The following is a 143,887-nucleotide window of genomic DNA, read 5'->3' as shown; positions in this document are numbered from 1 at the left end:
AGAATCCACGTGGCTTCTCAGGGTCCCAGCGCACGAGTCCCAGAGCGCCGCGGTGGCTGCCTTCAGTTGGTCGAACCAGGTCCCAGGGCCAGCCCCGGTTTCAGGGCTGGGGAAGCTGACTCCTGTCCCGACGGGACGAGGGGCCTGGTGACCATTTTTGCGGACAGCCACGGCAGCCCGCGCCTAATCCCGTATCCATCGCAGACGGCATCCATCAACCCAGAGCTCTCTAATGAAGGCCACTCACGTCCCCAGTGCTCCTGCTGACATGGCTCCAGGCGACCGTCGCCAATCCGGTAGTTCGGAAAAGAGAGGAACCTTACTGCCCACACGGGCTCCACTGCCGAGGGGGAGGGGAGACGGGCCGTTTAGACCACACGCCCCAGGTGGATCCTGGACCCCCTGCCCTCTCCCTCTGAGGCCACTGTTAGCCCCTGAGCTTGGGGACCACCCGGGGCCCTGAGAGAAGTGGTTCTCCTACAGGACTGGACTCCGTTCTCACAACACAGCGGAGAAACGAGGAAGCTGGGACGGGGAAAATGCTGAACGACCCGTCCCGGTTCTACCGTGGGATGTGGAACCCAACCAATCCCCTTCTACTGCCCACCGAGCCGCACACGGCCTCCCACTCTCCGGGTCACGGTCCGGAAAGCTGAGAGGTGCCATCAGGCCCAAACCCTTTGTTTTATAGATTGGGAAACAGAGGCCCAGCAGGCTCACGGTCTTTCTGGCGGTCAAGTCCGGTAGGACAAGCGAACTTGAGGGCTAGCGCCCAGGGTCCCTGATTCCTCAGGAACTGACCTTTACCTCTGTTTCCCAGGAGTGCAACAATGCCACTTGGCCACTGCAAACTTTTGGCTCGTTCCCCTTGGCTGGTCCCGTCTCCGAAGTCCAGCAGGGAAGGTGGTTCCTCGCGGATTCTGACCTACAGCCTGCAGCGGCCCCTGTGCCTCCTGTCTGGTGTAAAGGCTGTGGGACACTTAAACAGACCTTCAGGTTTCGAATTCATTTATCCAACAGGATGGCAAAGACCTGCCAGATGTTGATGTTGCCTTTGATGTAATATTTTAATAGGAGGCATTTCACGCAGTGCCTGAGGCACTTTATTAAGAATATAATGTTTTAAAAATCTGATGAGCATTTATGGATAGAGCAAACCTCACTGGCTTCTCAAATTTAATCTAAGAGAAGGGCCACCTCTTCCTGGAGAGGTTTTCAGAGCTGGAAGTTGTAAGTAGGGGACCAGGAGACAAGTCAGGGGGTGTCATTTTCTGAGAACTGTTGGGAACTAAGCACTCCCCCAGGTGAAGTCATGTATACGAGGCCTAGGCGAGAGGAGCGTTGTAAGCCCCAGTTACAGGTAAGGAGAGGAGATCTCAGAGGAGCGTTGTAAGCCCCAGTTACAGGTAAGGAGAGGAGATCTCAGAGAAGCGTTGTAAGCCCCAGTTACGGGTAAGGAGAGGAGATCTCAGAGAAGCGTTGTAAGCCCCAGTTACAGGTAAGGAGATGAGATCTCAGAGAAGTGTTGTAAGCCCCAGTTACGGGGAAGGAGAGGAGATCTCAGAGAAGCGTTGTAAGCCCCAGTTACAGGTAAGGAGATGAGATCTCAGAGAAGCGTTGTAAGCCCCAGTTACGGGTAAGGAGAGGAGATCTCAGAGAAGCGTTGTAAGCCCCAGTTACAGGTAAGGAGAGGAGATCTCAGAGGAGCGTTGTAAGCCCCAGTTACGGGGAAGGAGAGGAGATCTCAGAGGAGCTTTGTAAGCCCCAGTTACGGGTAAGGAGATGAGATCTCAGAGAAGCGTTGTAAGCCCCAGTTACGGGGAAGGAGAGGAGATCTCAGAGGAGCGTTGTAAGCCCCAGTTACGGGTAAGGAGATGAGATCTCGAGAGGCTGTCCGTCTCCCCGGCAACCACTCTGTCTTCCCAGCCACTGCCACACACGGCGTCGAAACCGCTGGCCCTGTGGACCAGATCCTGCTCCTCAGCCTAGGCAAGTGCACTTTCCCCCAATTCCCATCTACCTCTCTCTAACGTCTTTTTATTTATTTTTGCTATTTAATAAAAAACTAACAAACAGAACCCTTGCATTGGTGACTGCACTTCTCAACTCCCCTTTGCAACAAAATTCCAAGGAAGGGAAACTGTACTGATTCCTATTCTTTTCCCCACATTCTCTCTTGAACTCACTCCATCTGTTTTTGTTTCTGGTTTTTCGTTTGTTTGTTTTTATGGATTTGTGTGTTTGTGTGTGTGTGGCTCGCTCACCTCTCTACCAACAGAGCTCTTGCCAAGGTTGTAACAACCCACGTGTTGCTAAATCCACCAGGCGTCACCTTCCTCAGCATTGGACACGCCGATCACTGCGTTCTCAGCCAGTATACTTTCCTCACTGGCCCCCAGGGCTCCCTGCTCTCCTGGGTTATGTTGGACCGTATTGCCCCCACCTTCTCTGACTCCTCTTCTGCTTCCTGTTTTCCACACAGACCTCGTCCTGTTGGAGGTCTGGGTCTCAGTCCTGGGACACCATCTGTCCCCTGTTTGCCTCTGACCTCAGGGTTTGGACACCCTCCACATACCGATGAGTCCCACCCTTAGACCTCCTTCCCAGACCTCGTTCCTGAACTTGAGACACGAGTATGCAGCTATCTAGTGTAATCTCCGCTTGGCTATTTAAGGATTTCAAAATGTGATGTATTCCAAATGGATTCAGGCTTCACCTCTCTCGGTTATTGGCAACGTTCTCCTTCTTGTGGGTTGGACTCAAACCTTTGACTTAGTCTTTATATACGACGCTCCATATCAGGCAGCCGATCAGTTGCACTTTAAACTACATATAGCATTTGCATGTACATTGTCATTTTACCTGTTGTCCTTGTGATCCAAGACACTCTCACCCCTTATTTGGATCCTGGCAATAATCTCTGACCTGGTCCCACATCTGCCCTTGCTGCTTGATAGTATATATATCTTCTCCAGAGCAACCAAAGATGTCCTCTCAAAACACACTTTGGAGCAGGGCACTCCTCTGTGCGACACTCTCCAGTAACCCTCCTCACTCTGAGGTAGGAGCTTGGGGCCTCACCGTGGTCTCAAGGCCCCATGTTCTCTTGGACCTCGTCTCTTACTTCCTTACTTCTGCTCTTCTTCCAGTTTCCCTGAGCCCCGTGCGAGTCCTTAGCACACCGGGCCCAGCAGCCTCAGGACCTTGGCACCAGCGCTTCCCTCTGCCTGCAATCCTTTCTCCCAGTTACACCCCTCCCTTTTCAAGTTTTCCCCAAATGTCACCTTCCCATGGAGGCTTACCCTGATAACTCTCTCTAGAATTGCAACTCAAGCCTTCATCTTTCTTACCCAGTTATTCAATGTTATGTTTTCTTTTCTTTTCTTCTCTCTCTCTCTCTCTCTTTTAAGTGAGAATAGGAAAGATACAGAGACAGAATCCCGCATGCACCCCAACTGGGATCCATCTGGCATCCCCCATTTAGGGCCAATGTTCTGCCCATTCACCAAACTATTTTTAGTACCTGAGGTGGAGGCTTGATAAAGCCATCCTTAGTGCCCAGGGCTGATACACTCAAAGCAATTGAGCCATGGCTGTGGGAGGAGAAGAGGGGGAAGGGGTGGGGAGAAGAAGCAGATAATCACTTCTCCTGTGTGCCCTGACCTGGAATTGAACCCTGGACATTCATTCACATTCTAGGCCGATGCTCTACCATTGAGCTGACCAGCCAGGGCTTTATTTTTGTTTTTTATGTACTTACCAGGATAGTATAATTTGTTTATTTTTGGTGTCTGTTATTTATTGTCAACTCCTCCCCCCACTGGAATGAAGCTCTTCAAAAGTAGTGACTGTCACCTGTTTAATTCTCTAATGTACCCAACTTATGGAACAGGGCAGGGCACAAAGCAGGTGCTCAGTGAGCCTTGGTTAAATGGATAAATGAAATTAACCTCCCATGCTATCAGTGGTACTCCCAGTAGTAAGCATCAGATCCTAGTTGGCTCATGACCAACGTACTCACACTTTCCACTTAGAGCTCACAATTCAGCTGGGGAATCAAAAGTGCATTCTACATTCCAACTCATCTGATCCTAGAAATAATTCTCTGAGGTGGATACTAACACTCCTGACATTTCCATTTATGACACAGGTAATGACATGGAGCTTCTATTTGATTTTCAAAATTTAGTTTGCTGTTGGGTGATGGGATTTCCCCCCTTGGAATAAGGAGGGCATCTACATTATTCAGTGGTTAAAACTATATGGAGAGACGAGCATAGCAAAGCCTTGTTTCCTAATTAGGCAACGTTGGGCATATTTAGCCACTCATGGCTGATGTCCTCGCCTGCAAAATGGTAATAAAACTTTCTATCTCATAGAGCTGTTGCGTGGATTAAGTGAGGGAACATGTAAAGTGCCTAGCGTGGTGCTGTTCCAGTGTATGTATTCAATAACAACGGCAATTTAAACTGCTTCAACATGGCTTCCACCATCGGGGCTTCCCTGTATAGAACAGGCTTTCTCCTCTGCACCCAGAACATCTCAATGTATCTGGTGGGCTAAAAGGAAGACCTTACGTACAGACCAACTGAGATGGAACCGGACTTGTGTCAGATCCCAGGAATTCAACAGTGTTCTCCCGGGTTATGCTCCACGAGCGATGCAGCCAGAGGTAAGGAAGAAAGTGGTGGACTCTGAGACTGTTCTTCCTTTCAGAACTGTTGGAAATTAAATTGCAGAAACTCTGATACTTTACCCCCAAATATTCTGGCAAGTGCTTCCCGGTAACAATAACCTTCTCTTTCTAAGCATATTCCATTAGCACACCTAAGACTATTGATAATGATTCTATAATCTAATCTAGTAGGTAACCTGTGATAAAACGTCTCTATGTGTGCCAGAAATAGCTTTTATAACTTTTCCTCACTTCTTTTTTTTAAATTGATATCAACAAATATGGCACATTGCTTTTGGTTATGTCTTTTTCTTCTATTTTAATCCAAAGCATCCCCTCCCAGATATGTTACCTTTATCGTTGCTTTTTAAATAACTGAGGCCAGTTGTCTCCAGGAGCATGCCACCTTCGAAGTTCAGTGTTTCCTCCTGCAGTCATTTAAGTGGTGCCCTCAGCCCCTGTATCTCCTGCAACCTAGATGGAGGTCAGCCACTCGACTGGATTCGCATTGAACACTTCTGCCTAGAATACGTATGTCTCAGCCTCCTATTGCTGCAGTGACAAATGATCACAAGTGTAGTGGCCGGAAGCTACACAAATGTATCACTTCACCTTGCTGGAGGTCAGGAGTTCAACATAGGTCTCTGGGATCTCAAATCAAGGTGTTGGCTGCCTTCCTTTCTGGAAGCCCTAGGTTAGACTCTGCCTTTATTGTTGTTGTTCATCTTCTAGAAGACACCCTCTTTCCTTGGTTGGGCCCCCTCCTCCGTTCTCAAAGCCAGCTGCGCTGACTCTCTGACAGTCTTCCGAGGTCACGTCTCCCCCTGAAGTTCCTCTTCTCTTTGAAGGGGTCGTATGACTAGATAAGGCCACTCTGGATAGGAGGGTACCACCCCCACCTCACATTCCTTCACTTCACCTGCAGAATTCCTCCTGGCACGCAAAACAACCTATGCACAGATTCCAGAAATTCTAGCATGGACATTGGGGTTGGGGAGGGGGAGTGTTCTATCGACTACAATTTTATAGTATTTTGTGTGTCATCATGTGAACAGTCCCTCTAGGGGACCGTCCCTCTAACAGGGAAGCTAAAATCCAGGGGGTTTTAGATGTGAATTAGAGAGAGAGGCAGTGAGCAGAGCTACATGTGCCTCCAAATGACCTGGGTGTGTGTGGAGGGGGGAGCTAAAAATGTCGCTGCCAGAACTTCACCCCACCGACCCCGGTTCATTCGGCAGGAGCTGGTGGCTGCCATCTCAGATCCCCTTTCTGCATAGAGAAGTGAGGGCGTCACATTTGCGCATGTCTGGGACTCAGCCCTTCGGGAAACAGGCGGGAGAGAAGAGGTAGAAGCTTGTCTTCTTGATTGCCCTTCTGAGGTCTGGCCTCTCAAGGACACCTCGGTGGCGGAGTCAATTCCTAATTTGTCAACAGTCACCAGCAAGAATGAACATGAAGGCAACAGTCAGAATGGGGGAGCTTCCTGGGGTGGTCCCCGTCCTACTTCCTTCCTGGGGCACAGCGGACTTACTCACCCAAGTCATCTGCCAGAAAAAGCAGGGGACAAGACCTGCTTACAATTTTCTTTCTTTGCAGTATTTAGTATTTAAATTATATGAATATATTTTGTTGACTAATTTTATTAATTAAAATGGTAATAGAATAAATTCAAACATGTATAAATAGATAAGCTTCCCTCCCCAGATACAACTGCTATTATCATTTTCTTGTGTGCCCTCGCGTAGATGTATTACATATATACAAACATATTTATTTAGACATGTCCATATGTTTCTCTTTTGCAGATGAGACCCCTTGTACACACATTGTTGCACAATTGCCTTTCTCCCTCAGACCTGATCTCACATTAGCTGGTAAGATCGATTGCATTCCCTTTCACAACACATACTTTGCTACAGGTGACTATGACTTATCTTGTCTCTTTCCTGTTAATGTTCCTTCAGGGTTTTCTAGATTTTGCTACAACAGCAGTCATTCCTTACCTTGGTGAAATGACTAATCTTGGGTAAATGTTGTTTCCCACACATCTGTGTCTATTATAAGGCCGGCAAGTATCTAGAAATGGGTTGGCTGAGTTAAAGGGTTTGTTCATTTACCAGTTTGATAAGATATTGCTACATTGCTGTGGCAACGATAACCACCAGTGTGAGAATGTCTGTTTGAAAGCACCTTCTTCTGTATCTACTCAGAAGCAGTGAGAGTCTCACTTGGAGTCTGTTTTAGGAGATGCTGGTTGCCCAAGGCCCGGCTGATGAGTGTGGGAGAAAGAACACCAGTCTAAAGATCAGAGCACCTCTGACCAGTCACTTCCCCTCTGTGGGACCCAAGATTCTCATCTGATGACAACACCTTTGAACTGGAGAAGTGCTGACTCCATGATCCCAATCTGTGATTCCACCCCATCTGTATGAAAGCAACCCAATCAACAAGGGCTGATGAAGTCCCCTACATAGCCAAGCTCTGCGTGTTAGTGGGTACCCAGTGAGATACAAAGGATAAATAAAATATGATACTTGACCTCCTAAGAATGATAACCAGCAAACCTCAAGGAAGCAGTAAACCACAGTGACAGCATATAGTCAAGTGTCACACTGGGTGCCACAGACTATAGGAGCTCAGATTGTTCAGAGGAGGGAGGCCTGACTATGCACTTTGTGCCATTTGCCTAAGATTTTAAAGATACGTAGAAATTTACCAGGCAGTGGTGCTAGAAGGGAAGTTGGGGCATAGGGGTTGGCACGAGCCAGCTGACACAATGGAACAGCACTCTGGGACACGGGAAACGCCCCCACACCCAATGTGGTGGCGCTTTATCACTTGTTTGCACAATTGCTGAGAAACAAATGTGAACCCCTAGTCCCCACTACCAGCGTTCCTTTCCTGTCTCAGGGAATGGCAACTCTATTCTTTCGGTGTGATCACACCTTCGGATCGCCTTTGACCCCTCTTGGGCATGACCCGGAGCCAGTTCACCACCAAATCCTATTGACTCTCTATCTTCAAACGAGACCCAAACCCATGTCCTTCTCCCCGCCTTCCCTGCTCTCGCTTTGGTCCTTGGTCGCCACCATCTGTCCACTGGGTGGCCACGAGCGCCTCTTGCCTGGTGCGCGGTCTCCACCCCTGAGCCCCTGGATGCTGTGCTCAGCGCAGGGGAGGGGGACCCTGACAAAGAGAAAGTTCAGGCGGGTCACTCCTCCACTGGCCTCCCAGGGCACCTAGATGAGAGTGGGCCTCTCTAATGACCTGTTAGATCCTACAGAACGTGACCTGTCCCCCACCTCCTTCAGACCTCAGATCTTGTCATTCTCTCCCTTCGCTCCCTCCCTCCCTCCCTCCCTTCCCTCCAGCCCACTGGCTTCCCAGCTGCGCCAGGTGGACTCCAGCCTCAGAACCACTGCACTGGCCACTTCCTCTTCCTAGAACATTCTTTCCTAAGACAGCAGCAAGCTCGTACCCCTGCTGTCTCCTCGATGAATCTTACCCGGAAAACCCTGTTAGAACCGCGAGCTGCTCTCACCGTCCCTGTGCTCTCCGTCCTCCTTATCCCGCTCTGCTTTTCCTCTTAGCACCTACTTTATTATCTAGTGAAACTATTTCCTTACATTTGTTGTTTATTGCCTGTCTCCCCTACCTCCCACCCCACTAGAATGTCAGCTCCATGGGGGTAGGAGTTTTATGTCTGGTCATTGCACCTTAATATGGTGCCCATCTCACGGATGGAGGGACAGTAGCTGCGGCTGTCGTGGCCGTGCACAGCAGGTTCTCATTGGATTCGGGCAGACGGTAAAGAAACAGTGGAGCTAAAAAATGGTGGGCCATTCCTTTCTTTTCGCCTCACAACTGGCCGGCAAGTAAACACACAGCGGGAAAACACTTCCCTTTCCATTCAGGGCTCCCAGAGCCACTGACTCATTCGGTTTCTCCTAGAATCAAAGGCCCCCACCAGTCTCAGTCACCTCTGGTTCCCCATCTGCCAACATGGCTTCTTACTCGGCAAAACTGGCTTCTCTCTCCTTCCCTTCCATCTTGGCTTCTCTTCCTTTCCTCCTTAAAATGGCTTCTCTCTCTTTCTCTTCTGCTCCTTCCTTTTAAAGCTTCTCTGGCACCAAAAACCTCTCCTCCAGCAACTTCAGCATAACAATGGCTCTTCCCCAGCAGGAAGGTAATTTGCAATTTCAGCTGGGCAGCGCCATTTTTAACAATAAAAGTGAGCAAACTCAAAAATCATATTTTACACTCATTTGCCCAACAAGGGATTCAGCATGTATTTGTTGAATGAATGAAGGAAGGAAGGAAGGAAGGAAGGAAGGAAGGAAGGAATAAAAAAATGAATCATAGGACTTTCCGATGAGCTGCTATGAAGATAAAATGGGCTGGACAGTTATTATCAAACGGGCATTTCCCTTGGTCTTGTTTTGTCCCCTGTCAAGAAAACGAGAATGTTCTGTTTGACTCTGAGCTGATGTCCACCCATCTGTTAAGGAGCAGGAGAGGTGGAAACTCAGAGTGGTTACTGAGGGGCTTTGCTCTCTGCCTCTGCTGCTTACCTTGTGTGTAAATCTCTCTCCCTAGACCTAGATTTTCTTGTTAGAAAAAATTCAGGGCGAAGATACCCACCTCCCGGGAGAGAAGATTCAATGTGCTAACAGTGTGAAAGGCAGGGTGCCTGCCATTTTGTAAGCACTCTGGGCTGCTTAAGTGATTACTGCCGTTACTCAACAGAACCACCAGGGTTTCCCCTAGAATGGTCAGGGAGGGCTCCAGGTCAGGGAGGCTCCTGGCCCTAAGGAAACCAGGGTGGCACTGGTGGGGTGGGGGTGGGGGGGCTGGCAGTCGCCCCGTCCCTGCCCAGACCCAGCCAGCACTTTCCCCACCTTTCCAGCCCCTCTTCTGGGCACTTGCCTCCCGGTGACCATCTTTGCCAGCAAAGCAGAAAAAACCAGTTTGGGTCTTAGGGTAGAAAAAAAAAGGCTGTGCTCAAGGCCAGCATTAAGATGTGCCCTCTTGCTGGTAGTTCCCTTCGCCACCCCTCCCCTTCTTTAGGAATTAAGGAGCCTGCCTTTAAGGGGAGGGGGCCTCAGTGGGAATGAGATGGGGGAGACACTGCAAAGGGGGGAGACCAGGAGTCGGGGAAGCATGGTGACGGGGCACGCAGAGGAGGTGAGGGCGAAAGTGCTCTCTCCTGCCCACCCCGCCCTCGCTGGAGCAGGTGAGGCCGGGCACCTGGCCGGGGCAGAGGCTGTGCTGATTGGTGGGAGCAAATGGGGCGACATCAGGCTGGCAGTGGCGCGGGGCCTGGGGCGGGGCGGGGCGGTGGCGCGGGGCCTGGGGCGGGACCGGGCGGGGCAGGCGGCTGGCCTTCCGTTCCCAGTGTGAGGTAGGCAAGCGTGTGAACATCTGAGCCCTGGCCGCTGCCAGGTGCCTGACTAAGTCAGCCCGGGGCAGGAGAGAGAAAGGGAATTTAGAAAGAATGATAAAAAGGTTTCCCCACCCCCCACACCGCCTGCTCCATTCCCACAACAGCCTTAAGTAGGGGCTGCTTGTTGTTCCCATGTTATAGATGGGACACTGAGGACCAGAGGCCGCGAACTGCCCGCCCACTACAGCCAGCCAGTGGCACAGTCTGACTCCAATCCAAGCACTTGGCTTTGAAGAGGGCAAACCACTCCACTATATAGATTTCTGAAGGACTATACGTTTTTGTTAATGAAGCACAATTTTTAAAAAAAGGAAATATAATTGACATACAACATCGTCTTTGTTTCAGGGGCACAACGTGACTCAGTATTTGTGCGTATTGTGAAACGGTCAGAGCACGTCTAGTTAACATTCTTCACTGCACATCGTCACATACTTTTTTCTCGGGCTGAGAACCTTTCAGGTCTCCTCTCTTGGGCATCTTCTCGTTTATCCCAGATTTGCTGGGGGATTGAAACCAATTTCCCTCACTGCAGGTAGAGACAAGGGAGTCCCCACACATCTCCACCCCCACATCCATTGTGGGCCCTCCTAGCCAAAGCTGCTTCCCTTGAGTTCCTTATGTCACCAGGTCAGCACGTCAGAAGTTGCGGAGGGTCCTCGCAGCCCACCTCCTCCAGACTGTTCTGGGCGCAGAGAGACTGGAGTCTATAAAACCCTTCTCTAAAATGCCTTGGGGATTTCCTCAGTGGGCTGGGGTTCCCCTCCGCTCCCCCCAGTCCCGACTCCAGTCCTGCCGAACAAGCCAGGACCCACCAATCCCCACCGGGTCCCTCCGGACGGGGTGTGACCCTGCCCTGTGACTGCCAGGCTCAGTGGTCCTAGACATTTTGGCCTCAGGACCCCTTTTTACACTCTTAAAAATTACTGAGAGCTCCAAAAAGATTTTGTTTCTGTGAGCAATAGCTATTACTATTTACTGGAGTAGAAATTAAAACCGAGAAAATAAAAAACTATTATTTTTAAAACAATAGTAAACCCATAACATGTGAACAGAAATTTTTTTTTTATTAAAAAACAGAAAACAAAACTGTAAATTCCAAAACAGAATCATTAAAAGAGTGAAATTGTTTTACATGTTTGCAGATCTATTTGGTTGTCTGGCTGGGTGGGAGCCAGCCGGGCGTGGTCCCTGCTGTTCTGTGCCGTCTGGTATGATATTCCTGTCGCCTCTGGAAACTTCCACTGCTCTCCAGAGGGAATGAGCGAAAAGGCAAATGCCTTCTTAGTGTATTAGGCCAATAGTTTTGACTTTATGGGCCCTGAAAGGGTCTCAGGGACTTCCCAGGAGTCCCCAGACAACAGTGAAAACAGCTGGCCGGTTTTAGAATTTCTGGCCGGTTTTGCTCTACCAGGCACTAGCTGTCTCCTGTTCTAATTCATTCTCTGCCGGTTGTTTCTGCCCTGAGATGGCTGGTATAGATAGATATGGCTCAGTATAGATAGATGGCTGGTATAGATGTTGCAAGCGGCTGAGATAGCCAACAATAGAAGAACATAGGTAACTCCCCAACTCAAACCAAACAGAGCCATTTAAACAAAATTTATTTTCTTATTTCGATTCAGTATCTTCTCACCTGCCATGAAAAGAGAAGACAGTGAAGATCCATAATCTCATCTGCCCGAGGACAGTCACTGTTAACACCTGAGGACACATAGCACCCACCTTCTGTGAGGCAAGGGGGGGGGTCTCCACGTGGGGCAGACAGAATAACACCCCTCACCCAAGATGCCCAGATTCTCACGCCTGGAACATGTGAATAGGTCACTTTACATGGCAAAAAGGACTTCGCAGATGTAATAATATAAGTTAGAATCTTGGAATAGGGCGAATATCTCAAATTAAATACGTAGAGTATGTCTGGACTCAGGAAATATCCAGAAATAGGCTGGTGTGTGCTTCAGCTGATTTCCTAGGCATGTACGCACCCACCCAGGGGTAAGAGCACACCGTCTGCGCCCTGCCTCCCTCTGGGCCCCTGCCTCTCTCGGTCTCCCTCTGGGGGCAGAGGGAACAGCTGCAAGAACAAGCGCAGTCAGTCTGTTATGGTTGGCCTGGCTTCCTGGGAATTCTCTCAGGAATACCCGATCCCTGTCCATTGCTGGGACAGAGCTGACTAAAACACTATTCTCAACTTAGACTCGTTGGATTGTAAGATCATGAAGGGACCCCAGGAGTCAGTGAGCCATTCAGGAAACTTTAATGAACACCTACTATGATCCAGGTATGCGGCACAGAGGGTAAGAACCTAAAGCTGGGTCAAAGCGGGCAGGAAGCTGGGGTGGCAGCGTAACAAAGACAGAGGGGGGTTTTGGGGACCTGAAGAGAGCCACTGACCAGCTCGCCTGGACGGATCACAAAAGCTTGACACTGTCTCTGAGGTGAGTTGACCCCCAGCAGAGTGGGCTCCCTCATACACTCTTGGTGGGAGCATCAGCTGAGGCTCATTTCAAAGGTAGAGATTTGTCACAACCCATCCAAATGAAGCCTGCAAATATCCTTTGACCCAGCAATTCACACGATGAGAACTTGGCCTGTGGATTTATCTGCAAATGTTTGCACAGATACACAGGAAATGGTGTCCACTGCCATTGTGTATAACGGGGAAAGCACAGGAAACAACCAAAGCATTCACCCTCAGGGCTGGATAGAGGAAAGGAGGACCCTGGGCCGGAAGCTCTGCTGCCTGTAGAGGGAGGCAGCGGCATAGGGACGCACAGGAGGCCAAACTGCGGAAATTATAACCCCGTTTCTCTAGACAGTTTCAATGGTGGCTGGGGGTGCTGGTCTGTGCATATGAATTAGGTGGGTGGGAATCCCAAGAAACACTCCATAGTGGTTTGCTATGGGGAGAGCCGCGGGGAAGAGAAAAAAAGGCCTCCCATTATTATGTGTATCTTCTGTTCTGCTGGAATTCTCCAACTGTGTGTTATAAGCTAAATTATACTCATCCCCCAAATTCCATATGTTGAAGTCCTAATCCCCAACACCTCAAAATGTGACTGTGTTCAGAGGTAGGGTCTTCACAGAGGTGATTAAGGCCTTAAGTTGGTATGACTCTCTTCTTTATAAGAGGTGGAGATGTGGCCACAGACACACACGGTAGACACAGGGAGAGGCGGCCAACCCTGCCAACACCTTGTCTTGGACTTCTAGCCTCTAGAACTCTGAACAAATAAGTTTCTATTGTTGAAGTCACCCAGTCTGTGGCACTTCGCTATGGCAGCCCGAGCAAACTCATACACCATGTGAATGTACCCTTTATATATTCCCAACAGAAAGTCAGGGGAGGGCTGTTGCTTTTTAACATCTCTGTATTTTAGAAACTTTCTCTTCAGTATTATGTAGAACAGTGAGTTGGGCATGGGTGGGGGAGGGGAGGAGAAGAGAGGGAGCAGGGTAAGGAGAAGCACAGAAGCTCAAGGTCCCCGGAGTACTTCCCTGGCAGGAGCAGTCAGGGACAGTGGCTGCGGGGACAGTCTCTCAATGAGACCCGAGTCTGCAGAAGTTGTTCAAGGGCAGGGCTGTGGGCTCTTGGTTCTAGCGGGGAGCTTGGTCTTAATTCTGAGGGTGGTGGGGACACTGTGGAAGGGTTTTCTGCATGGAGGACATGGGCCGACTGTTGTGTGATCCACCAGTGAACGGGACAGGAGTGGTGGCAGAAAACCAGACAGGAGTCTGTCACTGAGGTTCCGGGAGAGGCGCTGAGAGCCTGAACTCGAGACAGGTGGTGGACAGGGACTTTGGAGTCAGACCGCCTGGGTTTGAATCCTGACTCAGCCTCTTAGTAGCTGTGTGACCCCAGGCCAGTTGTTTAACCTCTCTGTGGCCCAATTTCCTTGCTGTGGGACAGGGATAATGAGAGTGTCTACTTCATAGATTAGGGTGAGGGATAATTGGGTTTATGTGTGTCACAGCTTGTGACAGTGTCTGTGTGTGGTCAGCACTGTCCTGCACGTGAGTTTGCTAGGTTCATTGTTTCCACAGGGCCGGCCGCATGCTGCATGATACATGCCTAATGCATTGTGGTGGGGTGACGAGAAGGCGTGTGGCCCAGCACACTGGCTAATCTCAGATTAGAGAAGGCACAGGAGTGGCCTGAAGATGGGCTGAAATGTGAACCCAGGTCTGTCTGGCCCCAAACCTGTGCTCCAAACATCTGTGCTGGGTGACCGGACCCAGGGATTTAGTAGAACTTCAAAGGATGATTTGCAAGTGAGTTGACTGAAATGTGCACACAGGTTGAATGACTTGCCCAGGGTCACACGGCTCGTCCTCAGCAGGCTGGGTGGAATTAGAACCAAGTCTTCCAGCCCCGCCCCAAATCTCAGCTCTCTAGAAAGTGGGGAGGGCTCACTAGCGATGTGGACCCTGAACCAAACTTGCCACACCGAAGAGCAGACCCGAGTCAATCACCCATCAGACTTTGCAGGAGGCAGAAGCGCTGAGGCAAGCCAAGGCTTGCAGGGCTCCGGGTCACTCAACTTCACAACTGGGACCAGGGCGGGCACCGGGCTCGTACCGAGACAAGCTCGTAATTGGGTTGCACTGGGGAAAACTGATAGTCATGCTGTTTGGGGAAAACAACAAGAACAACAACAATAAAAAGCAGGGTAAACACCCTCCAGAGTCAGAGAAACCCTGGGGTTCCTGCACAGAGGTGTCCGTGGAAATTCTCCCTAAGGAGCACGATGCGGTCTGGCGTTGCCGCAGGAAGTGGTCGCGGCGCCCACCCGCTGCAGCTGGGCTCTCTGCCCCTCCCTGAGTTTTATGTTTCCCTTTATTCCAACAGCATTACTAATGATCCCCGCCTGAGGTGAAACTCAGCGACACAAGTCACCACAGGTCGCTAGCCTGACGGCGTCCCTTGTTCAGCACAGACACGAGGTGAAGAAATCAGGCTTCTGGGCTCTGACAGGTCTCGTTTCAAGTCCCAGCTCCCTTGTTTCCCAGCCATCCATCTTGGGGCTCTGAGCCTTTTGGGACAGCATCTGACTCATCTGTCAGCGAGGAAGGAAGGAGTCGGTAAGGCCATGTGACTTCATTATAGCAATAAAAATTACTGTCACTCCAAGTTTCCAAAAAGCTAGAAACCAAGCAAGCAAATGCCTCTTAAACCACCAAATAAGTATCATCCGGACGCTAAGTCGCTGTCGGTTCTATGGACAGATGTGTCCATGCTTCCGGCCTTCGCTGAATGCTTAAACACGTACCCCGGTTTTGCTTGCCTAGCTTATGGCCCAAGGGCCCCCTTTGGATCCACTTCACTTAAGGAAGCAGGGGTGTGTGCAATCTCTGTTCAGATGCATTTATTCGAGTGGATTCCAAGGTCATAGACTGTTTCTTGTGAAATAATAGGAACAATGTATACTGGTCTCTGCCCTCAGCTTCTGGCACAGAGCTCCTGAGACCCATGTAGATTCTAAGTGAGAGGGAACTAGGGACGTCTTCTGTCCTAATATCGGGTCTCTGCCCTCAGTTCCTGGCACAGGGCCCCTGAGACCCATGTAGATTCTAAGTGAGAGGGAACTAGGGGCATCTTCTGTTCTAATATTGGGTCTTTGACCCCAGTTCCTGGCACAGGGCTCCTAAGACCCATGTGGATTCTGAGTGAGAGGGGAACTAGGGGCATCTTCTGTTCTAATATCGGGTCTTTGACCCCAGTTCCTGGCACAGAGCCCCTGAGACCCATGTAGATTCTAAGTGAGAGGGAACTAGGGGCATCTTCTGTTCTAATATCAGGTCTTTGACCCCAGTTCCTGGCACAGAGCCCCTGAGACCCACGTAGATTCTAAGTGAGAGGGAACTAGGGGCATCTTCTGTTTGAATATCGGGTCTCTGCCCTCAGTTCCTGGCACAGGGCTCCTGAGCAGGTGCTTTATGTACCCCTTTAGCTGGCCGTGCACCCTGTCCTTTATTGTACCCTTTGATAAACTGGCAAATGGAAGCGAGTGTTTCCGTGTGTTCCATGAGATGTGCGAGCACATGAACGGGACCTGAGGAAGGGGTCGTGGGAAGCTCTGATTTGTAGCCAAGATGGACAGAAGCGTGGCTGACCTGGGGACCTACTGCTTGCCATTGGCATCGAAGTGGGGGGGCAACTCACGGACTGAGCCCTACATCTGTGGGATCTGATGTGACCTCCACCGAGTTTCACTGTAGGACACCCAGCTGGCATCACGGGACTGCTTGGTGTGTGAGTGCAGTGGCAGTGGGAGCATACAGGTGACACGCAGGAGGCAGAGTGGGGCCGTGGGACTTCAGGCAAAGAACACGCATATGCTCTGGGTTCTAACAAGCTTCCCTGCAGAACTAGGACGCACGAGAAACCCTTCCTAGTTCCTCCTGTTTAGTAGGACCTGTAAAACTGTCAGTGACTCACCGCTCTGCACTGGGCCTCACTGTGACTCTGTTAATCCCAGTGAGACAGCGCTTTCAGCAGACCCAGTGACTGAGACTAGTTAGAGAGCGTTTGTACCCATCGAAGACAAAACTAAACAGCATTCACATGTTATCCACAGCACGTCCAGCCCTCTGCCCAGGGCTGGTGTTTAAAATGTAGACTTTATTATTTGGGGGGGTATGGTGAGGCCCATAGAGTCTGCCATTGGAAAATACTGTAGGTTGTTATTCATGTTGCCCAGGAGGAGGGAACACGGTCCACCAGGAAGGGTCTCAAGAGGAAGCACCAGGGTCGGTCAGGAGGCAGAGAGAGTGGGAGGGAAACATAGCAAGAGCCTGAATTCTGCAGGAAACAATGCGTGAGGCTGGCTAAAAGGTGTAGAATTGGTGAGTCTGAATGATGTCAGCAAAAGTGGCAAGTCTGGATGATGTCAGTAGAAGTGGCGAATCTGAATGATGTCAGAAGAATTGGCGAATCTGAATGATGTCAGAAGAGTTGGCGAGTCTGGATGATGTCAGTAGAAGTGGCGAATCTGAATGATGTCAGCAGAATTGGCGAGTCTGGATGATGTCAGCAGAAGTGGCGAGTCTGGATGATGTCAGTAGAAGTGGCGAATCTGAATGATGTCAGCAGACTTGGCGAGTCTGGATGATGTCAACAGAACTGGTGAATCTGGATGATGTCAGCAGAATTGGCGAGTCTGGATGATTTCAGCAGAATTGGCGAGTCTGAATGATGTCAGCAGAAGTGGCGAGTCTGGATGATGTCAGCAGAAGTGGCGAGTCTGGATGATGTCAGCAGAAGTGGCGAGTCTGGATGATGTCAGCAGAATTGGCGAGTCTGGATGATGTCAGCAGAATTGGCGAGTCTGAATGATGTCAGCAGAAGTGGCGAGTCTGGATGATGTCACAGCTCTGAGGTATCCGGACCCTGTGGTTGTCTGGTACCTGACCCTGGGCTGATGGAGGTGTGGGAATAGGGCCGGGAGTGTGAGTCCTTTGAGGGCCAGGGAGGGAGGTGTGCAGGGTGTGGGACCCCACTGGTTGTTTGCATACAAGAGGAGCACCCACAGGTGGGCCTGTGCTCTCTCTAGGCACTGGCCTGCCCTGAGAGTGGCAGTCTGTCCTGGGTCTGCAAGGCCCCAAGATGTCAAAGCATTAGACAATATAGAAAATAAGCCACCTGAGTGGTACAGTGGGGCAGTGATGGGTTTACTCCGTTCTCTAGCAGAGACGCAGCGCTCAGCAGCACGGCCACGCAGGAAGGCTGGGTGTGAGAACGCCTGCAGGTGCTGCGCCTCCTCCTTCCTCACAACCCGTCTGGTGTTCGTTCGTTCGTTTGTTTCCCAGAAAAAGGACACACCAAGCAGCGATGCAGGCTGATGGTCTTGCTTCAAGGTTTGTTAACTCCACCTGGTTCCTGAGAAGAGGAACTGTCACCAGTGCCATCGCCGGTCCTGTTCTGGGCACCGTCTCCACCGCCGCAATGCCCCCACACCCACTTCTAACCCGGATCCCTACCGCTAACGGGCTAGGCCAGGCAGACAGAGACTTGCGCACACACGCCCCCTTCTGGCGGAAAGAGCTTTGTCACAGGCCCTGGTCTAGAGTCTGGGGAAACGTGAAGATAATGAAGTGAGCACAGGAACCCTGTTCCAGGTTTAGACAGGTGGACCCTCTCCTTCCCCGGGAGGTGCTGGGGCGGAGGCGGAGTCCAGCCTGGGGCACGTGGTAGAAGTGCGTCCTGACCTCATTTGGTGAGTGGACGCTAGTCATTGGTAGGGTATGACACTTGTTCAGCATTGCTTTGTTCATTTATATATTTAAAAATATGCACAATATCGAATACTTGCTTTACCATTGCTAGAAAGAGTATCAATACAGTATGCACTACTTAATTTTCATTTTTCTACCTGTATGGCTGTGGCCTCATGAGGCGAGTTCCTACAGAGCCTCTGTGGGGAGAGAGGCCGCCGGAGCTCGGGAGGAGCGCTTGTCCGCCCCCCAGCCCCTTGGGCTCCTAGGACAGGTCTGTGGAAGGGAGAGAGTACAAGTCCCCGAGACTGACAAGTTCACTACAGACGCCGCGGACCTTGCGGAGGCTGGCCTGGCCCCGGCAGGAGAACAGGAAAACGTATCTCTGCCGTGACTGACAGAGCAGAGCCACCTGGAAGGGGGGAGGGGGCCTGACAAGGAGTGAACGTCTGCTTTGTCCCCTGGGAGCCCTCTGAGAGAAGGTCAGGTAATGCACTGGCTGAAGCCACAAGTACCCGCTTGCGAAAGGTGTCAGGAGAGGTAACAGACTGAGACAGAAAATAACCCGATGCTTATTTTCACCACCTGCCTCCTCTCTGAACGAGGGGGGTTTCTAAGGGGAGAGGGGACCATCTGCCTAGAGCCATGATGGGTGCCAGACTGCAAACTAGCCGAACCTAAGAGAGATAACTAAATCGCGTTGCGTGAAAGGAAAGGGAACCTGTCCAGGTGGTGGCACAGTGGATAGAGCATCAGACTGGGATGTGGAGGACCCAGGTTTGAGACCCCGAGGTCTCCAGCTTGAGCGCGGGCTCATCTGGTTTGAGCAAAGCTCAACAGCTTGGACCCAAGGTCGCTGGCTCAAGCAAGGAGTTACTCGGTCTGCTGAAGGCCCCTGGTCAAGGCACATATGAGAAAGCAATCAACGAACAGCTAAGGTGTTGCAACGAAAAACTAATGATTGATGCTTCTCATCTCTCTCTATTTCTGTCTGTCCCTATCTGTCCCTCTCTGACTCTCTGTCTCTGTAAAAAAAAAAAAAAAAAAAAAAAAAAAGAAAGGAAAGAGAAAGTTTTAGGAATTCAGGGTAGGGTGCAGGGAAGGGGTCAGAGCCATGGAACAAAGTGGTGGCCCAGACTGTGGTCCCAGCGCCAGGCAGAGGGAAGAGCTGTCATGGAATGGGGACCGGTGACGCATGTTACTGTGTGACACACGATGCCATGACGCTCGGTGGTACCCTCGTTAAATGTGGGCCCTCCTGAATGGGACGTTGCAGGTTTACTTTTCTGGGGATACAGCTAAGGACCGAGTCCCTCTGAGGTGGGCACAGGGTGAGGACAGAGGCTGCCCAGACATGTCCATTTCTCCTCCTTTGGCCAAACTGAGTCCAGTGGCCATGTCCAAGCTCCAGGAGGAGTTGTTCCTATCTGTCACACCGCTGAGGACTGGAGTGCCTCCCCCGCCGTGTGGTTCTTATCCATCATGGTGCCTCGAGTGCCCTGCACAGTGCTTGGCACAGAGCGGGTACCCAGTTAGTGTTTGTCACATAGAAGTGTCTCTGTAGGTTTCCCTTATCTTTCCATCACCTAAGTCCAGACTGTCCTTGGGCTATTCCAGTATCATCTCCACGGCTCCCCGTTCTTTTCCATTGCACATGCGCCCTGCATTCGACCACGGTCACCACTGACCCCCAGCAGCACTCGAATTGTAGCTTGCATTGACTTACCAAACGTTCACACTTCTATTCTTCCCGCCCTGGAAACCTCACAGGGCTGCCCGCTGCCTAGAGTCACGTCTCCACGCTTCATCCCGAGATCCAAGTCACGCGGATTCTACAGGTAAAAAGAACTCGGGTTTGTAAAAAGCTCTGGCAGAATATTCACAGTGACGCAGTTCTGAGACACCTACGGTAGTCACGACTCTTCCCAGTTCTCTGCCACCCGGGCACACCTGGTAAGAGGGCATTTTCCTGCGCCCTTAAGCTTGGGTGCGCAGACTGGATCTGTACTTACCAAAGAACTGGAAATGAGTGTGTGTCACTGGGTGGAACCTTGGAAGAGCTATGCCCGGTTTGCCATGCTTCTTCTTTTTCATGAATAAAGTAACAATAACACTTCTGCAACCCAGCCCGCAGAGGAAACCCCCTGGACTAGTCATAGACAGGTGCATGGTAAGAACTGCTGTGCCCATTACCATGTCACGTGACAGAGGCGAGGAGGAGGCCGAGAGGTCAGATCACTTGCCCAAGTTACGCTGGTTTTTTGGGTAGAACGGAGGTCTCTCCCGTTCCAGTGGGAGCCCTTGTCACCAGTGCAGGCCCATTTGGCTCCTCCAGGAAGACAGAGGCAGAGTGAAAAGCACAAGAGCTTTGTTGTCAGACCTGACTCAGATGACTCCCAACTTCCCCACCAATAAAAGGGCAACCTGTTGGCCCTGGCTGGGTGGCTCAGCATAGAGCATCGGTCCCGCATGTGGAAGTCCCAGTTTTGATTCCCAGTCAGAGCACACAGGAGAAGCGATCATCTGCTTCTCCACCCCTCCTCCACTCTCCTTTCTCTCTCTCTCTCTGTCTTTCTCTTTCCCTCTTGCAGCCATGGCTTCATTGATGTGAGCGCCTTGGCCCCAGGCACCGAGGATGGTTCCATGGAGCCTCCACCTTAGGTGTTAGAAATAGCTCAGTTGTGAGCAGGGCCCCAGATGGGCAGAGCGTTGGCTCCAGACAGGGGCTGCTGAGTAGCTCCTGGTCAGGGCGCATGCGGGGGGTCTGTCTCTGTATCTCCTCTCCTCTCACTTGGTAAAGAAGAAGAAGAAGAGGAAAAGAAAGCCTGCCTTGGCAGTGTATGAGGAAGGTGGAGAGGCCTAGCAGGCTGCAGTAGGGACTGGCTCTCCTTCTTGGCCCCTGGATTGACCACACCCACACTCACGCTGACTACAAACTCTTCTCCATCTCCTCCTCTCACCATTCCCAAAGCCTGACATTTGCACCCAGCCTCCTGCTGCCTGCATCCTGCTCACATTCTTTCTCCCAGCCCTGGAATCCCACCAGGACTTGACATTTAATTAGCCACCTGCTTTCAACTGTTTCTCTGGCCAGTGCTTGTCTCCCTAATCACACTAGACAACGAGAGGGCGTTGATCAGCCTCGTGCCTCTAGCATCCTTCCCCGAGCTTGGCCCAGCCTCGGTTCTGCCTGTCTCTTATTGACACGTCCCTTCACCTCGCTGTGCCTGGTTCCTCTGGGGGCCATCGCTGGAAGAGCTCTCCCATCGCGAACACCAGGTGAACGGATGCAGCTGCAGATAGGAAGTGACCCGTGAGGACCGCTTGGGTCAGCTGAGCACCTCTACGGACCGCGTTGTGCCCAGTGCCTTGCACTTCCTCTAGCGGTCAGGACCCTGGGACACGGGGTGTTCTTTGGAGTTGATTCAGTAGCTCAATGGGCAATAGGAGGCTGAGAATGATCTCTAATTAATAAGCAAGTATGTATGTGAGAGGGACTGTGCTAAGGGGGCCAGAGTCAAGGTTGGCCTCATCCCTGGTTTCATACAGCTCACAGCCCAGCCGACGTGACAGACATTCAAGGGTCATTCTGTCAACCTTCCTCCTCTCGGCACATTCTCGTGTCATTCTAGTCCACGCACGTACGAGAAGCACCATCATCATAACAGGTGCCTCGAATTCAGTGCCTCCCATGGATTGTCACCAGGTAATTCTACATACATACATTACTTCATCTACGTCTTAGAACATTCTGAAGAAGGGGTGTTGTTACGGAACACCGCTGGCTTGGGTTTAAGCCCTGATCCTGCCTCCATTTCCCCCTCTCTGATAAACAGAAGGCCCTACGTTGTAGGACTGCAGCCTTTGTAAAGTGAAATAGTGTATGCTGAATGTATCGCCCAGAGGCGGGCATATGGAAACATCTGGCAAACCCGTGCTCTTGGTCTCTGCCTGCCTCGTGCTCTTGACAATGAGTTCCATGAAGAAAAGGACCTTTTCCTATTCAGTGTTTATTCCCCAAATGCAGTTTGGCAACTGCATTTGGTATGGAGTAGGTGCTCAATGAAAAGGTTTAGAAAGAAAGGGAAATGAAAGATGGCAGGAAGAAGAGAGAAGGAGGAAATAAGAAGAGAGGGAAGAGGAGAGGAGGGAAAGATACCATATTTTAAGGGAACACAATACTCTGGTTTCTCTTCAGATCGCATAAATCTTTCGCCTTTTTAAGGGAACACGTAGGCAAAGGAATCCAAGGAAAGCCCTGTTCAGTGGGGGTGGGGACGGGGCAGAGGGCAGGGGACAGAGCACTGAGAAGGAGTCAGTCCTCCAGCTGGCCACGTGCGCAGTGTGGGCAAGGGCGACCCAGGCAGGAACAGAGCGTGTGCGGTGGGCAAAGGCAGGAGGTTGGAGAGGGCACAGAGCACTCCGGAAAGGGAATGGGCTGGGTTCTCTGGGCAGCAGTGTCTGGCAGGGGGCGGAGGTGGTGGGAAGAGGGGCGACGGGCAGGGCAGCTGGAGCCCAGAGCACTCCTGTTCTCTGCACTGAAGTTGGGTTGTACTCTGAGGGCCACAGGGAGCCGCTGGGGTTTGAAGCAGGATATGCTTCAAACGTGACCGGATATGCTGCCGACCGCCCCCTCCCACCCCAGAGCAGCTGGTGCCCAGCAGAGGGCACCAGCCCAACGGGGGCCTTCCCTTGTTGGCATCATCTGTCACGAGCTGTCATCTTTAACATTGGTCATAACCAGGATGACCGTTGGGAGAACGCGCTTTGGAGTTAGTGAGACCTGATTTCTAAGTGATTGAACCTCCCGACGTTTCATTTTTCTCGCCTGTAAAATGGGCACAAGGAGCCCCACCTTCCTGGGAGGGCATGAAAGTGCAGTTAAAGCTCTTGGTGCTCCAGTTAAGCCCCTGCTCTTCCTGGGGGTGTGGTGGTGTCACCCCTGCGGCGCTCTACGTCCTGACAGCAGCACCTGCTCCCCCGCACCCCCCACCCCCCGCGTGAGATGCTCCCTGTGAATCAGAACCAGCCCAGTCATCTGCTGAAAGGCCTCCAGGTCCCTGGCAGGCTCTGGAATGTGAAGGGCTTCGGGAGGTTTTCCATCAGAAGCTGTCAAGATTGCTTAAGCTGCTTTTTATGTTTCAAAGTGAAGAAATTTGTATTTAAGCTCTGGGAACAGGGAGGCACACAGCTCCTCCAAGGATGGCCAAGGGATAATTGGCTAATTTCGTTTGTCTCTGGCAGCATTCGGAGGCGCTGGAGAAGCACACACAGCCCCAGACTGCCCCTCAACCTGCCTTCACGTCGACCCTCGTGAAGAGTTGATACTGTCTTGAGAATCAAGGAACCGTTTTTGTAAACTCTTCTGCAAGATTCGAGCTTGTGAGACATCACTCTGGCTTCTCTAGTTTAATTCTGAGACGACGCGAAGTCACCTTGATGCTCACTGCGTGGGTGACATCTAGTATCATGCGTCACCTTTTTTACTTTACCGAAAACGTCAACTCCAACTTCACGTTCCGTTGTGATGTAGCTCCCTGGTTGATCTTGCAGAAGTTAGTTCCTTCTCCCGTTGATAGAGAAGTGTTGGTTTGGACCATCTGAAATTGCTGTTCTGTGGGTCAGAAGTGACACCATGTTGGCAGCTTCACACAGTTCATCCTGACGCAATCCCCGCAGAGTCAACAAATACAAAGGTTCAAAGGTCACAGGTCTCTCCCTCCTATTCCAATCCTCTGTGCTGCCAGTGACTTGAAAAACGACTTTATACAATTTGAGACATAGCACGGAAGCATGCTATGCACACTTTTTAATTTTTATTTTTCTAGCCGCCTCCCTTAGGATCATTCCAGCTAATCCATATATGGCTTTCAGCCAGTCCCTGTGGGTGTGTCTGCTGTTTCCAGTGGTTTGCAATTGTAGATAATGCCAGATGAGCATCCTCACCACACATCTTTGTTACGTGCGGACACGTGTACATAAATTTCTGGAAAGGAAACAATTAAGCTAAAGGGCTCATGCTTTTAAAATTTGAGAAACAGTGACAAATTTCCCTCCAAATGGGTTACACTAATTGCATTTTCTCCAACAACACATTCTCCGCGCTCTGTAGTCTGTAGTATTTACCTATCGGTCTCATGCCTTTGCTCATGACTTGCAGACATCTCGGGGCCATAAATATTAATTAACAAAGCTAAACGAAGGCGGCCGGGCTCATCGTGCTCCTCCCCCACCCGCAGGGTCACTGCGGGTGGGGAGCTGATGCAAACTCGTTTCCCAGGTTCCCCTGGCCAAGGGCTCCGGGTGAAGTCTGGCCAGAGGGAAGGAAGACGTCAGGGCATTCTCTCTCTCTCTGCCTCTCATGGCCTTTCCAGAGCATTGACTCTAGTTCCTCTCAGAGGGTCCCTTCCTCCACTCTCCCAGCTGCAGTGGGGTGCCTGGGCTGCTGGGCTTGGTCACTCCACCTGCTGCTGCCTTTGTCCCTCCAGCCCTGAGGCTGTTAGCAGGAAGCTGTCGGCTGTGGGGCTGCCTCCTTGTGCTTTGCTCTCCCTGTTAGCTTTTCCAATATCATTGTGACTGGTTCCGCATCTTTAATCACACTATTGAACTCTGTGCTGTAGCTTTCTGTGTTTACTTCCCACCCCTGACCCCACCGCCTTACCTGGACACTGAACCCCACACCTGGGGTTGACAAAGGCCAGGAAACGCAGCCACAGTCTTGTACTTTTGGCAGGAATAGAAACTGTTGCGGAATTTCTTTTGGCAGGCAGTTTGGGATACGTTCCAAGAGCATCAGACACTCTTGAGAGAAGACAGGGCGTGCTCTTGCCCTGTCTTCCAGAGATACAAGTTGCAGTACTTATGAACGAAATGACATGTGTCCAGGATGTGTTTCGGAACAGTCCCCGGGAGAGGACAATCGGCCCCTTTTATAGGTGAAACAACATCGGCCACAAGTTGATGGTTGTGTAAACTGGCTAAAGGATACTTAGACGTTTCTACACTCGTCCTTTTACTTACGAATGTTCAAGTTTTAAAATAATATAAAGCTTCTTTTAGAAGTACAATGCTGAACCTGGCTTCTACTTTTTAGGAATTTTTTCTAAAAAAAAAAAAAAATCCTAATGTTAAAATATAAAGATTGATCTTTAAGAATGGTTCTAGCATAGTTTATAATAACAACTAACAACAATCTAATTTGCCAACAGTCGGGTGTTCGCACCATCACCGAGGCTGCTCCTTTCTCGACACCTGCCACTCCCAGCCGCTGACCCGTTGTTGGTCACGTGGCTTCATAACGAGGATAAATCACCAAGCGCTGAACTAGGACCAGGAACCCTATAAGTACATTCATCAGCAGTGGGGCATGAAATGCCCACAACTCTCGACAGTGGTAACGTCCCCCCATTCTACAGACGGGGACTGGATGAGTCAGAGGCAGGAAATGTCCTGCCCAGGCCCCTTGGACGCTGGGCGGCAATGGTTTCAAACCAGGTCCCTGGTGTTTTTCTGCTACACAGTTAGTGCCTGCGCGTCTGCATTTCTGTCTGGGAGTGTGCGCTCTGGAGGCGGGCGGCCTGGGGCGGGTCCCTGCTCTGCCTCTTACTAACCCCGACCTGACACCTCTCGCACCTCCTGGCACCCGCAGTTCCTGATCTGCAGGACGGTCTTGAGAACAGCACGGTCCTGAGGATGAAATGAGGTCACGCTGGGGTTTCAACCTTGGCTGCACGTTGTAGTCAATCACCCTGGAGCTTGAAAAATCCCTGCGCTGTCCACTCTCGTGGTACTGATGTCGTAGGTCTGGGGCAGCCTGGGCACTGGGGTGTTCTAAAGCCCCACCAGGTGTCTGTAGCTTGCAGCCAGGTCTGGGAGTCATTGCCCCTGGCCTGCAGGAAGCACCTACTGAGTGCCTCTGGTGCTGCTGGCCCTCACCCGGCTTCTGCTCTGGAGCTGACCCCTCCCTCACGCCAGCTTCAAGCACCCCCGCCGGCAGTGCTGTCTATCCCGGTGACGCTTCTGGGTTCTTGGACTCTTGCTTTTGCCAAACCCCACCCCCCCCAGCCCTCGGCGCACTCAAGCTGTGACTGTGAGGATGATAAGGAGGAGGAGCCACGGGAAGTAAAACTGGGAGGCAGGTTACAAAAACCTTAACGGTGGCCCTGAAGAACCAGCTTGTCCTCACCTTTCCCCTACTTGGTGGGGAGTTCTTTGTTCAGGCCACACGTGTGGGAGGAGGCCTGAAGGGTCACCAGGTTCAGGTCAGTCTTTGGGAGGTGATTAGCAACAGCTGGGCTCCAGGCAGAGGCGGATTTAATGGCAGGTGCACCGGCCGTGCGCCCTGGGCCCCGACTTCTGAAGGGCCCCGCAAACCCCCAACTTGACACTTTTTTCTAGTGACACCAAGTTTGGTTTCATATATGCAATTTTAACATTAATAGTACATCATATTTTTTATTTATTTAAAAAATATGGTTAACATGTACTTTTATTTTCCCTCTCTCTCTTTTTTTAAGGGGCCTGGCCCTGGCCGGTTGGCTCAGTGGTAGAGTGTTGGCCTGGAGTGCAGGAGTTCCGGGTTTGATTACCGGCCAGGGCACACAGGAGAAGCGCCCATCTGCTTCTCCACCCCTCCCCCTCTCTTCCCCTCCCACGGCCAAGGCTCCATTGGAGCAAAGTTGGCCCAGGTGCTGAGGATGGCTCTATGGCCTCTGCCTCAGGTGCTAGAATGGCTCTGGTTGCAACAGAGGAACATCCCAGATGGGCAGAGCATCGCCCCCTGGTGGGCATGCTGGGTGGATCCCGGTGGGTGCATGTGGGAGTCTGTCTGCCTCCCTGTTTCCAACTTCAGAAAAAAAAAGGGGGGGGCTCAGTATTTTTTTCTGCATCCGGGGCCTCAACCGACCTTAATCCACCTCTGGCTCCAGGTAACACTGAGGTCCTTGGCATGATGTGTCTTGAGTCTCATGTTGCCTTTCTAGAAAATCACCTTGTCTGCTCTCTCTTAGCTAATTGGTTTATTCATTTACCCATTCACTCACTTATAACAGACTCTTAATGAGACTCCACTGTGTAAGACCCATGCTTTAGACTACAATCAAATCAGTTTAATTCTCACTGGATGGATACTCTTAGATCCACTTTTAGAAGGGAAGCCCGGGTCTCAGACAGGAACAATACCTTGTCTCAGGTTGGAGACGTAGAAGCTCACACGCACAGTTTTCTTTACTCTGAAGCCGCCATCTTTGCCTTTGCCCTGACCTCTCTCCCCTGTTTGATTCACTCAGCCAACATCCTGAGGTTCTCTTATGTGCTGGGCTGTTCCCTCAAGTGCTGGGGCTATGGCTGACACAGTGGGGACCATCTTCTCTGTGTTATTATCCATGTGTCCTATACCTGATGAAACTCCCCTTGAATAACCCACCTCCAACTCACCGGCTTCCCAAACAGCCTCTCTCTAGAATCTTCTTCCCATGCTCCGTCCTGACTCCTCACTCAGTAGGGCTCCTAACAAAGGTTGTCTTGCATAACGTTCATGAAATGACTTTGAGTGCGAGATTTCAAGGTCAGCATAATCCTGTGGTGTTATAAAAATCAGCACCTGGGATGAGGGGCGGCCCTGCCTGGCCCTGCATTTGAATGGGAGCTGTGGGCCCCAGGTGCTTACAGTGCCTTTGCTCCAGCTGCCAAGAACACATGGGAGGGAGGACAGCGGGGAATGAGGGGGATGGTGGCAGGCCAAAGGGGGAGGGGGGAGTGCCGGCCTCCGGAGACTGTCAGCGCCCACGTGGGTGTGAGTTATGACACTGACACTGAGCCCAGGCTGCCAGACGGAAGAAGCCCTTTTCATGCTGTCGTTTTATAAGGAACGTGAGACATTCCCACTAGTGAGTGGCCATCCTGAAGTTCTTGTCGCCTACCTGAAAGGTTCACATCTCTTGTTAACGAGGGTTCATGTCTTAAGAACACATGCACGCGCGCGCACACACACGCTGGCTCCTCCACTTCATATCCAGAAGGTCCTCAGAGAGAAAACACGGTTTAAAGCCACAATGAGATATCACCTCTCACCTGTCAGAATGGCTGTCCTCAATAAATCAACACACAACAAGTGTTGGTGAGCATGTGGAGGAAAGGGAACCCTCCTGCACTGCTGGTGGGAATGCAGACTGGTGTGGCCACTGTAGAAAACAGTATGGAGTTACTTCAAAAAAAAAAAATGAAAAATGGAAGAGAAGAAAAAATAATTCAGACTTTTAAAGAGTTTACATAAAAATGTTCTGACCTCCCTCCACAACCAGTCTTGTGCTCTGGACTTCAGACGGTGACTTGTGTTGAGTGCTTACTATGTGAGTTCTAGGTGGGGCTCTCCCTGCTCAAGATTTATTGACCAATGTGTGTCTCACAACAACCCTTAAGGATGGTTTTATTATCCCCATTGTGAAGATGAGCTCATCGGAGCTCAGAAGAGTTAAACCACTGATCCGGAGACTTTGGCTGGGAAGCCACAGATGCAAATCTCTAACCGAGGTCCTGCTGACCTCGTCATCTTAGAAACAAGCCTCCTTCCAGTTCTGCCAGCGGCCAGAGCCGTGAGTGACTTAGAAGAACCATCAACTTGATAGGCTGGAAGGGACCTTAAGAAGGCTCCCCGTTTGGTCTGGTCTGGTTGGTTCTCCAAGACTTATATCATCCAGACCAGAGCAAGGGCATGGAAGTGTTTTCTTGTTTCAGGACTATGTAGCCTTGTGTGGGCAGTTAAAGAGCTGACAATCTGTGTAGGCTTTATGGAAAAAGGCTCTGTGGTGTGACCAGGAAGACCATGGGGAGCGTCTGGGATGTTGGGTCCATTCTCTTGGGAATGGGGGTAAGGTTCACAGGTCAGTTCTGTCCACAATGACTGTGCCATCTTTAGTATTTTTGAACAAGTCAAGCATGACCCAGCTATTGGAATATAAACACCATAAAAGAGGGATTTTCCCCCTTTTTTATTTGCTGATATTTCCTTCCCCTAGAACCATGCCTGGCACATCGTAGGGGCTCACAGCGTAGTAATTAATCTCCAGGCGTGTACTCTGACTGCCCCTCTGTTTAAAGCATCCTTACCCAAGAGAGTCCCCTGGTGTGACTTCTCACTTCATTTAGATCTAGACTCAAAAGTCGCCTCTACTCCCCTAACTCCCTCTATCTGCTGTCACTTCTGGCTCTCCTCGTCCTCCTTGAGCTTTTCTCTTTGACACTTGGGTATTTGTGCGTTTATCACTAGTTTCCCCACTGGTACTTCCTCTGGGGGCAGAGCATCCATCTGTTGTGGACTGCCGTATCCCCAGCTCCTAAGAGAGTCTGATGGAGTCTGTGCTCAACAAATTAAGCGTTCAATGAATGAGTGAACGGATAAATACAGGTATTCTCCACGGGAAAAGGTTAGCGTGGTGCCGGGACATAGAAAGGGAGAGAAGAATGTTGTGTTGATGATGTTGATGAGGACATTCGACTGTACTCTGCGGCTGTCGTGCTCTGGGTTGGCCACGGACAATACTCAGTGTAGGTCCTGGTGGGACGGTGGGCATAAAATGCCACTCTTCCACGCCATTGGCCATTGCTCCGCACCACCGGCTCTAAAGAGGCTCTAAAGAACAGTGCTTTTACCAACTTCAGCTCCTCACTTTTTGTTTTATTGTAGAGTGGTGACAAAGCTTTGGGGACAGTCTATTCTGTCTCCCCAGCTACTGCATCAAAACACTGTCAGATCCTTCACACTAACGTGTAAATGACTAACAGCGGCGTCATCCCTGCGTCCCACCACCCTCCAGTCCTGCGGCCTCTCCCGTCTTCTATGGTTTTCTCCTATCTTCGCTTGTGCACATGCTGGTGCCTACCTGAAGTGCCTCCATCCCACCCCGTTTCCTCCCTTCAGACACTGTCCCCAAAGTCCAGCTCCAGCATCACCTCCTCTGTGAAGCTCAACCTGAGATCTTACAGTTCATCCTGAGACCGTCCTCCGCTCTCCGGGTTTTCGTGCCACCCTCCCCCACCTCCCACTGCAGTCTTCATCCCAGAGCACTGCTCTTACTCAGACCTCCCACCCCGCCCACCCCCCACCGGCCGGAAGTGAGCTCCTCGGGGGGTCAGGGGTCCTGTGTCCGGTGGGTGGCTGGTATTGGCAGCTCTGACTTGAGCCAGCAGAGGGTGTTGATCCAGCCTGTGAACTTGGTGTGCCGAGCTCCTCGGTTCAGATCTTGCCTCCCCTCCTGCTATCCGTGAGACCCGCCAGGTGTCTCCCCCCTGCCCAGGTGTCCCAGTGTCCCACTTGAAACCCTACAGTGACCAGGCTCCACAGACCCGGGGACGCAAGTGTAAAGAAGGGGTGTGAAGTAGGGCACCTTATGGCAACAGTTTTCAACCTTTTTATTAAAATTCTGCAACACAACCAAAAATATATATTTTGCTGACCTGACAAAAAAATAGGTATAAGTTTGATTCGTTCACACCGGACGGCTGTTGTTGTATTGGTTACTGTCTTTTTTTTTTATTTGACAATTGAAGGGAAAAGAGGTCAATGCCTTGTCTAAATTGTCAGGTATTGCATGCTTTAAAAATTCTTGTGGCGAGCCAGCGTCCCCTGGCAGAGAGGTTGAAACACACTGCCTGCAGCACGACTTGGGATGGGTGGGGAACAGGAAGTCAGTTTTTAGATGTTTTTTGCACTGATACATGGGGGCCTGCTGGTGAGTTCATTGGAACTAGACAGAGAGAAACCAAACCGGGGCGCAACAGAGTTCTGGAAAATGCACGGAGCTTTATTATTTTTGTTAATTCGGCAGAAAGCGCATCACACTGAAATCATCCCTCTGACTTATTCAGGTCAAAGACTGGTCGTCGCCGCTCAGGAACACCCAGCTTCGTGGGCCAAGGAGACATTGAGGGAAACCAGCTCTGAAAACCGCGCCTAAAGAAATGTATACAAAGCAAATTCCAAAATACAAACACAAGTATTACAAAAATCGATTCAAATGATCAAAAAATCTGTTCAAATGATCGCCTGCACACTCGTAGCACCAATGTTCATCTCACAGGGAACCCGGGGAGCGTTATGACATCCCGGGGGGCTTGGACACGACTCCTCCTAACGGACTCGTTCTCTCGGGACCTCAGTAGCAGGAGTCGCCCTGCATCATGGTGAGGAAGAATTTGCATACAGAGCTCAAGGTCTCCCCACAGAAGTCCAGGGCTGCCTTATTCTGGGTCATCACGTCTGGGTCGTCACACTCGGGATCGTTGGAGCCCGTGGCCTTGGACTCAGCCGGGCTGGAGATGGTGATCTCTTTGACCTTGTTAGGCTCCACGAGGGACACCTCATTGGCTACGCTCTGCTCCCTGGCAGAGGGCTCCATTGGCTCCTGGGTGGGCTCCTTCATAAATAGAGTAGAGCTCACCAGCTGGAGGTTGGATTCCGGGAACTTCTTTCTACACACCCTGGTCTTCAGGACGCTCTTGGAGTCCCCACAGATGACCTTCTGAGAGCGCAGGCTCCGGCCAATCTGTTTCCAGTAGGCACTGTGTTTGTTCATCTCCAGGCATGAGGTTGGATTGCCGGCGTAAGAACAGGAGAATTTGTCATCCTGCCGGCTGCAATCGACCTTCAGGACAATGCCTTCCTCCTTCTCGGTCACCACCCATCTGCAGTCAGCCTGGTCTTGGGTGACAAATTTGCCTTTGGTCAGGTGTTTGGGTGGCTGACTTCCCTGCTCCACCTCGGGCTTGCCAGTATCCGTTTTCGTGTTGGTGGCTTTGCTGACACGTCTGTTCTTTCCTTCCTTTTTGCCTTCCATCAAGAGCACCTGAGTGGCCAGAAGGAGGAAGGACAGCAGGGTGAGGCTGTGGATCCTCATGTCTTCAGTGTGGTCGGAACCTGTTTGACGGAAGGCAGGTGAGTCAGCGCCCAGCAGCAGTTCAGCCGTGCAGGGCTGCAAGCAGACCCTCCCTCCACCCTGCCACCTGCCTGCCCGCTGAGGGGCGAGACCAAGGCCCCTTCTGGCTCTGGGATCACTCGACAAGCAGCCTGTCTATTCACCTCTCTGTCTGACTGGGATCTTGAGTGCCAAAGCTTCCTACTCTTCATTCCTTCCTTCGCTACTCTCTGAGCCTCATCCACGCTCCCTCCCTCCTTCACTCACCCACTTCCTCCTGCATTTTCTCCCTCACTCACACGTTCATGCACTCAGCCAGCGGGATTACGTAGCACCTACTGTACGCCATGAACTAGACTAGATGTTGAATTTATCAAGGTGAGTAAGAGAGTCTCACATCTTAAGAATTTAAGAGGCAACCCTCTAGGGATTCTCAGAAGTATTGACTGGGAGTCTGTCCCAACTGTGTCCCCAACTTGACCTTGGGCAAGTCACTGTCCCCCCTCTGGGTCTCAGTTCTTTTCTCTGGAAATCGAGGGATCGTTGCCCACTCTCCTCCAGCCCAGTGTGCTGGCTTCCCACCTCACAGTCCTAAGGGACTCGGATGACAGCGCTGTGAGAAAGGGCGTGACAAGTGACATAACAGATGCTGTTTGACCCATGGTTTACATGCAGGAGATCTGTGCACGCTGAGATGGGTGAGGCTGTGAAGAGGGGCCTTTGGGATGAAGTGAGAACCAGGGAAAGGCAGGAGGGAGGGCGTAAAAGCTCAGACCAGCAAAGAATATCCCAGGAAAGGCAAGGGACAAAGCTGGGACAGGCAGCCAGAACTCCTCTCTGGTCCTTTATATCACTCTGTCTTGCCTTTACCTTACTCTGCTTGTCAAAAATAATAGCAATAAATAAAGAAATAGCCATCATGACCAACTCAGGACTTGATTTGGCCTAATTCATGATTGCAAGATGATTCGTATTATCAGTGCTCTATCTTTTTAAATTTAATTTTTTAATTTATTGTGTTAACAAGGACTCAAGTGTCCCACTCAATATAACACCCCTGCCCCCAACAACATGCCCCTCATTACACCCCACTTGTCCCCCTCCCCCTGACTCCCCCCCCCCCCCTGGGATTTGCTGTCCTGTTATCTGTATCTTTGTGTTATATATATATAAAATTTCACTAATCCCTTCACCTTAGCAGTGCTCCATTTAAAAAAGGAAAATTGAATGTTGTTTAAAAAGAGGTGAGCTTAGGAAATGGTCCCAGTCTCATCCCCACCGTGGGCATTTGACCTGCGATTAGGGTTGAGAAAGGGAGGACAGTCATAGGCACGTGGGCTCCCACATGAAGGGGAGAGGGGAGGCTAGGCAGACGGTATAGCTGGAGACCCACTCCTTCCTCACGGCGCTGGGACTCAGCCCCCAGGAGCCTGAGGTCCTCAGGGAAGCTGAAAGTGGGGTAGACAACTACTCTCGTAGAGAGTCGGCTCCTACCTTGTCCTGAGCACGCAGGTCCGGCTGCCCCAGCAAGCATGCAAGCTTGCAGCTGTCTCCTCTGCCGTGCGAGACAGGAAGGCCCTTTTTATAGGAGCCCAGGCAGACGGGCTTGTTTGAAAGCGCATACCTGTGTCTGTTCACACTCTTCCCAGCCACACCCCTTCAGAGGGAGCCAGTGCCTGCAGGGAAAGTGGTTGGTGTAATCCGGTGGGCGGGGGTTAGACACAGGGCTTTAGACCTGCTTTCTCCAAGCCCTTCCCTTTGTCCTAGCAGCCCATGTGGGAAGACAGCTCAACCTTGCAGGGATCTGCCTTGGTGGATGGGGACCCCTGCAGCAATTCTGGGGAAAGTTATACGATAACAAAAATAATCAGAGCTGCCAAACACTGTGCTAGGTCCATGTTACCTAAAGGTCTCCATTCATTCTCATCACATTCACGCCATGAAACGGTGAGCTGGGATTCACCCCATGTTGCAGATGGAAAATTGAGGCGTGGAGATATTCAGGGTTTGTCCAAGGTCACAGAGCTAGGAGGATGAGGAGACCAGAGTTTAAACCAGGGACTCCCTGCATCCATTGTCTGATCTTTTCCCACCTGCCACTCTCAACAAATGTTTGGGGAATGAGCAGATGAGCTGGGGACCTTAGCTCAGTTTCTGAGTCCTTGTTTTTCCCGAGGTACCAGAAGTTACCCTATGGATGGAGGAATAGACAGAGAGTTCCTGATCTGGGAATCCCTGCTGAAAATATTCCCCTTCTGGGCACCCGGAGGAGCCTCACTTTGGTCAGCCTCCAATAGGCTGCCTCGTACCAGAATGACATAGGTGAAATCCTGGACACAGCGTTCACCTAACGCCTGTCATAGCTGTTACGTAACCTCTCTGAACCTCTATCTGTTAATCCACAGGCTGCTGGCGGGAACAGCACCTCCTGTAGCGTCGTGTACTCAAGTCCTCATGGGGCCAAGCAGGACAGATTTGGTTCATAACGGGGACTCAAGGGGTAGTCTTTAGAAACAGACGTATTTTGTTTTCATGTCAAACACAGAGGAGACTCCCTTCCACAGAGAAGGCGTAGACTTCGTCTCCCTTTTCATTTCTTGGCAGAAGAAGTTGTACTTTTTTTTTTCCTAACTCAGCCATAAGGAAAGCAACAGTACGTAAATGGTCATGAATGGCAGCCGACCGTGGCTTCGGGACAGGGAAAATGAGGACGTGGTGGGGACTGTGGCCATCGAAGGGTCAGCCCTCGGCTCCAGCTGACTGAGGCCGTGTGGCACGGAGCTCAGGATTTTCAGGCTTTGTGATTTATTTTGCATATACATTTTTTTTGTTGTTGATAAAAATGGAGAGTTCTTGAACTTTTAAGAAATGCCCCCCACATCCAGATGTGTGCATCAGGAAGCGGGCTGGCATCTAGCTAAAATGTCCTAAAAATGCTATCCTGGCCCACAATGAGGACACCAAAGTCATCGCTGTGGTTGGATTCTACTCACCATCCATTTGTTGAGAATTCCAAGCTCACAAAACTATAGATAGTGAATAGTTTACTCAGAGGCTCAAAGCGTCTGTCATTAGAGGTGGCCATTTCTCCCAGCTCTTATAAAGAGCTTCATCCCCACTGTCCTGACCACCACCTTATAGAACCTTGTTCTCCATCTTGCTCCCGTCCAGGGGTTCCAAAGAAAATCTGAACACAACTGGTAGCCCCCCCCAGATTAAGTCTGATGGGTGAATGCATGTCTCATGCCGTCTGGTCACAGCGGGTGATTTCAAGTTCAAAAAGCTCATTCTACTGTTATGTGTATTGCTGTCATATGGTTCAATGACCTAGAGGATTGCCACCTCTGGGCATGCTCACCGGAGATTATATCAGTAGATGCAATGTTATTCTGAGGTGAGCCTTAACAATGCATTTTATTGGGTCAAATTTGCTCAGAAATCCTTCTTCTTTCCTTCAAAAGTAACCTAGTATACAGACAACATGCTGAGTTGCTGCATCAAAGTGGTGTTAATTTGTTGGGTAGAATCATGTGCATTAAAAACGTATCCATTGTTAGAAAATGAGAAAAGTGTAAACAAACATCAGCTAAACCCTATTCAGGTGGCAAAAGCATTCATAGACCTCCTGAACGGTATTGGCATTCAACATTTAAAGTGCTTGTTCGTCATGCGAGTTCAGAATTCCAGTTTAGGCCGTCATGGGGTTGATGGTACAGTGCGCAGAGTGGATGCATATGATAATCCACCGAAGTCTGTTTATCTGAAACGCTTGTCCTGTCTCAAGCCCTTTGATACTGATCCAATTTTTACACAGCCATGTGCACACTTGATCTGGATTCTGAATCCAGCTAAAAAGTCATTCACAGCTTTTGTATTTAATTAAACCAAATAAAACTGCTGTTTCTGGCAGTTAGAATGGAGGAATGTCAGCAATTTTGAATGAATGATCTAATGATAATTATTAGGATTATTTTTCTCAATAAATAGAGCTGCCTCAAAGCTCTAGATGTTCTTTTTTTTAATGTTTTTATTTATTCATTTTAGAGAGGAAAGAGAGAAAGAGAAAGAGAGAGAGAGAGAGAGGAGAAGCAGGAAACATCAGCTCCCATATGTGCCTTGACCAGGCAAGTGCAGGGTTTTGAACCGGCGACCTCAGCATTCCAAGTCGATGCTTTATCGACTGCGCCACCACAGGACAGGCCCTATATGTTCTTTAAAAATTTTTTTCAGTGTTTTATAACAAACTCCATACAAGTTAAGTTCATTGATCATTTCCAGGTTTTTTATCTTTTTTTTTCCAAGACAATCATTGTAAAATAGGTTAAACATGCTTTAAAGATATCTGCTCTCCTTCTGGACACATTTCTCAAAGCACACACACTCGTGCACTTACATACACACACTGTCATGTGGGTACGTCACTCATGGGCATGCACACCTGCGCCTGCCCACCACCTCCTTATCTGGGGCTGAAGAAGGCACTAAAGCGTCTCCTTTTGGAGTTTTCAGTCTCTAACCTGTTCGTTAACAAGAACGTCAGCTGCCCCCCTGGGAAGCTGGAAGAGGAGGAGGCAAGTCAATGGACTGTCGAGGGGGCCCTCGTTTGCTGGAGGTGGTGTGTCCACCAGAGTAAGAGAAGGTGTGTGATAAAAGCGAGCACTCCTGGGGCTCACTGCCCAGCTCCGTGCCCTCCGTGGCACCCACCCTTGCTGGTGCTGCCTGATGGGATGACCCTCGATGCCCTCAAAGCACTGAGAGGGGAGCCCTCCCCAATTCCCACTCTCTCCAGGAGGCGCCCCTGTGCCAATGAGCCCCAGGCCTCTGTGACCTCCCCCGCCAACCTCTCATTCCCCCAGCACCAGGGGGCCAGGTTTGGGTTAATGTCTGCTCCCCTCTTATTTTCACTTCAAATGATCTAAAAGCAGAAAAAAGGGTCATTCAGCTTTTCTCCATTTCCCTTTAAAACAATCTTCTGGGTGAATTCAGTGACTTAATGTGTCAGACTCAAACTGGCATGACCCACGTTTTAGGACAGATTTTCACAGTTGAGGGTTACAACGCTCAGGCCGGTTCAGCCCTAGGTCCTCCGAGGTGTGTGCGATTGGGAGATGCTGTCTCCAGTTCTCAGGAGCATTGGTGACTCCACACCACCACCATGTGGTGATCTTATCCCGAAGGATCTGATAGGGATATGAAGAGTTTTTTTAATTCCCCTTTGAATATTTTCATTTCTTTTTTACTCCGTTGGATCATACTCTAAGCCTCACAGTACGATTTTATGGCCAAAGCCTTCCTTGCATATTATTACAGTAGACTTTTATAAAAAACGCCAGGAAGTAGCTGTTTCTATGCCTGAAGAGAAAGCTGACTTAAGTGACTTCAACAAAGTCACAGACAGGACTCACGGTTTCCACTGCACCCAGATCTCCTACTCCGGGCGCAGTATCCTCTCTGCTCCGATAGAACAAGATGGAACTGACACCACAACTCAAAACCAAGGTCTGCGAGCAACCCCGTCTAGGATTCTGAGAAGAATCCGGGAGGAAAAACCCTGCTAAGACGTCAGCCCACAGACTGGTCTGGCTTGGCTGCCGAATGCAGAGGGGCCTGAGGAAGGCAGGTAAGGAGGAGGAGGAGGAGGAGGAGGAGGAGGAGGAGGAGGAGGAGGAGGAGGAGGAGGAGGAGAGAACAGAGGATCCCTGGGAGGTCTGTAGGGGACGGTGAGAAGTACAAAGGCTGGCGAGGAATGGGGAATAAGCCTTTGCATAAAACTAGTCACGGCCTTCAGTGGTTCAGACGTCTTTTCCGACCTGACTTCGGGAAAGGTAAAAATATGTTGTTAAAGGAGCAGGCACAGACCGCCCACGGCCCCTAGCATGGCAATGGACTTGAACTGGACGGCAGAGGAAGGCCCTTTAAAGGGTTTCTCTACGCTGATGATGAACTGCAATCATTCAGGAGCTCAGAGACCTGGATGTATTTGCAACTAGACACACAGCAAGAGCTTTTTCATACTCATATTTTCTTAGCCACTTTATTGAAAGCAGTGTGACCCCAGCCACAATTTAGGCATCGCTCAGGCATTTCTTAAATCCTTCCTGCGGACACTGGGTTGTTGAAAATGTCATTGGCCCCGGGCTCCAACTGGCCCAACACTCAAATACTCTTTTGGCCATTGAACGTGAGAGGAAGGTATGTATTAAAGATGATAGCGTTCAAGGCCATCAGTTTACATTTATCAGTTCAATTAATTTGACGAAGGTCTCCTGAAGCTCACACAGGTATGTGTCACTGCTGAGGTCTTCGAGCCCACAAAGTAGCAGGGTGAGTTAGCTGGGAAATGCCAGCTGCTGTGATAACAAAGCCCCAGCTCGTGGCTTGAACACACTGGGAAGTTATTTCTGCTTCACCTGAAGTCCAAAATGGATGTTTCCACTGTGGATTATCACCCAAAAAATTCAGTTGTTGCCTCTAACCCGGGTCTCGTCAGACTTCGTGACTGCAGCCGCACTGATGACCCGTTTTGGCAGTATTCTGCTCCGGGCACGGCTAATGCTTTTTTCTCAATCGCTTTGGTACTAAGTACAGAGGTGGATTTACCGGTGGCCGCACCAGGCCAGCACTCTGGGCCTCGACTTCCGAAGTGCCTTGCAAAACCCCAAACTTGACACTTTTTTCTAATGTAAGGGGCCCAATATTTTCTTCTGCGCCCCGGGCCTCAACCACACTTAATCTGCCTCTGCTTAAGTATTAAAGGTCAGTTTGCCTGCAAGATCACTGGGGCTTCCAAAACGCTTTCACAGGGGCACCTGGATTCTCCTATTTGCCACCAGTGGATGCCACCGAGGTAATGACACAGCCTCTCCCTTTCCTCAGTGGGGTGACGACACTGAGGATGCCTGCCGAGGGCTCCAATGCAGAGCAGGCGGCAGCAGCGTAGAGGCGGGTCTGACTCACGTGAAAGCAGGAGTGTGGGGGGTTCCTTCATCCTGGGCGGATCCAGGGTCAGCCATCTAGGTCAGCTCTTTGGGGTACTAAGGCTCAAAGACTGATGCCTGAGACAGCACAGGAAAAGTCGCATGGCCGAAAAGGGAGGCCCACGCTGAGTTGGACTGTTTGGGGACAGGCATGTGCCTCAGGCAGGTGTTTCGTTGAGCCCTGTTATACATTGACCAGAAAACCTTCCAAATTTGCCTGAGTAGCAGGTGTGGCACTTGGGACAGAGCTCTGGCATACTGTGGGGGATATCTGAATCAGTTACGGTCCTGAGATGCCACACCGTTCCTGGAAAAGGGCTAATGAACGTGGCATTCAACAGACACTTCATGTGCCTTCTCCTTCTCAGCTGGTGACATCAGCAAGAGGTGGGAAGGACGTTTAAAAACTTGACTGGAATAGATCGTGCTGCTGGTCTATTTGCTGGATAGACTGCGCCACCAGCACTGTGGACTGTCTCCACAGCCAGACAGGTGAGCAGTGGTGCAGCTGGCCCTCAGAGGGACCGTGACAGTGACTGCCTGCTTCTGTGTCTGCACCGCTGTGATCAGCAGCAGCAACCAGCGATCAGAGCACAGCTGTCTCGTATGTGACGGATTGATCCGGTCCTTACTGCCCGTCGTGGCAATCAAAGTCTGTGTACAAGCTGCTCTGAGAACACACGGACGGGGTGAGGGATGGTTAGGGGCTGCAGAGCCCAGAGTTAAAATTGACCGAAGCTAACAATTTACCATCCAAGCTTTCCCTTGGAATTTGCAAACCTCCAGTAAACACCAGAGTTCCAAATATAGGGACACGCGACAGATCCTGCCAGTGCCATTCTTGTTCACGTGCGAGACAGTGATGCTTCCTGCTCTATCACCTCCTCTTCCCTTTTTTTCTGGCGTCCAATGGAGACTCCTCTACATCGTCCACGTAAACTGACGAGCCTTTGCCTGAAGCCCCGGTGACAAGGGGCTCACCGCCTCACAGACAAACTGGATCTGCTGTTTACTGGAAGCCTGCTGTGGGCGGGTGACTTTGGCTCCACTTTGAGCCTACTCATGGTGGGCATCATGCTGATCACCAATCACATCCACCCAAAGAGGTGGGAGCAACCCCCTCCCCCACTTAACAGAGGGGATGAAGTCTAAGGGAGCTCCTGTTGCTTCTCAAGGGAGAACCGCCTTTAAACGGAGGTCTTCTGAGTCTGAGATCCATCCACTCCTCCTCTAACGCATGGTGGGGGAATCGAAGGAACTGAAGACCCGAGCTTTGTGCACGAGCGTTTGAGATCTTGCAGGCAGAGAGCAATGAGATAAATGCTCCTTTAGAAGAGAACAGCTCAGGGGAGGCCTGAAAGCACGCAGGAGCCCCCACACGGGGAAGACGGGAGTGGAGACGGACACTTCAGACCGATGGCGGGCTTCGGGGCTGGAGGTGACCCTGTGAAGCTCCACCATGACCTCACGCTCAGGACTGGCCCTGCCTGCTTCCTTTCCTCCTGCAGAGGGGACAGAGGCACGAACTGCTTTGTCAACAATATATCGTCCGCAATGGCGGAGAGCTACATTTTGGGGGCTGACGCTGTTTTCTAAGTGAATCAAGACCTTTCCTTCACAATGATTTGCGGTATTGTTTTGGACTCGTCTGGAAAGCTTAAAAATGCACATTCTGGGCCTCGCCCTCATCTGGGCTGGAGTCTGAGAATGGGCAGGTCTACAGCTCCCCAGGGGACCCAGCTGCTCTGGGCCCTCAGGGCACACTGAGCGGTGCTGATTTACATCGCATTTCATCGTTAGAAAACCTTGGGACGCCTATATGGTGGCATTAGTTTGAATTGTCAGGAAATGGTCTGTGCCAAGCCCACCCTAACCTCTGATGTCTGTGTACTGAGAACCAGGAGCTGTAGGATTGGAGGACCTGGCTCCTCTTCTGGTCTGAGTACTGAAGACGTTGGATCACTCGCCTCTGGCGGCTTCAGGCCACTTAGTTTATAATTAGGAGTAAAGCTGCTGACCTCCTAGGGATGGGGTGAGGATTTCATGGGAGAGCCAAGTGAAAGGCACACGACCTTCATCAGACAGGTGTGAGGACAGAGGCAGAACCTGGAGTGATGAGTCTACAAGCCGAGGCACCCCACGGACTGCTAGCTGCCACCAGAATCCAGGGGGCCGGCATGGCACAGACTCCCGCGTGGCCCTCTGGGAGAAATCAACCCTGAGGACATGTTGATTTCCGGCCTCTGTAACTGTGAGAGGATACATTTCCGCTGCTTGAACCACTCTGTTTGTGTTCTTTGTTATGGTCACCCTGAGGAAATAATCCAGTGTCACAAACGGTAACTACAGTGTAGACGTGTGTGTCAATAAGAAGATCGGAGTCATCGTTCTGACAACATTCTTTTATTGTTCATACACATATCTGCTATCTGCTGATTCTCCCCTCCAACTACAAGTCTAACTTCCCGTGGGATGAAATGTGACCAAGTTCATGTCTGGTCCTAAGGCTAAACTGAAAATGAATGAGCGTGACATGTATTTAAACTTTTATACGAAGCTCAGATGATTAAAGCCAAACTCCCAACGGTGGAACACAGGTGTGCACGCTTTTCCTCTTGCGCCCATCAGTGCGTGTGTCACGCGGTGTCACGGAATCTATGAACTCCGGAAGGGCAGGCTTCTCTCCCGGTGCGCGGAGACGCTGCAGCTGGAGCTGCTGAGCAACTTTGTTCATAGAGTCTGAGTGGTCTGATGTCTAGGAAAACCAAGACCACCCTTTTGCATACTGCAACAGAAATAAATATACCAAAAACACCACATTATACCGAAGACGAGCACTGGACATCGTGGATTATTACAAAGACAATGTAAACGGTCACATGACAAGTTGTTAGAGCCACAAAGAAGGCAAAAAGTGCTCCCTTTAATAACCAAAGAGCAGGACAACCATGTTATCTATGAGTAAATTTCACATACACAATTTTCATTAGCTCAACAAGTATTTCTTCTTCAGCACCCATGTGCCAGTCCACATTGTAAGAGGCATCAGCATTTATATTTTTACCTGCACATACCTACTGTTATGTCATTTTAAGATGTTACTTAGTGTAAAAAGTCCATTGCATTATAATAAAGAGCCCCCTACCCCGGTCCCATCCTATGAACATGGTTTAAAAGAGAAAAGGCTTACTTTTTTATGGGTATAGTTTCAACACTATAAACTACAAAAAAAAAAAAAAAGATACAATTATTAAAAAAAAAATACTATCACAGCTCAACAGCCTCATCCCCCGCATTTTCCCCCAACACGATGCTGGCGGAACCAGTTCGCGAGAAACAGGTGCCGAGAAGGAGAGGAGTGGAGGCAGACTACAGAATCAGAGGACACACTAGCCAGCACTGCTACAAGGTCAAGTGCCAAGTCCCCGAGACAGAGGAACTGCAAACAAGAAATGAGAAGGCTGGTTACACAAGCTGAGGAGATGAAGCTGGCGGGGAAAATAGTTAAAACAAGCCTAAGACCATTGGTACAAAGAAAACATCTGAACAGAGATGACCCAGTCGTTTTTCAAGAATAAAATAAAATGGAGTTTCATCTCGTCAGAGCTGTCTTTAGCACGCTCTGTGGGCGGCCACATGGAAAATGACCTTGGCCTCCGGAGAGCCAGCCACTCCTACTTACTCCTCATACACGTCCTCCGAATCCATGCGCCGATAGTACTTGGCCAGCTTGACGGCGAAAATCAGAGCCGGGAGTAAAAGCACGGTAGCTGTTCCTATGCCAAACCAGAACAAATTCTAGGGAGAAAAAAAAAACAGGATTAAATGCATGAAGATGGGAAATGGGAAGCAACCATTGCTTGGGGAAAATAATTTTGTTTTGTAGGGTTTTTTTCTTTTTTTTTTAATGAGTTCTAATTTAAAAAACTTTTTTTTTTTTTTTTTGGTATTTTTCTGAAGCTGGAAACGGGGAGGCAGACAGACAGACTCCCGCATGCACCCGACCGGGATCCACCCGGCATGCCCACCAGGGGGCGATGCTCGGCCCCTCTGGAGTGTTGCTCTGTTGCAACCAGGGCCATTCTAACACCTGAGGCAGAGGCCATAGAGCCATCCTCAGCACCCAGGCCATCTTTGCTCCAATGGAGCCTTGGCTGCGGGAGGGGAAGAGAGACAGAGAGGAAGGAGATGGATGCTTCTCCTGCGTGCCCTGACCAGGAATTGAACCTAGGACTTCCACACGCCGTGCCGACGCTCTACTGCTGAGTCAACAGGCCAGGGCTGAGTTCTAATTTTAAACCACAAGTGAACTTCATAGGAGCCAGTCCCTGGGTGAAGTGCTACAAATGATTATAACTCATTAACTCTTTTAAAAATCCTCAAAGAGATGCCATTACTATATTTTTATTTTATAAGTGAGTAAGAGCAACAGCAAGTACGGAAGTCAGGATTTGCTTCTAGGACGCTCTAAAGTAAGTGGGAACCCCTCCCCCCCCCCCCCCCGTTGTTGCCAATGATGAAGGCACAGACAGCCGGCTGGCCTGGGTTCAGATCCCCTTGCTGAGTTGTTTCGGCCTTCCGGGGCCTTCCGGCTGTGCTCTGCGTCTGAACAGGGGACGCAGAATTCTCCCCTACGAGGCCATGTGTGCAGCACAGCCATGCTTTGTGCCCCCGGGCTCTCAGCAAACGTTCCCTGTTTACTTGAACCGATCTCTACGGGAGCTCCTAGGCTGGATTCAGTCCTGTTTTGTCTAAAAAGCAATGTTAAAGTGTTTTTTTTTTAAATAGCTGCCAATATCCTCAAGTCGAATTTCATGCAGAAACCTGGACTGATGTCTTTTCTTGAAAGGTCTCAAGTTCCATCTCATGACGCCAAGTCCTTCCTCCCACGGGCAGCATCAGCTGTCCCTGAGCGGTGGTGCCTCCTTCAGGAGGGGCATTTGTCCTCAGAGTGACGCAGCCCCACCTCTAACTTTTGCAGGGGTGACAGCCATCATTATTTAAACTTGCTCACCAAGCAGAGGGGACACAGCTATGCCTGGCCTGCGTGACACCGTGGGGACCCCACACAGCCAGGGTCTGGTTGTGAATTTACAACCGCCTGGTTTCAGGAGAGGTTCAAGCCTCCATCCTGGGCCTCCGCGAGTGCTGAAGGCACCCCAGAGCCCCCTCCCAGCCCCCGTGCGGCCCCAGGCAGCCTGGGTTCAGTGCCAACCACCCCAGGCCTCCCAGCTCGGCCCTGTGTCTCGGCTTTGCTCTGGTCGGGGTTGGTGCGGAACGGCAGCGGCACCCACTGGCCCAGGACCTGCAGCAAGTTTGCGCCCCTTCCCCTCACACTCTTTTATTGGCTGATCTCTCTGCTTCCAACCTTGTTTTGAGAGGCTTTAGAGCTTTATGGCAACTGTGTCCTTTAACTGGAAGCTGCCTCAGTCCTCTGGGGAACAGTCAAGATATAAGGAAAACATGTTAGTCCAGCAAAGTTAATGCCCAGAGCTCGTCCTTATCACCGTGTAAACCGCCAGCTGTGAGCTGCAGCCCACAGCCTTCCTGGGCGGCCGCCAGAACTCCCCTCCTGTGGCTCCCGTTATTGGCTAGCTGGCCTGGGTCAGCCGGGCTAAGCCAGGACCCCTGGCAAGGGCTGCAAGCAGAGCCATCAGCAGGGCCATCAAGAGCCAGGAAGCCAAGGACTGGGGTCTGCATGATGAAGAATGTCAGGACCACTTCCAGTCAGGGGCAAACGTCCCTCCCACTGACAGATGGACACGGGGACATGGGACAGGGAGATGGACAGAATGGAGAGATATGGATGCAATGTGACGGACAGCTGTTATCTGATTATCCTTCCTTCATTCGATTCCTGGGCCAGCAATCAGCCAGATGACAGAGACACAACAGTGAGCACACCGGCCCTGTGCTCATAGAGTGGACAGGCTACTTTGAGTGCTGCAGGGGACAAGTCTCAATCAAAGAACCGCACAAATGCACAATTCAAACAGCAATAACATCTCTAAAGGAAAAGCCGAGAGGTCTGTGGCAGTATAGAAAAAGGAGCCCTATGCAGTTGGGAAAAGCAGAAAAGGCTTCCTGGGGAAAAGAAAAAGTTATGTTTGGGCTCAGACCTGAGCTAAGACAATAGCTAACATAGCGGCGAATGTTTCTTAAGTGTTAATGTATCAGAAACGGTGTTGAGGACTTTCCATGTAATCTCACCATTTAGGTGGTAAAGCTCAGAAGGTTTTCATAGTTTTTCAGAGTCACAGAGTTCAGAAAGTGACATATGAATTCAGAGTCTGTTCTCAAACATTGTGTTACAAGACCTAAAGGAGTCAGCTGGGTGGGGTGTGGGTATAGAAAGGAAGAATGAGAGAGAGAGAGAGAGAGAGAGAGGGAGAGAGAGAGGGAGAGAGAGAGAGGAGAGAGAGAGAGAGAGAGAGAGAGAGAGAGAGAGGAGAGCATGTATCTAGTTCCCAGTCCTGGCAGAGAACAAGGCATATGTAAAGGCCCTGAGGTCAGGAACTTGAGCTGTATTTAAAGAGTAGGGAGAATAAAGTATGTCTAGAACACAGCAAGAAAGGTGATCAAATAGTGCAAAACGTGGCCCAGATGGGCAGGGACCCAGTCACGCAGCACCTAGAGCATTCTACTCAGGATCCTGATCTTTATTTTGATAGCAATTGGGAGCCCAAGGGGAAGTGAGAAGACTGGCTTGGGGAGACGGTCAATGGAGACACAGAGTGAACAGAGCTGAGGGATGAACTGGGTTCACTGGAACTGAACGTCCCAGAAGTAACATCTCAACAGGCTTTACAATCACAAATTAAGTTTGTTATAGCCATGAGTTTATATTTATACACACACACACATATATATATATGCATGTGTACATATATATACCTGTATATGTACATATACATATACATACATATGTATATATATGAGGATATATACATGTGTGTGTGTGTATCATATATCTATGGTGCCATTAAGAATAACTTCTGAATATTGGCCATCTGCACATCAATGATCATTCCGTTCTGATTATTCTGGACACACAGTTTTCTGCATGAGCGTCTCCTACTTCTGTAAATAGAATTCCAATATGGAGCAAAGATACACAGCTAGGTCTCTGGTTTTCCTAGTGAATTAGGTAACAGAACACATTCATTTGCATTTGAGATATTAGGTCTAAATGTAACAGACCGAAGCAGAAAGCTATTCTATATTACAGTGTGTAGTACAATCTTGGGGGGGGGGGTCAAAGCCATGAGTTTCCTGCCTGTCCTTCTTTGGAAAGCTGAACTCCTTACCATGGGTTTGACGATGGAGTCGCACAGAATGACATCAACGGCAGAATCTAACGCGGTGGCCACGGGTCTGCAGGCTGCAACCTCCTCGGTGATCTGCGGGGGGGTAACAGGCACACTCTGAGCCGGAGCCCCGGGGTCCACGGGAACGGACGCACCAGGAGGCTGGAGGTAGAGTCCCCAGGTTGAAGGTTCTCTCATTTACTTCCTACCGAATTCCTGGGAATTTCATCTCATTTCCTTCTAATTTTATCCTAGAAAGTGATTATCCTCACACCCCCCCTTATGTTCATAAAGGAGAAACGACTTACAGCAGTCCTGACCCACTGAATGTAATGTTCAAAATATCCAAGGATCATGTTCGCATACTTCTTACTTTCCTGGAAGGAAATCGACACGTTGGAAGACCGTTAGAGCCACCACACCCTGCTCTCCAGAGTCAAACAATGGTGGTCACATACCTGCACACTGACACACTGATTTAAAAGAACAACACAAAAGAAAACAACTTACTTGAATAATGATGGAGGAGATACTGTTCGTGATGAAGTTCTGAGCAGAATCCAAAGAGTAAATGATATTGGCCACTTTCACCTGGAAAGCACAGCGATGGCTGACACGGTATCGGGTGACAAAGGACAAGGTTGCCCTGGACACTGTGTAAATGGGCAGGAGTGCGGTGAGCTCATCCCCACACCCCCACAGCTCGCTGGACACGGAGACGCGGGCCGGCCAGCCCTGGGGGAGGGGGTAGGGGACGGGCGCAGGGCGGGCGCTTCCTTTGTGCTGGACCCTGGGCTGGGTCCCTCCCCTGCATCACATCACATCCTCACAGTGCCCCCAAGGCTGAAAGGGAGGCACTGTCACACCGTCCAGGTGAGAGGGCTGACCCTGCCCAGAGTCACCAGGCTGGGGAAGCATGAAGCCCGGAATTGGAATCTAGTTTCTTTCCACTCCACACCCCACACACTTTGCACTCTCACAAGGACAAGGATAAGGCTACTGCCAACCCACGTGGCAGCTGGGTGCCAATTAGAAGAGGTGCCCAGAGACCTCAGGGCACACAGCCTGGCCAGTGGGCCGAGAGCTGATTTCTGCTCCTGCCCGGCCCTCGCGAAGGGCAATGCAGAGCTGGCCGAATGCCGCGGGGCAGTGGCGGCACGAGGCCTGCGTGCGGTCACCATGTCTCCGGGTTCCCTTGGCATGGGTCACGCACTTGTGAAATGGCAACCGTGACTAATGGTACAGGGACGGTTGTGGCATAGAGTTAACCGAACAGTGCTCAGAGGAGCTGAGCAGGACCTCGGCACACGAGCCGAGAGGCAGGCTCAGGGCTGCCCGGGCAAGGACCAGCTGTAACCTAAGGAGCTCATGGTTCACTGGCGGGGCCGGGACCCAGCTGAGTGTGGCGAAAGCCCTGGCGATGCAGGTGAGCCCAGGGAGCCCTGAGCAGCGCTCAGGGAAGGACATGCGGTTTTCTGTCATGGGCTGGTCTCTGAAACCTCCCACGGGCAGCCGTTCCGTTCAGTGAGACACAGGTCCGAGTCGCCTGTTGGCGCCATGGGTACAAACTGAGCACAACGCAGCCAGGAGCTCAGTTTGCGTTGTGGGGATGTTTCCGACCCGAGGGGGCCCTGCAGTGGACTGTGTCAGCTGTTTGTCCTCACTGACACCTTCCCAGGCATGGCCACCCAGGGCTGGGTGTGCCTCCCCACCCCGACAGTGCCGGCCTTTGTCATGGGACGTGCTTTGGCTAACGGGACGTAGAGGAAGTGGCTGTGTGCTGGTTCTAAGAGGTGGTTCTAAGAGGTGGCTTAAAGGGGCGACCGGTGTCCCCATTCATCTTCTGAATTCCTGTCCCCCACCTGCAGGACACGAGGTGACCCAGACAGAAACTGCTCCTCCAGGCGGGGTCTCCAGGGGGGACGGTCTGTGGCCAAGCCTGCAGCCCACACAGCAGCGAGAACCAAAGTCGTGGTCAGGAGGGGCTGAGACTTGAAGGCTTTCAGTGAGGCCGCGTTATCTCAGGAAGAGGGACCCGCGCGCCCTCTACGTTTGCGCCGTGCACACACCTAACGAGGCTCGGAGACGAGGTCTGCACCGACAGAGGTTCCCCACAGAATGGCGATGGTAGGAAAACCCAGTTTGCCATTGACAATGGGTGGATGAATAAGGCTGGTCTCAAAATGTAAAGTGCCTTAAAACCAACACTTTGGAAAATCTGTGTGTGCTTCTGTGACAAGACCCCCCGGCAGCAAAAGAAAATAAAGCTCTTACCTTCAATCCACTGTTTCTGAACTGAAGCTCCTGAACGTTGCTGTGTAGGATTTTCTGGTAAATAAACATAGAAAATACTGTCCAACTTATTACATCGAGCGGCAAGATCACAGACCTCGTGCCCCCCTCCCCAAGTCGGCCATCAAATCCAGCCGTGCTCTGGGACAGTGCCCCTCTGGAAGAGAACAGGCCCAGTTCCTACATGCGCCCCACATGCGTCTGGTGTGGATCCACTGGAAACTCAGGGCATGTGCTCTAGATCTTTGCAAGGGGAGCCCATCGCAGGCAAGGTGTCATGTTTGCTCAAAGTGACCCACGTCACTTAAAATAAAACTGCCCAACAGGAGTGGCTTAATTTGTAGGGTTTAAGTCAGAGATTGGCAAAATTCATCCGTTTAGGAGCAGATAGTAAAGATTTTGTGGGCCACACCCTGTCCCAACCACTCAGTTTTGCCCTTATAGCCAAAAGCAGCCACAGATCACCTGTGAATAAGTGAGCATGGCTGTGTTCTAAAAAAACTTTTCTTTCTTCTTTCTTTTTCCTTCCTTCCTTCCTTCCTTCCTTATTTTTCCAAAGTGAGAAGCAGGAGGTGGGGAGGTTGCTGGGGCAGGCAGACTCCTGCATGCGCCCTACCGGGATCCACCCGGCATGCCCACCAGGGGGCAATGCTCTGCCCCTCTAGGGCATTGCTCCACTGCAACCAGAACCATTCTAGTGCCTGAGGTGGAGGCCATGCAGCCATCCTCAGCGCCAGTGCTAGGGCCAACTTTGCTCCAATGGAGCCTTGGCTGCAAAAGGGGAAGAGAGCGATAGAGAGAGGGAAGGAGAGAAAGGAGAGAGGGAAGGGTGGAGAAGCAGATGGGCACTTCTCCTGTGTGCCCTGGCCGGGAATCGAACCCAGGATTTCTACATGCTGGGCCGATGCTGTACTGCTGAGCCAACTGGCCAAGGCCAATAAAACTTTATTTATAAAAACAGTCTGTGGACCAGATTCGGCCCACAGGTGATAGCTTTCAGGGCCACAGTGTGCTCGCCCCTGGTTTGCACTGTAGGTCACGTGTACAGAACAATTTTCCATTTGCAGACAATCTGTTGCTCCACTCTGAAAAGACCAAGGAACCCTGTGTCTACTTCAAGCAAAGCATTGAAGGGACATGCGGACACCAGCTTACTATGCTAACGAATGTGTGCCAGGCATGACCAAGTGCGGCAGAAAACCGTGGTGAGCACTGCACACGAAGTAGGAAAATGCAATTAGGACGACTTCGGGAATACTGCAACGAATTAAAAAGTTGTTAGAAGAAGAAAAAAGAAAGATGGTAAAACCTGGTTCCGGAATCTTCTGAGTTGAGGTCAAGTGAGCCAATGTGCTTCTCCAAACCCGAGCACGTTGACTCTGTGCCCCTGTTTCAATACAGTCTTCCCCTTGGCAGCTGCAAAAGGACCCCCCACAGGCATGACACTCACTCCTCCTCTGGCTCATGAACCCCGCCATCCCCGAGAACTGGGCAGCAGTGGCACAGGGACCGGCCCCATTTCTAGACAAGGAGACCGGGAGCCGTGTGACTTGGAAAAGGCAGAGGCGGGATTTGAAATCAGATCAGACGTCAGAGCCCCTGTCCTTTCTCTGCTACACTCTGCCCTTCCAGCAGCCAGGAGAGGGGTCAGGAGGTAAGATGGCGACGAGAGGAAGACAGGGAAAGGCAGACGTCTAGCAGGCTGGGGAGAGGAGGAGGAAGTGCCTATCGGGACAGCAAACAGAGAGAGCCAGTGGAAGCAGAAAGGAAAGGACCTCGCCGTGCCTCCACCTGTTTCTTGGCAGGGTTTGGAGGAAAAGAATTTGAGAATAAGTAAGAGTAAGTTCAGAACGGACCCCTCAGCATGGCAGCCAAGAGCACGAGGTAGAGGTGGGTGGTAGAAGGGATGGGAATCCAAGCACAGAGTGAGAGGCAGCCATGATTTCAGCTGACTGTCCACACCCAGGCGGAGAGAGACAGAAAGGCAGCGGAACACGAAGGGTGGAATTGGAAAGCGTGTCTTCTTTAAAGCCTGGCTGTGACCATTTATTTTTAAAATAACTCAGTTTCTCAGCCTGAGGCCAATTGGATCTGACCTATGGGACAAGCACAGATCATATCTGGATGAATGAAAGCCAGCCAAGGGCAATGGATCATGCTCCGGTCACAGGGACACAGAGGACAGCGGTGGCTCCTTACCATGGACGCTCTCAGAGGCGTGACTTGTTTGTTGTAAATCGTTCTGATCTCTTGCGCATTCCTTATCAGGGACTGTTTCAAAGTTCCAGCGGGCTACAAAGAGAATAAAATAAACAAAGATGAACAGCACTTTTCTTCAGAGGGTGGAGCACTCCCTCTAATCTCCAGCCATTCTGGGACTATGACAAGGGCTGTTGCCCTGGGGGCTGTCGGGCGGGCCGTGCCCAGACACCAGTCCCAGAACCAGGAGCTGCCAGCAACCATTCCTACTCCCGAGCCATACTTCTGAGCTCCACGGCTGTCTTCCCTCCTTCCCATCTCCCAGGACAGAGATGCTAGAAGGTGGCTTGACAGTACCTACGTCCCGTGCGAGGATGAGAAACCAAGGCGCACCTGAGCAAGTTCTCTTTAACCCACACTTCAGTCGTGCTTATTATGTGCATATCTCCCAATCCTGTTGTCCCCACCTTACAGGCGAAGACACTAGGCTCAGAGGTCCCCCAGTTGGGAAGTGGCTGAGTCAGGGTTGGAATCTGGGTCTTCCCCCAGAGCCCAAGTGCCCCCATGACCACACTCTGCTGCTTCTCCATGGGGACCAATGCCAGTCATTCATTCGGTCATCAGCCAGCAGAGGCTGATGAAGGGGAAGCTTCCCTTTTCTACTTCCTACTAAAGGACCACACGGCCTCTCCCTCCCTCGTCCTCAGTGACCATTCCCCACACTGCCTGGGGAATGGGCGCACCAGTGTTTGGCAGAGGAGGGGTTGGTGGGTAGGGGCAGAGCCGGTGCTGAATAAAGCCCAGGGTTCAGGAAGAGCTGCGTGCACCCTGAGGCCGCCCCGGAAACCTCCCCACGCTCACAGGCTCGTGGGCCACATGGTCATGGCTTGCTGCTGGGAACTTGGAGAAGCTGCTGTAAACAAGGGGTTACTTGTGCTGTGAGGAATCTCTTCAGGGGGTCCCCTAAGGGTGGTGTTGGCCTGGGACACCTTACCATTGCAGAATTTAACTGGACGCTCTGAACTCACCAGCATCCTGGATTTTTCTTCTATATCGTTTGCAAATGTTAAAATATTCCCTTTTGTGGGCGATTTAGCTGTCTAAAAAAAAAAAAAAAAAAGATAACCAAAACTGTCATGGATATGGCATTTGCAAACTTTAACCACGTCTCAGGTAACAGAGTGAACATGGGCCCATAAAATACGGCAGGACACTCTTACACAGCTGACAACATCTGTGTTCTTATTTGGACACATAAAACCACACTATTCAACAATCCACAGAAGTGAAGTTCTTTGAGCTGCAAAAAAAGGGACCAGTTCAGGCCGTTACACACAAAGGTCATATCTGCGCAGTTCCATTCACATAAAATAGCCAACGCAGATGAATTCAGAGAAACATAACACTGACTGGTGGTTGCCGAGGGCTGGGAGCAGGAACGGGGAGCAGCTGCTCCCCGGGAACAGGGCTTTGTTTTGGGGTGACGGAGAGAGGCTTCGGAGCTAGGCAGAGGTGGTCGTTGTATACCACGGTGATAACGCTAAATGCTAGTAGGTTGCTCACTAAAAAGAGTCGACTTCATGTTGTGTGAATTTCATCTCAATAAAAAAATAAAAAAATAAAACAAAACCAAAAAAACCCACACTGGTGCTCTCATTTCCCCCAAAAGATCAAGCGTGAACGCTGGGGCCCTACCTCAGCCAAGTAAGCATTGTAATTTATTTTGTCCACTCCTGAAGAGCTGAAATCCACAAGGTTCTTTTTGCCTGCTGCATCCAGCAGGACAGTGTCGTTAATCTGCACGTTCATGTTTTCCAAATCACGGTTTATGTTTCCGGCATACTGCGTGAGAAAAAGGAAAGGCCTAAGGAAGTCCATTTTTCTCTAATAATGCCACCAAAGAGCCACAAAATTACATAGGACCAAACAAACAAACAAACAAATAAATAAAAACACCTGCACCTGACCAGCATTGCTTTCTGACTCTTCTCCCCACCCCACATCTTTCGCTGCCCCCTTTGAGGAGGTGGGGTGCAAAGCAGAATCACATGGCATCTTTATGATGTGACATTTCTATAGATTAACATAAAAAGGGATCCCTGCTAGGAACTCCTAAAAAGGTGGTTTGAGGTGATAATTCTGTAGATTGACACCTGTTAGAAGGCGTTGGCCAGAAAAGGTACTAAAGCTGAGGGGCCCCCTGCTGCAGTAGTTGCCCAGACTCCAACGTTGATGTGAACTGTCTCCACGCCACTCTGAGCTCTGACCAAAGACAGCCGAGAGGAGCACGCCCACGGGGCCCCCTTAAGCTGTACCCAGGCACGCCACAAGATCTGTGAGTAATCAACTGCCTGTGTGATTCTTGCAACCAACTTGTGTGTCAGCCGTGTCTCTTCTCTGGTGGAAGTTAGTGTCAGCACTGATAAGTAGAATCCTCACAGCCACCTCAAGAGAAGTCTCGAAGAGGCTGCCAGCCCTGCTGATAAGCAGGAATGTCCTACTGTGTGAGGAAGTCACATTGGGGACCCCTGATTGACTCAGAGCTCAGGCTCTACCTTGGACAACGGGGTCTGGGAAACAGCCTGTTCCCTGGTAGCCCTTGGTGGCTGCTTCCATTGTGGAAATCCAGAAGAAAGACGTGTCCTTAGACTCTTCCCTGCATAGCTGGGGACGTCCGAGGGCCTCCAGGTGTGGGGGAGCAAAGGCGGCCTGGGCTAACGGCCCCCGAGGCCTGGGCAGCTGAAACTCTCACTCCTTCTATGGTCAGCAGGGGGCATCCCATTCTGTTCACCTCCACCCCTATTGCCATGCTGTCTCGACCGACCGAGGGCCAGCGGAGCTCAGGAGAGCCCGCCCCAGGGTCCTGGGGCTGCAGCCACAACTTAGAACGAATGATGGTGGGTGGGCCGCAGTCCTCAGAGCCGTATTCCCTCCCAGGGACCTGGCAGAAGACTACGGTCAGTCTGGGAGAGCCAGTAACCCTGGGGAACAGTGGCCTTTGCTTCTCTAAGAACACTGGTGCTTCAGGAAAGAACAATCTTTCCTGTGAAGTGTCCCCAGAGGCCCCTTTAGAGGATCTTGTGCAATTTTCTGCAGACACTCATGCTTCAAGAGAGGCAACTAACTGCTGTTGGGGTGGAGAGGCGCAAGTTTTTAGAGTCAGATAAAATGAGTGTTGCACAACCTTGTGAATACACAAAATGTCACTTTAAAATGCACGCCCATCTGAGAGAACAAGGACAACTGGACTTCGTAAAGAGCTAGGTGAGTTCCACGGTCGGTTCTAATCACTTACGTGTTCCAGGTTGAGGTGTTCACTGATGTTGTAGCTGTTGTCCAGCCTCAGGGTGGCATAAATGCCTTTGTTGTCTTTGCAGTCACTGTGGGAATAAACAGAGTGACCTTGAACCGGAAAGGCAGCGTGGCTGCCGCTGCCCACTGCTAGTAGCCGAGAGAAAGGCCGACTGTCTGTCTCTGTTTAATCTGTGAACACAGTGGCTTCTGGGCGTCCACACAGTAGGCAGTCACCAGAAGCCACACGACCCCCCTGGTGCTCACCGTTCCTGACTTTGTTCCCCACTTTATAAAATGTCCCAATTAGGGGACAGATTCTATAGGATTGCAAAACTCGCTCTTTTCTTTTATTTGTCCCCTTTGTGCTCTTTTCAGTGCTGTGAGGAATGACGTATTCACATTTTCGGATGAAATAAAGTCTCATTTAAAATCCCCAAAATAACACTGGCTGGAAAGAGGTGTGTTCACGGGCTTCATGGAAAGGTGCTAGCAAACCTCTGCCAGCCCATCTCCCTCCATCTCCCCAGGCTGGGCCCACTGAGGAAACACAGGCTGGATGCATATTCCGATGGCAGGACGGAGACACTGAGGGACTGCCGACACCCAGACGGGCAGGACACTTTGGCTAGAAGCCTGACTTGGCCTCACAGCTCCGTGCTTCTTTAAAATGGGAAACATCTCCTCTGAGCTGAGGAGAGCCAGCCTCATGTGATGCCTATCTCTGCCACCCAAACAGCCACTTCCTGGGGGCATGTGCTCCATGGCCTGCAGCCAGAGCCTGGGAGAACAAATATTCCCACTCTCCGAGGACGTGTGATACTTCTCCCAGGGAACCCCAAGCAGGCTGGGCTTGCTGGAACAGAGAGCTTGATGCACTAAGAGTCAGAAAGAAGACCAGAGAATTCTGCAAGAATTGCAGGAGCTGGGTCTTGTCCTCTCAGCCTAGGCATGGTTTCACTGTGCACAGAAACGCCCATGGATTGATAATGTCTGACTGGAACATGCTGTTGGAAAGGATCCTGAGAAGTCTTCTGGGCTTAGAAGAAGACCACAATTGATTAGCAATGTCTGCCATGAGGGCGAAGTGCCTGGAGGGTGGATTCAGGAGCCATTCATTCCTGTCTCTGCTAGAGGGGATGAGAGCGTTGGATTAGCTCCTCCTGCACAGGGAGGAAGAGGAAGCAGAACCGCCCACCCTCACAGAGCCCCCAGTGCCAGAGCCCGGGCTGGGGTCCCCAGTGCCGGAGCCCCCAGTGCCGGAGCCCGGGCCGGGGTCTAGGCAGCCCACTGCACGGCCCAGCTCTTGGCTGCATGTCTGTGATCTGGACCCATCCACTGAACAAGAGTCCTCAGAGGGTCCTATCATGTGTTTTTAGGTCATCACAACAGTATGTCCTCCTGATCACTGGGCAGAGGAACCTTCAGACATCACCTTTCCAAGTTCTAGAAGGTTTCCAAGGGAAGGATCATCTTTTTGGTCTTACATCTACCATTTCTTTGCTGAGACTAGAGTGCAGTGTGATTCTGAAACTGGAAAGTCTCAGCATTTAGATTAAAGACACTTTGAAAGTAAAACTCTCATTCTGGAAAAACAGCATTTGAAGTAGCAAAAAACACCTACTGCCATTATTTTTACCTGTAAACTTGGTGGAAAGTGAGATTAATGTCTGGATTGTTAAAGATCATGCCAGAGAGATAGTATTTCCATTCCTCATTCAGTAAATAGGGTGTGTCCAAAACCTAGAACAAATTTCAAACCTTTAAAAAAAAAAATAAAAGTCTTACACTAACACATACCCATAGAATAAAATGAATATTCTGTTAAATAGATTTTGGGGATTTTTATGTCATGATTTTCTTCATTGATTTTCAAGTTAAAACTAGAAAATAATAGTGTGTATAGAATAAATCAGACAACCACTGGGTAGTGTCAACAGGAATTGGTGAAGTCGCCTTTTTTTTTTTTTTTTTTTTTTTGGTATTTTTCTGAAGCTGGAAACGGGGAGAGACAGTCAGACAGACTCCCCCATGCGCCTGACCGGGATCCACCCGGCACGCCCACCAGGGGCGATGCTCTGCCCACCAGGGGGCGATGCTCTGACCCTCCGAGGCGTCGCTCTGCCACGACCAGAGCCACTCTAGCTCCTGGGGCAGAGGCCAAGGAGCCATCCCCAGCGCCCGGGCCATCTTTGCTCCAATGGAGCCTTGGCTGCGGGAGGGGAAGAGAGAGACAGAGAAGAAGGAGAGGGGGGTGGAGAAGCAAATGGGCACTTCTCCTATGTGCCCTGGCCGGGAATCGAACCTGGGTCCCCCGCACACCAGGCTGACGCTCTACCACTGAGCCAACCGGCCAGGGCTGAAGTTACCTTTTTTGAAAAACACTACTTTTTAGGAAAACAAACACATTAGAAATAAGGAGAAAATAGACAATTTGACTCAGAGTAGCTAATAGAAACCCCCTGCTCCTCACTACTTTTCTCTAGACAAAACAAGTTAACACATCATAGATATTTAAGATGGGCTAATTAGTGCATGGCCGTATGTGTACTTGAGGAGTGTAAATGGTTTCTAAAGATCCCCTACTTTTTAAGAATTCTTTTTTTAACGATTTAACACAGTATAGAAGATAATATCTGGCTTGATTTATTATTATTATTATTATTATTATTATTATTAATTATAAGGTCTACCGGAAAGTTCTGTCCGTTTCTATCACAAGTTTCGACACGTAAGCACATGTTTATTTGGCGCATGTGTGCCTCTCTATTTGTATCACTTAATGTATACATACTGACGTAGCAAATTAACTAAAACAAAGTTGGTTCACGTTAGTCTTATGTGTGAAGCGATAGTGTACCCATGGCTACTGATAAAGTTCATTTATGCCACTGTAATTTTTTTACGAATTTCAACAAGGAAGAAATGCTACAGAAGCATGTCTGTCGCATCCACCATATTCCCCGGACTTAGCACCCTCCGACTATCACTTGTTTTTGTCCTTACAAAATTTTTTGAAGGGCAAAAAATTCAAAAATGAAGATATCAAACAAACACTGGTTCAATTTTTCGCATCAAAAGATAAAACTTTTCAAAAAGGGGATATACAAATTGCCCTCACGCTGGCAAGAAATCATTAATAATAATGGCAATTATATTACTTAATAAAGTTTATTGATGGTAAGAAAAATTTGTATTTTGTCTTATTCCAAAGAAGGACAGAACTTTCCGGTAGACCTTATATTTTTATCAATAGTCTAAGTGAAGATAATTTGATCAATTGATGCTCTTAATGTAATTTTCCTTAATCAAATAAATAACGAAAATACCATGACAAAACCTGTTACTTTCATAATCGTTCAGCTGATTTTATAACAGGTCTGAGGTAGAAGATGTCAACAATAAAACAGGAAAACAGAAAGATATTTTAAAAAAATCAGAATCTGGAGAAAAACATGAGAAAGACAAAGTTAGCAGACATGCAGAAAAACCAAAACACTCCCTTCTGAATGAAGGAAGCTGCACGTGGAAGCCCCCCCCCCCCCCAGTGAAGTGGTTGGTTTTAGAGCAGGAGAGTGCGGCGTGAGCTCACTACCCAACCACCCATCAGACTTCCGCTAGGGCAAACTCCGCCAGGAGGCACACCAGTTACCATCCCTGCCACCTAAACGTTATGATCTCAACCCGTCTGTGAGGGCAACTAGCACCTGGGAAACTCTTCAAAGTGTCAGAGACTTCCCAGGGTCTGGGCAGAACCCAGGGACGTGCATTCCAATATTTCCCCCCACATCTGAGAACTGCCGCTGAGAAAACGGTTCTCCTCCCACAGTATTACCCTCCCCACTGATGCACAGGCCTTACTTCCTGCTGATTTCACTTACAAAATGAAAAAAGAAAAAAACACTACCATATTTTTTTCTCTGGTACATAGAAGGCATCTCCACTGACTGAATGACAATCAGACTGCCCATCTGTTCACGCAGCTCTTGAGGAAACCCACAGGAGCTGGGGAAATCCAGGTTCTGGTTCCTGTCCTCCCATACGCGGCACCCCAAACCCCCACATTCACCTGAAACAGCTTCCTGCTTCGGTAAGGCTCGCAGACCAAACCGTCCATATTTCCACCGACGACAAAAGTCAGAACCACAATCATCATCAATATCCAACCGAAGAGGAAGCTGACTCCAACCCCACTGGAAAAAACAGAAATAAAGTTAAGACTTCTACAAGGAATTATTTAATACCCAATATTACCTACCGGCAGTGACTATCTACCCAATCTAGAAGAGAAAGCCGTCGCCTCAGCTGTCTGCAGGTCTCACGGGTCAGCCTGCCCACAAGTGCAGACAGAAAGTGCTAAGCACGGTGGCCTCTCAGTCCTAGGCACCTGTGCACTTGGGGAACCCTTAGGGCGTGGTCCCTGGTGCACTTGTAGCCAGCACCGTGGTTCAGGTGTGGGCTCCGAGCCAGGTGAGGGAACCAAGGCTTTCTGCAGGGGACCCTGCGAGTGGGGAGAGTCTGAGGCAGGAGATGTGCTCTGGGGAGTCTGAAGGGGCCAAGGTGGTTCTGTATCCAGAGAGAGGGCACACGGCGGGGTGAACGGCAGCTCCCGAGGCAGGTATGCGTGCACTGGAGAGGGGCTGCGGGGCCCAAGGAAGGGAGGCTACTGAGGGGCTTTCAGCACAGGAGAAACACAACCCAGTTTCTCTCTGGAGAACGCTCTCGGCAGAGCATGAAGGATAGGATGGAGAGGAAACCTCTCCAAATGGAACCATCTAGGTATCAGTGGTCCCCAACCCCCGGGCTGCGGACCAGTACCGGTCCGTGGGCCATTTGGTACTTGGTCCGCAGAGAAAGAATAAATAACTTACATTATTTCCGTTTTATTTATATTTAAGTCTGAACGATATTTTATTTTAAAAAACTGACCAGATTCCCTCTGTTACATCCGTCTAAGACTCACTCTTGATGCTTGTCTCGTTAAGTTCGACAATTGTATTTAAAAATACCACAGTTTTTACGCCGGTCGCATAATTTTATTTTGTGCATTTATCCGTCCCACCCTAAAGGCCGGTCCGTGAAAATATTTTCTGACATTAAACCAGTCCGAGGCCCAAAAAAGGGTTGGGGACCACTGATCTAGGTGATCATATAGAATAGGGTCTGACACCAGGTCAGTCTTTAACAAGTATCTGGTGAATGAGAGGATGGTTGGATGGATGGATAGATAGAGAGATGGAGAGATGGATGGAGAGATGGATGGATGGACGAATGGATGGAGGGAGGTAGGAAGGGATGGGTGGAGGAATGGCTGGTTGGCTGGCTGGCTGGCTGGAGATAAATATAGGGGGAAACAATGGGAATAAAGCAAGCAAACTTGGAAATAACTTCCCTGATGGCTGCTTCAAATGGGAGCCCATCACAGGTAAACAGTGTATTTAAGTGTACTTATCTATCAAAGTACAACTAATTTAGAATTTTCTTTTACTTTTTTTACTCTTGACGAAATTTCTCAAACTGACAAAAGTATAATCACACCAACACGCCACCGGAACCAAGTGCCCAGTCCAGAGGCCACCGGCTCTGTGCACCAGCGGTCACCTGCTCTCCTCTCTGAGTTCCCGCCCCCCCACCCCACCCCCCACGGGGCCAGGACGAGCAAACACTCACGCCATGAGGAAGATGCCTCCGGTGTTGGAGACGCAGCCCCGTCGGGTGGGGGTGGCACGCCGGTCATAGCCACACACGCCACACAGTAAGCCCAGGTAATAAAAAGTCACGATGAGAGTCAGCAAAAAGCAGACCACCAAGCTAACCAGCCACCTGGTAAAACAAGCACCGTGTTCTTATACATGAAGGGGGTGACACCGTCACGGCACAAAGGCGGTTACGCCAGGGCAGGAGCAGCTGAGCACTACTTGGCAATCAATTAGCAGATGCCTCCGTGAGTGTCCTGGAGGGAGATGTGAAAGGATGCCTTCCCACTGCTAGTCCTCCAACCCGACCGGCAAGAAACCTGCATCTTTTTCTTGGTTTGGAAGCGTTCTCACTCACGGTCAGGGGATTATCGTTTCTTCCCTTCGCTTCACTCCTGGGGAGCAGGGTGCATGCGGCCTCTCCAGGTCTATTGGTAACAATGAGCCTTAAGACTCTTATGTTCTTTCAAGGTTCCCAATGCTGTATGTGCTTATCAGAATGAAGACCAGGCCTGACCTGTGGTGGCGCAGTGGATACAGCATTGACCTGGAGTACTGAGGTCACTGGTTCAAATCCCCAGCCTTGCCCGGTCCAGGCGCATACGAGAAGCAACTACTGTGAGTTGATGCTTCCTGTTCCTCCCCACCTCCCCACTTTTCTTTCTCTCTCTCTCCTCTCTCCAAAATCAATAAATAAAATCTTGAGAAAAGAAAAGAATGATGATGAGATGTAAACAGATCATGATTAGTCAACAGGTAAAGAAATACTGGTTTATTTTCCCAGATCTTTCTCTAAAGTATTTTGTTACTGCGGGAATATTTGGGTGGTGTCGTGTTCATTATGGAATCAGAAACGAATTTACGTGGTGAGTGCATCGAATGTTTTGGAATTTTACAAGCATCCTAAACCAAATGCCTGCAGAATGCAAATCTCAATTTTGTAATGGTCCTTCCTGTGTGACATTTCAGGATAATGGATCTTCAATTAGGTCTTACTGGCATTCCTGGATCGTACAACAAGCACTTCCCGGCAGCTGACAGTAAAAATACTTCTCAACCTTTAAAATACTAACAAATAAAAAGAATTTACTTCTGAGATGAAAGCCTGCCACTAAAGCTTTTCATTCGGTTGAGAGCAATCTCAATAATTATAATAATAGCCACCTTGCATCCAGTCTGTGGCACTTTGTTCCAGGTCCCAGGGACACATAATTCAATAAGTTATGAAAGCTGGCTTCAGGAATCTTTTACCGTGAATGCATCCCTCATCTGCTTAAATTTCTTTTAAAAATGAGCTGATGGTCTGTGGGCAGGGGTAGCTGACATGTTGACAGATAACCGTGCCCTTCTTTCCATCTGTGAAACTCTCAGGAGATTGTAAGTTCATTGTGAAAGGCTCTGTCTTACGTTTGCCCTGATACCCAATGGGGGTGGCCTAGCGCTCTGGTAAGAAAACGGTCTGTTGATTACAGGGCAGTAATCAAGAGCCAAGTCAGGCGGGGGTTGAACACGCACCTCTGCCATGCTGGTGCTGCCTAAGTCAGTCGCTTCCCTCCCCTGAGCCTCGGTTTCCGGTGAAACAAGGCTGTGACTGCAACACCACTCAGGGGGTCCGTGTGTATTATATGAGATGTCACACGTACAGCCTTTGGCGGGCACACTGCAATTGTTCCCTAAAGGCTACTGGTTATTACGATTTATCTTGTGCTCTTGTGTAATAAACAACCCGAACAGGCAGGCATGTGCCCTTGGGTTTGGAGTAGGGACAGCTCCAGTGGCAGGTCGTGGGGCTGAGCCTTTCTGAGAGGAGGGTGCATCTTAACATCTCAGCTGGTTCTCTCAACACCTCCAGTCTCCAAGTCCTTCCCTCCCCAGCCCTCAGTCTGGAGTGTCTGCTGGCATCTCCTGGGGCCAAGCCCCACCACCACCATTTTCTAAGGGGCAAACAGCTGCTCCCCCGAGCTCTCTGAACAGTTGACTGGGTTCGGGGAAACTCTTTCTGTAAGCACCGACCTCTCCATATGTATTTTATACACCGATAATGGATAGAGTATTTCCCAAATGCCCTTGTCCTTCTTAATTACTTTTAAATTTTAAAATCCTGGTACATGCTTAGATAATTATAACTAAGATTCTAGAAGCCACTAATGACATCGAAATGGTAAACTATTAAAAATTTAACCCAAGAACTTCCAGTCTTCAAATTAAAATATGGAACGCCTCATGAATTTGCATGCCATCTCTAGTAGCGACTATGCTCATGTTCTTTGTATAATTTCAGTTTTAATATTTTTATTTCTGAAATATATTTACTTGAAAGGTTTTATGATCTGTGATTTTTTTTCAACTATAGTCTACATTCAATATTATTCTGTATTAATATCAGATGTACAACATCATGGTAAGACAATCACGTTCTTTACAGAGTGGTCCCCCCCAATGAAAAGATTAAGTATAAATTGATAGTTACAGAACAGTTGCAGAGATATGAATCACAGCATAGGGAAGGTAGTAAATAATATTGTAATAATGTGTATGGGGCTGGTGGGTACTTGAATTTTAGTACATCTTCTGCCAAAGTGAACACTTCAACTTTTCTAACAAATGAAAACTAGGGTGAATACATCAGGTAATGGCCTCTTTGTACAACTTGCTCCTAGAAGATTACTCTGGTTATAATGTCAAGTTTCTACTGCGTTCTTTAGCAAGGTTCACCGTCCTAGTTCACCAGCTCAAAGGAGGCGCTCACCTGTATGAGTCATACTCTTCCAACATGGGTAACGTCTGGTGGGTGTACGTTTCGTACTCATCAATGTGATTCAAGAAAGGTGACAGTTTATCCTGAAGAGGAATCTGTTTGTTTATATTTTCAATACCTGAACCAATGGAATTCATGGTACTTTTGACAGCTGAAAACGAAAATATCTCTGTTACGCATTTTCAAACTTAAAGGAAACAGAAACTTTCTTCTGGGGACCAAATTGAAAAACATGAACCACTTTTTCTTTTGCCCGTGTTATGTATGCACTTGGAACAGGCAAAAGTTCTGTGTTGAGCGTGAAGGTGGCCAAGACCATCAAAAAGCAATTACTTAACAAAACAGCAAGCTAGGAGCGCAGACTTTGATGATACGGTGTTGAAAGCAAGCCAGGGTTTTCTGCCACTTGTTTAGAAAAAGGGTGGGCAGGTCAGGTATTTAAAATGCACTGTGTACCTACCCTGGGCCAGACACTTTTATCAGGGTTAACTCATGTAGTCCACTGAGGTGTCTTACTCCCTTCTAATAGCACTGACCTTGAGGCTCACAGAGGGTAAATATTTGTCCATACATTCTTTTTCAGAAAGCATTGGAAATGGATTTATCTATCTCTGAAGCTTCTGTTAAGTGATTTCAAAATAAATAATTTAATAACATAGTAATTCCCCCAGCTGAGAAGTGGCCTTCAGGAGCACACTAATTCTCCAGGACTGGTGTGTTTTTTTTTGTTTTTTTTTTTTTAACAAGTAACGCCAGGTGGTATTCTTGGTAAACGTTTGCGTGGCTCGTACAAATGGAGACTTGTTAAAACACATCTGTGTTTCTCACAGGAAAAGAAAAGCAACAGTATTTCCAGAGTTCGAACAGTTCTCATTAATGTTCATCCCAATGTTTCGGAGAGGAGGTAAGTTCTAGCTCTCCGGAAAGTGTCTGTCCATCTCGACAGGTCCTGGCATCAAAGCTACCTGGGGTGCGGGTAGCACCTGGTGGGACACTCACACGTGGTCTGAAGTTGGCTTCCTGACACGGACAGACTGAGCACATACGCGTCAGTTAAAAGTCCTGATCCTGAAATTTCTCTGCAGCAGCCAAAAGAAGATTAATGAACAGTTCTCACAATGCAATCCTGGGTCTCCTGGTGAATTCTGGGTAGATGGGAGCATGGTCCCAAATGGAGCTACATAAAAATGGTGGGAACCTTTTCAAAGCGTGCTGTTCACAAAGATAAGAAATCTTGATGGATTGTAGGAGAAGAGTGTCACCGCACATGGCTCAATGACTCCTCCCAATGGCTTGTGTGCCAAAAGCGCCCCACCCAGGATCCTTGACGAGGGGACTCCAGGGGCCTCTTTTTACCCTCTGGGATTTCTGGGAGTGGAGAGAGGTGGTCGGTAGACTCCCTATCTCCTCCACACAGCTCCCTGCACTCAGAATGGGGCCCTTCTGCTTCTCCAGCCAACCTGCCCTCACACAGCGCACCTGCCCCGCTTGGCGAGTTTCGGTGACTGTACCGGCTGGTGCCCTCTCTTAGCAAAACTTTCTTCACGCCTCAGAAGTTGCTTCCTCCAGGAAGCCTTCCAACTCCCTTGCCCCACCTTGGATCCTTTACATGTGCCTCGCCACTTACTGGAGTGTGATAAATGGCACCTGTACACATGACCAGCCAAAGGGGAGCAGGATCACGTCTTACTCATCTCCTATCCCAGAGCCCTGCAGAACCGGGCACACAGGAGGTGCTTAAAATGCATGCAAGACAGAACCAGGTGATCAAAACCATGGACGCTAAGGGTTTCTATTTGTTCTGGGAGAACATGAAAATAAGCAATAACTATATATTCCGGCTGCTGGAGCGACCATCACCCAGACCTGGGAAAAGTCTGGCTTGTGTTTGGGCCAGGACGGTGCGTGCCCCGGGACTCACTGGTGCTTCCACACACTTAGCTCTGCTACATTTACAGGGGAGGGCTGCGTGGATTGGCAGAAGAGGTCCAGGGGAGGAGACAGAGAAAGTAAATAGAGGTTAGTAAGCAGGTAGCTGACGGACGAACAGACAGCAGGGGTTCGCTTTCAGACACTGGCATAGGACAGTGTGAACTTCGTCTTCACCATCTCAATGTGCTGAAGTGGAATCTTAAATGGAACAAAAGGGACCCCCCAGGACATCCAAAGCACTATGTAGTGGAAACCCCCCCTTTTTTTACTAAAAGTCTTCATGGTCTGAAAAAATACCTTTTGAAGAAAAAAAATAATCAAGTACCCCTTAACACAGTATTTCAAACTACTCAGTCAACAGCTAAGAGAAGCACTTAGAAAGTGAGTTTTCAGAAAAGAGAAGATAGTCTTACATAGCCTCAGAGCTCTCTTAGCAAATAACCCAGGTTTAACCCCATTTTTGCGCCCAGAACTGTCTAAAGCACATTGTTTTCTCTGCACATTCATCCTAAACACTGTAACCTAAGCACAACACGGGCCAATCATTTAAGGCCAGGAGAACTCGCTCAACGTCAGCCTGTCTTTCCAAAGTTGTGAGCAACCTTAAGAGCCTACAATATCATTACGTCATTATCAGAGGACAAAAGAACGTCATCCTAAAAGACAAAGGCGATCCTTACACATAGTATTTCCAAAAAAAAAAAAAAAAGGGTCAATTTTAAGTTCTTTTGGGAAATATTATAATCTACAGGTTTCTCCCCAGTGAAAACAGTCAGAACGCGACCTTCCAAACTTTGGCTGTGGTCAGCTATTACAGCTCATGATGAGGGTTTGTCCGCCCAGGGTGGCCCTCAACCAGGCAGCTTCCTGCCAGCAGGGTGACGTCAATCCGTGGTCAGTAGGAGGATTATTATCTTTTAAATCTACGTCACTTGTGAAGGTGGCACCATTGAAAAGCTCTGATATTTGTTCAGTTTTCTATGTTTTAGTGAGAATGTTTTTTAAGAGGATAGAAGAAGAATAAAATTCTTCATCCATTTCTTTGTGTTGACCATCCAAAATTCTTAATAAGGAGAGATATAAAATCATTTCAAACTGTGACTCTCACCTGGTACAAGGTCCATGGTTTGGTTTTGCACCCTGTCAGGAATATCATTGATGGTTTTATAGCCCTAAAAACAAAACGGCGAAAAGTAAACTGATGTGCATGTTAGATAGAATAGCAGTTCACCAGTCCTAATTTAGTATAGGGTAGAGAAGCAAAATTTAACATTTACCTTAAGGTAAGGCAGAGATGATCATTACATGGTCATTAAAAGTCTTTTAAAAATATCCCTTTAGAAGGGATTTCCTGTAAATTGTATCTATTGAAGATCATATTGGAAGTTTTTAATTTTTAACTTCGAATACTTGTGAAAAGTTTACGTACACCTAGCTCATACCAGGATTTCTCAAATGGAGCAGTTCTGTCCCCTAAAGAGACCTTTGGCAATGACTAGAGATAGTCTGGTGATCAAAGCTGTGGGGATGCCACCAGCATGGCGAAGGCCAGAGTCCATAGGTGACTGAAGAGTCCGCATTGTGCAGGACAGCCGCCGTGAGGAGGGGTCCAGTCCACCTTGGCAGCAGCGTGGAGGCTAAGGAGCCCTGACCCATGCGATGTACCGTGAGCAGTTATAAGTTCAGGTCGAACTCCTATTTAAGATTTTCTGAAAACACAATCTTCTTTTTCCTAAGCAATCACAAAATAAAACTGGAGATCCAGTCCCACAGAAAACAGTAATGTCCTAAAATGCCACTTACGGAGAATGCAAACCACAGCGAGGCTAAAGCAAACGCAGAGACAGCCAAGCCTAAAAGCTAGCTCGCTTTGGGGCTAAATCCAGGACAGGAAAACGCCACTATTTTCAAGTCACTCCACTAAACATCCAACCTTTCCTCTGGAAGGGGTCTCACTGATGCTTTTGTACGCCAACTGCTGCATTTAGCCGCTGGCTTGGGAACACTGCGGTGACTGTGACCTGTTCTGACCTGAATGTCTGTGTCCCCCCGAAATGCAAATGTGAAACCCTAACCCCCAAAGCAATGGGATTACCATAGGAGGTGGGGCCGTTTTGAGGTGATTAGGTCACAAGGGTGGGGCTCTCATGAATGGGATTAGTGCCCTTATAAAGGAGACCCCAGAGGGCTCTCTCCAGCCATCTGAGGAAGAGCATGCGAACAGGGCACCATGAAGAAACGGCAGCCTGCAACCTGGGAGGGTCTCCTGGAGCCCGAGCCTGCAGGCGCCCTAACCTCAGACTTCTTGCCCCAGGACTTTGAGAAACGAATTTCTTTTGTTTATAAGCCACCCGTCCTTTGATATTCCTTTATAGCAGTCCCATCCAAGTCATAAACTCTAAGACTTAAGGTGCCAGCCGGTGCCATGTTAGCCTAGCAACATCCAGGCCGTGAAAAGAACATCCTGACTTCCGTTTCCCCAGATGGCTGGGCTGCCCAGCCCACCGGAGTACGTGCTGGTTTTCTGTCCGTCCGGCCCCTCCACATTTATCTGGGTCTGGGCTGGTGGAGGTTCCCCGTCACAAGAGGTTTTATGGCCAGAAGGAGCCTTACAGATCTCGTAATTCAATTCCTTTAACAAACCAAGTGACACCAGAGTCAAAAGACCAAGAGTTGTAATGACTTGCTTAAGGGCATGTGTACTTCGTTTACATGTAGATGAGTTTAATAGGTATTTGATGGTATTTTTGTACCCATGCTAAAAGATGTAGAGTCAAGATTAGAACTGTCCTCTCTCTTTTCCCACAGGCCAGGGCACTCCTGCTGGGTCATAACCCACAAGCAAGCATTTCCTGTGTTCCAATGGTGGGATTCAGCCGGTTCGCACCAGTCCGGCAGAACCGATACATAATTTTTTGTTGAGTTCGGTGAACCAGTTGTTAAAATAGCACTTGTAATTAGGGTTCCCTCTAATGTGGGCAGCTTGGCAGCCGTCCAATGTGGAAATCACAAATGTACATTTCTTATTCTTTTTTTTTTTTGTATTTTTCCGAAGCTGGAAACAGGGAGAGACAGTCAGACAGACTCCTGTATGCGCCCGACCGGGATCCACCCAGCACGCCCACCAAGGGCGACGCTATGCCCACCAGGGGGCGATGCTCTGCCCCTCCGGGGCGTCGCTCTGTTGTGACCAGAGCCACTCTAGCGCCTGGGGCAGAGGCCAAGGAGCCATCCCCAGTGCCCGGGCTATCTTTGCTCCAATGGAGCCTCGGCTGCGGGAGGGGAAGAGAGAAACAGAGAGAAAGGAGAGGAGGAGGGGTGGAGAAGCAGATGGGCGCTTCTCCTGTTTGCCCTAGCCGGGAATCGAACCCGGGACTTCTGCACGCTAGGCACTGAGCCAACCGGCCAGGGCTTCTTACTCTTTTTTAACGTTCATCTACACAACAGCGTTTTCTAAGTGCCCGTGGTCATGTTCATTCTGTCCACAGGTGAAAAAAGTTTGATGGACCTATGCTTGTAATATTTATTTATTCATTTCAAAAAACTCATTATAGCTTTGAAAAGGAACTATATTTTAATTCCTTCACGTTTGTTACCTCAGTAAACAAACAAATAACATAAAGAGAAAAAGTGCCAAACAACCAGAGGGTGACAGACTGTCACTGGATATAAAAAACAGTTGTGTTTTTGTCAGGTATTATTTAATAGTTTTTCATTAATATTTCAAAACTCTTTCGTATAACATACTCTAGTTTTGTGTACCTCTTTTATTGTTCTTATTTAAGTATTAAATGCATGAAATAATAAACTACCTTTCAGTATATCAGTTTTTTATACTGACAATGGTCACTGAGGCAGAGAGCCGATGGTTAAAGGATTGGAGTCCCACCGCTGCTGTGCACTCACCGCTGGGCCAATAAACAGAGCAACTGGCAGGCTGCAGGGGAACAGGGGCCAGGGGCCCCCTGCCTTTTTTAGGGCTGCCAGCCCAGCGGGGCAACCCAGACACTGACACACCACTCACGGTCGGGAGGGACTTCACGGAGAGAACTTGCAATGTGATAGGGGTGTATTCAAGAGGGTTTCGACTTAGTCAAGACGCCCAAGAAGGCCCCCTTCAGAAGTGAAACATAAAACTAAAAGCAGCTGGCGCTCGGCAGCCTGACTGGCTTAGCCAAGGAGCGGGAGGAGAAGCCGGTGCGCTGCGGAGCGACAACCCGCGCAAGCGGACGCGGGGAGATGCGGTACCCACGTGGCTGACCCGCGGATGGATGGGAGAGCTGGTATCAGAGTCTGCGTGGGGTCCAGCAGGTCACCCACCTAACTGTGAGCCCTGGGAAGGCGAGATCACGTGTTTCTGTTTATCCCTGAAGTCCCAGCACGGTGCTTTGCCCATCAGAGACGCTTATTAAAAACCACTTTGAACAAAATTACCTAGAAGAGTGATCACCCTTCTTGGCAACCTCACTCCAGAATTCCACTGCTTTTTGGTTTTTGTCTTTGCTGTTATCTATCTTCTTATGTATTAGTCTGCTCTTTAAAATAAACGACGTTATATTTCCCAAAAACATACCTCTTGGACCAGGCTGGACAAATCTACTTGAAGAACATTATTAACGTTTTCAATTTCTTTATCCAAAGAAGGGAGCTGAAATGTGTAAAACAAAACAGAAGGCAAGGTGGTTATCCGCAAAAACATCTGTCTTCTTATATCCGAACTCCCAAGGCCTCTATATTATAGGATATGGCCTAAATTTCTTTTGAACAGTAGAGTCTTGTTTGGGGAAAACACATTTAGCTCAGAATGGTCTGTATTAAGCACAGATTTCAGAGGTTTGGAGGTCTCCTGCCGCCGTCAGGGAAAGATGAGGGAAACTAAACACATCGAATAGGTGAGACCTCACAGTTTCAGGTATTGAATATTATTGACTCTAGTTGTAAACAGCCATTTTATAAACACATTTAAAAGTTATACAGTCCATGATTATACTGGCACATGGACTGGAATAAATTTTCCATTTTATATTACACGTGGACTTAAATTGTTCTGTCTCTTACTGATACTAGGAACAATTATCACTGGCCTCCTGACAGGAGGGTCCGAGGAGGGCCCAACATCACCTCTGTGCACACTTTAAATCTAGTCACAAGGGAACATCAGGCAAACATACATCGAAGGTCATTCTACATAATGAGTGGCCTGCAGTCTTCAAAATAAATGCAATGTCAGAAGAAAGAGACAGACTTAGGAACCGTTCCGGATCGAAGGCACGAAGGAGACATGAAAGCAAAGCCCGGGTGCGGTCCTGGACGGGACCTCAGACTGGGATGAGAGAAAAAAAAGTGGAAAGGGCATTTTTGGAAAAAATGGCAACAACTGAATATAAATTGTGGTTTGGATGGTAGTACTGGGTCAACATTATATGTCCTAACTTTGATCATTGGTATAATGGCTATGTAAAGTGGGGAAATTTTAGGGGTAACAGGGAATGTTGTCTGCCACATTATCTCCAAACAACCGAGAAAAGAACAAACTGCATATTATTCTATGCATGTCTATGACACTGCGAATAGATGGGAGATACAGAGATGGAGGAACAGATACAATGAGGTGACCGAGGAAATGGAGAAAATGTTGACAGTTGGTGGGTCTGGGTAAACGGTGTAGACAGGGGTTCCTTGGACCATTTTCGCAGATTTCCTGCATGTTTTAAAAGCACACTAGAATAAAATGTTACCCCAGGAAGATTCGATCTCAATTTAAATGTAAGTGTACATTCTGGGCTCTAAAGACTGTTTGTTGATGACAAAGTGATTGTAGTAGACAGACAGACACAGGTGTCAGATGTGAGGTGTTTGCGTAAAACTAATGGTGAAATGTGAAAGCAAGAAAAATATAGCTATAGTAGAATACTGTTTTATATAAATGCGGTGCGTATATATGTCACTATTTCGATAAGTAAAAAACTTAAGTAGACATGATTATTTTATCTGTATCTAAGAACTTTATATATTTCAGTTGCTCCAAATGCTTCTTCTTTTTTTTTTTTCCTAATCTACCCTTTGAGAACATAAGACATCACTTTATATTTAGGCATATGTGGACAACAGCCCAGGTGCATCATTTCAAAATATATTTTAACTTTGAAAGGTCTACACAAATGCATTCTGCTTCCTTTTTATTATAAAGTTGAATTTATTGTGATGTTTCACCAAATCAATCACAGACAGCTCTCAAGGGGGGGGGGTCTTCCTATTATTCCTCCCCCTGCTGCGGCCATTCAAACGTGGCGACCGGCTGACCGGGAAGGCTGACAGAGAACCCGGACCAACATGCACCTGAGGGGGGCGCCCACGCCCAGCCCCGCCCAGCTGCCCAAAGACGCTGCCTGCTCGCAAGGCCGCCCTCCTCACCTGACTCAGGTTGGTGTTGTCATCCAGCTGGTTCAGGTTGTCTCTGATGCTGTTGCAGGTGGTGTGCCCTGGTGGCGCGGAGCACGTGGGGTCACTGAGCGACTGCTGCAGGCTCTCTCGAACGTCCTGCAGGCCGGTGCTGAGCCGCGCGCTCCACGCTTTCAGCTTCTGCAGGTCTGTGTTCACGTTCACCAGGGCTTCTCTGGTCTCTTTGATTACTGGGGGGAACACAGTCTGCCTCAGCACAGGGGCACCCACCGGGCTGGCACTGGCCAAATCCCTTCTCGTCTCCAGAAGTCCCCTAAGGGAACTTGAGATGAACTTGTGCATGCCACGGCAAGGCCACCGGCGGAGCCTGCTGCGCGGGGCAGTGTGGGCGGGGACACGGGGACGCTGCTGGCCTCCTGCGCCGGCCGCTCCGACAGCTCAGCTTTCCCACTCGGGGAACGGGACGGGGACAACTGGCTGTGGGTTCCCTGGGCCACTCTGACGCACAAGCCCCAGGGAGAAGTGCCACCGCCATAGCGCCCCCCGCCCCGCAAGCATCGCCAGCCCAGACAAGCTAGCATCTCCACTACCGGGCAGTGTGAATCCCATTACAAACTGACCACACCGGACCTATTTTAGCTATGGACATGCAAAGGGAGCACGGTTTTGGATTCAGGAGGGTCTGGGCACGGATCTGAGCTGCCCTGCCTCCTGTGTGACCGAAAGCCGATTCCTGAATGTTCTTGGGCCATTGCCACATCTGCAAGCAGTGACCCCGCCACCATGCTCGCCGTGAAACGGGGGACTGGAACAATTGGACGGGACCTCCCCGATGGCAGTGAGCCCATCCCCTTCACCCCGGGAGCCCCGCAGCCTGAGACACATTCTTATACGGGGAAGCCCTAACAGCCGTTTGCTGCCCCGATGTCTCCGGGGCACGGAGCTCCACGATCGTGACCAGGTAGGCAGCAAGTTACAGCTCTTCCCTACGGCGACTTCCAGCCACAGCAGGAAATGACGGGGATTTAAATCCGAGGGCACTGCTTTCTCCTGAGCCGGGCGAGTCTTCCAGGCTTACAAAATGGATGGCAGAGCCAGTTTGGGTGTTGCTAGGAAAAGCGTGAAAGCCCTTAAAAACTCATTTCCCCCACTTTCCTGGGCAGCTACATAAACCTGAGTGCAACAACAACACACACACACACACACACACACACACACACACACACACTTTAATGCTGTAACATCAAATGTAGTGTGAGGTCTCATCTCCCGCTTCTGCTACGACCCTGTGACACCACCCCAGCAAACTCCTTCACCTCTCGGGACCTCGGTTTTCTCGTCTGTATGTTAGGAAGCTGGTTGGGTCATCTCCCGGTTGGAAAGAGCAGAAACATGCAAACTTATTTGTGCAAATCCTGTTTGAGCTGCACATCAGGATCTGTAAAGGAAATGTCCTATGAGCTGGTAAAACATTAATTAAGTGAAATGGAGAATCTGGTCTCTCTTCACTGACTTCAGATCACGAATTCTAGAGAGCCTGTGGTTCTAGACTGTGTCCTAGCGAGTTTGCTCTCAGGAGATGGCGCTGCCCATTCAATCTGGGTGGTACCACAGCACCTAGCTGTGACGAGACCTGGGGAGGCTTCCAGGGCTGGGCTATACCACCACCAGGTCCCAGACTCGATCGCCTCGTCTGAACAGAAAATCTTTTAAGAGTCTGCTTCAAACAATCTTCTCTCTTGGGTCTTACTCCAGTTGCCTGGTAACAATACTTGAGACTAGAAGGGTCACTCTGGGCCTCCGTTTCCCGTCTCTGCCAGTTAACCTCCCAGAATGATCAGCAAAGGATGGAGCTGGCGCCTGTTCTTATTAGAGGCTCAGCACATAAATATCTGCCATAGCAAAACAAGAAACAAAGGACACAGTTGCAACCAGACACACACAACAGAGAGCAAGAAAGCACAGCAAAGCACGTGTCCCGGCACACACCACGCGCCACAGGTTTTCACGTTGTCTGGTGGACCTCACGTGTTCACTTTTCCACTTTGACTTCAAGAGAAGTTATTTTAAGGCAAGAAACAAACAACAGCAACAATGGTGGGTGATAACATAAGTCGGTGGCCCAGAGAACACGGTGTCCAGTTGGGCACCATCTATGGACATTCTGGGTTATGGGTACTATTCTGTCAGGTCCCAAGGACTGAGAGTATGAATATACATGTATTTCCCAAGGGCTTCAAAGCCTTTTGTGTCTATAAGATACCCAGTGGGTTATAGCTCTGGGAGTCATCCCAGGCCTGCCAAGAGCCCACGCAGCCTGGATCTGACGTCAGTGAAGAGAGACTTCATAGTCTCCATTTCAGCTAGTTAACATTTTACCAGCTCGTATGACATTTCCTTTACAGATCCTGACGTGCAGTTCAAATAGGATTTGCACAAATAAATTTGCATGTTTCTGCTCTTTCCAAAGCCTATTAAACACTTATGCCTGCAAAATTTTTTTAGCAAAAACATTGCCAAAGCATTTTATTAAGCACATTTAAATTTTTTTAAACTTATTTCTTGATTTGAGAGAAATAGAGAGAGAGAGAGAGATCGATTTGTGGTTCCACTTATCTATGCATTTATTGGTTGATTCCTGTATGTGCCCTGACTGGGATCAAACCCTCCACCTTGACCAATTGGGATGATGCTCTGACCAACTGAGCTACCACTTGAGGCTAAACTTTCACTTATTTAGCCTAATTTTTTTAAAAAGTATAATTTTAATACTGATACATGAGGCACTGAAGAGACAAATTAATGTGTTTTAATTGCCTTTCATCCAAAGAGAATTATAATTCAAACGTTAAAACTTGGACAAACCGTGGTGCCAACCACGTGGCATTATTCAGCTACTATCCAGCCTTGACCTTCCCATAGTTATGGAGCTGGAAGAGAACCTGACAGACCGATACCCCAAACACAGTGACTCACGAGGGACGCGGGGCACAGGAATGCCAGCACCCTCCCGTGGCCACACCAGTCCTGACTCCACGCTCCTAACTCTCCCTCCAGAACAACACTGGGCTATCTCGCTGTGGATGCACAGAAGCACCTACATCCTCACTCACCTTCCTGAATGAACCCAGATGCCGTCTAGGATGGTCCAGGAAGCACGGGCTTTAGAGCCAGACCGGGGTCTGAGTCCTACGTAGTTCCTCCCCTCTTCCCACTCACGCTCTCTGCAGTGATGGTGGATCCAACTACAGTGTCTCTGGGCCTTACTGTCTTGAGTGGGTAAAATACACGTGACCACCACGCCCCACAGAGTCGTGAGTACTGACTAATATAACGCTGGGGAAGCACCTGGTACATAGCACAGACATTTTGTCAACATCTGAAAAGGCCTGGGAGGTGTTTTTTATTTTTCAATTGCAATTGAATATGCAGTTTATTAAGATCAGTATATCTGCTAACTTGTACCATCAAGTGTGATGACTTTGAATAAATTATATGTACTTTTATTTTACAGAACTTGTCTTTTTGGAGAAAAAGGAAAGAGTAATTAATAGACTCCAAAGCCTAAAATTCTGTAGGCTACTCGTCTTCTAGAGCAGAAGTCAACAAGCCCTCTCTGTGAGGGCCAGGCAGTAAATACTTCACTTTACAGGCCGCAGGGTCCCTGCAGCAGCCAACTCCGCCATCGTGGTTTGAGATCAGCCGTAGCTGATGCCTACACAGATGGGCACGCCTATGTCCCCATAACTTTTATCAATCAAAACGGGGGGCGGACCCCTATCCAATTCTGCCACTATTATTCCAAATGACTTGTAGACCATCAATATGACAACTTTGACACAAGCTTAAAAAAAATACTATTGCGACACAATGTGCCTTTGCTCAGCCTGTTCGCCAGGGCACAGACTGTGGCTGTCGCCCCGGCCAAGCTTAGGGGAATCCGGAAAAGGGGAACCGAACCTGGGAAACCTGAGACTTCCAGATAGAACATTCTCTCGGCTGTTTCTGTCTGTCACAGCACTTACCTTCCGCCATGGCCTTGATCTCATCAAGAACGGGGATCACTTTAGGTCTCAGCTGCTGGTGAATTCCGTCTCCTAGCAATGACTTAATGTCTAGATTCAAAGAGGCACAGGGAGTGTGAGGGTGGTGGCATGTAGTTCCTTTCCTCCACCCCACGCACGCGCTCTGCAATGTAGGATGTCTGCGGGAAGATCACCTTTAGTCTCTCCCGCTGTGAAACCCTGCTCTTGTCTTAGACCCTGTTTGGGTATTGACTCTTGTGTGGAGGCGTCTTTATACTCTTCAAAGTCCCCACAGCAGCTGTGCCCAGTGAGAAACCAGCCATCAGAGACGCAGTGTTTAATTGTACCGGGGGCATGGTGCTCATGACCTCAAGCCATGACAGATTCTGGCTCTGACCGCCCCGGCTAGACCAGGGTCTCTCAGCTGTGGCGCTGTCCACATTAGGGGCTGGATAATGATCTGTTGTACAGGCTGTTCTGTGCAGTGTGGAAATTTTGGTGCCAGGAGTCCTGCCCTTACCTAGCTGGGACAACCAGTAATGTCCCTGGGTGTTGCCAAATGGCACCCAGAGGGCAGAACAGCCCCTGGTTGAGAACCCGGAGCCAGACTGCGTGAGCGACCTGCAGGCACGCAGGGACAAGCACAGCCTGCCCTTGATTTCTGAAGCCCACTGGCTCCTCCAGGGCCTATGTCCATCCTTGACAATGAACCTCACAGAGAGCCCTCTGCTCCCTCCCACGGGGTGTGCAGAACAAGTGCTGTGACAAGAAAGCAACAGCATTCTTCCAGTAAATGCCACGTCCCCGTCCTGGGGTAACGCAGTTACTCTGGGGAAGCACATTTCTGTTTTGTCCCGCCTGTCACCCAGACACTGTAGATACGGCATGCTTCACCTGTCACTCCGCGTTTTATGGTAGGTGGCCATCGCGTCTTCCAGCCAAAACAAACAGACAAAAAAAAAAAAAAAAAAAATCGAAGCAACTTGAAGTTTTACTCACCGTCCAGATCCAAGAAGGCCCTTTCCTTCGTGGTGTTGTACTGGCCCAGGATGTACTCGATTTGCTAAAACGAAAGAAAATCACTTAAAACCTTTTCTTCTGAGGTCCAAAGCCACACTAAAAAGAGATCTGCCACACAAAAATTATCCCGAACCAGAACATTTAAAAAAGAAAGCAGGTTCTTAGAGGTGTTCGTGTTCTCGGGCACCCAGACTTCCTAACAATGCTCCAAGGTGTCCTGACTTTAAGAAACGTGATCCGTTATTTCTCAGGACTCAGCGCATTGGTTCTGTGGGTGGTCTGGTCGGGCGGCGCGGGCGGAGACACATGGAACCGCCTCTCTACCTGGCCTCTCCTCTTCCAAGCGCCCAGCCCGGGTGCGCTCACACTGAGGTCCTGGCCAGAGGGGGCAGGACTGGAGGCCACAGGGCCTCGGAAAGCTTACGCTCAATGCCAGCTCAAGGTCATGTCTGCTGAGGTCTTTTGGCCAAAGCAAGTCACAGAGACAGCCCGGACTCGAGGGGTTGTAGGCAGGCCCATCTCTGGGAGGGAGGAGCTAGAAAGAAGCTGTCACCCGGGCCTGTGGGGCCCTTCAGTGTAGTGGCTGTTCCTGGGCTGGAGTCTGGAGGAGCTGTGTTCTCTTCAGTCCTCCTGTCTCAGTGAAATAACTGTTGCCAATCTTCTCAGTGAAAATGTGCATCATTATTTAAATTTTCATGTCTCTAATGACTGGAGTAAGGATAAATGTCTTATTATGTTGGGGGCCAGTTATTTTTCCTCTGTAAAATGACAATTGACATTCTCTGCCTTATTTTTTTTATAGACTTATTAAAAGCTCTTCATATATTTTAGAGTAGGTAAGTCCCCCCGCCAAAAAAAAAAGTCATAACAATTTATTATCCTTCCAATTTTACGAAAGTGATCTCAAAGTTCCCCAGACACGATGGCTATGGATTTAATTTTGCCAACGTTTTAGGGAAAAGGTTTCATTTTAGAGTCTTTAGTGTGGCCAGTAAAATACTGTATTATAACTTTTTATTCACAGCCTGGGAAAATGAAACACTTCGCTTCTGTGTTGCTGTAAAACAATGGACAAAATTAGCTTCTCTAATCTTAATGTTAAAAAGAATCCCTGCATTCTTCATTGTTTTCATTCCAACCACATGTAAAAAAAATTTTTGTTACTTATTTACTGATTTGCGAAAGAGAAAGAGAGGAACATCGCTTAGCTGTGTGCTCAGTGGTTCCTTCCTGTGTGTCCCGGCCAGGGATCAAACCCGCAACCTTGGTGATCGGGACAACAGTCTCACCAACTGAGCGACCCAGCCAGAGCCTCCAACCACATTTTTTAAAAATTAATACAATATTTTTAATGTTAGTATCTTTTAGACTGTCATGAACTGGGAAGAGCACATCCTGTGTGTGGAGACCCACGGATTCTGACGGGCTCCTGTTACTAGATCCAATAGGGAGGCATTCTTCTTCACAGGCTGGTCCCCAAGAGTTCAGCACAAACGCTGGGGCTGCTTTCTGCTCAGACAGAAACAACGTTCTGAATAAGCAAGACATCAACACAGAAAAAAGGTGCCTTCAGACCGCCATGTTCCCGGCCCCGAGACAATGTGTATGTGCGTCCACTCCCCAATCCATGGAGATGTTAGCAAACAGATGCTTAGGAAGTAGAGGTTTCATTACAAAGGGAACTGCGTGCAAACAATGAAGAGTTAGCAATATTGCAAAATAAGTAAATAAATAAAAATGGCATCCAAAGGTATCTTTCTTTTTTAAAGATGTCATGAGACGCTTAAAAAAGGTTAAGTGCTTTTATAGATAATATATACTATAATATTACATTATACCTTAATAAAATAAAATAGCACCAGGTTTGAAATCATGCCTTTGTCCTCTTTTAGAAATCACTTGCTGGGCCTTTATTTCTTTATCTACAAAATTAAAAGGCAACACCTGTCCACACTGATTCACTGGGCTTCTAGAAGGTCCAAATACAGACAAGAACCCCAAAAGTCCCAAGCGCAAAGCATCGCGGGATACACAGACTGGAGTTTTTACCGATGGGGTTTTGTTCAGGAGCGTCCTCAGGTCTTTGAAATTGCTGTCTGCCAGCTTCCGGGTCTTTTCCAGTTGGATCCTGACGTAGTGGTTCGCCACGAACCCATAGATGATGCCCACGCTGCAGTAAGCACAGAGGAAGCGGAGCGGTTACCATATGGCCGTGGGGGACCGGCCAGGTGTGGGCGGGTCTGCCGACCGGAAGAAGCGGGGCTTCTGGACAGAGCCCCCAGAGGAGGGCAGGGCCTTGCTCCCCACCCGGCCCCCTCCACTGCTACAGCCTACGGACCAAGATCCCATAAGCCACCCCTCCTCCCGCGTGTGGGCGCAGAACAGGGCCCCATCTGCGCAGAGAAGACACACAGCTGCGTTAGATACACTGTTCTGTTAAATACCGAATCTTATTGATGGAGCAATGTTCTAGATACGCTGCGAAGGAGAGAGTAGTTGACAAAGGTTACAAGGCACTCCTGCTCAGGTACACACCCTCCCGGGCAGTACACACAACACGCCCCCCCACACACACCTCTGCACCCCCAAAGGAGGCTATTAAGAAAACTACCAAAATGAGAAGACTGGACTGGGCTTCCTAAGTTGCGGTTTCTCTACCTGCCTTTGTTGGTTTCCATATCGTCCAGGTTGAAAAGAAACATGAGTCACTTTACCATTAAAATCCTGTATGAAAACCTGCAAACAATGATGTACAGGCCATACCATCCATCTGCACAAAATCGTCGTGCAAACAAGGCTGCCAAAAGTCAGTGGTTAGATTTGGGGAGGGGCAGATAATGATTAATTGGTGTAATCACTTCATAGAAACTCATGAATATCTATTTATGACAAGGACACTTTTCATCATGGAAAAAATACTTTAATAAAGATTTTCAAATATACTACAAGGAGTTCTACATGGAAATTAAAAAAAAATTTTTTTTTCAAGCCAAAAAATGTCTACATTTAATCATTTTGAGGGTTTTCAATGTTGACGAGTTACTAACAATCTCCTGACTTTACTTGACCAATCGGTTTGTTTTTATGTCAAAGTCTTACAAGAGCAATTGTCAACTGGTGTGCCTCAAGGATTTTTAAAACATGCAATGCCTGACTCTCTTCCTTAGTCAAATAAAAAAATGACAACACTCAATGCAACAATAGCCACCCAGTGTGACTGAATCAAAAGTATACCTATTTTTTGTCAGGTTGGCAAAAAATATATTTTTTGGTGTGCCGCAGAATTTTATTCATTAGTTTGTGTCCCATGAGATGAAAAAGGCTGAAAACCACTGCCTTAGAACATCAAAATGTTACATTTAAAAATGCTAAGGACCAAGGCTTTGTTGGATTTAGCCACTAGGTGGCAGTAAGGAATTACATAAACTCAAACCACAGACTATTTTATTGATGCCTACAAAAGTCATTAACAAAATTGCAACCATTCGAAATAGAAGGTATGGATAAAACAGAGTTAGAACAAAGTTCTCATAGAACAAATTTTTGCAAATAATAGCCAAATATGGGGGGGGGGTGTTCTGATGCTGAATATTAATACCTTGCTTCTGCACCAAAAGCAATGTCTTCAGTTTTATGCCTTCATACATTTACAGGTAGGGTGGCCACATGTCTACTTTTGCAACAAAAGTCCAGTGTTCCCAGGAACCTTCCCAGTCTTGGATAAATGGAGATAGTCATTCACCCCACTTATAGTCATCAGTCATTCCAACGAGCATTAGTGCATTGCTGGTCTCACTTAAAACATTTCTCATTAGCAATACTACATAGGAGCATTCGACTTCCCAAACCATTCCAAAGATGTCTGTAACACACAATATTGAACAGTGTTTCGTATATTTAATGAGTTTTAGTGGAACGTGAACTAGAGTATAATAAACACAAGGCTTTGCCATTATTGCCCGGAACATACACTATGTGAGCTTGAGAGAGTCTCTCTCCTGCTGGGAGCTCAGCTGGTATCACACAATTGACAACTAGATAAGTGTTTCTCCAGCTACAGAGCAGAAGGGTCCTGGATGTCCTCAAGTTTCTTAAGATTTTCTTTTTTAAGTTTGAATTCATGCTAATAACAATCTTTTAAAAAATAAATATTAAACATATACTGTGCCATTTGGAATGACCACTTTATAGTCTATTTTTGTCAGTCTTAAGTCTGCATTGGTATTCATGAGGCAGACTTTATACCATAACAAAACAGTTAGTGAGGCACTCATGCCAACTAAAGCCAAATGACCCAAAATAATGACTTTGAAGCAATGTGTACAGAAGAAAAAAAAAAGTGAGTCGTAACAATGTACTTGGAGCTTTAATTATCATGTCAAATTTTAAACCATCATGACAAGTCAAGATCAGCGCCTGAATACACCTGCCCACGACAAGGTTTCATAGTGGGGGCCCTTGCTGTCTCCCCCCAGCATATCCACTATTTGTCATTCATCATGTTCCAGACCCATTGTGTTATATGAGCAGTCAAAGTGAACTTGGGAAACCAGCAGCTTAGTCCCAGTGCTCTTGACCTTCACTGACAGCGCCTCCTCCCACCCGCACGGAAGCTCATCATCTTGAACTCACAGAACGCGCTCCTTAAATTCTGATGGGCTAGTTCTCACTTCATACTCCATTTTGTCTTTATTTCTACCTGTGTTTAGTTTCTCTAAAAAGATGGAAACTGCTTCCTCGTCAATTCTGAACGACACGGGGTCTCTTACCCATGGTGGTGCTCAGGGAAGGTAGTTTTAAAGACTGAGCTTTGCTTCACTAGGTCCATTAGAAGATTAGCTAAATGTTTGGAGTGTCTAAGTCAGAAACTGTCCGTTTCTTACTGAATACATGCCTTTACTCACAAGATCATCAATCAATAGCATGAACTGCAATATGACACTCAATTTCAGGGAAACATTTAAAAAGATCCACATGTCTGCTGATCAATTATGGATCCAATTAAAACAAAAACATTGATCATATTTAAAAACTGGACAGAACAGAATTCTGGGATAGAGTTCAGCAGCTGTCAAAGCTGATTTTCAGATCCATACCACATTTTAAATTTTATGTTTAAATTAAGCATGGAAAATTCAAATGTCTACATGGGCGGGCAGGAAGCATGAAGGTCAAAGAGCATGGCATCGACCTATGGGAGCTGGAGGTCAACAGTGGGGGTGGGCAGCTCTCTGCAGTTCGAGGGCCTGCTCCCAAGATAGCAGACCAGCACTGGCAAATCTTCACCAAACCTGAACATCTGCATTCTTATGTAAAATCTCCCATTTTTATTTATTTTTTATTTTATTTTATTTTTTTTTTTCATTTTTCCGAAGCTGGAAACAGGGAGGCAGTCAGACTCCCGCACGCGCATGACCAGGATCCACCCGGCATGCCCACAAGGGGGCGATGTTCTGCCTCTCTGGGGCGTCACTCTGTTGCATCCAGAGCCAGTCTAGCGCCTGAGGCAGAAGCCACAGAGCCATCCCCAGCGCCCAGGCCATCTTTGCTCCAATGGAGCCTCAGCTGCGGGAGGGGAAGAGAGAGACAGAGAGGAAGGAGAGGGGGAGGAGTGGAGAAGCCGATGGGCGCCTCTCCTGTGTGCCCTGGCCAGGAATTGAACCCAGGACTCTTGCACACCAGGCCGACGCTCTACCGCTGAGCCAACCGGCCAGGGCCAAATCTCCCATTTTTAAATACTAGCAATTAATCAAAGAAAAAAAAACTTTTAAGTACCAAGAAAACCAACTGGCCCCCATTTGCAATCTCTAATTTGAAACTTCTATTTAAACACAAAAGCTATGTACTTTTTTTACAGAGAGAGAGAGAGAGAGTCAGAGAGAGGGATAGATAGGGACAGACAGGAATGGAGAGAAATGAGAAGCATCAATCATCAGTTTTTTGTTGTGACACCTTAGTTGTTCATTGACTGCTTTTTCATATGTGCCTTGACTGTGGGCCTTCAGCAGACCGAGTAACCCCTTGCTCAAACCAGCGACCTTGGGTCCAAGCTGGTGAGCTTTGCTCAAACCAGATGAGCCCATGCTCAAGCTGGCGACCTCGGGGTCTCGAACCTGGGTCCTCTGCATCCCAGTCCGACGCTCTATCCACTGCGCCACCACCAGGTCAGGCCTATGTACTTTTTTATGCAATACAACAAAATCTCTTGAAATTTTTAGCAGGCAACAGGAATTTTAATTTTTAAGGTATATTAGCATTACATCTTCTGTATTTTATTATGGGGAGACCAATTTCCTCACATATACACTTAGAAGTAAATACTTAAAGCTTTTAAAGAATAAGGCTAAACCTTTAAAATTTGTAGCAATCTTTTACCATATTCCTACAATGCAAGCCGAATAAGTATATACTTTCAGTCTGTAACCGATTTCTTATGTTTTAAAGAAAATTTTTCATTAAAAAAAATTTTTAAAACTAGCCTTTTCATCCATCTTAATAAAAGTCTTGTGATTTTCAGGCATGCTAATGCAATTTCTTTTCTTGTGGCCTCCAAGCCAGGAACTGACAATCTTTATGAAAAATGAACTTTGAAAAACAGCCATCTTCTTGAAAATGACCGAGATTCGATTTTCAGCACGTTGATTGGCAAATGCTGACATATTCTACTCAGAAACCTAGAAATCTAAAATAAAGGCGTGGTTGTTCTTTTTTGTTGGTTATAACCTTTTTTTTTTTTTTAAATTCTGAAAAATGCAGTGATGACAAGTGCGAAGGAGAGAAAGAAGAGGAAACTTGGCTCTTTTCCGGAGTAAGACACATCTGCTTAAACAGTCTACAGCGAGAGGTGGGAATTCCATTCCCACTGACGGTCAGATAGAGCTACACAAACACACGTCAACACCTGTGGAATTCTAACGTGCACAGCGGCCCTCGGACAAGCTCCGAGAGAGAACATGAGCACATAGGTTCCGCGTGTACTAGGGGGTCTTTCTCAACACCAATGCCTTCCCCAACTGGAAAAATAAAATTTTTAAAAAAACTTTTTTAAATAAAAAGGGTGGGTGAAAAATTAGAGTACCCAAGACTAATTTAGAAACCAACCTCATTTTGAATTTGTTAACACTTCTTACAGAGACACAAAATAGAACGGAGCCTGAGGCAAGGCAAGTGGACAGCCATGTCCGGGGCTTCTGAATGTAAAAGACATCGTATGTGAAGATTATTTATCAACAGGATCTGAGCTCCACTGAGCCCGCTGCAGGCCAGGGGCTAAGTTCCTGCGTCCTCGTGCTGTTTACGTCCATCCTCTCTAACCTTCTCATGCTGCGGACATACATACACTGCTCACGAAAATCAGGGGGTATTTCATTGCTTCGCATGCATTTTGAAATACCCCCTATTTTTGTGAGCAGTGTACTTCCTTCTCTTTTCCATGTAATCACCACACAGAAAACTAAACTGTGTCTACCCCAGTTTTTGTTCTCATCTGGGATAACTGTCATTACTCGTAAATAGTACACAGCTACTATTCAACTCATGGTGCAGAAGAGACTTGCAAACGCACAGGGGATTTAAACGGAAGACGTCAGAAGAGCTATTGTAAATTTAAAAATTCAAGGCAAAGGAGTTAGTTTAAACTTCTAGTTTGAATTTAAATTAAACAAAATAATCTCAAATACTACTTTTCTTTAGACCTAGTTATAACTCATATATGGTAAATTCAATATATTATGTGAAATAAATTATCTTTAAATGTCACTTAGCCCCAAATTCGTCACTTAGCCTCAAATAATTGATCAACTTTGGTATGATTATATTGATATTTAAATTTTTTGAGTTAATGAGTTTTACTTGGCGGAGGGACTATCTTTAATGAATATAACAAGAGGGTCTAGATTCACAGAATCTATGTTTTTAAAAGAGTTTTCTTAACTAAAATATACTCAGTATGGGTCTGAGTTCTCTAGAATAAAAACAAACTGTAGCATTCATTTTATATGTATAGGAAAGCCAAATTTATTTCTGACTTTGTGGCTTTATCGTTCATATATTTTGGTGTTTAAACATAATGTTAATAATTCAATCAATTCACGGTGAACTATAATTTATAACACATACGGTAATTATATGTAATGCAAATAAAAGCCCAATTTAAAAATAGAAATCCAGTACAGGATAAATTCTTTTTTTAAAAAAAGTTTCCACTGATTTGAGAGAAAGAGAGGGAGGGGAAGGGAGAGACAGAGAGGAGAAGGAAGAGAGAGAGAAGCATCAAGTCTTTGTTCCACTTAGTTGAGCACTCACTGGTCGCATCTCACATGTACACCCTGACCAGGGATGGAACCCGGGGCCTTGGCGCACGAGGCTGAGGCTCTCTATACACTTAGCAACCCATCCCGGGTCAGAATACGTTCTTTATTCAAAAACAATTGAAAGCAGCCCTGGCCAGTTGGCTCAGTGGTAGAGCGTCAGCCCGGCATGTGGAAGCCCCAGGCTCAATTCCCGGCCAGGGCACACAGGAGAAGCGCCCATCTGCTTCTCCACCCCTCCCCTTCTCCTTCCTCTCTGTCTCTCTCTTCCCCTCCCGCAGCCGAGGCTCCATTGGAGCAAAGTTGGCCCAGGCTCTGAGGATGGCTCCATGGCCTCTGCCTCAGGCGCTGGAGTAGCTCCGGTTGCAACAGAACAACGCCCCAGATGGGCAGAGCATCACCCTCCAGTGGGCATGCCGGGTGGATTCCAGTCGGGACACATGCAGGAGGAGTCTGTCTGTCTGCCTCCCCACTTCTCACTTCGGAAAATTACAAAAAAGAACAAAAACAAAAAACAATTGAAAGTTCACTATTATATAAGTAAACATTTACTCAGAAAAATTCAACTTAACCCTAACCATAAACCTAACCCCAAATTCAACCCTAACACTAAACCTAACATTATACCTAAACTCAACCTTCAACCTACTCTTAATCTGACCCTAATATCAACTTCAACCCTAGCCCTAACAAAAAATAAAACAAAAAACATTTTGGATAAATGAGTAACTACCTACTATAAAAAATATTCCTGAAATTGTGTCATGTGTGTTTATATAGAGTAAAAACTATTAAGTTGTTCATCAGTGATCACACTAATAAGAAGCCCTAAGGGCAAAGATTTTCAAATAACACCTTCTCATCCGAGCCTCCTCTTAGCTCTCCAGGGTGTCCTGAGAGGGAGAAGCCGGGCTGCCCAGGTCTTGGCAGGAATAAAGGATGCACGTTTCAGCCTGCAGGACCACACAGGGTCTGGCACAAAGGTCTGTGGCTATAACTGACATTTTTCTGGTAATAGCTGTAGGGTCTGTGCAGTCCTGAAAATACTTCAAACGCAAAGCAGAGAGACAGCGACACCTGGAATTAAGATTGTCTCTATCCTAATTTGCCTTTTGGAATTAAACAGGAATAAACAGATTTAAATTATTTACAGAGAGAGAGAGAGAGAGAGAGAGTGACAGAGACAATCGGGGAGGCGGGGCAGGTGGGTGCACAACCCTCACCTTGCGGAGAGAACACACAATAGCCCTGGGGGTCAAACAAGTGCGCGTGAAATCAGCTAACACATTTACTTGGATCTTGTTTTCAAGTACCAGTATATTGTTATGATTTCACTATTTTCAGCAAAAGTGTGTCTTTGTTAAATACAGAAAATCACTGCCCTGGAGTAAGTAGTAAGGAGTCAAGCACTGGCTTTTGCTTTCCGTGGGGCTATTTTGGTTTGTTCAGATGTAATGTTTAGTCCGACTAATAGGTAATGACGGAGCATGCTAGACCATTCAAAGGCGACAAAGAGCCTACCTGCACTGAAACGTGAGTTTCCCTCCCCCCTCCACAGCTGCCAGTCTGCTCCCCGCGGGCCATGGCCGCTGCCAGGGCCCCGGCATTCCTGAGGACGTACTCTGTGCGAACATAACCAGGGGGTCTGCCTGCCACCTCTCCTGTTTCTATCCTGGCTGCCGTGTCTTCTGCATGGCCTGCAACCTGCGTTTCTCCCTTCATCTCACTTGGGACCGTTTCCTATCAGCCCATCCCGAGCGGCCCTGCCTGTTCCCGAGGGTCCAATGCCTTTCAATAAACAGACCCCTCAAAGCACACAGCTTACCCTACTGATGGCCACACGTAAAGAACATATCCTTTTGATTATGCAGCCGGTAGGCCAGCTTAAATTGCTCTGTTTAACTTTCTTTAACTTCTGTTTAATTCCGTGTTCTGTTAACATCCCCAAATATCAGTTATGTGGCAAAACTTGAAAAACATCCTAATCGCGGCCACTGAGCAAATGCGGAACTTAAGAGAGAACGCAGGAGGGTGCTGCCTGCCTGGCGAGCCTCCTCATCGTGGAGTCGCCTCGGGGGTTGGCATTATTCCCGTTGTAGGGCCTTTATTCCTGCGGCTAAATGGCATGCTGGCTGAATGAATGACACAAGGTAGGATGATGGCCCAACATCACAACCGCGGGGCCAGTGTCACAGAGCAGAGTCCTCAGATGAGAAATCTGATTGGACTCCCAACAACACACGTCATCATCCTAAAACAAACGCAGTGTACTTCAGATCTGCTAGTCAGTTGCAAAGCTTTTGGCTTGCAGGAGCTACGGAACAAACACCCCACATAGCGACGTGTGTTCCAGACTTCAAGAGAAGGTAGTAGCTCAGTTGCAAATTTAAGAAACTAGACATATTATTAGAAAGTTAATTCAGCCTGACCAGGTGGTGGCGCAATGGATAGAGCGTCGGACTGGGATGCGGAAGGACCCAGGTTCGAGACCCCAAGGTTGCCAGCTTGAGCGTGGGCTCATCTGGTGTGAGCAAAAAACTCACTAGCTTGGACCCAAGGTCGCTGACTCGAGCAAGGGGTTACTCAGTCTGCTGAAGGCCCGTGGTCAAGGCACATATAAGAAAGCCATCAATGAACAACTAAGGTGTTGCAACAAAAAACTGATGATTGATGCTTCTCATCTCTTTCCGTTCCTGTCTGTCCCTATCTATCCCTCTCTCTGACTCTCGCTCTGTCTCAGAAATAAATAAAATATATTAAAAACAAAAGAATGTAGAAAGTTAATTCCATTCTACAATATTCCCCAATCCCCAAACTCAGAGTTTGACCCGGCCGTCCTGTAAGGTCCCTGCGGACGTACAAACCCACTAGCAGATGCTCGCTCTGCCTTCCTGCAGGTGCCTGTCTCCAAGAGCGACGCAAGAGAAGGGAGCTGCTGTCCGGGGAGGTAAACGCTTCCTGCAGCCTAAGCTTTATTATCAGAATGTCTTCAGGATGAGAAAATGCCAGAGGGTTGGCTTAGCCTGTAAGTTAGGGCAGCTCGATTACCATGCTAACTTCTGGTTACATCTTTTTAAGCTATCCTGGACAAGCATTTTTGTTCTCTACTTTCTGGGGTTTTATTTGCAGAGATGGGGTGGAGTGGGTGGTGGCGGTTTGTTTTTGTTATTTTGTTTTAAACTCATGGGCTTCACAGGCAAAACATGAGACGCTCCTCAATCCACCAAAAACCCAATCAGCTGCTGTCCAAGCCTCTACTTGCCTTATAAACATACAAATCACCAGGAGGGAGACGGCGTAGTACTTCCTCAGGAAGGCCCCATTCTTCTTCTGTCGCTGGTGCATCTCTCCGCCGCACTTGTTGCAGCAACGGCACAGACCGAAGCAAAACCCCACGAGAGGCATCAGGATGACAAAGAGCAGTCCCAGGGCGGCGCAGATGATAATCCCGATCTCATAGTGGACGATCTGCGGTCAGACAGAAGAAGCGGCATGTACGGTAACGGAAAACAAGTGGAACAGTCCACAGTGTACACGATGCCTGTTCTCTCACCTATCTGCCACTGTGTGTGCACATGCACAGGTGTGAGTGTGTGTGCACACAGTGTGTCTATTCCCACTTTGGAGTCCCTTCTTGAACCAGAGGAAGCAGAGATCTGCGTGATCAGAACAGGGAACCAAGCAGTTACTACCTCCTTCTCACTCCCAAGAAAACGCCCAAATGCAGGGTCACGTTGCAAATGGTTTCGTTTCAACCCCAGACGTGTTCTGTTTATTTTTAAATGGTGTGACTGATACCAGCAGAAGTCCTTGCCCAATGAAGACTCTAGATATGGGGTGCTTTCACCAGGAAAAAATAGGGCTACTAGAAGTTACCAAGGATTCAAAGCAGTTTAGATTGGATCAATTAATGACAAGTTCATAGTCAGTTACAGAAGAATCTGGAATATATTGAAATTTAGAAAAAAAAAAGGCTCAGACTTTCTGAGTCAGATGTGGCCACTCAGTGTTTCCACCCACAGACAGGGAAGAATAAGACATACCGTGTAAGGTCATTGTGAACATTGCAGTTAATGCATGCTTGGTGATAATGTGCCAAGTACAGTGCCAGGCACGGGGCAGACACTTAGTGCCTGGCAGCTCTCCCACAGTGCCCGCGAGGCTAGGCTCGACACGCCGTGAACGCAGACAGTTCCTAGATTCCTGTATCCCTAGCAACTGGGCCCAACTTCTATATCCAATCGTGTGACCAAAATATGTTTTCATAATCACTCCCGACTTTATTCTGGGGTAAATAACAATGTCACTGGATGACGAAACTTGATTGAATTCCAATTCATCTGCAGTTACTCACGTTCCCAGAAAGCAAGACATTTTTACCAAATGGCAGAAAATTATAGGCTGGCAGTTTGCAGCCAATGGACCAGCAAGTTAGCAACGGGACTCTGAAGCCAAGCTAAGCAAAGTTAAACCAAACACGAGTGCTGGTCCCAGGAGCGAATGTGATGTTTGGGCGGAGAAGTCTGAACTTGGAGCCAGAAGACTGGCTTTAAACCCGGTAGGGGGTTTTCTAGTTCCCTCCACTGGAAGATGTCCCAGTAGCACCAACATCATACGCATATTGTAAGAGACAATGAAACCATTTAATGTGAAAACAACTTGCCAATGTGTTGATTTAATGTGTTAAATCCGGGCCCATGGCACTTGACTATCATGAATGTAGACACTCAGGTTAAGATGCTAAGGGGAGAACAGTGGTTGAATTCTGCCACATCCAACAAGTCAATGCGCCTGGCACACTAAGTCCTGCCCACCGTTAAAGTCATTATCCGTTGGCATTTTTAATGCTCCCTTGCGCATTCACGTCATTGGCCAATGGAGAAACCAGTCCTAGACATGCCCAAGCTCTTAGTTATATATTTTGCTGCTATGTCCTAACACATATCGTAAATTATTTACAATTTTCAAGGCAATTTAAAATCCTTTTCTGAATCTTAAGAAACACTGAACCTAGACCCAGGAGGAAAATATGTATCGAAATACTTATTTTTAAATATACTCTCTTTAGCTCCAAATAGAGGTTTTACATTTGATAGACAAGGTTTCCAATGTGAGTGACTAAATGGCATGTCAGAGAGCATAAGGACAAGATATGTCACTTCAAGAGCTGGCTTCGAGGCTGGACTCGGCCAGCAGCCGACAAGGGCCAGAATGATCTTCTGAAACGCCCCAATCTCTGTGGCACTTTTGTGGACTGCCCGGACGGGAAGGTCAGGACCGACACTTCCCGAGATGGGTCGCTGTCCTTCCGTGAACTACTACCACGGGAAGAAGGCGAAGGACGGTGGCAGAAGCAAAGGTGAAACAGATCTTTTCAAGACCGTCACAGTGGACACGACAGTGCAGGATGGAGTGTCCTGGCGGACGTGTGACGTTGGCATGGCTCACTGGCTTTAGAGAGGGCAACGCAGAAGAGGAGAGCAGGGCTTTACCTTCAGCGTCAAGACCACACTCTCTGGCTGTGGAAGTCAAAGCGGTGGAGCAGTTTGTGTGAGGCAGAGGCAGCATGCATGAGAAAACAGAAGAAGTTACGTGAGCAACCAGTCAGCCACAGAGGAAATCAAGTGAGAGAAAGGACGACACGAGGCAGAAACACAGCCCCTGAGGGTTTATTAAAGGGAGCGCGCTCTAGGCAGAATGGCGTTCTGAAACAAGCATCTGAGTTCCCATTTAGATTTCTCGAAAGGTTTTCAATCAGTATGCTAATCAGTTATGGACAGGGGAATGAGCAGGAAAGGGGCAAACGCTTAACCCACTGGCCACGTGATCCTCACGGGATGGACAAGCAGCCGCTACCTCGAACCCCAGAGTCAGAGGCAACCCCTCCAAAGAAGCGTCCTTCCTAAAATGGAAATCGGACGGTGTCCTTGCCTTGCTTACTGGCATTCCATGGATCTCCACCATGTTTAATTCAGACTTCTATTAATGGGGTCCCTCATGTTGCCTCCTTGACCAGAACACTGTTCCCGGTACGCTTCCCCTGATGAAACTCAACATCCTTCGTTGGATGTTCCTTCCTCCAGGAAGTCTGTCTTGATAGACTGGGTTTGCTTTATATACCTTTTTCATGCCACCTTTGAGTCCTATACTTGCCCTGTCACAGAACTTACCCCACTTATGCTGACTGGCTGTACTGTACACTGTGGGAGACCAAGAACAATGACAGTAACCCGCACCATTCTCTCCCAAGTGCCCAGCCCGGGACCTGGCGTACACTGCTTGCCCATTCAGAACCAGATAAACTGATGAGGTGAGGGGGTGGGACCCACTGCCTTAGACCAACAATTCCTAAACAGTGGTCCAGAGACAGGGACTGGTCAGTGATGAGGATGGACCAAGTCTCAGTGAAGGAGAAAAATAAATATGCAGTAAGTTTCCCATAAACTGAAATCTGCTCAGTTGATGAGAGTATCCTTTTTGGAGGGAGGGAGTTGAAATGTGCACGAAGGGGAACAGAGTCTCACGGTTGACTCATAAATGTCCTATGTGGCTGAACAACATTAGGTGGCTCTACGTCGTTCCCCAGACCACTTCTTTTTTTTAATTATCTGGTCTAAGAAATCCAACTTTAGAAACTATTGTTTTAGATGGCAGATTTTCACAGATGGGACAGAAAAATGTTTGTGATATTAATAATCTTCATTTTTTTTTTAATTTACTTATTGATTTAAGAGCAGGAGGAAGGAGAGGAGAGACAGAAACATTGATCTGTTCCTGTGCGTGCCCTGACCAGGGACCGGACCGGCAATTTCTGTGCATCAGGATGACGCTCTAACCAACTGAGCTATCCGACCAGGGCGATATTAATAACTTTTAAATGAGGTATCCTAAATGCTGGCGTGGGCGGTTTCAGAGACCTTTGCCCCCAGGGCACATGGGATATGATGAGTGACCCCAGAACCACTTCCTGGGTGAGGGCTCCACAGGCTTGATGTCCCCAAACTCACTACCATGAGCATCTCACAGTGCGTGTTAAAACCACTGACTTGAGGCCCCACCCCTGAAGTGAGTGTCGGGAGATTCAGGTGAGAGCAGGAATCTGATTTCACAATGGCCCTGCTTCGTGGCTCTGGGCAGGTAAGTCTGGGAAAGCTGCCCTGGGCTCCCGGGCGGGTCATGCCGGGTGACGACCATGGCAGAACGGCCTGTGAGCTGCCCCAGTCAGCTGGCTGTGTTCCATCTTCCCTCCTCATGTCGGCCTAGTCTGGCACGTTAGATTGGGTACCAGTGGGCCCCTCGGTGGAGCTGGGGGCGTCTCCACCTTCTCCCTGCCCACGCTGCTTGTATACGGGAGCAAGGGTATTATCCGTGCATCCTGGTTCCACCACTGACTGACTGCGCTTCCCTCTTCCAATTAACTGCCATTACCGTCACCCTGCGGCCTTTTGAGAAATATCAATAACCAGTCAATCCTGACCAACGACATCAGACTCTCCGGGGTCAGGTCAAGGCATTATTAGTACAATGCCTCTTGGAGCCTTGGCTACCTTAGCAATAGAAGGGGGATGAGCAGAGACCCTACTTTATATGGTTATTGCAAAGAGAACCTGAGAAACAGAGAGAAGCAACATGTTTTGTGCATTGTTCAGTTCTAAGTGCCTTGCATGTACTGTTTAATGCAGGGGTCCCCAAACTACGGCCCGCGGGCCACATGCGGCCCCCTGAGGCCATTTATCTGGCCCCCACCGCACTTCCGGAAGGGGCACCTCTTTCATTGGTGGTCAGTGAGAGGAGCATAGTTCCCATTGAAATACTGGTCAGTTTGTTGATTTAAATTTACTTGTTCTTTATTTTAAATGTTATATTTGTTCCCATTTTGTTTTTTTACTTTAAAATAAGATATGTGCAGTGTGCATAGGGATTTGTTCATAGTTTTTTTTTTATAGTCCGGCCCTCCAATGGTCTGAGGGACAGTGAACTGGCCCCCTGTGTAAAAAGTTTGGGGACCCCTGGTTTAATGTATGTTTAGAGGGTTAACACCCGTGAAGCGCCTAGACCAGAGTCTGCCAGAGTGATGCTCAATCAATAACAATAAAGCCATAATCAATGCACGTCAGCATGATTCTCGTCTCTGCAGTCCGGTGAGCCCCAGATGACAGTCCTGGTCAAGGGCTACCTTGCATGCTTCCCGTCCAGATGCCTCCCGAGAGCCCCAGAAGAAAGACACTTTCCTCTCTTGGAAAGGAGAACGCGGTCCTCCAGGCAGCAGGTCCTTGCGCTCTGGGGCGGGGTGGGGGGGGGGGAGGGACTGTGGAACTAATTCACTTACCTTTCACAAACAGGGAGGGAGGCTTGCAAACATCACAGACCCACCTGGGATGATGCCCTGATGCTTAGCGAGTGTCAAATCGATATCCCCTGACCGTTAACATTAGTGAGGCTGTGAGAAGCAGCAGGAACAGGTCCCGAGCCCTGGGCCTGCCCCCAGGGGAAACTTCAAGAAAGGGAAAGGTAGTGACTGAGGAATGAAATGAATGGGGAAGATCTAAACGGAGAGGATGGAGTGGAGATGAACCACGACCACATGGAAACTAAGTCAGGAGGTCATCACGAGAAAACTCGCCATTCCTACTAGCAGTGACACTCAGGATAGAAAAGATGGTGGGTCCTGGGGACTGCTGGGAGAATGTCCCCTGAGGAGGTTCCTAGTGACCAAGCCACTTACGGGTTACACTACTATAACTATTCGGAACTTTTTTCTTTTTTGGAAAACTTCTGGGTTTTGCCTAGCCATGTTCCAGTCAGAAAACTCCAAGACCCAAAAATAACTATTTGTTATTTATTTCTAGCAATGCCTCCAGATTCTTTTTTTTTTTTTTTAGTTTAACATCTATTAGTCATTAAGGTTTTAGGGAGTCAAAAGTTACACCTGAATTTTTGAGTGCGTGGGAGATGGCACCCCAACCCCCACACTGTTCAGGGGTCAACTCTGGGAATTCTCCTTCTTTAGCTAAAAAAGTAGCACAATACTACCTTTAAAGAAATTTTTGTTTTTAAGTAATATACAACTTGAAAGGTGAATGTTTCTCTTTAAACCCTCTTCCTGCCATTTTTGCCATAGTTCAAATGAGATGTATATAGTGTTTCCACATTCCATAAAAATTCTTAGTCAAAAACGTTACTAAAGCCAGCCATTAAATAACCAGTTGTTTAAAGATTTACTTTCAAGTCGGTCAAAATTTGCTCATACTTATTTTAATAACAAATGCATCAAAAAATTACCTTCTCATATTCAGCTGAGAGGTCAAGCTTCTTTTGGATTACATTTCTTAAAATATCTGAGGAAAAAGTCACAAAACAATAGCAAAATTACTTTTTCAGTAAATGTATAAAATGTATATTTAGAAAATAAGTCTATATATGTTCACAAATTATTATACTGTATCTATGACTGTATTTTTAGAATTTTATTCTTGTTTTTTTGTATATCTATATATATTTAAATTTTTATTAGCGTTTTCATTTTCTTGTTTCTTAACCCTTTGAGTAGTACGAACGTTCATGTATGTTCTCATTCAAAGGGTTAAGAAAAAACTCACTACTCGAAGGGTTAAGGGAGGCCTGTATTGCTGCAAAAATTTTTCCCTTAGAATGCCTTTAGCGGTGTCCCATGGTAAATAATTGAGCTAATGGGACGCTTAGCCGCCAGCACAGGCTGCAAGGCCAATACTTTCGACTTACCGTCCGGCCGGTGGCAGAATTAGAAGGTTGCCATTTTTTTAGAGCTTCAGTTTCTCACAATCCACCTTAATATTTCAGCAAACCACATGCACTTCATTAAAATCACTAATACAGTGTGGCACTGAAATTGCTCGTTCTTCATTACTTGGAAACACAAATGCAATTTATTCTTGAACGATGTCACCTTTATGTAATATTTTACAAATGAAAGGGATCTTACCATGAACCTAACCCAAGAGTTTCGAATGGCCCCAAACATCCCTCCCGTCTCATCTCCAAACACTGCATAAAAACCCTGACATTCCGGGGACACAGAACGGACTTTCCCGGAACGTGCCAGTTCCCTTGGGGCGTTTTCAATCTCTCACCGAGGTTCGGAGCCACCTCTCATTTGGGTTCAGCAACCTAGTAATAACATGATCCCTGGTGTCCTGACGGGGAGATGGCCTTGTCTGAATTTGTTATGTCAGTGTTAACTTTATTTTTTCTGCCAATAGTATTCTGACTTTAGGGGTTTTATTTTGTTGTTGTTATTTTAAAGGCTTTTTTTAAAAAAAAAAAGTCTCAGTCAAGTTTTATATTCAGGTTATTTTATTTCGTCTCTTGCTTTTCTCTACCTGATGTTTTCTTGTCTCTTTATTCAAATTAAGCCTAAAATTAAGTTCCAGCCTTAGAAGCATTATGTTGTTAAACACTAAAATGAAATATTATAATATACAGAACAGGTTTTCTTTAGGAACAAACCTTAGAGAATGAATCATTTTTCCCCCCTGTCAGGTTAGATTTGTTCTGTGTGCTCAGAACTCTAATTAATAAAAATTAAACACACACACACACACACACACACACACAGAGTCGGCCCTCCAGGCCACTTAAAGTATTTACTTGGAAATGTGATTAACTAAAAGCATCAACAGTGTTCGGTGTCTCTTTGAGGGGACACCCACAGTGTGTCTCTGACCTTCAGTGACAACATCTTAAACTCACACGGTGGGGAGGCTCTCTGTACTAAAACGCCTTCATCTGTTAATTTGTGCATTAAATCTCCACTCATCAAAAAAGAAAAAAGAGACTGCGCACATTTTTACCAGAACTGTTAGTTTTAGAATAAAAGAAAGTGAAGTTCAAGTTCAATTGAGAAACTTCTACAAACTAGGCTTCTAAATGTATAACTTTATAATAAATTAAATATTATATTAATGAGTACACAATTCTTATTTTTTCTTTCCAGGCACAAAAGACTTTCCATGGGCTCTTAAAATTAAACCTGATAACTCCCCCGTTTAGACCACGCTCCTGCGGGGACAGGGGTGGGTGGCCACAGCCGGAGGCGGGGGCTGCCTGACAGCTCCCGAGGAAGTGCGGACCGCGCAGGCAGAAAGCAGCGGGTTCCGGGTGGGCCGGTCGGACACAGGTGCGGAGGAGCCCGTGTGAGAAGCGTCGGGGGCGGTGCCTGGTAGCTAACACACTAGCATGAAACAGCGTCATCCTTCGCCTCCACTCTGGTACTGCTCAGCCCTCAGTGCTCTGCCCCTCGCAGTCCTCCAGCGTGTGGCCCAGAGTGTGAGCGCTCAGCACAACCCGGGTGTCGCCTCATTTTCCTGGGCCCGCTGCTCGACTCCGCAGCCCCCTGGCAGTAAGGTGGGGTGCTGGGACCCGAGTTCTGGCCAGGGACACGTGGGCAGAGGTGCATGCACACACCGCTTCCAGGCCTGGCTTCTGAAACCTCCCACCAGACTCCCACCCTCTTTACCCATTTCCCACCCAAATATAGAGGATCCGGTGGAAAATTCTGAAGCCCAAGGGGGTGGTCAGGGCCTAGACCCCTTTATGTCACCGCATAGACATTGGGTACGCAGTGAGACATTAGCAATTTTTTTTTACTAAAATTTGGGCTTGTTTGTCATAACAAACAATGTCACTTACTTGTATTAAAAATGCTCTAGCAATGGAGACCACCAACATATTTCTGCTGCATGTGCCCTCCACCTGTGGCCCATCCCGCCAGCTTTGACCAGACAAAGGATAACTCGTTTCTCCCAGGAGAGGATGCGCGCGCGCACACACACACACACACACACACACACACACATTCCACAGCAGACGGAGACTTGGTGAAGCCAACAGGCTGGTCGTAAGGCAACGTGAGATTTTAAGAGATAACTTCTTAAAAGATTGAAATCCTGTACTCATACAAGAGAATGCATGAAAAGGCATTTGAACCCAGAAAAAGATCACTGGAAAATGCAATGCAGTGGGAGCTTGGACAAACCCTCTTCCCACCTGCTCTCATCCGAGGCTCCACAAAGCTTCAGAGCCGTGCACAGGCTCGTCCTAACTGTCCATCCGCCGCTCAGGAGCTTCGCCACCAACTGAATTTCCCTAATCTACTAAAGACATTCCTTAACCATGTCAAACCACAGATTTAAGCCTGTCCCCACTGCCAAAATATTTAAAGAAATGCTCAGATCACAGTGCTAATTTGGGAAACGTGCATAAAAAAGGATTAGGACTAAACTGACTGGAGATCCTGGTACCTTCTCCAAGACGTGTGTGCGCAGAACGGCACAGACTGGCCGGGAGGCCCACCGCCAGGGCCGGCTGCTCTCTCTGGAGGAGAGGAAAGACTCAAACCAAGACGCCGAGTTTCCCGGTGGAAACATGAACATTTGCGTGGTTGGTGCGGGGCCGCCAGCCCTTTCCCCAGAGGTCCCAGAGGGAATCTGGGACAAACGGGTAATTCCCAGTCTTCCTTCATTGGTTGAGATGTACTGGGTTTTGTCTTCATGCTTTAGAAATTCCTGATTCAGATTTCCGCACGAAAAATTGCTCCTTGACAGAAATGCATCTCATTAATGCAAACAAATCTGGGGGATTTCTGGTTGTGTGGATAATTTGACTTAGTTTTTACCACGTGCCAAGAAAAATGTTTAGGGAGCCAATTCCTGCATGAAAATGTTTAAACCGAACTGCCTCAGCGTAGTAGGTATAATCAGTTCTGATAGCTGAGAGGTTAGGTGGGAAAAAAAAGGCAGGAAATCATGTTTTGGACATTTTATTTTAACTTAAGGTGTATCAGTACACACCTGTTAGTCCATCCTTTGATGAGAAGCCAGAGTCCTCTGCTGACTCTGAGTCCTCTGGCTAGAATGGAGGTGAGATAAGAAAGCATCTATACCAGGGCTCGGGAACCTTTTTGGCTGAGAGCCATGAACGCCACATATTTTAAAATGTAATTCCGTGAGAGCCATACAATGACCTGTGTTACGTTACACATTATCCAATAAAAATTTGGTGTTGTCCTGAAGGACAGCTGTGATTGGCTCCAGCCACCACAACCATGAACATGAGCGGTAGGAAATGAATGGATTGTAATACATGAGAATGTTTTATATTTTTAACATTATTATTATTTTTATTAAAGATTTGTCTGTGAGCCAGATGCAGCCATCAAAAGAGCCACATCTGGCTCGTGAGCCATAGGTTCCCGACCCCTGATCTATGGTAAAAGGAGAATCCTCACTTATTTAAAGGTTGACTTGGGCCAAATGCCCTGTCTGCAAGCCACAAGCTTTTTTCTTTTTTTAATTTTTTAATTTTATTTATTCATTTTTAGAAAGGAGAGAGAGAGACAGAGATAGAGAAGGGGGGGGGAAGGAGCAGGAAGCATCAACTCCCATATGTGCCTTGACCAGGCAAGCCCACGGTTTCGAACCGGTGACCTCAGCATTTCCAGGTCGACGCTTTATCCACTGCGCCACCACAGGTCAGGCTGCAAGCCACAAGCTCAGGGTCGATGATAATGGCGTCCTCGGCTGATAGAGTCACACCATCTACACACAGCATGGGTATTTCCGAGCAAGCTCTCGGTGATCACAGATTCTGCCTGAAGCTACCAGTGGATCAGGTCTATTTGATGCTTCCGTGATTGGAATGGGGAGAGGACTAGGCTTTTCTCCAACAAAACACCCATCCCCACCCTAAAACTCAGACCCTGGAATCACTGCTCGTCAGGGTTCTCCAAAGGACAGAACCAATAAGAGACAGAGATGGAGACCGAAGCTATAGCCAGAGATAGGGCAGAGAGAGGTACATAGAGAAAGATTCATTTTAAGGAATTGCAAGGATGAAACCTTTAGGGCAGGCAGGCTGGACATTCGGGCAGGAGTTGATGCTCCAATCTCGAGGCAGAACCTCTTCTTCCTCCGGAAATCTCAGTTTTTGTTCTTAAGACCTTTTCACTGATTGGCTGAAGCCCGTGCACACTATTAAAAGCAATCCTCTTCACGCCTCTAATTAGTTAACTTTTTAAGTTAACTAATTAGAGGCGTTAACCACATCTACAAAATACTTCCTCAGCAACACCTAGCTTAGCATTTCATCAGATCACAGGGAACTACAGCCTGGCCCAGTGGACACAGAGAGCTAAGCCACGACTCTGCCAAAGCCGCTGTTACCCACAGAACAGTGATGCCCAGTGAACGTGTGAGAGCAGAGCACATCTGAGCAGCCCTGTCCCACAAGATCAGGAAGACTCACCGTCATCAGCGTCCACTCCGGACAACCTGAGCCCCCTGCCAAGCGAAGGGCCACATTTGGGACCCAATGAGTGTGCAGAGACAGAGACCACACTGAAAGTCTATGAGGACAACTAATCTTGAATGGTGGCCCTTAACCACACTCCCAAACTGACCCACGTGTGGTGTGTGCCAAGTTAAAAAGCAGGCGAATGAAACGACAGAGCTAAGTTAGTGTGTCACTCCTGAGGCTGAGTGTCTCCTCTCCGATGTGTGCGCTGAGCCGGCCCATCTCCCAGCAGCCTCGTTTGATTAGGAGCGCTCGCTGTCCTGTGCCACCGAGATGAACCCCATCTGGCCTCTCCTCGGCTCACGTTTTCCTGTAACTGATGTGGGGGAGGCTGAGCATGAAGTGATTTTGGAGACACAAATGATGCGACTGAGGTCCTGGAGTTCACAGAACGCCCAGGAGCGTATTTCCTGCTGGAGTGGCTGCGGTGAGTCTGTCGGAAGCTAGCGCCTCAGCATGTGCATTTTTCGCAAGCACTTCACGCAGCCACCTTCCTGCACTCTACAGTCTCAAGAAGCCCTTCATTTTTTTGGGGGGGGGTGTAAATTTTTAAATTTTTCTTAAGTGAGAAGTGGACAGAGAGACAGACTCCCACATGTGCCCCAACCAGGATCCATCTAGCAAGACCCCTACTGGACGATGCTCTCTGCCCATATAAGGCCATTGCTTGGCAACCGAGCTATTTTAGTGCCTGAGGCGAGGCCATGGAACCACCCTCTGCACCTGGGGCCAACTTGCTCCAACTGAGCCATGGCTCCGGGAGGGGAAGAGAGAGAAGGGAGAAAGGGGGGGGGGGGATAAGCAGATGGTTGCTTCTGCACCCTGACCAGGATTCAGGAATCCAATCTGGAACACACCGGGCTGGCGTTCTACCACTGAGTCAATTGGCCAGGGCCACGGAACCTTTCATCCTACAGTTCAAAGCCTCCATGAACATAACTCTTTGGTTTGGTTTTTAATAATAATAATAAAAAAAGATGCTTCAGACTTTGATAAGACAAGTTGAGTTTATTAGAATTTATCAAAAGTTTATCAAATTTATTCCCCCTGCCTCCAAGTATATAACCAAGTAGTCTGGAGGGAGAGCCCCTTTCCTTTATCTAAATGCAATCCAGACACCCTCGATGTGCTTTACGCCCTCATGACAGCGGTCACATGTGAATGTGTGGGCCTCCTTTACGTGACCAGAGCCGCTTCTTCCAGAAGGACTGGCACCCTGACACATACGGCCTTGTACCAGTATTAACAAGCAAGCAGATTCTTTCAGAGAGAGTGCTCGGGGAAAACGCAGCACAGAAAGCTATTCTTGTGAAAAATCTGGGACCAGTCTGGTCCTCGTGGTTTTTTCCCCGCCACGTGTCTGCACCAGTCTGTGCACTGGGTTGTTAGTTCACCTGTACGGTAAGCAGCTGAGTCTGTTACTGGCCTGGTTGGCCCTTAAGCCATTCCCGACTCTTTCAGGGGAAGCAGGCACCCAAGTTGCTGGGAAGGGAGACCTCTGGGGTCTTGTGGAGCTTGGAATCACTGACCTGGCAGGTCCCATCAGGGCTCAGGGCCCCACAACCTCCCTAGTGGCAGCAGGGGCTGGGGGGGGACCCCGGGCCCTGGGTCAGGGGCCCTGGGACAGTGGGGGCAGCTGTATTGCCACCATTGATGAATCAGGGAGAGGGGCAGGGAACACGGCCAGAAGATCTGTGGATTCTCTGTGGGTTCCCATGCTGTTTGCTTTCCCCCCCTAAAACATTCCTGAACAGTGTAATCCCAGTCAGAGCCTTTGTCCCCCGCTGGGGACTTTGAAAGGAATGCGGGGTTGGCACCACATTTTTTTTGGTCTGTCGCAGGTCCTGTGATCTCACACACACGCCTGTGAGACTGAATCAGCCAGACCTTACTCTGTTCTTTGTGTGACAGAAGGCTCAGCTCGGACAGTCACCTCCTCCACAAAGGGGAAGAGAGAGTGGGATGAGGAGCAGAGTGAAGGGGGACACTTATTTTTGTGTATACTTTGAGCTCATTTTTAATTTTTAAAAGAATAAAGTTTTCTAAACAAGGAACTTATTGGCATACTTTTCTACTCCCTCCCAGTCCCCCCACCACAAAACAACAACAACAACAAAGACATAGTCCTTCACATATATCAGATTAAAAATCCCACTTCCTATAAGTGTGAATCAGAGTTTACAGCACGTTATGTCAGCTATGTGACCTGGAGCCATATTTACAGTAATTCAGCTTTCAGTATTCATCATTTAAAAAGAAGAAAAAAAAAAAGCCTGAAAAAATGAGACTGAAATCTGCAAAAATTTAGATGCTGTCCAGTTAATAATCATTAGAAAAGAAATAATGATGTATTTAAGATCTAGAAAAGCCTAGTTTTGTCCCAAGAAGTGTCTGGCTCAGGCCAGATGCTCTAGTGGCTCTAGTGTAATGTTAATACTGCACCAACCAGTGTCCAGCCCCTGGGCCAGCCGAGCAGGGCGCTCTCCCCGTCTCTGTGCTTGCTCTCAAGCTGCTTTCTGTTGGCTGTACTTGATGCAATTACACAATTTACTTAAATACTATGCAAAGAGATAAAACATGAGCAAAAACAGCAAAAGTTGTTATTTATATGAATTCTACGTTGAATGTTTTTAAAAACTCAGTGAAGAGTTTTTAAAACTCTCTGGGTTGTTGGATTAATGTAGGGGAGGCAAGTCAAAAAACTCAGAGAGAAAACGAGGACAAACTAGAAGGAAAAATCAGCCTAAGTTTACGCCACAAATTCCTGGTATGTGAATAAAATCCAAACTGGAAATCACGAAAGTTGTGTTGCCGGGAAAATTCCTATCGGGAGACTCACACGCACCAGCAAAGCAATGTTCCTCCCACCAGCAAGGAGAACTATCCAGATAACAAGTGACATTGTGGCTTTTCCGGGGCCCACCCAAGAGCTGAGGCTGCAAAGCAATTGATTCCAAAGAGCGCTAGTAGGGAACAGGGTGAAAGCAAAACCCTTCCGCTTCTGGGCAGGAAAACAGAGGCATGCCGCCATTGTGATCAGTGCAGAAAACTCTCCCCTCCCCAAGACCAACACCGATTCCAGGCAAGGGGCTGGCTGCCTCTGGGAGGGAGTATGGGGACACTGAGAAACTCCACCTCCTCCCCCAGGCTCAACGGCACAGGTCCTGCCTAAGCCTGAGGCTGGACCCCTGCTGCCTCCCACCCTGAGCCTGGCACCAAATGACAAGCACCTCCACCATGAGGGAAGGAGCAGGAGCATGGGAGAGGCATGTGGCTCTGCAGCACAGGTGAGTAGGGACTGCTGAAAGTTTAGGGTGAAGCAGGAACACTGAGAACAGAGTGCGGGGCTCTGCACTACAAACAGGGTGAATGCAGTTACTGAGTTTAAATCCCTGGTACAGTGAAGGTGATGATGGCAACAAACTGACTCCATCCAGCTCAAATGCTAACCAGAGGGACTCAACCTCCCACACTAACAGCCTGAGAGGAGAGGAGGCATGTCCATTTCCACGTGTAAAGACTGTTCACCCAGTTTCTACAGATGGTGTCCAGCATTCAGTAAAAAATTACAAGACACACACACAAGAAGAAAATGACAATGGTTAAAGAAGAATACAATAGAACCAGGCTCAGAGATAATTCAGATGTTAGAACTTTCAACAAAAACGTTTAAAACGATTGTTGAGGAGATTTACATTTATACTTCAGGTTAAAATAAAATGCTTAAGAAAAGTACGTATAATTTTTAGAATTCTCCAAATTTACTACCCTTAACTAATCACCAGTCAGTCATAATCATGTTGAACAAGAGGGCTCTACTCTCCTTAAAGTAACCTTATTTTTTTAAACCATTTACTAGTTCAATGACAATTCTGTAAGAATTTTAATAACTTGTTCTGCTCTAACTTAAGTCTCCAACATACAGATTTTATTCACCCCCTTGCATTTTCAGAGTACTTTAGAAGAAAAGGAAAGAAAACAGAAGAGAATTAAATGGGCACCAAGAATCACCCAAGGACCTCAGTGCTTTAGGCAGTGTGGTAGAGCAGGAAAGCCATGGGTTTTAGGATCAGTCAGATTCTAAAAAGTGAAAGAGGCTGCCTCAAGGACTTAGAGGCTATGTGACTAGTGTGTATATGGGCCACATTATAGAAACTCTCTGGACCTCACTGTCTTCATCTGTCAAGTGGAGCAAATTGCTACTTGTGAGCTTATCAAAAAGAATATAAATGACATGAAGTGGCTATCTCACAGACTCCTCCCAGAATTCCTGAAGGGAAAGCAGTGACCTTCCCATCCCCAAAGGAGGAAGCTGGGGCTCAGAAAGGTTGGTGAGCTGCAGGGGATCGTGCAGTTAATGAATGGTGAGGCAAAGTGCAAACTCAGGATGGTTTTCATGCTGAGGGCCAGCTCTTTCCACTTTGCAAGCCTGTGAGGATTCGGATTCCAGGTCCAGACTTGCCACCCGTAAGCATGCACGGTGCCTTGGGCCACTGGCTTAATACTCTATCCTTCCATTCACCTTTAAAATGGAGAAATAATATCACCTTTGCAAGATATACTAAGCAATGTAAAAAATATGTGTAAACTACTTGGAACAGTACTTAACACAAATTAAATGCCCCAAGTGGTGTGGAGGTGAGGAGGAGGAGGTGCTGGTGATGCTGGAGGTGATGGAAGCTGTAGCAGTAATTTATGAAAAGATAGATCTCTGGTCTTTTTTGTCTAAGATAAATACTGGTGAAACATCTATTAATGGCAGGTAAGAAGATAAGGCTGGGAGGTGAGAAACACATTCACTGAACTCTCACGGAATCCAAATCCTTGAGCTTCATTCAGGCCACTCACAAATCACCACTGAACCCTTGGGAGACAGTAGCCTGTGAGGGTTTCCCCAGTCCTATAACATGTGGGTGCCAGAATGCTCCTGATCCAGCAGAAAGCCCACTAATGAGTGGAAAAGAAATGGTAGAACACTACATTTTATAACCGCCATCGCAATGATTTATTAAGGCAAGAATAATCTATGGATGCTGAAAGCACTATGCAAATGACTGTTGGGGAAGAGGACAGGATATGGAAATATCTGGAGCACACCACCGTAACCAAGCCATCTAACTTAATTCCACCAATAAAGGAACAAATTAACAACAATAACCTCCTGATATGATCCACTGAGCGGAACGGCATTTATGTAATACCCCTGACCAAATTTTTTTGAGTCTAATCATGAGAAATCATGATAAATTCATAATTGGGAAGCATTTATTTTTGGAAAAAAAGTGGCTTAGGTTCTTCAAAAACTTTTTTTTGCATGTTATAAAGATAGAAAGACAAGGCTGGGGAACCGTTCTATATTAGAAGAGACTACATTGATACAGTCAAAGCAGGATTCTTGACTAAATATTAGATCTAGGGAATAAAAAGTATGAAGATTAATAAATTTAGAGACACATAAACATCAATTTTATATGTTAAATAAAAATGTTGCCCTGATGTTAAATGTTTTGAGTGGCGTCCTTGTTCAGGCTCATGTAGGGAAATGGCTTGTCTTTATGAGATGCATGCTGAAATGTTCTGCGGTCCGAAATATCAACAACGGATGAGTCTAGGTAAACAAAATGAAGGCATTCATTTATACTGTTCTTATAAAATTGTAAAAGATTTCAAATGGTTGAAAATAAAAATGTGGAAGGAAAATGTTCCTGGATTTCTTCCCAACTTTCTCTGTAAACTTTTCTACACTGTTTTTTCCAAACTCTCCTTCCAATACCTGGTTAGCCAGTCAACCTTTTGTACTGCTTATTATGTTCAAAACTTTTGGACTCAGTTTTAGGTAGTCACAGTGTTTTTGTTTCTTTTTTCTTTATTGGGATTCTGATTCAAGGAGGGAAAAAAGAATCAGTAAAAAAATATAACTGGGAAAATGTGGATATTAATCTTAATAATAGGAATCAATAGCAAAAACTTAGAATCCCTACCCATTTTGGTAGTTTGTAATGACGCTGTAGAATAGATTGTAAGAAATGTCCATATTCTTTAGAAATTCACATTGAGTTGGAAGGTGAAATTATATTATGTCTGAGTTTGCTTTAAATGTTCCAGCAAAGAAAAATCTCAAGAAAAAAGAAAGAAGATAGATGAAACAAAACAAAATCAGGTAATTTTTTCCATCCAAGCGACTCTCATATAGGAATTCATTGTATTATTTTTTCCAGTTTGGGGTAGGTTTGAAATTTTTCATTGTAAACAATTTATGGGAAGTCTTACTTCCCTAGGAGTCTACCACCTAGATAGATTTATCTTCATAACATCTAACCTACTTTTAATAAAGCCCCCTACTAATTATTCTCTTGGGTTCTCATGTCTCTTCTACTCCCTTCTGTTTTATTCAGTGTGGTCAAGTTAATGATCCTACAACCTCTTTTATACCACCTCCATTGGTTATCTTTAAAAATATCTATGATGTGACCCTCTCCTTCCTATTGAAATCAAAGCAAGCCCTGGCTTTGGGGTTAGAGTGATCAATCCTCTACCTAGGGTCGCCCAGATAGCCTTGGCTGTCCAGACAGAACCTGCTGTTCTGGCCTAATCATGACCAGTGCTCCCTTTTACTCTTGAAATTAAATAGCCACCTTAAGTCAGGTGATCCTGAGTTTAGATTCCAGATCTGAACCTTGGTAATCTGTTTAACATCCCTGGGTCTCAATTTTTCTCATCTGTAAAATGAAGGTAATAATACCCGTCAATGAAGAAATAATACGTGAAAAGCTTTGAACAAGATGCCCAGCACACATTAAGCAATACATAGGTGGTTACTATGATATTCCCCTCCATTCCAACAAGATCTCTTTCCTGGTCCCCCGAACAGGACCTAACTTGCTCATGACCACTCTGAGACTTGCTAATGCTATTCTCGCATCTACCCAAACTCTCACTATCCTTCTAAGCTAAGACCTGTGGTTCTCACCTGACTTCCCACTTTGCTAAACCCTCACAGCTCATCACTCACATGTGACGTGGAATTATCCTGGCTTACATGTTCCCTGGACTCGTTATTCTCCGTAATTACATTTTGTCTTCCCATCCAGAGACTGTCTATTCCTTAAGGTAGAAAATGTCTTCTCTTCCGTAAAAATTCCATAATCTCTACCCCAGTGCTATGCATTGGCAACAAATGTTTAGGAAAACATGCATGTCCTAAACAAGACAGCTAGATGAGCTCTCAAAAAGTAACATTCTTCTAGGCCAGAATATTTTCCTTGAAGTAAAAAAATTAAATCTAGAAACACAAACATGGTACTATTCTTAAGAAACTTCGTCTCCTTTTTTGTTTTAAGAAGTTCCCGCACGTCCCTCCCCTCAGCTTCCTTAGCAAGCCCCAAAGGGGGCAGGGCTGAGAAATCAGGCCTCTTACAAACTAAACCAGCATCCGAAATCACCATGTTGTTGAACTTGAAAACCCCAGCCGTTCCAGTGGGGTATCATAAACATCAGAGAAAATCCAACTGTCTTATGGCACTAAGTTTTTAATTTCATCTGGCTTTTACATGGGTAACCTTTTATATGTTTTTTCTAGTCTCATTAATCATAATAAAAAAATTATTAAACTCTTAAGCACAGTCTTAGATAATCTGCATACCCAGACCAGTTGGTAAATAGCTTCTGTTTTTCTTCCAGGTCATGCTTTTCTGCTTACATTTTATATGGGGACACAGTGTGCTTTTAGCTACATAAAATCAATACCAAAAATAATCTTTGGCCTAGGGGGAAAATTCTGAAAAGCAATAGAACAAAATGTAAACACAGGTTATCTTTGGGTGGAGAATGGATCCTTTTTACTTGTTTCTGTGTCTTTTATATTAACACACACTACCTGTAAAATGAAAATAAATAAAAGTATGTCTGTTATGTTTGCAATAAATGACACTACAAAAAATGATTGAATAGTTTGCTTTCTTGGTCAACAAGAGAGTGTTTATTCAACGAAAGCTCCTACTATGCTCCACGCAGCAGAAATCCAATTCCCATCAACAGAGACCACACTGTGCGCTGAAAACACTTCCCAGACTACACCTCCCCTCCTCTTCTTTCCTGTCTTCTCCTAGCAGCTGGTATTTGGCTGTAAGGCCTTAAATGAACAAGCTTCCCACCTCTGGGCCTCAGTGTCCTCATCTGTAAAATGGAAGTATAACTCTGGATGAGTATTTCTGACTAGATGATCTTCTCTGGAGGACACACTCTTCAAAACCACATGGCCTAGTGCCAATCCACGTTAAACAGATTAGCAAACAGTTTCTGTGTAAAGAACCAAGAACGTCACAGAATCAATACCAAACATACAGAAACTGCGACATGACCAAGCAGAACGCTTTTTCTTTATATAGACAAACTCCTCAGAAAGGAAAACAGCAGAAGGAAAACAACCAATCTCACTAGTAACCAAGATGTATACTAAAATAAGGAGATGTGATTATATCCCTTGCAACTGATTGTTTTTAAAATGCCCAACACATTATCGGTGGTGACATAAACCATTCCAAGACCTTCTGGAAAGTTGATAATTCTTTTAAAAACTTTAAAAAAGGATTATATCTTTTGGTTAATAACTTTAGCTGAGGAAAAGAATTCTAAACAGATGACTAGCCCTGGAGAGAAACTGGAAATAAACACAGGGAGAGATGAGCCCGTTTCCAAGTGACTCCATCCATTCCTCCTTGAAGTATGAGGCCACTGGCTGGCAGGGGAGGGCTGAGGGTAGAAATCTGAGAAGAGAAAGAGTGCAAGTAAGTGGGAAAGGGGACTTGTTGAGAAACAGGTCCGAGTGAGAGTGTCCTGGAGGCCTATGGACATACATTTAAAGGGAGTCCCGTAGGCACGACAGCAGTCTTTTCTAAGGGGCGATCAGGTGCTCTGACTTGGCAATGAGACATTGCAGTAACCAGCAAATGGTGCCAGGAGATTGGGATTTCATCAGAAGAGAATCACAGTGGGAAAGGGAGACAGGAGATGTTTCAAATGCAGGGCTGTGGGTGCCGACATTGTGAAGATGAGGGGCTCTGAGAGTAAGATGGAGGGCACTGAGTTCGAGAAGAAGTGAGGAGGCAGCTTGCTACGTTTTATAAGGGAAGCCCACCATCTGAGGAGGAAACCTAGGCGGGGATGTGGGGATACAAAGGGGCTAGCCACCCACTGAGAGGACACAGAACATAGAGAGACGGAAGGCACAGCACGTGCAAAGGCACTGGTATCGGGAAGGAGCTTGGAGAGTTCCTGAGAGCTAAAAGGCCAGTGTGACTGCAGCACAGTGAGCACATGGGGTGTTTGAGTGTACCCACAAATGCACACAACAATACTGATTGGGCACTGCCCAGTTCCAGGCTCCAGGGTCACACTGCTGAGGACAAGAAAATACAGTCCCAACGCTCGAGATGTATAGTGTCTGACAAGCAAGACAAGCATATATTTACTATAATGCCACGATATGTGCTATGAAGAAAAAGAAACAAGGTAAGGGAGTGAGGAGAGGGGTACTGAATCCAATAGTGTCACCAGAGCCACTCTTTCTGAGATGACATTTGAGGAAAGACTCAAATGACAATAAGCCATGCAGGTTCCAAGTAAAGGAAACAGTCAGATGCTAAGGGTCTGAGGCAGGAGATCGTGTGGCATGTTCCAGGAAGAGCAGGGAGCCCGCTGGGGCCACCATTGTAATTGTTAGGAGTCTACTATGTATCCCCTTCCCCATCGTCTGTATAAGTTAGGAGAGCACTGCAATGGTCCAGGTGTTGGGCAGCCTCAGCTAGGAGGGCCGTCCCAACTAAGAGAAGTGGGTAGATTGGACAGACACCGCACCATAGAACATCTGGATTTATCTGAGAGCAAACTGGTCTTTAAGAAGACAGGTCTGCTCCCTGTTATCGCAATGCAGTTCTTAGGAGGCACTCACTTCTGAAGTCACTATTAACTTACATTTCAGGATAGATATTCATTTCTACTCAGCTTTATTTCTATTGCACAAGTCATATTTGGAATGGCTCTTTAAAGAAATGCAAATCCCCGCCACGCAGGGTATCCCGGGTGCCACCCACCGTGGGGTATTCCCGGTGCCCACCCACCGAGGGGTATCCCCGGGTGCCCACTCGCTGCAGGGAATCCCCGGGTGCCCACTCACTGTGGGGAATCCCCGAGTGCCCACTCACTGCAGTGCCCATATACTTCTTCACCCTTTTCCTCTCCTTTCTCTCTATCTCTCTCTTACTCTCCTGCAGCCAAGGCTCCATTGGAGCAAAGTTGGCGCGAGTGCTGAGAGCGGCTCCATGACCTCTGCTTCAGGCGCTAAAAGGGCTCCACTTGCAACGGAGCAATGTCCCAGATGGGCAGAGCATTGCCCCCTGGTGGACATGCTGGGTGGATCCTGGTGGGGCGCATGTGGGAGTCTGTCTCTCTGCCTCCCTGCTTCTCACTTCAGAAAAATAGAAAAATAAAAAAAGGTAAAATTTGAGATGAATGTAGACTATAACCAAAATTTTTGTCTTACTATATTCTGGGACTTAAATTCACAAGTGCCTTAGGAAAAGAAGTCCATCAAATAAATTAAAAGTCAAATTCTTAACAGTAAATACATGGATGTATGAGATAACCAAATGTTTAAATCAAAAAGTTTAGAAACAAAATTAAATACATTTCCAGATGTAGAAGGGAAGAATTACTAAAGACAGACTGAACAAAATGAACATAACATTTTATTCGAAGGCCTAATCAGACCCGGTGAAGGCCACCCCTTAATGCGGGAGCCCAGTCTGTCCCAGTGGAGAGACTTATGTATAAAACAAGCAGTACAGGGTCTGCAAAGGCACCTTGTAAGTGGTGTAAGATCCGCTGAGTAATACCTGGACTGAACCTTTACACCAAATGTTTATAATCATTCTATGTGTTTTTCTTTCTATACTTCTGGGAAGTAGAAGAACTTACAAAGCATTTTTCATGAGGTGCACTGTTCAATCCCACTATGAGGTATCATGCAATAGCCCCGTTTAAAGAGCATACATGAAATGAGAATAATATTGAAATCAGACAGCTCTGAATTCAAATTCCTGCTCTGCCCACTGAGAAGCTGTGTGACCCTGGCTTAGTGAGTTCCTCTCTATGAGCCTGTATTTCCATGTATATAATATAGAGATGATGTCCACCTCACAGGACACTGGACACAATTCAGTGAGATATTGCTGCATTGCCATTGTAGGATTAAATTGGGTCAATCATTATAGAGTGCCACTAGACAATACCTATTAAAAGTATAAATTCACAAAATTATAAATTGACCCAGCGACTCTATTTCTAGGACTGTATCCTACATCCACATGTGCACATTTGTGAAATAACTAAGGTTACTTATAACAGTGCTTGTAACAGCAAAACAGTGGAAACCAGTTAATAAGTAACGAACTATGATGCAGCAATAAAAAAAGATTAAGGAAGCTCTTTATGTACTAATATAAAACAAGGACCAAGTTTTATGTTTTAAAAGAAAGTCACATATCAAATAATAGATATAACAGATGGTCATTTGTGGAGAGAAGACCATATACACATTTTGCTGTGGAAAATGTATCTGAAGAGTCACACAAACACGGAACCTGAGAACAGCGGTTGGGTGGCTGAGGACCAAGAAGGGAACTGAGTCCCATGCATGTCGTTCTGTATTTTTATCTTCTGAATGATGTAAGCATGTTGCCTGTTCAAAGGATTAAGTATTTTCAATTTGTTGAGTTACTTTAAAAATCAAAGTGAAAAATACCAATAATTCAACTGAAAAAAAATGAGCAAAGACAAGGACAGGAAGTTTCTTTGAAAAAAGAAATAGAAATGGAGGAAAGGTATGACTCACTTGTGATTAAAGACACACAAATATTAACACGGTTTTGTCCCCATAACATGTCAAATTGGCAATGATAAAAAGTGTTAAATAACCAGCATTGAAAAAACATATGGAAAACAAGCATTTTCATCTCAATACTGGGAGTACAAATTGGTGCAGATATGAGGAAGCAATTAGGTAAATCAATCACAATTCCGAATGCACATACCACTGGCTACTGTAATTCCTTTTCTAGGATTCCTCCTACTGGTTGTACTTGCCCAACTACACAAAGCTACACATTGAAGAGTGGTCTTTGTAACAGTGTTTGAAAAAAACCTGGAAACCCAAATATCCACCAATATACCAAATAAATGCATTGACTAATCGCTGGAACAGTATGTAGCAGTGACAGAGATAAGGGAAAAGAACTAAAATACTATTGCTAGGAAATGGGATAAACACAATGTGGCTTACTCATAAGATGGGACAAGAGAGCACAGCTCAAATGAAGGGGTTAGCACCCATGGGTTTCAACATGGATAGAAACCAAAAAGTAACAGTGAGTTAAAAAAAAATAGAAAACAATGCTCTCTTCATACAGAGTGAGAACTTAAACACATGCAGGAGAGAATACAATCTTCTGTGGCTAAGGGAAGGAGGGAAGGCAGGAGAGAAAACAGGATCAGGAAAATTGAAATGTGGATTCCAATTTTTGTCACTGATGTTTTCTTTCTTTTATTTAAAACAACCTCACTACATCTTCACTCTGGGAGAATAAATACACTACGGATATTTTATGGATTGTTTTTCTCTGTACTTCTTGGCACTATGTGAAATTAAAGACAAGTGAAATGGGTGTCTAGAATAATCTATCAGCTTGGCTGAGTTTTAAAAGCAAGAGACAGAAGAGCAGGTTAAATAATTCCATTAGGGAAAAAAATGTGCACGTGCATGTGTACGTGTGCACGTGTGTGTATAAAAGACTTTGTGGATGTTTGTTCCCCAGAGCCGAGAACAGAGCCTGGCTCTTGGAAAGCACTCACCAGTATCCAGTGGAGGAATGAATGAATGAATGAATAAATGGTTACATCAAAATTTTGTTAACAATCATTACCTTTCAATGTTATTTGCCTTTTATGTACATATATTGCTTTTATATTTAAAAATAAAATAACTTAGCCCTGGCCAGCTAGCTCAGTTGCTCAGAGCACTGTCTCAACATGCCAAGGTTGTAGGTTCTACCCTTGGTCAAGGCACATATGAATCAACCAATGCATGCGCAAATAAGTGGAACACAAATCAGTCTCTCTCTCTTTTCCTTTCTCTAAAAATCAATCAATTTTAAAAATTAAAAATAAAAAGTTTTAAATTGTTTTAATAACTATTGAGATGAAAGCAATGTATGTACGGTAATTGGACTCATATGATGACATGGATTTAATTCAAAACTGATTCCTCTCAGTTCAGTCATCCACAGGAGCCCTTGTTACCTTTAATGTGAAGACCCTCAAGATAGTCCTCACGTCACAGCTGTTCCTTGCCCCTGAGTTCTCACAGGTATTTAATTACTGTTAAGTCTGGGAATCTTGTTGACTAAAATAGTATAAGCTTGAGTTTTGCCATAAAAGTTAAAAAAAAAAGAAGTAATCTTGGAAATAAAATGTCAAGTCCCTGAAATATAAATAGTTATCACAAACTCCATGCACTTTGAATTCTACAGGAAAAAATGGAACTTCCCACAGCAACTCCCTAAATACTGTGTATGGTGAAGTGTGTAACATGAAGCATTGGGATATGAAGACAGCAGAGATGCATTGACAGCTAACAATAGAGAAATAAAAAGTAATTGAAAACCTACCAATAAGGGACATTTTAAAAGAAAATTTAAAAGCAGAGCTGCATACTCTAGAAAGGCTCACGGCCCCAAGAGTGTTACTATTGGAAGCTCAGTGGTGTATTTGTGCCACCGGTATTTCAGGAAAGCACACATGGCAAATACTCAACCTTTGTTGAGCGACTAGAGAAAGAAATTTGGAGGAATAGAAGAGTCAATATCTTTAAAAGTTCAAAAATGTTAACTTAAAAGCTAGCAACTCTGAAGGCTCTCTGATGTGTCAAGCATGGCTGACATTAATAAGTTTATAAGCTAAAACTGCAAATTATTAAAAAGGCACTGCAAAAGTAACACTGTATAAATAAAACAGAAACAGCACAGACAACAAAGAGATGAGGGGCCATGTTTGCAGAATACTATCATGTGAGGAAAGTTTTAAGAAAGAACAGTTTGCCAGGAGGCAAGTGAAGGACAAGAGGTGACAGAACGAGGTGTCCGATCTTGAGAAGAAGTTCGATCCTCAAGCCAGGCAGGGGCTGCGGCAAACAAAACAAAACCCAGGAATTATCTGTGAAATTTCCTGAACAATCTTGTCTCAAGCCCTAAGCAGTGGCAGTTTTTCTTTTAAGTGTTGATGAATGACTACATGACATAGTTGTAAAAAGTGGGGGAAAAGTCACTTATACTATTTATTTCTCATTCCTTTGACTCTTCAGCACATGCAGTTGAATCTCTCAGTTCAATGAATGGAGGGCGTGACTCTGATGTACAAATGGACAGCAAAGACTCTGGGAGCTGAACCCCACTTTCCAGCTGACCAGGGGACTGGGCCAACAGTTCCTTCCTTCAGAAAACATGGCTGTGCACAGTCCTCCATTGGGCGAGATGGCCACACCTTTGCCGGGTGCCACCGGCCCTCTGCACTCATCTTCTGTTTACTTGTGCACTTCCTGGATGGATTAGTTTGCTGGATCTGTTGTAACAAAGTTTCACAACTGGAGTGGCTTAAACAACAGAAATTTATTGTCTCACAATTCTGGGGGCACAAAGTCCAAGATCAAGGTGTGGACAGAGCCATGCTCCCTCTGAAGGCCCTAAGGAAGGATCTGTTCTAGAGCTCACCTAGACTCTGGTCATGTCCTGGCCTGTGGTGGAACTCCAGTCTTCCCTGTGTCTGTATGTGTCTCCAAATTCTCCCTTCTGTGACACTAGTCATGTCATATTAAGGGCCCCCTCTATGCCAGTATGACCTCATCTCAATTAACTGCATTTGCCATAATCGCATCTCCTAACATGACCACATTCAGAGGCATGGGGGGTTAAGACTTCAACACGTGAATTTTGGTGGGGAGCAGGCAGTTCAGCCCATAACACTGGGTTTGCTCCCACGCTTCTTCTGCCTTTTTATGTATGTAAATTTACACCAGCTGAGGAAATAAGAAGATAAAAAGAATGAGCATTGAAAACTAAGTCAAACATTCTACTAAGACTCATTAAAAGTCAGTCAATTGGATGAAGTTACGTGCGAGTAAACCATGAAACCTGGCGAGAAAACATCACACTACGGATCTAGAACTCTGAGCTCCAAGTGTTTTGCTCTGCTTCAAAGAAATTAAAACAAAGAAACCAAAAATAGAGAGGATGCGTGTTGGGTGTGTGCTGTTTATGTCAAAAACACTAGTCATAAAACTTCAAACAATTAACTCATAATAAAAATAATTTCAGTTCTTGGCCCCACGCGAAAAGATTGGTGAAAGAATGTTTTAGGCTCCTTGCTAAAAACCTGTGTGTTTTAGTCAGCATCCTTATCGGAACACACATGGAGGGATGTCCACAGATAACAAATGCTAAACGAAAAATTCAAGTTATGGAATATGCAAAGGATCTCATTTTTTTTTTTCTTAAAGAGTATCAATGTATTTGAGTGTTTGTGAATAATTTTGAAAAAGTTGGACCTGTTACGAATGGATGAATGAGTAAATGAATGTTCAATGATTGTCAATGATGTTGTTGCCATTACAAAAAGAGAGACAAGCAGATAGATGACTCCTGACACAAATGTGCAATACTGCTAATGAATTGTTTTGACCTGAAATGAACGTGCCGCTGATCTTTCTAAGTACAAGTTCCCGGGAAGTACAGACGGCAGAGGAGAATGTTAAGAACATCATAAGGAGACAATCAGCAAAGTACAATCTGTAGGAAACGCTACAGGAAAAGTAACCAGGTTCTTCAACAAATAAACTGCGATGTATGGGCATTATATAGGTCTCAATTTTTAAAAAACTGCATTTATGAGACAACTAGGAAATCTGAACACTTCCTGAATATTTGATTATATTAAAGAACTATTGTTAACTTTTTATAGTATAATAGCATTTTGTCTATTTTTAGAGGCACACACTGAAATATTTACAGATGAATGAAGACTGGGATTTGCTTAAAATGAAGGGGATGTGTTGGAGGAGTGGGGAGAGGAAGAAATAGAGCAAGACTGGCCTTGAAAGTTGCTGACACTTGGCTGATGGGTGCATGAGGACTCATAAGACTCTTCTCAATAATAAAAAAAAATGTTTAAAGGATTTGGTTGGTATATTCAGTCACCAAAAGACACATACAGAAGTCTTCATTGCAGCACTATGCATAATGACCCGTCCATAGAGCAAATGTTTGTGTCTCCTCCCAAATTCATGTTGAATCCCTAACCACCAGTGATGGCATTTGGAGGTGAGTCCTTGGGAGGGAATGATAAAGAGGTTTAGATGAAGTCATGAGGGTGGAGTCCTCATATGGGATTAGTGCCCCTCTAAGAGGAAGAGACCAGAGGCCTCTCTCTGCCAAGTAAGTAGGAAGGCAGCCATCGTTAAGCGTCTACGGCCATACCACCCCGAACGCGCCTGATCTCGGAAGGCAGCCATCTGCAAACTAGACAGAGGACTCACACCAAACCAGGTGGCACCTTGATCATGGACTTCTAGGTTCCAGAACTATAAGAAATACGCAATCTGTTGTTTAAGCCACATGGTCTGTGGGATTTTGTTATAGCATCCCAAGCTGACTAAAACAGACTCTAGCTGGAAACCTCTCAAATGCCAATCCAGCAGGATGGATAAATAAATTATACTATGTTCACGTGATAGAATAGTATACAATAATAAGAACAAATATTTGCAACAATATGAATGAATCTCACAAATAAAATGTGGAGTAAAAGAAGCCAGAAAACAGAGTATATGCTGTGTTCTCTAGGTATAAAATCATCTATTGACCATCAGGAGAGGGTTACCCTTGGGAAGAGTGAGGGACAGTGAACATAAAATCATAGAAGGCTCTAAGGAAATAAGAGAATCTTCTATAAACTTGCTCTGTCGCATGATCTGGAGGCTACTCAGACAAATGTGTGCAACTTGTAAGAAGTCATCAAGCTGTAGGCTTAAGTACCCTTTTCTGTATGCACATCATACTTCAACATAAAAAGTTAAATATCTTTTAAATTTAAAAAGGACCCCACTTTAGTAGGTATGGGATGGGACCTAAGAATCTGCATTTCTGACAAGCTCCCATGTCATGCTGATGTTGTTGGTCCAAAACCCACACCTGGATAGCACTAAGCTAGACTGCTAGTGCCCCGGTGTATGCGAGACTTTCCAGGAACCGGCTCTGTGGACAACATATACCTCCCATGGCCGCTTCCTACAGGCCTGGTCGAGGTTTCAGGTAATGCCCACTCCCCGCTCTTTGCAATATCCTGTGCAGAGGCGCTGGCATGACATTCCCAAGCCTCTCTGCCATCTGCCTGCCGGCTTCTTCCCAGACTCGTGGCCTTGCAACCCCCCGGACACGCAGGGCTCTAACCTCACTGCCCTCCAGGTCATATCTTACAAGCCCCTGCCTCAACCTGCATCATTTAGGCCTCTGCTTCTGCACCTAGAAAGCTAGGTATAAACTAGCTCATAAAGGGCTGAGTTGCTCAAATTCCTGAATGTAAGCACACAATGGCTGTTTGCTGTTGTAATTGGTAGGACGAAAGAGATAACAGCTGTGGACGGCGTGGCCTGAGTGACATGGGGAGGGAGGAACAATGCTATTTTTCCCTCCACGACCTTATCTGACCAGGCCCACTGCCAGGATGAGTCACACGATGTACAGGACAGTGCTGGCTTTGTCTGAGTTAAGAACATGCAGGTGTGAGATATATAATAATTTAACATCCTGATTCTATGTGGATATTGGCATGGGCACCATTATCGACCTGGCCACCTTTTTCTTGGGAGCCACTTCCCTGCCTGTGATGCCCTGAGGACAGTGATGGTTCACAGGGACAGGCCCGGGACTGGTGACCCTGACCACTGCTACTCAGTGGGCCCGTGCTTGCTGACTGGCTCAGGAAGCACTGGAACTGGGACTTGGGACTGAAAGAGAAGGAATGCCTAGCCACTCTCCAGGAAGCTGGCTTGAAACTTACAACGCTGGCGGCCTGGTTGTCCACACGGGGACTGCAGGGCAGGGGGAGCCAGAGAGGCTGGGGCGGGGAGACAGTGCTGCGGCTACACGCAGAGAGGAGCCACGTGGGAGGCAGGGAGACTGCAGGGCAGGGGGAACCAGAGAGGCTGGGGAGGGGAGGACAGTGCTGCGGCTACACGCAGAGAGGAGCCACGTGGGAGGCAGGGAGACTGCAGGGCAGGGGGAACCAGTAGTCCCTGGTGGCTGAGCCCATCACTGGGTACATGAGATAACCCGGAGCCCTGAGGATAAACCCCTTTTTCTGACGGCCTCAGCTCACAGGTTTTGTCACTTGCCACTGAGAGCGCTCCGACATCACCTGACAGCCCAATAGCGTCTCAGATACTGCAGAAACCGGGTTTAGCTCTTCCCGTCCCACGGGGCCGCCTACCCAACTCCACTCTCACACCTAAAATCCGACTAGCCTAAAACGGTTAGAAACAGGCCAACCATCCTGTAATCGAATTAAAAGAACATACCAAACAAGCCAGAAATAATTATAGAGACTTTCTATAAAAATAAAAGCAGAAAAGACCTTTTTTTTTTTTTTGCTTGTTCCATTACAATGGCTCTGATCTGGGTCACAATTTCTGCCAAATTCATCCCAGATGCATCCAGTTGACAAGGGTCCTGGTCACCATTGTCCATGCCAGCTAATCCTCTGTGATACGGACTTTTCATGTGTAAAAATGACTATTTTTCGTAGTAACCCACAGTCAGTCCACCAGCACTATGGTCAATGAAAGGGAAATAAATCATCTGCAAGGTAAGCTGTGGACGGTAGGTAGGAGAGCCCGAGACGGGCTTCTCAATCTGCCCGCGGCCAGTTGTGTGCCTTGACCATGCAATCTTGTCCTGACTTAGTGTTCCCATCTGTAAAGGGGGAATATAATCATAGAAATGTGACCACCACCTGCCGTCACCTACCTCTCTAAGTTGCAGGGAGATGCAGATGAGCTAGTGCTTAGCGCAGTACGTCCTACAGCAGGTACGGGGGACAGCGGGAGAGAAGCAGAGAGAACGAGAGCTCGTGAAGGTAGACATTTCTGTGGAGGAGTCAAGACGCCTCATGAAACAAGCATTGCCCAGAGCCCTGGCTTCTTCACCTGGCTCTGCCAGGTGGCACAGCCGCTTACCATGCCATGCGGAATGTTCCCGAGGGAGCAGCAAGGACATTTTAAGGACCCCTCCTGAAGACACCTTCTTTTGCCCATGTCCTCTCCTGATGTTAATCTTGGCATCAGATTTGGCCAATGTTTCCTCTCCAATAATAGCAGCCATTTAAGTAATAGCAGCCATTTAAGCCTCGCAGATAAACACTGTAAAGTGCGTTATGACCATAGTCATATTACATCTATGAGAACAGTCCCTGAAAATTAAACAACTTGGCCAAGCTCGCCCAGCAGGTAACGCAAGGGCTAGGATTTGAACCATGTCATTCGTACATAAAGTGGATCCGGCCTCTGTTTCCCCCGTTACATTTACCTCGTGTTAGTTAGTTTGTTATTACCTCCCTCGTGACCCACCACAGACTTCTGCCTCTCTGTGATCTAGCCTACCAGCTGCTGTCAGATTCTTTCCCCCAAGCCCAATTCCCTTCCATCCTGGCTCACAGCACCCAGAGGAAGGCGCACACAGCAGGCAAGGACTATTAATAAACGCTTGTCGATTGAATGAAAACTGTGCCTGTTGCCTTCGTTTCCTTCCTGCTACAAAACTCCCTGACGTGCCTGTCAGGGTCCTCCGGCTCTGACTTCCCGACCTACACAATCTCATTCCACCTCACGGGCCCACCATGAACCACAGCCTCCTCCACTCCCCAGACGCGCTATTCCCTCCCTGGAGCCCCGTTTCCTCAATGCCGCCAGTCGTCCTGCCATCGACACCCTTTCCGAGTTGAGTGAGCGGACAAACGAGTCCTCCTGTCATTCTTCTGAGTGAGCCCATGCCCAGGACACCAGGTCACTCCTGCAGCTTCAGACCAGGGCAGGCCTTTATCAAACACCCACACCAGCCTCTGAGCACCTCCTGCCTCAGGTCTAGCAGCATTCCTGGTCTCACCGACGCTCGTTTTTCCTTCTCCCAGGAAGTTAAGTAGGCCTTCCTCTCGAGTCCCAGCTACACTGGACCTTCCTAGCTTGTGTTTTAAGGATACAACACGAATTTCTGTTTCGAGTTCCAAATGCAAAAAGAAAAAAGAAAAACTGGTATATGCCTTAGGTTGAACACAGGATGTAAAAGCAGAAAACTGCCCGTCTGGTGACATGAGAAGAGGGAGCCCAGCCAGGAGGGCCCTCTCTTCCTCTTCGGCTCTGGGACTCTCCATCCAAAACACCTGTTCTCTTCCAAATGAAAGATACACCCAGGGGATAACAATTTCTGTGAAGATGTTACTCCACACAGGACTCATCCTAAAGACTTCTGTTTTGGTTAGTACGTCAAGTTAATTATGTTAATAAATAGGAATCCATCTCTTTTTCACTCTTTACCTCTCCATCCTCAATTACGCAGACACCTACCTATGATTTGGCAATCAGGAAATGCATCAGCCCCCAAATGGAAAAGCCACACTTGTCTCGTGCATGTGCGTTATGTTGCGAAGCACCTAACGGCCACTTTGAGAGTATTGTGAGATCTAGTATCTGGGCGAAAGACTATAAATAATAAGATGATGGGGGGGGGGGGAACAACAGTCTAAGATGTCACCTGCTAAATTCAAAATTATGTTCTTTCAACAGCCCTAACAATTGTTATTTGAAAAAGCGAGGGCTGGTCTGCTCCGTATGCCGTTGAAACTTTTGAGAATGTATTACTTTCTTTGAAGTAATAAGTATTGAATAAGGTCAAGGGACAAGCAAAGCTAACTCCCTCAGATAACATTAGGATTTAAGCTCTTCCGACGCCTCCTTTCTAGACTAATAACGATGCTGGAGTTCAAAACCTTAGAACCTATTGAAAAAAGGATATCTTTGAACTGATCATTTGAACGAAGACTTTTTAAAATACTGTTTTCCCTTGTAAAAATAAGTACGAGAAATGTATGAGCAAGCCTTCCCTCTGAAATCCAGAGGATGGGAAGTAAAAGAACATATGGAAAGGGATTACAGGATTAGCTCATTACATGATGTGTCTTACAGTGACACCTGGTGCTTCCCGGTCTTTCTAAAGAAGTCCTTGTACATTCGTAATAAGCAACTGAATTCTATTTATTTTACATCAAACTAGAAGATGGTAGAAGCACTAGTAGGTATGTGTTCATTCAGTAATATTTGCATCTAGCCTACAAATAAACAGAAGCATATTTAAAACAGCAAATTTACATTCAAGATAAATAAATCAACTCAGTTTATCTTCTGTCTCTGTCTTTCGGATTTTCAAGTCTAGTCTTTAAAGCAATGTCATAAATAATAAGTCGTCTTCAGGACCCTCTTCAGTGACAGTAGGACTCAAAGTCATTTATTTCATGAAGTTGTAATTTAAACCTAACCAAAAAAGTAAACTGCCCACAATATAAACAAGTGCTGAAATTTACTAAATACATTCTCTCTCTCTCTCTCTCTCTCTCTCTCTCTCACACACACACACACACACACATGCCTCTTACAAACAAAAACTGACCAGCTAAGGAAGATGATAAAGGTTACTACAAATTTTATCATTTTTAGTCACCATGGTAAGTGTTCAGATCTTTGTAGTTTAATGAACACATTTAGGATCGATCTAACATTAAGCCAGTAAAAATTGAGACTGTCCAACCTGAGTAGCAGAGTCTTCCCAAAGCCCATTTGAATTTCCATGACGGCGTTCCTGGAGACAGACCTGGAGACCCCGAGGACAGCCGAGGAGGGTGAACCACGGACGGAGGCCAGCAGCCAGACGTACCCAGAATACTAGCATCACACACGGTGAGAGCTCTGACCAGCGCCGTCCCTCCTTTCCTCACACACTCTTAGATCTGAAAACCAGTCACTCAAGAGCCTCGGTTTGGTCAGGCCCGTCCAGTGGGTCAAAACGGCATGTTGTGGCGGGTGGAAGAGAGTTAGATTTTAAAACCATGAAGTGATTACTAATTTCACATTTGATGACAAAGCACTTGCATTTTTTTACCCTAATTTTTACCTTGGGTATTTACTGGAGAATAGTTCATTGCTCTAGCCAAAAAAGAAAAGGAAAAGGAAGAAGAAAAGGGGGGAGAGAAGGCAGATAAAGAGCTGGAAAACCAGCAGGGTCGCAGCACAGTTTGATCTCATTTCCTTATACATTCTTGACAACCTGTTTAACCTGGCACCAGTTTTCTTACCTTCTTCTGTCTAAATACTTTCTACTCTTGCTCAATTCAACCGTCTTGAACCTCATACTTTAAAATGCTGACTATAATCTCTATTGGTTGTCATGTCATTAACAAACAGTGTTGTGTGTGTGCACGCATCTGTTCCCAGACCAGTTCTACCTTTCCCCCCACGGTCACTTACCCTCTGGGAAAGCATTGGGCTGCACCACGCGGAGGAAGACACGCACCATTCTGAAGAGGCCACCAATGGGCCCAGGCGTGTGAGACTCTTTGGTCTCATAGTGCGTTGGGGGCAATTCAAATTTCAGCCCATCGGGTCTCCTTGGGGACAACGAGGCAGGCCCGTCTGCCATGGTGTGGCAGCAGAGCCCCAGCAGCAGCGGGAAGCTGAGTGCCAGGATCATAGCTGGTAAGATGCCCCGCACATGAGGCGGACGTGGGGTCCTCCCGCCTCAGAGGCGCTGGAAGCCACGGACAAGTCCGGAGCGCGCTTTTCTGTGCGGTAGAGGCACGGGGAGGACGGAGTCTGCGGAGTCCTCGTGTCCTGGCTGGGCTGGCATGCGCGATCTCAGGCGGGGTCAGTCGCTCAAGGCAGCATCCCTGGCGGAGAGGGAAGGGGTACAGTCACTATCACCGCAGCCGGCACCGGAGCTGCCCCAGAGGAGGCGGGAGGCTTAGAGCAAGCCGGTCAGCCTAATCCGGATAGGGGGTGGGGTGCGGAGCCACGGCTGCCTCAGAGCCACCGGGACCTGCAAGTGAGAAGCAGATCCTTGCTCCGCAAGGGGCCACACTCGCACTCTGTGTGGGTTCGAGAAGCACCAGGTAGGGTAGAAGGGCCCTGCAGTCTTAGAAACTAACATTTGAGCACTTATTATGGTCCAGAGACCGTTGTGCGTGCTTTGCAGGTAGGACCTTGTTTAAGGCGCTACCTCGTTTTATAGATGAGGAAACCAACTGGGAGGACTCGGGCGGCTTGCCGAGGTCACAGCTGCTTAACGGGGGAAGCCAGAATTCAAACCCAGCAGTTGTGCATAGCTGGAGCTCCAGACACCGAGGTTCTACCTACAGAGCCCTCCGCCTCCGGCTCCAGCCAGGGACACAGAGGCCCCCGCAAGAGACTGCACGCTTCTTTTTTCCTCCAAGTTTCTATTGTTTTCCCTGTCTCTGGAGAAAACTCTTCCTCTGCCTTCTATGCTACTCATTTGCTCACTGATCTCATTTCAAACATATCCTCCCCTCTAACTCCCCCCTAACCCAAACCAGAAGAGCAAGGACCAGACTCTTTCAGGCTGGGTGACTTTGGAAATTGTCTGCCTCACACACTCACCAGGTAGCCCTGATGGAAACCTTTGCCCCCAAGCCACCACCGGCTCAGCTAGGGGTCCAGGCCATGAGAGGCGGGGCGGAGGGAGACTCGGCCCACCCCTGCGGGTAGGGAGAGAGAAACAGAAATTCTGAAAGCAGCTACCAACAGGTGTCTACTGAGAATGCCCACGCCGTGTGGCCCCGTTCTCCTGTGTCTCTGCTCCCAGAACTGAACACAGGCAGGGTGCACAGTAGGGGCTCAGAAACAGCCACTGAATGTAAACACGGATAAGCCAGAATAGCTGCCTTGCTTGTGCCTCGAATGGGGCTAGTGAACCCAAACAGAACCAACCAGAGGAACCAGGATGCTCCTCGGGTCCCTCTGTGCTGATGTCAGGAACCCCAAATTTTAATTTATGTGGTAGACACACACTAGCTTTCCAGATAAAGACAAGGTGCTCTTAGAACACACATTGTGAGAGGGACCATCAAGAAAGCATGACTTCCCTTAGATGTTGCCTGTCTTCTAAGACCCATCCCACCCCAATTACTTCTGTGAAGAGCCATCAACAGAATGACCCAAACTTTTCCTGTATGGAGTCGAGGCTGCTCAGAGCCCCCGTGGCCCCCAGAACCACCTAATGAACCCCAGGCTTCCATGGCTGCTCTCCATCTCACCCACAGACACATCAGGACCCTGGTAGCTGTGTTCAAAAGGCCATTGCCCTGCCCCGCACGGCCGCTGCAAACACCTGCACTCACGCTCTGTGGTGCCCAGGACTTTCACTAATTCTAACGGCAAATCAGGGCTCCGCTCAGTCGTCAGATCATCGCCAGAGAGAGCAAATAAGAAAACACAGGTCTGGAAACCTCCAGGGCTGCACAAGGTAAGATAAGAGGAAGGTATGAAACCAGGTGTGTGTGGTTCCTCAGGTAGGACAGGACTACTGTAAGCAGGCAGGTGTGCACACACATCACACACACCAAACACGCACATACACACCATATGCATATACACTGTACACTGACACACTACACATACACACCACATACATTAATACACATCACACGCACCACCACACACATTCAGGGAAGGGCAAGAGTAGGTTCACAGTTGCGAGTACGTAAAACAGTTTATTCTTGTATTATTCATTTATTATCGTATTATTTTCCATATGAACAATTGTAAACCTACTCTTGCCCCCACCTGTACATACATGGACACACACAACACATACACCTCATATACACATCACACACACCTTCTGTGTGTACAGCACACACTGACACACTACACAGACACAGACTGCACATGCTAAGACAGCTCATGTAGATACACACATGTAAACACACACCACACACAGGTTCACACACACTCACGTCTCATTTTCTGCTAAAGGACAGGCAGGGGCACAGCAGCTGGAAGGATTAAAGGCTCAGCTGCTAAGAAAGGCCGACGTCCTGGTAATGCCACCAAGCTTCAGCAGGGACAGAGAGAAACAGAGCAGGACAGGAATGGCAGAGGGCCCGTGGGAAAGCAGACTCCGTCCCTGAGACAGAAGAGGAAGGGACGTCCCCAGGAGGTGCTGCTCACCACTGCGGAGCTGGGTGTTGGGGGGGGCAGCACCTGGAGCCCCCACGTCTTTACACCTTGTTCCGAAATGCAGGGCCCTCCTGAAGTTTGGATTAAATTTTAAGAAGACATTAAATCTCCCTATGTTTGAAACACTAGTCCATTGATAAAAGTCAAGTCAAAAAGGAATAGTTTTTCATCCCAGTTTTAATCCGCTGCGCAGAAAGAGGTCCGGGTGCTTGCCTAGTAACACACACACACACACACACACACATGCACACACACACACACACACACACACACACACACACGTGCCCGAGAGCAGCTCCCGGAACTGCCAACACAGAATCCAGGGAAAACCCTCATGGGTCAACAGCTGCGCCCACACAAAAGGGGGTGTTTATTTAAAATGTGTATTATCGCACTAATTTCTAGAGATGAGGGCCACTAATCCTCATGTTTAACAAGCTCCCTGGTGGTGAGTGATTTGTAAGACATCTAAGGTTTGAGAACCAGCACTGTTCCTGATCGCTGCCCGGCTCATTCATGCCACGTTCCAAAGGCACCTCAGGCTGCCCAGACACAACCACAGGACAACAGAAGTCAGGCAATAGCTCCCCGGCGCAGTTCTTACAGTGCGCTGACCTGACCAGCTGCGCTGTGGGGCTCAGACTGACCTGTCTCTGTGCCCACCGAGACAGGCACACCCTAGGCGCTCAGGAAGGACTGCTGAAATCAAACGGTGGAGTGTGAGGGGGGACTCACACAGTGGTCGTTTTACCTATTCCAACATGGTATCAAGCATTTGACCTGCGGCCTCAGGAAGGGCGCTGGGCTGCTGGGGGCTGTGCCCTCCAACACAGGCAGCCACTGTCTCCTCACTGGAATCACCAAGGGCAGAACTGGTCTACCCTTCCGGGGGCCATACTTACTAACGGGCCCCCAACTTCGCGGCCTTGGTCACTGCTCTCTCGAGGCGATCTCCTAGTCTAGGTACCAGGTTAGTCAGCAGAGCTGTCTCAACATTTTTCTGCTTTGTGGGCTGTAGACGCCTGGTTTTCACTCCGAATGCGCAGAGTTCTAACTGGGGAGGGCCCAAGAATGTGATTCTTAAGCAGACACCTCACACGGTTCTGAGTCTGGAGGTCAGAGCCGGGCACGTCCGCAAACCCTGGCTCAAAAACAAACATGGTGACCGTCCAGCTTTATTTCTTCTCTTCTTTTGATGGAATTTCTTTTAAGAGGGGCCTTTGTGCTGGATGTTTGTCATCTGGGGTTTGGGGGTGGGGGTGGGCGTGATGGGAGCCCCCAACTTCTGAGCCCACCTTTGTTAGTCTGTGGTGGGCAAGGCCTGCCCCTCATTGTGAGGTCAGCTGAGGCACGGGAGGGCCCTGGCGGGGGACTCAGGCTCAGCCAATCAGACGCTTACTCCTGGGCATGGGCATGGAACAGAACACCGAGGCAGAGACTGTTTCTGATTCATTCTGCAGTGCCAGCAGCCACATTCGGAGTCTCATCGTGATGGCAGCCAAGGACAGACACCACCCCAGGGTTCTTCTGCATGTCCTGCTCCCCTAGGCTCCTGAGCCTGGCTAGCCAGCCTTCCTGTCACTTCCCTAAGCCACTCAATGCAATGACCCAGAATTGGCTTCGATCATTTGCAACACATCTCAGAGGAAGCACTTAATCGCCCTGCAAAACCTTTTTCCTTCATAGGATATACAGCCAGCAAAACAGTATTCGGTTTGAAGTTCTACTACTTAGACCTGTCCGCTGCTGCACTTGTTTACATCCTTGTCCTAGACTCACAGAAACATCCAGCATGCAGTTATGAGGAAGCTCATAAAAAGGATTATGAGGCACATGAAGAAAACCAAACAAAAGGGCACTGCTGAAGAGACAACAGGGTTGGAGTCTGTTGTCCGAGTTACCCACTCTTCCCCACGCTCTCCTTCGCTCACCTGTGAAACGGGGATTTCTAACAGTACTGGAGGGTTAGAGACACAGTGAGTTCAGCACCAGGCACACAGCTGGCAGTCAATAAGGGGTCTGTACTCCTCCTGCCAGCAAGCACCAATACTCGCACCCTCGAAAGTCAGGACAGCTCCAAGGATAGCAAAGGAAAAAACTCACGAGTGAGTGAGAAAAGAAAAATAAGAAGTAACTTCATACAAGTTGAATCATACGAAGTTACCGATATTCAAGTCTTACACACACACACAGAGAAAGAGAGAGAGAGAGAGAGAGAGAGAGAGAGAGAGAAGAAATTTCATATAGTTCAACAGTTGTTTTGAGTCTCCAGGGTCTATGTTGCAGTGCAGCATGGGGGGGGGGGGGTAGGTATAAGGACGGCAATTCCACACCTTCGCCTTACAAGGGACCCGCCCACAGGACCCGGAGAAAACCTCCTGGGAGCCAAGAGAAACTGGTCAGCAGCCTCCGCGGGCTGCAGGCACAACCTGTTGCTGCAGGAAGCGTGGGGCCCTGGCTTCCCCAGGCTTCCCCTCCAAACGGCCGCCAGGCCGGCCCCTTCTGCACCCCTCACCGCGCTCCCTCCTCCCTCGGAGCCTCTCCAGGCTGCGGGACACAAAAGAATGGGCTGCAGGGCGGGTCAGGGAAGCGAGGCGACTCCTGGAATCACCGCCGCCTGGGGGAGGGGGTTGCCGGAGTAACTTGGCTCTCTTGAGCGCGCCCGCTAGTCCCCTCCGCCGCCAGGGTTGGCAGGGATCGGGGGTCCTCAAGGAGAAGGGAGCCCCGAGCGGTGTACCGCCCCCAGAATCGGATCTCCTGCCCCTTTGAGCGACGGCTTTCACGGAAACTGACCTCGGGCCCCCGACTCGCCTGCCCCGCCAAGCTCTTCCTCTGTCCATGCTTCCCTTTGTTGTCCCGGCCGGCGCCGTACCGCCGGGGGCGCCCCAGCACCTAGTTCTCGATCCTGAAATTGCTGAAGGTCCCCACGCTGTGCACCCGCCGCGGACAGGAGCATGCTTGGAGTCAGGAGTTAGTGCGCTCCCCCGCGAACACGGAGGGGGGGGGCAGGCTCCCACTGCGCCCCAGAGCTCCCCCCTGCTGTGGTCGCTTGCACAGCATGCGCCAGGGAGCAAACCAGGGAAAGGTGACCCCTTCCATATCCCCGGAGGCTCAGTGCCCCCCCCCCACCGCGTGCCACCCCCGGCACTCTCTCTCCACAGAACAGCTCCCAAGCCCCGAGCAGCCTCCCCTTGGTCTGCTCTGCCTCAGAGACCCGGCCGGGAGACTCGGGGTTCTAGATCCTGCTTCTGCTTGCGCTCCCACCGCCTGCTCATGCCGGGACCTGGGGGCCACAACCACAAGCTCCCCTCCAGTGGATGAAAATAACACCCCCCCACCCCCAGGCAGCCAGCAAAGTCTGCCCGGTCCACGCCCTGCCGGGAACTCCGGATGGAGGGGCGCCCCGACCATCTCGCCCACCTTGCAGCCCCTCGGGCTCCCTGGCTGCTCTCGGGATCGCATCACCTGCCGAAGTTCCTGGCTGGGTCTCGGGGGCTGGGAGGCAAGAGGCGCAGAAAGACCCCCTCAGTTCCCCATTCCTGGCCCCCAGTTTTCTAGAAGGGGGTAGGTTCAGGCCCCCGCCGATCCGCAGGCGATTCCCAGGCTCCGGATGAGGACGCAGCTACTCCCTCACCGTGCGCCCATCCAGCTCCTGCTTGGGCCAGCGCCACCGCGGCTGCCCTTTCCCCTCGCAGCCCCGCTCCGGCTCATGAATGATTTATGAGCCGGCTTAGGGGACCACCGGGAAGGCTTCCGGAGAGGCTCCGGGAGGAGGCAGGCACGGAAAGGCATCCGCCCTGGAGACCTTAGAGAGGCCACTGGCCCGGGGACCTGTTGCCGCCTGCCCTGCTCCCTGACCGGGACCTGCGGATGGAGCCGCCTGTGTCCCAAAGTTTCCTTCAAGGTACTCACCTGCGGCGGGACAGCTGAGCGCGGCCAGGCACCTGGTGGGGACCGGCTGGGTGTTTGAAAGATATCTAAGCCTGGGGTACTGGACGCGCTCCCATTGGCCCAGCAGGGCAGGGTGGCTCTGATGCTCCCGGGCACCTCCCGGGACTTGGACTGCATCCATTTCCTGAGGCGGGAGTCCTGCTCACGGGGCATGCCCTTCCCACAGTACCCACGCCTCCTCCTGCTTGGGATGCCGCTTCTACAGACTCCTTCTCCTCTGTTTGGGTCCAACTCAGACCCGCCTCAGGGGGCTCCCCCTGGCCGCTGCGGGCGCTTTTACTGCCAGCTCCCAACAGACTTTTCAAAGTCACAATGCTAGTGGCTAAGCTATAAGCCGGCAAAGAGCAGTCCTTTTCCCGTATATGATACAGGCATATGGGTAACAGGAAACAGGCTGAGCCTTAATTAACCATTTCATACTGGTCTCCACCGGCTGAGAGTTGCCCACCATTCCTGCCGCCCTCGTCTGCTGCCTGGTATGCACAGCAAACCTTCTGCCAGGAGAAATCACTCTTCTCACTGCCCTCACCAACGGGCACCTCACATCTCACTCACCATTTTTTACCCTGAACTGAGAATACTGTCTGAGGGGAAAGATAAGACGTGTAAAGAAAAGCACCTTCAAGTTGGTGCCTAGCGCACAGGAGTTGTTTCGTGTGTGTAAGAGGGATGGATAGGTGGAGGAGCAGAGGAATCATTGAATGAGGGACAGGAACACTCTCTCCGGACTCTTTCACTTACCCTGGAATCTATCAAAACAGGTGTTGGCTACAACATTATTTGCTTTAAAGTTTAAACTCATCGTGAGTGTGCATATTCCCAGAACAACAAATACCAGTTTGGGAAACTTCTGGATGTTACACTACAGGAGGCATGGGGAGGGTGGACGGTGCTGGAGGTTTCTCAGGGGGCTTGCTGTTTCCTTCCCTGCAGTCTCAGCTGGTCAGGGGCCTCTGCTTGAACACCTCGAAGGCCCCAGCACTCCCGCTCAGAGGCAGCTCTCTCTGGTGGGGCCCAGAGGTGAGTTCTCCCTCCTGAGCGCAACTAGCCCTGACCTGCCTCAAAGTTCCGTCCTTGCCCTTCTCATCACTGTGATTTCAGCGGCTTTAGTTCACTGAACCTCATTTCCCTCATCTGCAAAATGAACAGGATTGTACTTCACAGGGCTCATTTTTTTATTTCTAATAATAATAATACCGACAACAGCAGTAGTAAGGGTGGGCGCTATGCTTACTGAGTGTCTGCCATGAAGGAGGCACTAGGCCAAGTGCTTCAAGTATATTACTTGAGGTAATCCCAGCAACAACAGCAGCGTATTCTCTCTCCATCTTAGAGACGGCTAGAATCACGTCCGTCATTTATCCAAGGCCACAGGGCTAGGAAGTGGGGCACTGAATCTGAACCCAGATCCGGCCTCTGGAGCCCTAGCACACCAGTACACCCAAAGATAAGGTAAAACCCTCGTGGGCTTGTGCTCCCCAGGAGACACTGTAGTGTGGCTCTGACTGTTCTGACTGCTTTTATCCGTTTTCATTACCACAACACTGACTCTACCTAGACCGCTGCAGGCATTCAATCAGTGAGTGAATAAGCAGTAAACACGGAACACGCCATTAAAATCGGTTCTGAGCAGTCGTAGGCAGACAGGGGTGAGACAGTGATTTGGTTCATTCCACTTGGCTTGAGGCCCCAGCCCCACAGTCCTATACTTTTAGAATTTCTGAATTTCTATGCCATCTATTATATGCAAGGCCAGAAGGGGGTAATGTTATTCCTGTACACACACTCAGTCATTAGACGCATAAATGAGGTCCTCCTTTCTGAAATTGCTCCTCGTTTTTCCTGCCCAAATGAAATCTGAACATGAGGCGCAGTGGCATCCCAGCAGGAGACTGGGCAAGGATAATTGACAAATTCCCAGGCCTTGCTCTTAAAGGGCTGCACACAGAGGATTCAGATCCATTCATGTTCTGTCACCAACTCCCAGTGTGGCCCCTGGGAAGTCACACAGTCGTTGCTAAGTCACAAACCCCCAGGGCTTCACATTTCTCACTGGCTCAGGAACCCAGCTCAGTGACCACCGGGGACTAAAGGCTACCATTTTGACAATGTAGATAGATTGAGGACATTTCTGTCATCACAGAAAATGCTGTTAGACAGTGCTGGGTTAAATAGTGAACCACAAAAAACAAAAAATGTAAAAAATTATGACTGGGATAAAAGAATTGAGTTTCAAGAAAATTATCAGGGTTCTATGGCATTTGAAATGAAGAATGAAGTGTTGATTGAGATTAAGTATCGCCAGAGTACCCAGCACTTGGTCATTCAACAATTCGAAGTCTTTGACAAGATGATCCTTATGAAGGATTTTGGATATTTTTCTCTGACTCACTAAAACTAAAACTAAATAAGTTAGCAAGTATATTACTTGAGTTAACCTGACACTTTCTACCATGAACACCTGGCAGCATGTGATCATTTAGAAAAATGGGATTGGGGGTTTCTGGTCACAAGGGGGTGTAGGTCAATGCGGTTCTTGCCTCCTCGCACACCACATCAAAATTATAACTAAATTATAGAGCAACCATCCATCAGAACCGCCTAAAATCCAGCTGAATTAAAGTCCTGCAATTAAGGATTTAAAGAAGCCACACCGAGACTCTTAGGAGGAAAGAAGACATGGATGGAACAGGCTGGTCCTACACCTACATGTGGCAGCTAAAAATTGGGAGGGTTGTCTTGACTGCAAAGATCTCCCCTGAGAAGTAAGGAGTCCTAGCCCCATACACAGGCCTCCTGGCCCACGGCTCCAGTCCCAGGAAGAGAAGTCCCCACAACTGCTGGCTGTAAACCAGCGGAATTAAGGCTGAGGGCATGGAGGATTGACAGATCCCCAGGCATTCCTCTTAAAGGGCTGTGCACAGACTTACTCAGATTCACGGATCTGATCTCCAGTGCCGGGGCAGCAGCTTGAAGGTCACCAGCGGTGTACAAGAAGTAATTAAATTGTTTGGTAACAGAGCAAGGGCCGGAGGGGTGGAGATCTCCTAGGCAGAAGCTAGTGTTCCTTTTCTGAGCCCTCCCTGCACAGAGCTAACAGACAGGTGTCACAGCTGAGACACAATCACCCTGGCTCACACTGTTCACCCTGCCCTGGTGATTCCGTGGGACCCTACCTCCCCCAGCATGGACCCATCCAAGCCGTTTCCAGTGGCTTCCCATACAAATGGCCTGTCCCGGCTCAGGCTTCAGACTTTCCTAAAATGTCTCAAACAAGCAGCATCTGGACTTGGTCTGCCCTGTACCTCTTGCTATTGGCCCTAGGCCTGGCACTGGCAGCAGCCAGCCTTGGTTCACAGCGTGGTCTCTCCTGGGCACTTCCCAGCCTAGCACAGGTGGCAGCCATATGCAAATCACTCTGTAGCTCATGCCACAAGGCCCCAGGCAGAACATAGTTGGCAACTGACCTTGTCCTGCACCTCCCAGAAGGCCCAGAGCCATTGCACCTGGTGGGTAACTTCAGATCTCCTTTTTTTTCTTTTTTATTTCTTTTCAGATCTCCTTGAAGCACCATACAACACCTCCACAAGGGACACATCCAAGGGACAGGCTCAATGGGCACTAGGGTCCTGCTGAAATAAGTACTATTCTGTAGAGTAGCCCCCTGCACAGCTGATACTTCACTGTGGTTGGAGGTCGGCGGTCAGTGTTCATAGCTATTCCCTGTAGCTGACTGACCTGCTGGGAGTAAACCCTCCCACTAACATGCCAATAGCAATCAAGGCTCAACTACAAGAGGCAGGTGTACACAGCCACATGAGGAAGGTATCTCAAGTGCCTAGCTTGGGTTATTGGACCCTGTAGAATACCTACTACATAGGGTCACTCTACTAAGCCTGGGAGATGTAGCAGCTCTACTTAGCACATAGAAACAAACATAAGGAGCCTGCCAAAGTGAGTAGACAAAGAAACATGAAATGTCCCAAATGAAAGTACAAAACAAAACTCCAGTAAAAAACAAAACAAAAAAAATTAAACAAAACAGAGACAAGCAATCTACTAGATGCAGAGTTCAAAACACTGGTTATAAGGATGACCAGTGAACTTATAACTAAATTGTAATTATAACTATAATAATAATTATAATTATTAAATATACTTCAACAGCCTAAAAAAGGATATGGAAACTATAAGAAAGAACCAGTCGGAAATAAAGAGTATACTAACTGAAATGAAGAATAATGTACAGGGAATCAACAGTAGAGTAGATAAAGCCAAGAATCAAATCAGGGATTCAGAATATGAAGAAGCAAAAAACACCCAATCAGAAAAAGAATCCCAACAAATGGAGATAGTGTAAAGAGCCTCTAGGACTTCAAGCATACCAACATTTGCATCGTGGGAGTGCTGGAAGGAGAAGAGAAACTGAAAACCTATTTGAAAAAATAATGACAAAGAACCTCCCTAACCTGGTGAAGGAAAGAGACATACAAATCTAGGAAGTGCAGAGTCCCAAACAAGATGAATCCAAAGAGGCCCACACCAGGACACATCATAATTAAAATGCAGAAGGTGAAAGACAAAGAGACAATCTTAAAAGCAGAAAGAGAAAAGCAGTTAGTTACTTACAAGGGAGCTCCCATAAGACTGTCAGCTGATTTCTCAACAGAAAGTTTGCAGGCCAGAAGGGATTGGCAAGAAATGTTGAAAGTGGTGAAAAACAAGGACCTACACCAAGATTGCTTTGCCCAGCAATGCTATCATTTAGAATTGAAGAACACATAAAGAGCTTCCCAGACAAGAAAAGGCTAAAGGAGTTCATCATCACCAAACCAGCATTACATGAACTGTTGAAGAGTCTTCTTTAAGAAGAAGAAGAAAAGATAAAGATAAAAAAATATGAACATAAAATGGCAATAAGTATATATCTGTCAAAAATGGAATCTAAGAAACAAATAAACTGAACAGAAACAGACTCATAGATACAGAGAACATTTTGATAGTTGCCACATAGAAGAGAGTTTGTCAATCCAATAAAAAAATGGGAAGAGGACATGAACAGACACTTCTCCCAGGAAGAAATACAAATGGCCAACAGATATATGAAAAGATGCTCATCTTCTTTAGTTATTAGAGAAATGCAAATCAAAACTGCAATGAGATACCACCTCACACCTGTTAGATTAGCTATTATTAACAAGACAGGTAATAGCAAGTGTTGGAGAGGCTGTGGAGAAAAAGGAACCCTCATACACTGTTGGTGGGAATGTAAAGTAGTACAACCATTATGGAAGAAAGTATGGTGTTTCCTCAAAAAACTGAAAATAGAACTACCTTATGACCCAGCAATCCCTCTACTGGGTATATATCCCCAAAACTCAGAAACATTGATACATAAAGACACATGCAGCCCCATGTTCATTGCAGCATTGTTCACAGTGGCCAGGACATGGAAACAACCAAAAAGCCCGTCAATAGATGACTGGATAAAGAAGATGTGGCACATATACACTATGGAATACTACTCAGTCATAAGAAATGATGACATCGGATCATTTACAGCAAAATGGTGGGATCTTGATAACATTATACGAAGTGAAATAAGTAAATCAGAAAAAACCAGGAACTGCATTATTCCATATGTAGGTGGGACATAAAAGTGAGACTAAGAGACATTGATAAGAGTGTGGTGGTTACAGGGGGAGGGGGGAGGGGGAGAGGGAAAGGGGGAGGGGGAGGGGCACAAAGAAAACTAGATAAAAGGTGACAGAGGACAATCTGACTTTGGGTGATGGGTATGCAACATAATTGAACGACAAGATAACCTGGACATGTTATCTTTGAATATATGTATCCTGATTTATTGATGTCACCCCACTAAAAAAATAAAATTATAATAAAAAAAAAAGAAGAGAGTTTGTGGGAGGGGTGAAAAAGGCAAAGGGATTAAGAGGTACAAGTCTGTAGTTACAGAATAATCATAGTGATGCAAAGTACAGCATAGGAAATACAGTCAATAATATTCTAATAATTACGTATAGTGTACAATGGGCACAAGATATATTGGAATGATCACTTAGTAAGTTATATAATGTCTAATCTAATCACCTGAAACTAATATAATATATATGTTAACCTTAATTTAAAAATAAAATATGATTTTATGGCCCTGGCCGGTTGGCTCAGCGGTAGAGCATCGGCCTGGCGTGCAGGGGACCCGGGTTCGATTCCCGACCAGGGCACATAGGAGAGCACCCATTTGCTTCTCCACCCCCCACCTCCTTCCTCTCTGTCTCTCTCTTCCCCTCCCGCAGCCAAGGCTCCATTGGAGCAAAGATGGCCCGGGTGCTGGGGATAGCTCCTTGACCTCTGCCCCAGGTGCTAGAGTGGCTCTGGTCGCGGCAGAGCAACGCCCTGGAAGGGCAGAGCATCGCCCCTTGGTGGGCAGAGCGTTGCCCTTGGTGGGCATGCCGGGTGGATCCCGGTCGGGCACATGCGGGAGTCTGTCTGACTGTCTCTCCTCATTTCCAGCTTCAGAAAAAGACAAAAAAATAAATAAATAAAATAAATAAAATAAAATATGATTTTAAAAACGAATGCAGAACCAAAAAGTGAGTGCATTTGTAATTTTGATTGCTACTGCCATAATTTTAAGGGATAGTGTCTACTTCTATCTGCAATTTATTGGAATTTCTGCTTTCCTACATCCTCATCCACATATTATGTCATCAAACTTTTTTATCTTTGACCATCTGAGAAGTAAAAATACTATTGCATAATTCTACCTTGCATTTCTTTTAGAGATTGAAGATCTTGGTTAAAGATAGAACAGCAATAAGATATTTATTTTTCTGTGAGCTTTTCACTTCTATTACCTTATATAAAAAAACTTTTCAAAATTAAAATAAACAAAAAGCTTTCTTTGATCTTTGCCTATGAAGGAGCTAAGATTATTTTCATGAAGCCATGAGCCAGTTTGCAGAAGTTAATGTTATCGTTCATAAGAAATGTTACTACTCATTACTGAAGAAGAACTGGTTGCGATGGTACTAGATTTCTGTGGTCTTTTTTTTGCAAAAACTTATAGCACCAGGATAACCATGAGGAAAACATCAGATGAATCCAAACTGAGAGACGTTCTACACACTATCCGACCAGTAGGTACTATTCAAAACTGTCAAGGTCATCCAAAACAACGGAAGTCTGAGAAACTGTTACAGCTCTGAGGAGCTCAGGCAGAAAAGCACAAAGAACTACAGTGTGACAGCCTGCATAGGGTTCTGGCACAGAAGAAGGCTATTATGGAGGAACTCAGGAAACCTGATAAGTGCATCGTACTAATGTGAGATGTCGATAAGAAGAGAAATGGGGTGCAGGTTATGTGGTAGCGGGGTGCTGCTTTGTACCTCTTCTGTAAATTTAGCTCTATTATACAGTAATTTATTTAAATATGAAAAGTAAAATTGATGGACGCAGAGAGGGGTGGACAGATGGATAACCGTGACAAAGCCAATGCACCTGTAGTTAAAATGTTACTGGTTAAATCTAGAAGCTGGGCATAGAGGGTTCACTCACATGTTTTCAGCTCTGCTTTATGTTTGAAAAAATGAATAATAAAAATTTGGGGAATTTCTTTTTTTAAAAAGAAAGAAGAAAAACATAATTGTGTTATCTGAACTTCCACTGGTCTGCCTTCTCAAGATTGAAATTCTGAATATATGTAAGAGACAGCCAAGGAGAGAGGGAGAAAAGGGGAATCATCGAGAGAGAGAGAGAGAGAGAGAGAGAGAGAGAGTTCTAAGTAGAAATTCTACAAGTTTTGAAGGGAATAGCTTCACACAAACTAAGGCTCTCCTATCAATTATTTACCTCATGATTCCTGTTCATTTTACTTTTTTTCCCTTTTGCTTCTGGGCTTCGATACCAAAAATAACATTGCTGGTGTTTAATAACCAACATTCTTCTTGCACTTCAAGAAATTTCAGGTGAGATTTGTAAGTCACCCACCAAGCCCACTGCATATTGATTCAAACGCGGAGGAAGAGAGCTTCAGTCCAATTTGGACAAAAGGGCGGGAAGAGAGAGGGGCGCCGGCCCAAGACCACCAGTGCCTCAGAACTCAGAAGCTGAATCAGAAAATCTAGGGAGAAGTGGGAAAACTCCACCCCACTTTAATTGGGGTCGCTGTGGGTAAGTTATGTATTTTAGGTGCTGAATCTGTCTTCTGGCAACCATTTCAAATAAATGCTTCATCTCTGGGGCTTGCTTTGGTCTGTGCCTTTCGCCTGACCTCATTTTTCACCCGCACTGACTCAAACCAGGACTTATAATTTGCATTCAGCAACTACCGGTAAAAGACGAGGGTGGCAGAAGGGCAGATAATTATAAAGCGTTAGGACACTTACTCTCATTTTCTCAGGGAAACTGAGCTTCCTTCCACCTAAATGCTGTTGAGAGATTGCAGAAGGAGGGAGGCAGGAAAAGTCCACGATTTCTGATTCTGTTGTTTTGGGGTTTTCCTCTCTGGGAGAATTTAAAAAAGCATTCTCTGCAAACGTCTTTTCATTTCGTACTTTATCTGCTACCTAAGTTATAATCAGATATTTATATATCATAGTCCATGAAAGGTTCACCCAAGAACTTGTACTTTATATAAGAGCAAAACTTACATCTTTGCTAAGCAGTGTTTTACACCTCTGGGAATAATCATTATTATTCATTTCCTGCAAATAACTGCTAATTTGCACTTCTTGTTCTCATCTGAAAGTCTTTATAAAGCATCTGTCAGTCTGTCTGTCAGTCAGTCAGCCAGGCACATTTACTCAGCTCCTACTGTAGATCAGGAGAGAGAGTCGCCAGTCACTCTGACTCAGAACAGACTCATAAAAAAACACACACACAAAAAACAAAAAAAAAACCCAAAAAAAACCCACCTGACCAGGCAGTGGCGCAGTGGATAGAGCGTTGGACTGGGATGCAGAGAACCGAAGTTCGAGACCCCGAGGTCGCCAGCGTGAGCGTGGGCTCATCTGGTTTGAGCAAAAGCCAACCAGCTTGAACCCAAGGTCGCTGGCTCCAGCAAGGGGTTACTCGGTCTGCTGAAGGCCCGTGGTCAAGGCACATATGAGAAAGCAATCAATGAACAACTAAGGTGTTACCACGCGCAATGAAAAACTAATGATTGATGCTTCTCATCTCTCTTGGTTCCTGTCTGTCTGTCCCTGTCTATCCCTCTCTCTGACTCACTCCCTGTCTCTGTAAAAAAATAAAAAAAAAACCCAAAATACTTTAACAAACACTATCTTTTCCTTTATTAACTACTTTTTGCATATTTCCCTTTCTGGGAGACTTTTTATAAAAGCATTCTCTGCAAAAGTCTTTTCACTTCATACTTTATTTGCTACCCAAGTTATAATCAGATATTTATTTTAAACCCAGTAAGATTTCTATTAATTAAAACACTTTTTTTTTAGCCAGACTAATTAAGGGGTTAAATAATAGGTCCACCCAACCATGAAGGCATTAGGCTAAGTGAAAAAAGTCAGCTGGAGAAAGGCAAATACCGTATGATCTCACTAATACGCAGGTGCAATTAAGGCAAACTCATAGCAACAGAGATTAGGTCTGTGGCTGCCATGCGCAGGAGGCAGGAGCCAGGGAGCTGGGGAAAGGTGGTCGAAAGGTACAAACCTCCAGGTGTAAGTTAGTTCCGGGATGTAGTAATAGTTAACAATACTGCATTGTGCATGTGATCGTTTCCAAGGGCATATATCTTTGAAGTTCTCATCACATGGAAGAAAAACATTTTGTAACGATAATTAAACTTATTGTGGTGATCATTTCACAACATGTGTATACATTTAACAGATCATTATGATGTATACCTTAAACTAATACAATGTTACATGTCAATTACATTTCAATAAAACTGGGAAACATAAATTAAAAATTATATAATACAACATAAAAAAGCTATAGTTCCATCCAGGCACTTACAGCAGAGAGTGACAAAGGAACAGCATTTTTGAGGTACAGTGGGGAAAGCATGGGGTGTGGAGGAAGCACAGACCTGAGGATGAGTGCTGGCTTTGCTATTCCTGCCCCCCCCCACCCCCGCTCACAGGTTTATTCACTCACACAAGCATTCACCCAATGTTGATTGGGCACCTTCTGTGGGCCAGGCTCAGAGACAGCATGGGGTAGAGAAAGGAAACCCAGAGCTTACCCCCTTACAGAGGGGAGCAGGAAACATGAAAGCCACCAGGTCAATACCTCACCTGTCTGAACTGCAGCTCCCTCACCTACAAAACAGAGGGTTTGCAAAGACTGCATGGATGATGTGCACTGCGTACCTGGCACGCACAATAGGCAATGAAGTCAATAGCGGCTAGTATTTCTGTTCTTTTTCTCTGTCAACTCCTCTCTCACCCTTCCCCCTCCCCTCTTTTTTTTGTTGTTAAATTTCATCCCACAAGCCTGACCTGTGGTGGCGCAGTGGATAAAGCGTCGACCTGGAAATGCTGAGGTCACCGGTTCAAAACCCTGGGCTTGCCTGGTCAAGGCATATATGGGAGTTGATGCTTCCTGCTCCTCCCCCTTCTCTCTCTCTGTCTCTCTCTTCTCTCCCTCTCTCTCTCCTTTCTAAAATGAATAAATAAATAAAATAAATAAATAAGTTTCATCCCACAAGGGTTTACATAACATATTCCAAGGATCTGTAAGACTTCAAGCCAGAAAGGACAAAGGAGCTAGATATATTCTGACGTCCATCCTGTAGAAAAATTCTCCAAGACATAGAGATGGACAAAGGAGAAGACTGGCCATCCTTCTGGTGGAGGGCGGGGTGTACTTGAGCGGACCTTTTAGAAATGGTTGGACTCTACAGAGGTGTGTACTCTTGACTGTATTTCTATTGACTAGGCTATATTACAACTCTTGAGGGAGAAGTTACATTAGAGAAAACTGATGGTGATGCAAATGAATGTTCTTCAGTGGAGATCACTTCAAGTCTACGCTGTAGAAAAGCTGATCTCAAACATAACATTTGTTGCTCTATAGGATAGTGACAAGTTTTGCAACTATTAGCAAAAATTTATGTCAGCATTCTTGATTGCCTATATAAATGTCTGTTCTTCAAAGGATCCTTTGAACCAGTCATAACATCTTACTGGTTCCCTCATTAACTAATGAATTGAGTAAAATCTTTGACATGCGTTCACTATATATTTGCATGGGAATCATGCTGTTAATTCCTTGAAAATTATAACGTAGAAGCCCTAATGGAGCTTATGATCTCTAGGGAGGCGAACAGCAAATTTTAAACATTATTTTTTAAAATTAAAATGCGAATAAGGGCTGGAAATAAGAAATGCATAATCAGCTCTAAACCTGTGAATAGACTTTAATATTGTAATAACACCCTCTTTTCCGGGACTGAGATTCTACAAGTCGCACTCACACCAAGGTTCCTGTCAACTTGTTTTTCCTATCCCCACCTACAACAATCCCATTTAGAACAATCTGTGACTAGAGACCCCCGCCCCAAACCACCAATGACAAAGGGTCAGGTTACAACCAATGCCTATTGACTGCTGAGAACACACAGTGATTTGATTCTTTTTAATTAACAGTCGTGAGGGTCTTAAAGATCAAGCAAAGTGTCTGGGATGCAGTTTCCAGTGTTTACACAGTGAAGCTCTTGCCTCTACCCCGAGAATTTACTGGGAACGACCTCGCCTAGGGAGGATCGAAGAACAGGGAGGAAGGGTTGGCTGGACGGAGGATTTGTGCACGAACTGTGCTTGGAGGATGAAATCGAGAGACCGACTAATCTCTTTCTCCCAGTAATCTGGGTGAATCCGAAGGAGATGCCCAGAACAGTTTTCCTTACCAAGGAAGGAAGGAAAATGACAAACCGGAGCGAGACGATTACTGTACATCAGGGTGTTCTAGCCTCAGCAGACGCTCTGGGCTGGATGATTCTTTGTGGGGTGCACTGTGGGGTGTTCACCAGCGTCCCTGCCTTCTGTCCACCAGATAGACACAGCAGTGCTTCCCCACTCGTGTCAACCAGTAATGTTCAAAATCTAGAGTTTGATTGTTTTTTTAAGTTGCAAGAGAAATTGTTGAGTTCGGGCAGTGTTTTATCAGATACACAGAGGGGAGGTCCCTGGTGTCAGTTTTGGCAAAGGTCAAGGATTGTGTTCACGATCTGTAGCATATCCGTGCACGTAGGCCAACCGACCTACTTATGTTGCCGCCCTGGGAATCTGTCCCCACATTGGTTCCACATCACCTCTCATGACCTGCCCTGGAAGACTTGCAGAATGAGTTATTTTGGGAAGGTAGCTCACCCACAGGGATTCCCTGCAGTGGGACATCCACATCTTTACGCTGGGTGCTTGCTCTGAGTATAGGCGGACACGTGGCGAAACTCAACATTTTACATGTGTCTGAGCAGAGACGTGTTCAGAAAACAGAAGAGAAGGACTGAGAGTTCCATCGCCTGTGGCCTCATGAAAAAAGTACATGACACGTCCGAGGGCCTCACCAGATCTCAGAAGAAAACACGGAGGAGTCAAATGAAACTATAAGTTTAGAAGAAGACAAATAAATGTGGTAACAGCAAAAGAGTGCTCACTGGGGTCAAGAGCTGGACTTTTGAGACCAGTACCTGACTCTCGCCAGATACGTGGACTTAGGGAGCTAATGACTACGACCCCCGGGTCTCAGTTTCCTCATCCGGGAGTGGAATCTCTGAGACTCTCCTGACGGTCTGACAGTCTGTGATGTTTCCTGCCCCAAGGTCAGCTCTGTGTCTGAGCAAGTCTGTGAGTCACAGGGAGCTCAATAGTTTACTTCTGGAAACAACCGTTAAGTTACTTGTTAACAGACACACTGACATGCCACTGGCCAGCTTGTTAGTCTATCCTGAGTCTTGCACGAAAGCCAGGACACCGATGTGTCACGCTGTGTTAATGTCCGTCTGTCATTAAGAGGTTTAAGGAGCTTAGGTTAAGCGCCTGCCCCCTTCCTGTTCAGCAGGCTTCCATTCCACGCTAGCCTTCTTCTGGCTGTCCCTCGGGACAACCCATACCATACAGGACTTGGATCGTGGTGCCTCGAAGGCCTTCGGAATAACCTGCACTGTAGGAGGCATTGCCCTGCGGTGGCAGGTTCTCAAAGCCTTTCTAAGAATATGGCAAGTGTGTTTCCTGCAGGGTCAGTTCCAGGTGAAGATACACAGCAGATACAGGAGGTTTGGGGGACTGACCGACTGTGCTGGGCACCATGCAGCTAGCTTCTCATCTAAACCTCACCAGCAGTGCCATGATGGAGGCATCACCCCCATTTTCCGGATGAGGAAACTGCGGTTCTGAGAGAAGGAAATGACAGCAGGAGACTCAGTCTGCCTCCGGGCTGCCTTCCTTGTTTCCGCATTATTTTAAAAATCATCCAACACGTTTCTATTTCACTAGTGGGAACTTGTCTTAAGCGCTCCACAGATTTACTCCAACAAGGCAGAGAATGAAATAGTCTGAAGAGTGTGCCCTGTTCCCAGATCAGGGTGCTAAGAGAGTGGGGTTGGTCAACCAGCTGACCCTTACCTACTGAGGGCCCATTATGTGCCCCGCACTGTTTGCTGATGTGATGTTTCTGGGCACCTTTTGCTCCATCATGGGAGTGCCACAGTTTCTGTGAGACCCACAGTGCCTTGGCACACTCGTGTGGTTCAGAAGGGAAGATCCCAGCCGGGGGCACAGAGCTGGAGCTGGGTCCATCTCTAGCGCCCACCGGTGATACGCCTCCAGGTGAGCTGGTTGATGTCTCCGGGCTTCTACCTCCCCTCCGGGGGCTTCCTGCCTTTGCCCGCCCCTTCTGAGTGCGCCCTTCGTCAGGCCGGGTCTCCGCCCTTCGTCAGGTCGGGTCTCCGCCCTTCGTCAGGTCGGGTCTCCGCCCTTCGTCAGGTCGGGTCTCCGCCCTTCGTCAGGCCGGGTCTCCGCCCTTCGTCAGGCCGGGTCTCCGCCCTTCGTCAGGTCTGGTCTCCGCCCTTCGTCAGGTCGGGTCTCCGCCCTTCGTCAGGTCGGGTCTCCGCCCTTCGTCAGGTCGGGTCTCCGCCCTTCGTCAGGTCTGGTCTCCGCTCTGCAGGGCAGCTCTATTTCAAGCTGTCCTGGAAACTGCACTCTCAGAGGAAATTCAGGAACTTTCGTTAGGACCCCAAAATAATTCCCATAAATAAATATCAGGCTTCGGTTGCAGAGTTTCTTTTTATAAAAGAAAGGAGACATCTGAGAAGCAACGGCTAGAGTTGAAATAGCCATTGCAGTCACGTCTTGACCTCCTGCCTGACCGTCTCTTTGGGAACCTCCTAGGAGAGTCATGTTGGAACGTGTTTCCAACCCGTATTTGGTGATACGAGTTGGGGCTCCTGATTAAACTGACAGACAGAAAGGGGATCCCAAGGCCATCTCTGGAGCTGGAACTCTGCAGGTTGGAGGGAGGACAGGAAGACATTTTCCTAAGAAGCCCCACAGCCCGGAAGGTGCTTGGGGTCAGATGAATTTGGGGAGCTGCCACAGGGCGTGTAACCCTGGACAGGTCATCAGTGGTCAACTGTCTCTTTTTATAGCTGAAAAAATTGAGGCCCAGAAGAACAAAATAGCTCACTTATGAGCCATCACTAGCTGGGGCTAACCTAAGACTCAAGTTCAAGTCCAGAGGCAACAAGGAAGTTGGGATCAGAAGTCCGGATTCTGTTCTTCCCACATATTACCTGTGTGATCCTGGGGCAAGTGTCTTCCACTCAAGTTACAAAGTAGTTCCCTCAAGTGTCCCTAGTATATGCCAGATCGTGAGTCTGGCTGTCCTGGCAAGACAGGAGCCAGCCTGCCTTTGGGCATTCCAGAGCCAGGGGTCCCAAAGGTGGAGAAAGCAGCCACACTGGAGGAGGGACCCTACGGAGGCACCAAGCACACCTGGCCCAGTCTGTGGGGACGGGAGTGGCTTTCCTAAGGAAAAGTGTTTAAGGGGATGAAAGAAGGCTACATCTCAGCCAGGCGAACAGGTGGGAGAGTGCTTCAGGTACCAGGAAAGATGGCAAAGGCCGCTTACTTACAAACAGGAGCCTCCTTAAGGAGTAAGGAGAGAGAAACCCAAGGTAATGGAGTCGCTGGGGAGCTTGGGGAGGGAGGCCGAGTGAACCACGCGGATCTCATCCATGAGCACAAGCTTGATCTTAAAAGTGAAAGAAATTCACTCAGAGATTTGGGGTGGTCAGGGTGCTATTGTGTTGAGTCTGTTTCTGAGCTCCCAAACCTTCATGTGCAAACAAGGGTTATAATGTGGCCCTGCTCTCTCCTGCTGCCCTGGTCTAATAATGTGGCCCTGCTCTCTCCTGCCTGCCCTGGTCTAATAATGTGGCCCTACTCTCTCCTGCCTGCCCCGGTCTAAGAGTCCACCGAGGCCAGAGCAGTGCCCTCACAATGGCAGCCTGAGCTTGTCACTCCTTCGTTTAAAAGCCCATGTTGACCCCCCTCCCAACCACCACTCAAAACAACAACCCAGGTGCCCAGTGTGCCCTGTAATAACTTGCCACCCTTCCCTGGGCTGAGCTTGGCTGGACCCTCGGCCTGGAGCCCTACCCAGACATGGCACAGCCCCAGGGGTCTTTCCTGCCTGCATCCCTTGCAGTCCCTGAGGTAGCTCAGTTTTCCTCAGGGTCACTTTCATCCGTCACCTCATACTTCTCCATCCAGT

At 47.7% G+C, this 143,887-nt stretch overlaps 2 protein-coding genes and 1 non-coding gene across 11 annotated transcripts; all 3 read right to left on the bottom strand.

The window, feature by feature from the left end:
* Nucleotides 1-30,726: 30,726 nt before the first annotated feature.
* Nucleotides 30,727-33,865, bottom strand: LOC136306365 (fibroblast growth factor-binding protein 1-like). The gene is made up of 2 exons (XM_066232919.1): nt 33,740-33,865; nt 30,727-32,247 (listed from the first exon to the last, which is right to left on the bottom strand). Exons 1-2 carry the CDS (start codon nt 33,777-33,779, stop codon nt 31,487-31,489), a joined length of 801 nt encoding a protein of 266 aa, XP_066089016.1. The 5' UTR covers nt 33,780-33,865; the 3' UTR covers nt 30,727-31,486.
* A 7,744-nt stretch (nt 33,866-41,609) lies between these two features.
* PROM1 (prominin 1) lies at nt 41,610-128,223 on the bottom strand. 9 transcript variants are annotated; one of them, XM_066280299.1, is made up of 26 exons: nt 126,974-127,144; nt 121,454-121,872; nt 93,736-93,791; nt 89,946-89,972; nt 87,716-87,921; nt 78,194-78,314; nt 76,124-76,187; nt 75,125-75,214; nt 71,112-71,329; nt 69,271-69,345; nt 65,806-65,869; nt 62,757-62,916; nt 59,982-60,134; nt 58,381-58,504; nt 55,951-56,054; nt 54,316-54,400; nt 52,716-52,862; nt 52,049-52,120; nt 51,021-51,113; nt 48,804-48,857; nt 47,040-47,120; nt 46,838-46,906; nt 46,530-46,622; nt 42,905-43,020; nt 42,413-42,443; nt 41,610-42,007 (listed from the first exon to the last, which is right to left on the bottom strand). In XM_066280299.1, exons 2-25 carry the CDS (start codon nt 121,674-121,676, stop codon nt 42,437-42,439), a joined length of 2,502 nt encoding a protein of 833 aa, XP_066136396.1. In that variant the 5' UTR covers nt 121,677-121,872; nt 126,974-127,144; the 3' UTR covers nt 41,610-42,007; nt 42,413-42,436. The 9 variants fall into 9 exon arrangements, with proteins under 9 accessions (XP_066136396.1, XP_066136397.1, XP_066136389.1 ...); XM_066280300.1 differs by having other exon boundaries at nt 41,610-41,977; XM_066280292.1 differs by lacking the exons at nt 42,413-42,443; nt 126,974-127,144 and adding an exon at nt 128,093-128,223.
* LOC136307162 (U6 spliceosomal RNA) lies at nt 62,213-62,314 on the bottom strand. Its single transcript, XR_010725839.1, has one exon. It is a non-coding gene; the product is annotated as a U6 spliceosomal RNA (small nuclear RNA).
* Nucleotides 128,224-143,887: the final 15,664 nt, after the last annotated feature.

The sequence above is a fragment of the Saccopteryx bilineata genome, chromosome 5, assembly GCF_036850765.1.
Source record: "Saccopteryx bilineata isolate mSacBil1 chromosome 5, mSacBil1_pri_phased_curated, whole genome shotgun sequence".
Classification (NCBI taxonomy): Eukaryota; Metazoa; Chordata; class Mammalia; order Chiroptera; family Emballonuridae; genus Saccopteryx; species Saccopteryx bilineata.
This window is presented reverse-complemented; position numbering and strand designations above follow the sequence as displayed.

Bases quoted from the DNA above. Each gene is read 5' to 3' on its own strand.
- PROM1 (XM_066280292.1), bottom strand. From the start codon at position 121,676: ATGATCCTGGCACTCAGCTTCCCGCTGCTGCTGGGGCTCTGCTGCCAC. The intron at 62,917-65,805 runs GTGAGAGTCACA...TTTCGTTTTCAG, and splicing joins AACCATGGACCTTGTACCAG to CTGTCAAAAGTACCATGAAT. The intron at 56,055-58,380 runs GTGAATGTGGGG...AATTTGTTCTAG, and splicing joins GAAGCAGGAAGCTGTTTCAG to GTTTTGGACACACCCTATTT.
- LOC136306365 (XM_066232919.1), bottom strand. From the start codon at position 33,779: ATGCTTGCTGGGGCAGCCGGACCTGCGTGCTCAGGACAAG. The intron at 32,248-33,739 runs GTAGGAGCCGAC...TCCGTCAAACAG, and splicing joins ACCTGCGTGCTCAGGACAAG to GTTCCGACCACACTGAAGAC.